The following is a 144,179-nucleotide window of genomic DNA, read 5'->3' on the forward strand; positions in this document are numbered from 1 at the left end:
TTTTCTGTAGGATATGAAATTTTCCCTATACCGCAATACCAGTCGGTCCCCTCTACCCTCGAACTAATTATATATGACCCGCGGGCAATGTCCTACTTTTCCTACCCCCCCCCCCCACCGAATGAATGAACTATCAGAGGCAGCGCTGTCCCCACATCGGGGAACTAATCACCGCAGGCGCTGATTTCCTTTTCCTCCTGTGAGCCTCGGGCACAGGACGGAGAACAGAAGCTGTCACCTCCCCCTGCTAGCACTGAAAGCCAGTGGGCCACGTCTCATCAGAACTCACCGATCACCACCTGACTCTTCCCAACAATCCTTTGCGCTGCTGTGACCCCTCACCCCGGGTACGGCAGCCACGAGTGACCAAACTTAGTGTTGTGCGTCCTGCGCTACTGCCCTTGGCTGTGTTCAGTTTCCAGCTTGTGATTCTTCTTATTACACTTGGGAGTTGTGCGGCTGTTCTTGTATTGTTTTCACATGGTGCTTCTCTATAGGACACAGTATTATTATTACCATGGGTTCTAGTGCACTGGGGGGGACTCTGTGCAGGAGATGTTCTCTTCTGGTTCTCAGAAGGGGCACAGCGCAGCAAGCAGCAGTGGATGGCATACATATGGAACCCCAACCAAAAGGGGGGCATCCACCTCCAGAACAGAGAGCCTTGTGTTTGACAGGGACATGAAGAGGAGGCAGAAGAACTGGGCAGCATGCCAGGCCAATACCCATCAGTACCAGTACCTACGGGAAGAGGTGAGTCACCGCCACACACACACACCCAAGTCTACCGCCACACACACCGCAGTCTACCACACACACACACACACACACATCACAGTCTACCACCACACACACACCAGAGTCTACCACACACACACATCACAGTCTACCGCCACACACACCGCAGTCTACCACCACACACACACCGCAGTCTACCACCACACACACCGCAGTCTACCACCACACACACACCGCAGTCTACCACCACACACACCGCAGTCTACCACACACACACACCGCAGTCTACCACCACACGCACACCGCAGTCTACCACACGCACACACACACATCACAGTCTACCGCCACACACACCGAAGTCTACCACCACACACACACCGCAGTCTACCACACACACACACGCATCACAGTCTACCGCCACACACACCGCAGTCTACCACCACACACACACCGCAGTCTACCACCACACACACCGCAGTCTACCACACACACACCGCAGTCTACCACACGCACACACACACATCACAGTCTACCGCCACACACACCGAAGTCTACCACCACACACACACCGCAGTCTACCACACACACACACGCATCACAGTCTACCGCCACACACACCGCAGTCTACCACCACACACACCGCAGTCTACCATCGCGCACACACACACACACCACAGTCTACCACCACACACACACCGCAGTCTACCACACACACACCGCAGTCTACCACACACACACCGCAGTCTACCATCGCACACACACACTGCAGTCTACCACCACACACACACCGCAGTCTACAGCCACACACACCGCAGTCTACCACCGCACACACACACCGCAATCTACCACCACACACACAGAAGTTCTGCAGCGCCCACTGGCTTTCAGCGCTTACAGGGCGAGGTGACAGCTTCCGTTCTCCGCCCTGCGCCCACGGCTCACAACTCATTCATTTCCAGCACCACGGCTCAGAGGAGGAAAAGTGGTACTGATAAAAACTACAGATCATGGCAAAAAAAATTAGCCCCCATATACAAAAATGAGAAAGTTTTAGGTGGTCAAAATAGAGTGATTTTAAACATACTAATTTTGTAAAAAAAAAAAAAAAAAAAAAAAAAAAAAAAAAAAGTTGGAGATTTTTTTAAAGCAGTACAAGTAATAAAAAAGCATATAAGCTTGGGTATCATTTTAATGGTATTAACCCACGGAATAAAGAAAACATGTCATTTTTACCATAAAGTGTACAGCGTGAAAACAAAACCTTGTGGTTTTCTCTTCAGTTTCCCCACACATATATTTTTTTAGTTGTGCCATACATTTTATGGTAAAATGAGTGATGTCATTATAAAGTATAATAGGTCATGAAAAAAACAAGCCTCATATAAAAGAAATACATGGAAATATAAAAGAGTTATAAGTTTTAGAAGACAAGGAGGGAAAAAAACGTAAATTCAAAAAAGGCCAAAATGGGCGGTGTCCTTAAGGGGTTAATAGCCTTTCAAACCTACCACTGTTGTGTCTTATTGACCTGGTAGCTGTATGACATATGAATGCAAGCATTAATTGGATAATCTGGGGTCATGTATTCTGGGCTATCCTGACATTGTCCCAGTGTTCCCAGTACTTGTTCCTTACTATTAGGTGCCAAATTGCAATGTGTTTTCGTTATTATTTATCGCTATTGCCAGGTTCGTGGATGCCAAACCTGATAATGTTGAAAGTTAGGCGAGCCGCTGTCTCCTCAAAGTCCAGAGCGTAACCATGTTTGCGCAACTTGGCTCACTCCCTTCTAAATTATGAGTTTACAGTACTGATCTTCTTAAATGGGCCAGACAATTTTTTTTGAGTCCCCTCAGGGCACAAGAGTGACAGCTTTGTTTGCATCCTTTATAGTTATGCCACTGGATAAGAGGAAATTGAGGAACTTACCGAGTTTAAGATGGTCTCATCATTTATTTTTAGATCTATTGTACATACAACATTTAAGAGAATTTTCTGTGTCACAGAAAGAAAAGAAACAGGAAGTATGTTTTCCTTGTAGCGGAACCTCTCTCATTGACCATTGACATTTCAACGGGTTTCTCGGGTGTCTCTGTGCAGTACATGATGTCTTCAAATTTCTTTATAATCTTTATCTGTAAGTAGAACCTTCGTTATACAGGGATGAATCCTTAAATACCTTCACATTGTAGAATGAGCAGCATAGAGTTTGTATAGATTATTAGATTCATTAGACTTAACATATAGTTTCGCTATTGTATCATTGTGTGTTTGGGTTGTAATACTGACACTACAAATGTAGTTCTTAATTTCTCATTTAACTCTCTAGTGCTGTTTTGCTTGCATGTTGTAATCAGAGTCCACAACCTTATTTTTCTTCTGTTTTTTTGTGACAGCTTAGCCAAGAATCACAGCATTTTAAAAATGATTGTAATAAATATATGTATGTAAGCAGAATTTACTATAAAATGTAAAGTAATGATTATTAGAATTACAATAATCTCCTTTAGCTTTAAACACTGGACAAGAGTTCCTATCGTGCAGTGGTGTTGCTAGGGTGGGGTGCAGACCCCCTAAGCAGGTTATCAAGGAGCTCTTTATACTCCAGCTCCAGGCCGTGCATCCAGGAGGGGCCCTGCTCTCCATTCAAGGTAGATTAGGCTTTGCTGGGGGGGGGGGGGTGTAGGGGGTGCAAACTGCCCCGGATGATGCCCCCAAGTATGGTGACACCTAGGGCCGGATTATCATTGGAAATCTTTGCGCTCCAGATCCAGGCTGGGCATCCAGGAGGGGCCCCGCTGCCCTTTCTCCACTGCTGGGGACATGTATGTATAGATTTGAGGTAGAATATATGTAAGCCATGTGCTGTGCCCTCAGCAGGAAGACGGTGCCACTTGGCCATGTGTACAATGAGATGATTTTTCTGCTGTCCTGTATTGTGCTGTGATGTCTGTAGATTTACTGACCGCCCTTATGGTGATATCCCATGCCCTCAGCCCGACCTTATTAACTGGGGTTTGGCTGCACAAGCACTGACTGAAAATAAGTCTTTGTTTACATTATGTTTTTAGCATTTGGTATACATGACGGGAGCACTTCCTAGTGCATATACCACATTTCCCATGGATTCTATAGTCAAATATGTACTAAAAGACTGTCGTTTTGCTATACAGTTAATCTTCAAGTGTACCTTTTTTTATTATAAAGATAATAGTGGTCCACAATACATTTCAAATAAAGGGGATTTTTTTCAGTAGGAATCAGCAGCAATCACAAGATCTGGGTCATACATACAGTGGTTCTCATTTACTGTGTCAGTAGAAGTGATCTGTCCTGGGTGAGTTTACTTCCTGTGAACTACAGATAACATCATCAATTTTTATATGCCTCCTGGAAGCTTACAGACCCTTTTTCAACCCTCCAAGCTCTATATGTATACTGCTGCTGCTACTATCTCTATGGGATTAGGATATATAGTAGTTACATAGTTAAATAGTTAGTATGGTTGAAAAAAGACGTACGTCCATCAAGTCCAACCAGGGAATTGAAGTGAAGGGTGTAAGGGGATAAGGGAAAGGGATGTAGTTTTATAATTCTGCATAAGCATTAATGTTATTTTGTTCCAGGAATGTATCTAACCCTGTTTTAAAGCTGTTAATTGTTCCTGCTGTGACCAGTTCCTGAGGTAGACCGTTCCATAAATTCACAGTCCTCACGGTAAAGAAGGCGTGTCGCCCCTTTAGACTAAACCTTTTCTTCTCCAGACGGAGGGAGTGCCCCCTCGTCCTTTGGGGGGGGTTTAACCTGGAACAGTTTTTCTCCATATTTTTTGTATGGGCCATTTATATACTTATATACTTATATACGTTTATCATATCCCCCCTTAAACGTCTCTTCTCAAGACTAAACAATTGTAACTCCTTTAATCGCTCCTCATAGCTAAGATGTTCAATGCCCCATATTAGTTTAGTCACGCGTCTCTGCACCCTTTCCAGCTCCGCAGTGTCCCTTTTATGAACAGGTGACCAAAACTGAACAGCATATTCCAGGTGAGGCCGTACCAATGCTTTATAAAGGGGGAGTATTGTGTCTCTGTCCCTTGAGTCCATGCCTCTTTTTATACATGACAATATCCTGCCAGCTTTGGAAGCAGCAGCCTGACATTGCATGCTATTCTGTAGTCTGTGATCTACAAGTACACCCAGATCCTTCTCTACCAGTGACTCTGCCAGTTTAATCCCCCCTAAGACATACGACGCATGTAGGTTATTAGTACCCAGATGCATAACTTTACATTTATCCACATTGAACCTCATTTGCCAAGTGGATGCCCAGACACTTAGTCTATCCAAGTCATCTTGTAACCTATGCACATCCTCTATAGACTGTACCGTGCTACAAAGCTTGGTGTCATCTGCAAAGATAGAAACAGAGCTGTTAATGCCATCCTCTATATCATTGATAAATAAATTAAACAACAGTGGGCCCAGTACTGATCCTTGGGGTACACCACTAATTACCGGGGACCAATCAGAGTACGAATCATTGACCACCACTCTCTGGGTACGATCCATGAGCCAGTGTTCAATCCAGTTACAAACTAAAGTTTCCAAGCCCAAAGACCTTAACTTACCTGTCAGACGTCTATGAGGGACAGTATCAAACGCTTTGGCAAAATCCAGAAACACTATATCCACAGCCATTCCTCTGTCAAGGCTTCTACTCACCTCTTCATAAAAGCAAATTACATTGGTTTGACAACTTCTATCCGTATTAAACCCATGCTGGCTATCACTTATAATACAATTATCCCCTATGTATTCCTGTATGTAATCCCTTATAAGTCCTTCAAACAATTTACCCACAATGCACGTTAGACTTACCGGTCTATAATTGCCTGGCGAAGACCTAGAGCCTTTCTTGAAGCTTGGTACCACATTAGCCTTGCGCCAGTCCCTTGGCACAATACCAGACACCAGAGAATCTCTAAATATCATGAACAAGGGTACAGATATTACTGAACTTACCTCTCTAAGAACTCTTGGGTGTAGTCCATCCGGCCCTGGAGATTTGCTTACATTTACTTTACTTAACTTACCTTATACCATCTCTACATTAAGCCAGTTCAGTACATTACATGATGTGTCACCAGCACTGACCTGGCCAATGTCAGCTCCTTTTTCAATAGTGTATACAGAACTAAAGAACCCATTCAGTAGCTCCGCCTTCTCTTGATCGCCCGTGACAATCTGTGTTCACGCATTGTGTTTTTGTCACTTTTTTCTGCTTTTGCCGTGATATTCCCAAACAGATGCTATTTTACCACAATAATGCAAATCACTGTTAAAAATGTCATTATTACCACAATTTTAGAAAGTTGCAGCAAAAACACAACCAAAACGCAGTAAAAATGTGTTTAAAAAATTCTGTAAAAATTTTACTTGTGAACATAACCTAAAGCCTTCAAATCTTTACATAACACCACAATTGTGATTTTAGGTCAAATCACTTTTACCTCATGGCAATCTTACCCTAAATAAAACACTTTGAATAATGAAAAGCCTCAAAATTGTACACAACTGACCTCAACTCAATTATGGGTCTGATCGGTTTACCTGGCAGGACATCAGCATCAGCAGCCTAATTATATGAAATGCAGTGATGTGGCTTCACCCCTCTCTCTTTGCAAAGACAGAATATTCATGATAAATGTAGGCCTTATTAGGAAATAATTTTAATAATGAAGTAGAATAAATATGGCTAAAAACCATTGCTTGCCACATCAGCTAAAACAGGTAAACACAAAGCAAGCACAGAACCTCTTCATTATTCTGTAAGAATAGATGCAGCACTGTATAAGCAAAAACACATAAATAATAATACTTATTCCAAGAGTATTCAAGTCTTAATGGGGATGTTCAGATTTTTTTTTTTTTAAGAAATAGTTTGGTTGTGGAATGTGTCTCCTCTCATTCTTCTCTGTCTTTTACCACCTCTCCACATTGCCTGTGCATTCACTGGCTTGTAAAAAGGGTGAATTAGGGAGTCAACAAACTTTGCAAAAACCCCTTAGGACTGTGAGTTGCCATCCTGCCGATAACTTTTAAAGTTTAATGTCATGTTGTTATATTTGTATTATTAACAAAAAAAATGTAGTGTCTCTTAAAACTTTACTTTACTAGTCTCCTATAATACCACCTAATTACGATTGTCTATCACCAAATAAAATTAGTGGTCCCCTTGTCAAGACTCTATACAGGTACAAGAGTATTCAATGGTGGTTTCCACTGTATATCCATGCACCTATCTGATCCCTATGCATTTCTACCAACTATAGCATTGGTTTCCTCAGGGGATCAAAAATGGCCATATAGAGTGATGCAAAGGACCAATAGGTAAAATTAGAAACACATATGATATCAAAGAATGCAAAATTATTGTCCTAGGGTTTTAGAAATCCTAGACGTATATACAACCAAAATTTAGACTTACTATAAAAATATCATAGACCATGAGGACAAAAATCATCTATAGCCCAAGAGAGTCAAAGTACAGTGGGGCAAAAAAGTATTTAGGCAGCCACCAATTGTGCAAGTTCTCCCACTTAAAAAAATGAGAGAGCTGTAATTTTCATCATAGGTATACCTCAACTATGAGAGACAAAATGAGAAAAAAAATCCATAAAATCACATTGTCTGATTTTTTTAAAATGTATTTGCAAATTATGGTGGAAAATAAGTATTTGGTCAATTACAAAAGTTCATCTCAATACTTTGTTATTAGTGTTACTCGCGAATATTCGCAATATGAATTTTATTCGTGAATATCGAATATTCGCGAATATTCGTGAATATAGCGCTATATATTCGTAATTACGAATATTCGTTTTTTTTTTTTTTTTTTCACAGTACACATCACAGTGATCACCCCTCTCTGCTTCCAGCTTGTGTGGTGTAAAGAAGGCTCTAATACTACTGTATGAGACTGGTGTGCGAATTTTCGCATATGCGAAAATTTGCATATGCTAATTTCGTATATGCGAATTTCCGTTTATGCTAATTTTCGTATATGCTAATTTTTGCATGTGAAAATATTCGCATATGCGCATTTCGCATATGCGAAAATAAAACGAGAATATTACGAATATGCGAATATTCGCGAATATATGACGAATATTCGTCCATATATTCGCGAATATTCGCGAATTCGAATATGGCCTATGCCGTTCAACACTATTTGTTATATACCCTTTGTTGGCAATGACAGAGGTCCAACCTTTTCTGTAAGTTTCTTCACAAGGTTTTCACAAACTGTTGCTGGTATTTTGGCCCATTCCTCCATGCAGATCTCCTCTAGAGCAGTGATGTTTTGGGGCTGTCGCTGGGCAACATGGATTTTCAACTCCCTCCAAAGGTTTTTTATGGTGTTGAGATCTGGAGAATGGCTAGGCCACTGCAGGACCTTGAAATGCTTCTTATAAAGCCACTCCTTCGTTGCTCGGGCAGTGTGTTTTGGATCATTGTCATGCTGAAAGACCCAGCCACGTTTCATCTTCAATGCCCTTGCTGACAGAAGGAGGTTTTCACTCAAAATCTCACAATACATGGCCCACATTCATTCTTTCCTTTACACAGATCATTTGTCCTGGTCCCTTTGCTGAAAAACAGCCCCAAAGCATGATGTTTCCACGCCCATGCTTCACAGTAGGTCTAGTGTTCTTTGGCTGCAACTCAGCATTCTTTCTCCTCCAAACACAACGAGTTAAGTTTTTACCAAAAAGTTCTACTTTGCTTTCATCTGACCATATGACATTCTCCCAATCCTCTTCTGGATCATCCAAATGCTCTCTAGCAAATTTCATACAGGCCCAGACATGTACTGGCTTAAGCAGGGGGACAAGTCTGGCACTGCATGATTTGAGTCCCTGGCGGCGTAGTGTGTTACTGATGGTAGCTTTCTGCAGGTCATTCACTAGGCCCCCCCATGTGGCTCTGGGATTTTTGCTCACTGTTCTTGTGATCCTTTTTACACCATGTGTGAAATGTTGCGTGGAGCCCCAGATCGAGGGAGATTTTCAGTGGTCTTGTATGTCTTCCATTTTCTAATAATTGCTCCTACAGTTGATTTCTTCACACTAAGCTGCTTTCCTATTGCAGATTCAGTCTTCCCAGCCTGTTGCAGGTCTACAATTTTGTTTATGGTTATTATCGACAGCTCTTTGGTCTTGGCCATAATGTAGTTTGTAGTTTGACTGTTTGAGGTTGTAGACAGGTGTCTTTTATACTGATAACAAGTTCAAACAGGTGCCATTAATACAGGTAATAAGTGGACGACAGAGGAGACTCTTAAAGAAGAAGTTACAGATCTGTGAAAGCCAGAAATCTTGCTTGTTTGTAGGTGACCAAATACTTATTTTACCGAGAAATTTGCCAATTAATTCATTACAATACCTACAATGTGATTTCCTGTATTCTTTTCCCCCATTCTGTGTCTCATAGTTGAGGTATACATGTTATGAAAATTACAGGCCTCTCTCATCTTTTAAAGTGGGAGAACTTGCGCAATTGGCGGCTGACTAAATACTTTTTTGCCCCACTGTAAATGTCTGAAGATGAAATAGTCCTACATGCATCCTCCACTAGGTTACAAAGGAATAGTAGCACTTAATAAAATGAGTAGACACAGATGAAAAGACTAAGGGTTGTACTTTATCTCCTATCAGTCAGTGAAAAAACTATACGTATAATAAAAGGAGTTGCTATAATTGTGGTATTGCTGTGAGTGTAGCTTTATTTATACAGTTTAGAAGCTAAATTTGAGGGGCCTGTGTAAGATTTCTGTGCCCACTATTAAACCTGCTGCTGCGTGGCTACTCATGGCTACATAACCTAGTTCAGAGCAAATTTATGCAAAAACAAAAATTTACAGCATCATGTCCAAATAGTAGTGGAGTTGGAGGGTTGTTGTACAATGATACACAAGGAAATCTACAGCCTGCACCCTACGTGTATATATATATACATTACCTTAGTAATCTTCAGCTCTTGCAAGATTTTGTCTGCTCCTCCAATTACCATACTTGCTCCTCCAAAATGTCTCCCTAAACTCTGTACTCAGTAACCCTAACACATCATCTTCCCTCCCTCTAGAAGCAACTTAAAAAATACACCTATTTTGTCACCAATCCTGTCTCCTCCAGATTGTATTACTGCACTGTATTTAACACTGTATTATGGTACTAGTCTATCACTAGATAAACTCATGTTTATTGTATATGGCATTCTAAAGGTGCATCTCATTGTATTTTCTTTTTTTTTTTTTTTACCTGATCCCTATGCTTTCTTTTTTTATTATTATTATTATTATTATTATTATTTTTTTTTTTTTTTACCAACTAAAGCACTAGTTTCTTCAGGGGATCAAAAATGGATTTGAATAGGTAAAATCAGAAAGAAATATGATATCAAGGGATGCACAATTATTGTCCTATAAGGCATTGGAACTCTAAATACATATACCAGCAGGTTTTAGATGTACCAAAAAAGTAACATAGACCATGAGGACAAAATTTATCCTGCATGACACAAATCAGTTTTAAATGGGCATGAGATGGAACAAGTTCCTGTCTTGCAGAATGTACATTATGCTAAAAATAATCACATCCAGACACCAATTATAGGTTAATGTTTCCCAGCCCTATCTGCTTTTGCATATTTACTAAAAAAAAACAACGTTCAGTACCTTATGATTATGTCCAATGAACAGTGGCTGCATCTAAAACTAAAGAACCATGAACTTTAAAGCTAAAATAAAGCAATTGTTACAATATGCACAAATTTGTCATTGCAATGCATGGGATAACTGGAGGATTTATTTTGGGGTAAATATTATTCATTAAATAAACAACATAACATATTTATGTGGAAATCCCCCCCCCCCCCCTCCCCTATTTTTGAAAATTTTTCAAAATTTTTCCCTAAAAATAAAAACCTTTAAAATGAGTTGCTATCTGCTCCAATTTTAAATTATTACAAAGCCCAATGCACCCCACAGAAAAAGAATAAAATAATTCAGGTGAGACTAATGTGGTGCCTTGGTGGGGTGTAGGGTAGTTGGGGTGTTGCTGTAGTATATGAGGGGTTAATTTAACCCTTGTCACTCGTGACGCCAGGGTGAGGGTTAAAACTCTGAGGTAATGCTGGGCCTATCGCTACACCTCCCAAGAGCGATAGGTGAGTGTAGAATAACAGATTGTCCACCACTAGTGCTTAGCTGAAAACTTGTAGAAACTTTACTGAAGATTTTCGGTAACATGCAGCAGTGACAACAGTCCAGATAACAGAGTCTATATACAGCTGAAGCAGCGATTGAAAGCTGAAGCAGCGATTGAAAGGTGGTTGGGACCTTGTAAGTTCTCTTTAGGAGGATTTTGTAGCATAGATCCGCTGGATTTAGGGGTAAGTTTAGGTCCAGTGATCTTGCAGAGATAGCGGCGAATGATAAGAACTCACAGTCTTTAGCGTAGGCTGAGGCCGCAAGGCTTAGTTAGGCCTAGTACGTGTCTTTGGAAGTTGCGGAGGTCCTACCTCATCCAGTGTCAACAACCCAAGAGAGAGATTAATGGCTGCAGCTCCCTTATATGGGCAGGGGCTGAGCGGTTTTGGATTGGTCTATACAGCTGTCACTCACCGTTACACAGGATTGTGGGTAATCCCCTGACTAGAACCACCAAAGGTCCTTTAGCAAGGATACAGGATATGAAGATACCGCTAGGTTAGTTAAGCAGTGCAGATGTAGCGGTTTTTCAGTGATGAAATCACAGACTAGACGCATTTCAGGGTTCTATACTTTGACCCTTTCCTCAGTAGTCATATCCGCGGTATCTGCATATCCTGTATCCAAAGGATTGAAAGCTTCCTTTGGAAGAGAGATTTGGAGGAGAGATTTAGAGGAGAGAACCCGGGAACTCCTGACGTCACATCAGCTACAGTGAACAGCTTCCCCCTGCCAAATGCTCCCTCCTGGTCACTAGCACATTCGTGACCTGCTCCCTCCAGCACATACCTCTCTGCAGCCACATCAATTAGAGCTGTCAGCGCCTGAAAGCCTCTTACAGACCAGCGAAACCTGAGCTGTGATCTCTGCTAAGTACGGGTAACATTGGATATCACTAAGACTGTCAATTGCTGATACATTGTGTCTTTATACTTTCATTTTCAAAGGAAGCCAATTGCAACTGTATCTAATATTATCTACTACTATGAACTGCCAAGAACTTTTTTTTAACCCATTCAATACAGTTTATGCATCAGTGATGAATTTCATTATTTTTTTTAATTCTTAATACTCTTAATTTTCTTATTTTATTGTAAGATATATACTGTTTATCTCCTCCACAAGGGCCGTCTGTGGGGGAAAATACAATTATCCATACATATATATATATCAGAATTTTTAATAAAATACATTATAGTTAATTATAATTGAAGCACGATCTTTTATTACTGCATTCATTATAGCATTTATTCTCCTGGAGGTCTTGGCAAAAAAAAACTCTTTTTCTAATTTACAAATCTGTTTAACTTTCTGGCACCAGTTGATAAAAAAAAAAACTTTTCCATGGGTGTACCCCTTTAAAGAAGATGTGACCCAGAACATGTTTGTTACACCATAAATCCTGCAATTGCTCATCTGCACAATTAACCCTTAGACGCTTTAACGCCGCTGGCGGGCAGCTCTCTTGCTTACTCTCAGTTAGTGTTACCGATTCCTCCTTGCTGCTATTTTCCCCTGGCCGTGAGTTGCCAGTGTTTCTATCCTCTGTGCTGCAGCACACTCTCTGGGCTGCCTTTCTGCTTTTTATAAGCCACCAAGCTAACTCATTTTTTATGTTAATCTGCCGTTATTGCTGCACAAGGGGTCATTCCAGATACTAAAAGCATCTCCCACCTAAAAAAAAAAAAAAAAAAAAAATTAGGATATTTCATACATCCGAATATTTGTGCGGAATTCTGCAGAAGTATTCCACTGGAAATTACATCATAATTTACTATATATTGATTTAAATGCAATTCTGCCGTCCCATTTAGACAGCAGAAATTAGGAATTTGGGAATTGTGGAATTCTGCTTTCCACATTCTGCAAAAATATAAAACCAGTCTTTGTGGAATTCAGCAGCGGAATCCCATTAAAATCAATGGGGCTTCAATTTTAGCGGAATTCTGTGTTCTGAGAACTCAGATACTCCTACACAATTCCACTGAAATTCAGCACACGCTTCTCTGAGAAAGCTGGGGTACATTCAGGAGATCGCGAGGGGTTCCCAGTAGTCGGGCCCCCAATGGTCTGACACCTATTTCCTATTCTTTGGATAGCAAATACGTTACTTTTCACTGCAGCACCACTTTAAAATAGGACAGAAAGCATAATCACCTGCCTCAACCCCCTACAGTAGCCGATCCGACCGTACCTGTTCAGCCAATCAATAGCAGAGGCGGGTCATCACTGAGGTCATCGATTGGCTATGCGGGCATTGCCTGCAGGAACAATAAATCAGGGGAAGAGCAGCAGTTAGCAGCATAGAACTGGCACCACTGGAACAGAACTTATGAGGGCAGGTGAATATGCTTTAATTTGTAATATGAAACGTCCAATCTAAAAAAAATATGTGGCGTCTGAGTGTGAGGTGCAGGGTAGATTATAACCCAAGGGGCAGATGTTATTAACCCCTTCTTGTCATGATGCCAGGGCATGATTTAGCCTTAACCACGCAAAGGTAATACCGCTGGTCCTGGGCTAGGTACAGGGGCAATGAAGACACCGACGCCAAGTTACGGACAAACTGTAACTTTACTGAGTGTAGACAGATTACACAGTCTATGCAGTACAGCCTATATCCCAAGGAGCTGACCAGTGACACAGGAGGACCTCGCAGGCTTGCTGGGACTTTCAGTAGTTAGACAGACTTTGGTGCAGGCATCGGTAACTAAACAGAAAACTTGACTTGACTGACTTAATGACTGACAATTAGATGACTCTGGCTTACTTGCAATTGATAGGTGGCTGCAGACTTTAGGTTTGAGGCCTCCAATGCTCTGTACACACACACTGAGACAACTTGACTGCACTGGACCTCAGAGGAACTAAGAGAGAGATTGTAGCCTGGCTATATAGGGGGGCTGTGCAAGGAGCCCATAGGTCACCTGGGGGGGGGGGGGGGGGGGAGGGTCACCTGGTCACTAGTGCCTCGTGAGTAACAATCACATGGTATAACAATTAAAGAAACAGTACAGTATTAATATCACAACTTATTAACACCTGGGATAATACATAAAGGAGGCCCTGGGGACATGAAGAGACTCTGCCTGACAGGGCAAGAGAAGTACCATCCTGTACTGGGCCACCGCAAAATATAGCTAGAATAAACCTTTAATGTTTTTTTACTGTTGGTTTTTGCCAATACTTCAGGAAGCAACCGGCAAGGATGACTATTTTTTTCTGTCTAAAAACAATAAAGTGCATCTTGCATATCATTCCACATCATTTAACATAATTTAACTGATGAACCTGCAGTATTTTCTTGTCTTGGTTTTAACGAAATGTATCTTAACTTACAGGCATGTTTTTACTCGCGTTGCATTTATCTTGGGGTGAGTACATTGATTTTCCAAAGATGTAACAATATAACTTTTTAAGATAGTTCTAGAACACCGCCTATTGAGTTCCTATTTTACACTAGGCCATCAGAAAACAAAATATTAACCCCCTGTCTATCATTAACCACCAGAGAGTAAAATATCAACCCGTTAGACTGACATGCAAAGTACAACACACAGTTAATGGAGAACAGTCCCAATAGGAGGTTTGCCATGCACTGAAAATATATAAATTGGAACCTTGCAGCATATTGCATTATATCCAAGTGCTAAGGAAAAAAAAAACAGCCTTCAGTTAGACTCAACAATGGCACATACACCAACACACAAATACAATCGACACAAACGCCTGGATTAGACAGATGGAGTTTGAGATGCAGGATGTCCATGCTAGAGATTAGAGTATTTAAAGGGGTACTCCAGTGGAAATTTTTATTTTAAATCAACTGGAGCAAGAAAGTTAAACAGATTTTTAAATTACTTCTTAGCAGCTATATACTACAGAGGGAGTTTATTCTTTTTGGATTTCTTTCACAACCACCTCTCTGCTGACAGCTCTGTCCCTTTTCAGAACTGTCCAGAGCAGCATATGTTTGCTATGGGGATTTGCTCCTGCTCTGGACAGTTCCTGACATGGACAGAGGTGTCAGCAGAGAGAACTGTGGTTGTGACAGAAAAGAAATCCAAACAGAAAATAATTTCCTCTGTAGTATACAGCCTCTAATAAGTACTGGAAGGATTAAGATTTTTTTTTTTTTATAGAAGTGATTTACAAATCTAGAAAAAAAGAAGAGTACCATTAGCCTCCAGACTAATACCATATATAATGGTACGTGATTAATATATTCAATAGAACTGTGCTTCACTTTAATGATGAAAATGAAAAATTTTATTTTTAAAATGTATAATAAAGACAAAATTTTAAATTAGTATAATGACAGCCTCCTTACACAGGGCCCTTGTGAGGAGGTGAAATATAAACCATAGTTTTTTCTCTAATTTACAAATCTGTTTAACATTCTGGCACCAGTTGATAAAAAAAAAAAAAAGTTTTCCACCTGTTTACCCCTTTAACCTCTTGGGGACGAAGGGCGTACGGGTACACCCTTGCTCCCTGGTACTTAAGGACCAAGGGCGTATCTGTATGCCCGTGGGAATTTCGGTCCCCGCCGCGCAGGGACGGGACCAGGGTGACTGCTGATATCTATCAACAGGCACCCTGTGCAAATGCCCAGGAGGGTCCTGAGACCCCCCATGTCGGCCATGATCATGAATTCACACTGGCGATTTGCAGCTATTCCGGTCATACGGATCTCCGGTGACCCGGTGACCAGGAAAATAAGGGGGATTGGGGTTGTCCAAGACACCCACGATCCCCCTGAAGGGATAGGAGTCAGGTGGCAGGGGTGCTACTCCTCCTATATCTGCTATTGGTCGTCTAGAAGCAACGACCAATAGCAGACCAATAGCAGGGGGTAACTTTCGGTTTCCCCGTTCTACCCACCCACAATAGGCCGGGCAGAACGGGGAAACCGACGAGGACCGGCGCTGAAGGTCCACTTACCCATCGCCGGCGGCAGCGGGCGACGATCGGCGGCAGAAGAGGACGGCGATGCAGCTCCCTGGATCCTACAGAAGCCGGTAAGTTGCCTAGCATCATCTGGAGGGCTACAGTTTGAGGCCACTATACAGTGGTCTCTAAACTGTAGCCCTCCCAGATGTTGCAAAACTACAAATCCCAGCATGCCCAGACAGCTTTTTGGGCATGCTGGGATTTGTAGTTTTGTAACAGCTGGAGGGTCACAGTTTGGAGATCACTGTGCAGTGATCTCTAAACTGTGGTCCTCTAGATCTTGCAAAACTACAACTACTAGCATGCCCACACATACTTTGCTGTCTGGGCATGCTGGGATTTGTAGTTTTGCAACATCTGGAGGGCTACAGTTTGGAGATCACTGTGCAGTGGTCTCTAAACTGTAGCCCTCCAGATGTTGCATAACTACATTGCCCTTCGGCGATCAGTACATGCTGGCAGTTGTAGTTTTGTAACAGCTGGAGGCACACTGGTTGGAAAATACTGAGTTAGGTAACAGAACCTAACTGAAGGTTTTCCAATCAGTGTGCCTCCAGCTGTTGCAAAAGTAACACTCCCAGCATGCACGGTCTGTCAGTACATGCTGGGAGTTGTAGTTTTGAAACAGTTGGAGGTTTGCCCCCCCCCCCCCCATGTGAATGTACAGGGTACATTCACATGAGCGGGTTTACAGTGAGTTTCCTGCTTCAAGTTTGAGCTGTGCCAAATTTTTCGCCGCGGGGCAAACTCCTAACGGGAAACTCACTGTAAACCCCGCCAGTGCAAATGTACCCTACAAACACTACACTAACACAAAATAAAGGGTAAAACACTACATATACACCCCCTTACACTGTCCCCCCCAATAAAAATGAAAAACGTATCATAAAGCAGTGTTTCCAAAATGGAGCCTCCAGCTGTTGCAAACCAACAACTCCCAGCATTTCCGGACAGCCACGGACTGTCCAGGCATGCTGGGAGTTTAGCAACAGCTGGAGGCACCCGGTTTGGGAATCACTGGCATAGAAAACCCCTATGTCCACCCCTATGCAATCCGTAATTTAGGCCTCAAATGCGTATGGCGCTCTCTCACTTTGGAGCCCTATTGTTTTTCAAGGAAACAGTTTAGGGCCACATATTGGGTATTTCCGTACTCGGGAGAAATTGCACTACAAATTTTGTGGTTTTTTTTCTCCTTTAACCCCTTATGAAAAGAAAAAGTTGGGGGCTACACAAGCTTGTTAGTGTAAAAAAATAAAAAATAAATTACACTAACATGCTGGTAAAGCGGTAAAAGGAAAAAAAAGACCCCAAAATTTGTAACGTAATTTCTCCTGAGTACGGAAATACCCCATGTGTGCGCATAAAATGCTCTGCGGATGCACAACAAGGCTCAGGAATGAGAGTGCACTGATTTTGAGGTGATTTGCACAGGGGTGGCTGATTTTACAGCGGTTCTGACATAAATGCAAAAAAGAAATAACCACATGTGGCCCCATTTTGGAAACTGCACCCCTCACGGAATGTAACAAGGGGTATAGTTAGCCTTAAAACCCCACAGGTGTTTGAAGAATTTTCCTTAAAGTTGGATGGGAAAATGAAAAAAAAAATTCACAAAAATGCTGGTGTTACCCAAAATTTTTAATTTTCACAAGGAAAAATAGGAAAAAAGCCCCCCAACATTTGTAACACCATTTCTTCTGAGTAAGAATATACCCCATATGTGGATGTAAAGTGCTCTGTGGGCGAACTACAATGCTCAGAAAAGGAGTGTCATTGGGATTTTGGAGAGAAAATTTGTCTGGAATTGGAGGCCATGTGTGTTTACAAAGCCCCCATAAGTTGCCTAGCATCATCTGGAGGACTACAGTTTGAGACCACTATACAGTGGTCTCTAAACTGTAGCCCTCCCAGATGTTGCAAAACTACAAATCCCAGCATGCCCAGACAGCTTTTTGGGCATGCTGGGATTTGTAGTTTTGTAACAGCTGGAGGGTCACAGTTTGGAGATGACTGTGCAGTGATCTCTAAACTGTGGTCCTCTAGATCTTGCAAAACTACAACTACTAGCATGCCCACACATACTTTGCTGTCTGGGCATGCTGGGATTTGTAGTTTTGCAACATCTGGAGGGCTACGGTTTGGAGATCACTGTGCAGTGGTCTCTAAACTGTAGCCCTCCAGATGTTGCATAACTACATTGCCCTTCGGCGATCAGTACATGCTGGCAGTTGTAGTTTTGTAACAGCTGGAGGCACACTGGTTGGAAAATACTGAGTTAGGTAACAGAACCTAACTGAAGGTTTTCCAATCAGTGTGCCTCCAGCTGTTGCAAAAGTAAAACTCCCAGCATGCACGGTCTGTCAGTACATGCTGGGAGTTGTAGTTTTGAAACAGTTGGAGGTTTACCCCCCCCCCCCCATGTGAATGTACAGGGTACATTCACATGAGCGGGTTTACAGTGAGTTTCCTGCTTCAAGTTTGAGCTGTGCCAAATTTTTCGCCGCGGGGCAAACTCCTAACGGGAAACTCACTGTAAACCCCCGCCAGTGCAAATGTACCCTATAAACACTACACTAACACAAAATAAAGGGTAAAACACTACATATACACCCCCTTACACTGTCCCCCCCAATAAAAATGAAAAACGTATCATAAAGCAGTGTTTCCAAAATGGAGCCTCCAGCTGTTGCAAACCAACAACTCCCAGCATTTCCGGACAGCCACGGACTGTCCAGGCATGCTGGGAGTTTAGCAACAGCTGGAGGCACCCGGTTTGGGAATCACTGGCATAGAAAACCCCTATGTCCACCCCTATGCAATCCGTAATTTAGGCCTCAAATGCGTATGGCGCTCTCTCACTTTGGAGCCCTATTGTTTTTCAAGGAAACAGTTTAGGGCCACATATTGGGTATTTCCGTACTCGGGAGAAATTGCACTACAAATTTTGTGTTTTTTTTTCTCCTTTAACCCCTTATGAAAAGAAAAAGTTGGGGGCTACACAAGCCTGTTAGTGTAAAAAAATAAAAAATAAATTACACTAACATGCTGGTAAAGCGGTAAAAGGAAAAAAAGACCCCAAAATTTGTAACGCAATTTCTCCTGAGTACGGAAATACCCCATGTGTGCGCATTAAAATGCTCTGCGGATGCACAACAAGGCTCAGGAATGAGAGCGCACTGATTTTGAGGTGATTTGCACAGGGGTGGCTGATTTTACAGCGGTTCTGACATAAATGCAAAAAAGAAATACCCACATGTGGCCCCATTTTGGAAACTGCACCCCTTACGGAATGTAACAAGGGGTATAGTGAGCCTTTAAACCCCACAGGTGTTTGAAGAATTTTCCTTAAAGTTGGATGGGAAAATGAAAAAAAAAATTCACAAAAATGCTGGTGTTACCCAAAATTTTTCATTTTCACAAGGAAAAATAGGAAAAAAGCCCCCCAACATTTGTAACACCATTTCTTCTGAGTAAGAATATACCCCATATGTGGATGTAAAGTGCTCTGCGGGCGAACTACAATGCTCAGAAGAGGAGTGTCATTGGGATTTTGGAGAGAAAATTTGTCTGGAATTGAAGGCCATGTGTGTTTACAAAGCCCCCATAGTGCGAGAACAATGGACCCCCCACATGGGACCCCATTTTGGAAACTACACCCCTCACGTAATGTAATTAGGGGTACAGTGAGCATTTACGCCCCACAGGTGTCTGACAGATTTTTGGAATAGTGGTCTGTGAAAATGAAACATTTTATTTTTCATTTGCACAGCCCACTGTTCCAAAGATCTGTCAAACGCCAGTGGGGTCTAAATACTCACTGCACCCCTTATGAAATTCTGTGAGGGGTGTAGTTTCCAAAATGGGGTCACATGTGGGGGGTCCACTGTTTTGGCACTACAGGGAGCTTTGTAAATGCACATGGCCCCTGACTTCTATTCTAAACAAATTCTCTCTCTAAAAGCTCAATGGCGCTCCTCCTCTTAAGAGCATCGTAGTGCGCCAACAGAGCACTTGACACCCACATATTTCCATACTCAGAAGAAATGGGGTTACACATTTGGGGGTCATTTTCTCCTATAACCCCTTGTAAAAATTAAAAATTTGGGGAAAAAACAGCATTTTTGTGATTTCATTTATACATCCAAATTTAAGAATAAGTCGTCAAAAGCCTGTGAGGTGTTAAGGCTCACTGTACCTCTTCTTACTTTCCTTGAAGGCTAAGTTTCCACTTGGTTTTTTTTCTGGCAGTTTTTGGAAAACTGCCACTGCAGTTTTTGAGCCAAAGTAAGAAGTGGATCCATGAGGGAGGAGAAGTGTAAGTCCTTCCTTTATATGTCCTATTCATTTTGAATACACATCTGGCTTTGGCTCAAAAACTGCAGTGGCAGCTTTCCAAAAACTGCCAGAAAAAAAAACAAGTGGAAACTTAGCCGAAGGGTTTTGTTTCCAAAATAGTATGCCATGTGGGTTATTTTTTTTTTTTGGTGTTCTGGCACCATATGGTCATGCGATTGCCCCCCCCCCCCCCCCAAAAAAAAAACCATTTCAGCTAAATTTTCTTTTCAAAAGCCAAATGTGACTCCTTCTGTTTTGAGCATTGTAGTTCGCCCACAGAGCATTTTAAGTCCTAACATGGGGTATTTCCATACTCAGAAGAGATGGGGTTACACATTTTTGGGGCATTTTCTCTCATTACGAGACATGTGCAATTCGGTTTGGCACGAATGTCTAATTTACCAAATTTTACCGTTTTCAGGCATTCGGACCAATCCGAATGCACGAAAACATATTTTGAACATTCCCGAATAGCCACGATAATACGAATAGCAGAATAACGAATGCATTTGTTATTTACCGAATGCATGCAGTAAATAACGAATGCATTCATTATCCGTAAACGAACGTAAAGAATTCATTCTAATAACAAAAAAATTATAAAAAAAGATACAGTAGTGATGGAAAAAATAGTATCTAACGAAATGTATATTTTTTATTATGAAATGTTTATTAATTTTTAAACAGGGATCAATTTATGTGAGCGGGTAAAGCACTAAAAATGTAGACGACAATAATAAAAATGTAGTGTTTGCGTGTTTTTCACTTTTTAAAAAATTTTTTTTAGGTAGTACTACTACTCCCAACATGGAACACACTGTTCCATGATGGGAGTAGTAGTTACCTGTACTAATTGACAGATCACCGGGGTCCCTTGCGATCCTCTTGTATAATGTATAGATGTGGCGGCAGCTCTTCTATGTTCCCCTGCACTGACATATATATACACATATTCATATTTCCCGCAGAGCTGTGATTGGCCAGATGGTTCCAGCCAATCACAGCTCTCTGTGAGAAATAGGAATATGTGTGTATATACGGCCGGGCAGGGGACCATCGGAGAGCGGCCGCCGCATCCATACATTATACAGGAGCATCACAGCGGGTGTCAGGAGTGATACCCGCAGTGATCTTTCCTTTACTACAAGTACTACTCCCAGCATGGAGTACACTCTGCTCCATGCTGGGAGCTGTAGTACCTGCATTAATAGACAGATCGCAGCGGGTGTCAGAAGTTACACTCGCTGGGATATGTCTATTAATGCAGGTACTACAGCTCCCAGCATGGAGCAGAGTGTGCTCCATGTTGGGAGTATTAGTACCTGCAGTAAGGGAAGGATCCCAGCAGATGACACTCCTCCTGACACCCGCTGCGATCGTCCTTATGTGAATGTCGGGATCAGCTGTTCTCAAGGCTACAGAGCCCGGAGAACAGCTGATGCTGAGCCGTAGGTATACATCGCATATCTACTGCCCAGCAAGAACTTACAGTGAGCCTGCAATGTGTAAACAGTATACACATTGCTGGTTCACTTAACCCCTTGCTAAGCTGTGCGCTATGCGCAAGCCCAGCAAGGAAAAAGTTAACTTACACTGCTGGTCAGTGTAGGTTAACCCTTTGGGCGGTATACACTATATACTATAGATAGCTGTATATAGTGTATACAGAAGACGAAGTCCGCTTACTTCCCTCGAGCAGGTCCGTGTAGCTCCGCCCCCTAGTGATTACGTCATTAGGGGCGGAGCTACAGAAGGTAACAAGGCTAGTTAATCTGAAGCTCTGTTCACATTGTCCATTTTGCATAGTGTGAACAGACCCTTCTGGCAGTGTCTACCCAGACAGGGAGACTCCAGCTGTTGCTAAACTACAACTCCCAGTATGCCCAGACAGCCAAAGGCTGTCTGGGAATGCTGGGAGTTGTAGTTTTGCACCAATTGGTGGCTCCCTGTTTGGGTAGACATTGCATCATGGGTGCTCTCCCCAGTGGACAGCTCCAAAAATGTCATAACCAATTTTTTGTGTTTTTTTTCTTCTCATTTCAGATCCGTGTATGCAGAGGATTACTGCGGTTTTGATGGATTACGGCAGATAAAAAAAAATTTCTTTTACTAAAATGGTTAACGAGGGCTGTGGGGGAGTGTTTTTTAAAATAAAATCATTTTTCCAATGTGTTGTGTTTTTTTTATTGAATTTTCAGGCTTAGTAGGGGAAGCCGGTCTTATTGACGGAAGCCATTACTAAGCCAGGGCTTAGCGCTAGCCCCAAAAACAGCTAGCACTAACCCCTTAATTATTACACCAGTACCCATTGCCAGAGGGGTGTCGGGAAGAGCCGGTACCAACAGGCTTGGCGTGTCAAAAATGGCGCTCCTGGGCCTAGGCAGTAACAGGCTGGCGTTATTTAGGCTGGGGAGGGCCAGTAACAATGGTCTTCGCCCACCCTGGTAACGTCAGGCTGTTGCTGTTTGGTTGGTATAGGGCTGGGAATGAAAATACGGGGAACCCTATGCATTTTTTTAATTTATTTAAACACATTGGAAAAATTATTTTATTTAAAAAAACACTCCCCCACAGCCCTCGTTAACCATTTTAGTAAAAGAAAAAAAAATTATCCGCCGTAATCCATCGAATCCGCAGTAATCCTCTGCATACACGGATCTGAAACGAGAAGAAAAAAAACACAAAAAATTGGTTATGACATTTTTGGCGCTGTCCGCTGGGGAGATCACCCATGATGCAATGTCTACCCAAACAGGGAGCCACCAATAGGTGCAAAACTACAACTCCCAGCATGCCCAGACAGCCTTTGGCTGTCTGGGCATGCTGGGAGTTGTAGTTTAGCAACAGCTGGAGTCTCCCTGTCTGGGTAGACACTGCAAGAAGGGTCTGTTCACATTATACAAAACGGACAATGTGAACAGAGCTTCTGATTAACTAGCCTAATTCCCTTCCGTAGCTCCGCCCCTAATGACATCATCACTAGGGGGCAGAGCTACACAGACCTGTCCGGTACTCGAGGGAAGTAAGCGGACTTCGTCTTCTGTATACACTATATACAGCTATCTATAAATAGCTGTATATAGTGTATACCGCCCAAAGGGTTAACCTACACTGTCCAGCAGTGTAAGTTAACTCTTTCCTTGCTGGGCTTGTGCATAGCGCACAGCTCAGCAAGGGGTTAAGTGAGCCAGCAATGTGTATACTGTATACACACTGCAGGCTCACTGTAAGTTCTTGCTGGGCAGTAGATATACAATGTATACCTACGGCTCAGCGTCAGCTGTTCTCCCAGCTCTGTAGCCCTGAGAACAGTTGATCCCGACATTCACATCAGGAGGAGTGACATCCTGGGATCTGTCCATTACTGCAGGTACTAATACTCCCAACATGGAGCACACTCTGCTCCATGCTGGGAGCTGTAGTACCTGCATTAATAGACATATCGCAGTGAGTGTAACTTCTGACACCCGCTGCGATCTGTCTATTAATGTAGGTACTACAGCTCCCAGCATGGAGCACAGTGTACTCCATGTTGGGAGTAGTAGTACTTGTACACCTGACACCCGCCGTGATGCTCCTGTATAATGTAGGGATGCGGCGGTCGTTCTCCTATGGTCCCCTGCATGGCCGTATATATACGCATATTCCTATTTCTCACAGAGAGCTGTGATTGGCTGCAACCATCTGGCCAATCACAGCTCTGCGGGAAAAATGAATATGTGTATATATACATCAGTGCAGGGGACCATAGAAGAGTGGCCGCCGCATCTATACATTATACAAGAGGATCGCAAGGGACCCCGGCGATCTTTCAATTAGTACAGGTAACTAATACTCCCATCATGGAACAGTGTGTTCCATGCTGGGAGTAGTAGTACTACCTAAAAAATGTAAACAAAAAAAAGTGAAAAACACGCACACACTACATTTTTATTATTGTCGTCTACATTTTTAGTGCTTTACCCGCTCACATAAATTGATCCCTGTTTAAAAATTAATAAACATTTCATAATAAAAAAAGATACATTTCGTTAGATACAATTTTTTCCATCACTACTGTATCTTTTTTATTATTATTATTATTATATTTTATTATATTTTTTATGGTACCCTACGAAATTTTAAGAAAAAAGGTATCTCCATAATTTTTTAGGATCTCTAAAGTCCAAAAAAGAATAAAAGATTTACCGAATGTACCCGAATACCGAATGTATCTGAAAAAATCAAACCGAATACCGAATGTATCCGAAAAATCTAAACCGAAAATATTACCGTACTGAAAAAATTTTCCAAAACGAAAAAACGAAACGAAACAAAACAATTTTTTTTTGTAGTGCACAAGTCTACTCATTACCCTTTGTAAAAATTGTAAATTTGGGGAAAAAAACCCACTTAAGTGAAAAAAAATTTTTTTTCATTTACACATCGGAATTTTACAAAACGTTGTCAAACACCTGTGGGGTGTTAAGGCTCACTGGACCCCTTGTTACATGTCTTGAGGGGTGTAGTTTCCAAAATGTTATGCCATGTGGGTTTTTTTCTGCTGTTCTGGCACCATAGGGGCTTCCTAAATGCGACATGCCCCCCAAAAACCATTTCAGCAAAATTAACTCTTCAAAATCCCATTATTACTCCTTCCCTTCTGAGCACTCTACTGCACCCACCCGGACACTTGACATACACATATGATGTATTTCCTTACTCAAGAGAAATTTGGTTTCATATTTTGGGGGCTTTTTCTCCTATTACCCCTTGTAAAAATTCAAAAACTAGGTCTACAAGAACATGCGAGTGTAAAAAATTAAGAATTAGAACTTTCTTCTTCACTTTGCTGCTATTCCTCTGAAACACCTAAAGGGTTACCACACTTACTCAATCTCATTTTGAATACTTTGACTTGTGTAGTTTTTATAATGGGATCATTTGTCGGGTATTTCTATTATAAAGTGGAATATGTAACGAAAAAACAGTCTTGGAATAAGAATGAAAAGCATCCCAGAGTTATTAATGCTTAAAGTGACAGTGGTCAGATATAAAAAACGCTCTGATCCTTAAGAGGAAAATGGGCTTGGTCCTTAAGAGGTTAAATCACATTTATTAACTTGTTACACACTTTTTACACCAGTTTTTTAGTCATCATAGAGGACTATTAAATGCAATCTTTTGATTGCATACACTGTTCAATGCTATGCCATAACATAGCATTGATCAATGTTATCGGTGCTCTGCTTCTCCAGCCTGCTGTACAGGCATGGAGCAGCAGATCACAGATCTGTTGGAGAGGAGGCAGGTAGGGAACCTCCACCATCTTCTCAGCTCTTTGGGATGCTGCAATTTCACCGCGGTGGTCCCGAACAGCCCGACTGAGCTTCCATGTCTAAGTGGTTATTGCCGAGCATCACCGCGATCGGTGATGTCTGGCATGAGACACGGGTCCTGGCAGATGATAGCCACCAGGATCTCTCAGCTATGATGCAAGGTCAGCCCGTGAGCCTGCGCAATAGCAAGGGAGTGAGTGCAGGGCGTACAGTTCACCCTGCGTCTTTAACCCCTTAAGGACCGGGGTTTTTTCCGTTTTTGCATTTTCGTTTTTTGCTCCTTGCCTTTAAAAAATCATAACTCTTTCAATTTTGCACCTAAAAATTCATATGATGGCTTATTTTTTGTGCCACCAATTCTACTTTGTAATGACGTCAGTCATTTTGCCCAAAAATCTACGGTGAAATGGAAAAAAAAATCATTGTGCGAAAAATTGAAAAAAAAACGCTGTTTTGTAACTTTTGGGGGCTTCCGTTTCTACGTAGTACATTTTTAGGTAAAAATGACACCTTATCTTCATTCTGTAGGTCCATACCATTAAAATGATACCCTACTTATATAGGTTTGATTTTGTCGGACTTCGGGAAAAAATCATAACTACATGCTGGAAAATTAATACGTTTAAAATTGTCATCTTCTGACCCCTATAACTTTTTTATTTTTCCATGTATGGGGCGGTATGAGGGCTAATTTTTTTGCGCCGTGATCTGAAGTTTTTAATGGTACCATTTTTGCATTGATAGGACTTATTGATCGCTTTTTATTCATTTTTAAATGATATAAAAAGTGACCAAAAATGCACTATTTTGGACTTTGGAATTTTTTTGCCCGCACGCCATTGACCGAGCGGTTTAATTAATGATATATTTTTATAATTCGGACATTTCCGCACGTGGTAATACCATATATTTTTATTTTCATTGACACTGTTTTTTTTTTTTTATTGGAAAAGGGGGGTTAATGATCTTTATTCACTTTTTTTTTTCACTTTTTTTTTTGCAGTGTTATAGCTCCCATAGGGACCTATAACACTGCACACACTGATATTCATCATTGATCACTGGTTTCTCATAGGAAACCAGTGATCGACGATTCTGCCGCATGACTGCTCATGCCTGGATCTCAGGCACTGAGCAGTCATTCGGCGATCGGACAGCGAGGAGGCAGTTAGGGGCCCTCCCGATGTCCTGTAAGCTGTTAAGGATGCCGCGATTAGCCGCGGCTATCCCGAACAGCCCGACTGAGCTAGCCGGCAACTTTCACTTTCGCTTTTAGCCGCGCGGCTCAGCTTTGAGCGCGCGGCTAAAGGGTTAATAGCGCGCGGAGCCGCGATCGGCGCTGCGCGCTATTAGAGGCGGGTCCTGGCTTCACTATGACGCCGGGCCCGCCGTGATATGACGTGGGGTTACTGTGTAACCCCGCGTTATATCAGGAGAGCAGGACCAAGGACGTACCGGTACGTCCTTGGTCCTTAAGGGATTAAAGAGGTTAAAGAGACACATGTCAGATTTGAAAAATTTGGCTTAGTCATTGCTGTAAAAACAGGCTGAATCCTTAAAGCATACCTATCATATCACAGAAACCTCCTCCTGATCATGTATATATAACTTTTATGTGTCTAACTTCTGTATTTCTTTTAAAATCAGCTTATATCAGATCCCACTGAACTTTCATCTTCTCACAGGCAGGGGGCGTGTCCCTCTCTTGCCCTCACTGTACATGACAAAACTTCCTCCCTCACTGTGCGTCACTGAGCTGTCAGCTGTCCTCCTTATGTAATCTCCTTAATACTGGGCTGGCACCCTGTAACAAACCACCTCCCCATCTCCTTACTACTGTGGTATATGTTGCTGTATGAGAGTGAACATGCTGTCACACTTCTGCTCCTTCTCCTCTATGCTATGGACGGAGCTGTGCACTGAATCCTTCTCCTTCTCTCACTTGATGCTGCAGAGAGCTGGGGAGGTGTGAGGGGGTGTGGCCTCTTCTCGGCCAATCACAGCAGCTCAAACTGCCTGCTCTCCTCTTTGTGTGTTCGGAGATCTTCACACAAGGAGAGCACACAACCGCCCCCCGCCCCTCACTTCCTGTACTCGACCGACTAGCTTATGTTGCTGTCGTCGGGGAGTCCATAGTAAAAGGTGTGGGACATTTTATGAGGACCTCTAGAGGCCACTTTTATAGGAACAGTTTTCTAAGGGAAACTGAGGGAAAAAATAAAGAAATAGTATTAGAGATATACTTATTTTTAGAGGTGCACCGAAATGGAAATTTCAGAACCGAAACCGAAATAAAAAAAAATGTCCGGCCGAAACCGATACCGAAACCGAAAATGACTTCTGCCCGTCTTCTGGTAAAATGCAGCGCTCCGCTCATTAGATTAGATTCCCCCACATTAGATTGCCAGCTCCCCCACATTAGGTCGGGAGTTCCCCCACATTAATAGGCAGCTCCCCCACAATAGTGGTCAGCAGCTCCCCCACAATAGTGGTCAGCAGCTCCCCCACAATAGTGGTCAGCAGCTCCCCCACAATAGTGGTCAGCAGCTCCCCCACAATAGTGGTCCGCAGCTCCCCCACAACAATATTAGGCAGCTCCCCCACATTTGTAGGCAGGTCCCCACAACAATATTAGGCAGCTCCCCCCCACAATATTTGGCAGCTCCCCCCCACATTTGTAGGCAGCTCCCCCCACATTTGTAGGCAGCTCCCCCCCACATTTGTAGGCAGCTCCCCCCACATTTGTAGGCAGCTCCCCCCCCCCACATTTGTAGGCAGCTCCCCCCCACATTTGTAGGCAGCTCCCCCCCCACAATATTAGGCAGCTCCCCCCCACATTTGTAGGCAGCTCCCCCCCACATTTGTAGGCAGCTCCCCCCCACATTTGTAGGCAGCCGCCCCCACATTTGTAGGCAGCTCCCCCCCACATTTGTAGGCAGCTCCCCCCCACATTTGTAGGCAGCTCCCCCCCCACATTTGTAGGCAGCTCCCCCCCACATTTGTAGGCAGCTCCCCCCCACATTTGTAGGCAGCTCCCCCCCACATTTGTAGGCAGCTTCCCCCCACATTTGTAGGCAGCCTCCCCCCACCCCACAGACATACAGCTTCCAGCCATATACAGTGTATGGCTGGAGGCTGTATGTCTGTACTGCTGCCCCCACAGTGTTCCGGTCACAGCTCCTCCGGCCCAGGGTCACATCTACTGCTATGGCCTATGGACCATGCAGTAGGTGCCGGAACCGGGGGAGCGGTGACCGGAACACTGAAGAAGATGACGCGGTCACTTACCAGTCCCGACCAGCGCGCGTTCTCCTGCGACGATCCTGCGGTCCTCCTGCGTCTCTATGGTTGTACGCACGGGACGTCCCGTGCGTACGACCATAGAGGCGGAGAAGCGAGGGACCGAAGGAGGATCGCAGGAGGACGCCGGGGAATGGTGAGTGACCGGTGGACATCCTTATGTCCTGAAAAGATTTTTTGGGACACAGGGATGTCCGAGATAGGAATACTTCTTTTTATGTGCCCGGGCCGGCTCCCGTGTGTGGCTGCAGGCGGGGGCCGACCAGAGCATATAAATACTGTATACTATAAACGAGGGGGCTTCCAGCTGTTGTGAAACTACAACTCCCAGCATGCCCGTACAGACTTTGCCGGTCCGGGCATGCTGGGAGTTGTAGTTTCACAACAGCTGGAGGCCCCCTGGTTTTTAGTATACAGTATTAGTTTTTATATGCTCTGGCTGGCCCCCGCCTGCAGCTACACACGGGAGCCGGCCCGGGCAAATAAAAAGAAGTATTCCTATCCCGGAGAGCGCGCCCCCCCAGATGTTGGGCCCGGTGTGGCTGGCCCCCCCTGCACCCCCCACGAGTGCCTCTGCCACTGGCAGTGTTTGTAACTTGTGCTGTGGGCGGGCAGGGGAGGTGGGTCATTATTAGCACATTTTTGTTGTTTCGGCATTTCCCCGAAACAGCTATTTTCGGCCGATATGTATCGGCCGCCGATATATCGGTGCATCCCTACTTATTTTCTATGGCTCTATTGTTTTTAAAAATATAGTTTTGGTAACAGTGGCCATTTAAAGGTGTTAAATAATCTGTCCCCTTGTATAGATTAGATACTGTAACCCCTTATATGGATTAGATACAGAGACCCAATGATCTGGGGCATAGCTAGAAACCAGAGGGCCATTATGCAAAAAAATTGCCTCGGTGGACCCTACCTCCCTACGCTAGGGCTGGACTGGGACCAAAAATAGGTCCAAGCATTTTAGAATAAGCAGTTCATTTTTTTGGTGGGGGTTCAACTGCTGGGACCCTGATCGATCACCTCAGTTCAAGAGGCTCTCCAGCTGCAAAGCTATAACTCCCATCATGTCTGCTTGGGAGTTTTGCAACAGCTGGAGAGCCACAGATTGTGCTACAGTGTCCACCATCATAACTGAAGAACTTACAAATTACAACAGCTCTGATGGGACAGTCAGGAGAAAACACAATGATATCAGTAACCTGAGTGATGTCTTTGTTGTCTTTTCTTTTTTTCTTTATCTGGTCCTGAAGCTATGTCTTCTTCCAGCTACATCTTCTCTCCAGAGTGTGAGGAACCGGACATCATTGTCTCCTCACTTTGGCAGCAGATCCTCATCCTCTATATGAAGACAATAATAATTATAACTCTGCCAGACACTGTGCCACCTGAATATAATACTGTCATACACTGCGCCCTGAATATAATACTATAACAAACTGTACCCACTGAATATAATACTGCCACACACTGTACCCTCTGAATGTAAAACTGCCACACGCTGTTACCTCTGAATATAATACTGCCACACACTGTACCCTCTGAATGTAAAACTGCCACACGCTGTTACCTCTGAATATAATACTGCCACACACTGTACCCTCTGAATGTAAAACTGCCACACACTGTGCCATAATGATATTGTCCCACACTGTTTCTTCTTCAGCTAAATCCCACCCCTGCACTGTCCTCTCCCAGACCCCTGTGTACTTCTCTTCCAGACTCCTCTGTTCCACCCTCGACCCCTAAGTCCTCTCCACAGTCCTGTTCCCCCCTTCCCAGACCCCAGAGTCCTCTCCACGGTTGTCTGCCCCCCTTCCTAGACTCCTAAGTTCTATCCAGGCTTCTCTGCCCCCTCCCCAGACCCCTATGTGGTGTTCCAGCACCAATGGCTGTCCTGTGGCTTCGGATTGCTTTGGGCAGCCTTGCTGCACAAGTGTTTGGCCTACTGAAGGACTTCTCACCACTTTGATTATGTTTGCACTCTATTAAGAAATTAATATTTTTTTTTTATAATGATCTTATTGTTGTTATTCTGATATATGTTAAATGTGTTACTGTACCCTAAAGAGAGAAACTGTGTAAACCTCATGCGACCCTGCCTGCCAATGGGAACCCCTAAATTCTTACTTATATAGTGTAGTAGGGCCCCAGTTCAGAGTTGAGCTCAGTCTGAGCAACAGTGTGGTTAAGGTGTGTTGAAGCCTCAAGGGAAGGCCCAGGTCAAATTTATTCAATACAGTCTTTCTGTCAGGATCACCCACACGGTGAAAGTTCATGCCCTAGAGGAGAAGGCTACAAGACTTTGACAGAGCCCTACCTACCAGGGTTAATCTACCTGTCTTTTATGTCAGTTTCCATTCATTTGGTGAAAGCACCACAAGTACCAGCAAGGCAACAGGGCTCCCAAAGGGTTACTCTGCATCCTCTCACTCAGAACCAGACTATACGTGTAATACCATCTGCACCTAGCTCATTAAAGACAGTTATCCGTAACCTGAAGTCAGTGTATTCCTTTACCCCCCATGTCTGGCCCAGGAGAAGCTGTCTCCAACCTGGGACCGCATATGGAATAACAGTGCCCTGGAGTCATGAAGTGATAAGGTATTTCTCCTAACACCCCATGCAGGGGCGGACACAGACAACAGAGGGCCCCTGTGCAAAAAATGTGCCTGGGCCTCCCCCCCCCCCCCCCACAACACAGATGAACATATAAATGCAAATAAATCTATGCTGCCTAAATGGGGGCTCTAAATCTATGTTGCCTAAATGGGGGCTTTAAATCTATGCTGTAGATATAGGGCTCGCCTTTAGGTAGCATAGATTTAGATCCCCCTTTAGGCAGCATAGATTTAGAGCCCCCCTTTAGGCAGCATAGATTTAGATCCCCCTTTAGGCAGCATAGATTTAGAGCCCCCCTTTAGGCAGCATAGATTTAGATCCCCTTTAGGCAGCATAGATTTAGAGCCCCCCTTTAGGCAGCATAGATTTAGATCCCCCTTTAAGCAGCATAGATTTAGAGCCCCCCCTTTAGGCAGCATAGATTTAGAGCCCCCCTTTAGGCTCTGCTGCCTAAAGGGGATCTAAATCTGTGCTGCCTAAAGGGGGATCTAAATCTATGCTGCCTAAAGAGGAGCCCTATATCTACAGCATAGATTTAGAGCCCCCCTTTAGGCAGCATAGTTTTAGAGCCCCCCTTTAGGCAGCATAGATTTAGAGCCCCCGTTTAGGCAGCATAGATTTAGAGCCGCCCTTTAGGCAGAATATATTTAGAGCCCCCCTTTAGGCAGCATAGATTTAGAGCCCCCTTTAGGCAGCATAGATTTAGAGCCACCCTTTAAGCTATGCTGCCTAAAGGGGGGCTCTAAATCTATGCTGCCTAAAGGGGGGGGGGCTCTAAATCCATGCTGCCTAAAGGGGGGCTCTAAATCTATGTTGTAGATTTAGAGCCCCCCTTTAGGCAGCATAGCTTTAGATCCCCTTTAGGCAGCAGATATTTAGAGCCCCCACATCAGGCACTGGCAGCATACTTACATCTGCCGGCGGGTCGCGGGATGCGGGGACTTCTTGGAGGTGCGCGCTATAAGTGATCTGTTCACGTCATCGCATGTGCCGCGCAGGAAGTCGGCGTAGCGGCACAGTGCTGCGCTTGCAATGACGTCACTACACGCACCTCCGCCAGGAAGTACTCGCATCCCGTGACCCGCAGGCAGATGTAAGTAGCTATTAGCAGAAATCTCCTGCCCGGTGCCCCGGGACTGCATGTCCCGGGCGTCGGGACACAAGGGCAGGGCTGCCATCAGAAATTTTGGGGCCCCTTACACAGCTCAGGCCTGGGCCCCCTGGACACCCCTCACAGTACCGCCAATTGCACATATCGCGTTGCATGTCCTATGACGTATAACATGATACCAGTATCAGCATTACAAATTGGGCTGCTACCCCCATGCATTCTCCACCTTGATCAACCTCCTGTGCCATTTCAACCACTCCCCACTGTGCTATATCATTTGCCACCCCCCTGATCTTCCCCATGCCACTTTATTTCCACTCTCTGATCCCCCCTGTCACTTTATTCCCCCCCTCTGATCCCACCCCCTGCCACTTTATCCCCCCCTCTGATCCCACCCCCGCCACTTTATCCCCCCCTCTGATCCCACCCCCGCCACTTTATCCCCCCTCTGATCCCCCTGCCACTTTATTCCCCCCCCCCCGATCCCCACTGCCACTTTATCCCCCCCCCCGCCACTTTATTCCCCCCCGATTTCCCCTGCCACTTTATCCCCGCCACTTTATTCCCCCCCCCCTGATCCCCCCTGCCACTTTATTCCCCCCCGACTGATCCCCCCCTGATCCCCCCTGCCACTTTATTCCCCCCGACTGATCCCACCCCCCCCCCTGCCACTTTATTCAGAGATAATGGGGAAGAATTATCAGATCCTGTGCAGAGGGAAAGTGGAGTAGTTGTAGATCGCTTCTTTAATTTTTCAGATGCCTTTAAAAAAAAAGAAAAAGGAACAATCTAGTTGCTATGGGCAACTGCTCTACTTTCCCTCTGCACAGGATTTGATAAATCTCCCCCATTATCTCTGAATTTCATGTGTGTTGTGGCCCCTGTGCTTACTTGAGGTTTTCTCCTGATGCCTCATACACATGTTTTTAATTTGGTTGGTGTTAACAAAATAAACTTTTAGCGATATGTGGACACTTTTTTAGTTTTGTGCAGGTACTTTGTTTTGGAGTTTTACCCTTACAGTTACAGTTGCCGGCAGATCAGCCAGATATTGTGGCTAGAGATGAGCGAACTTACAGTAAATTCGATTCGTCACGAACTTCTCAGCTCGGCAGAGAAAAGTCAGCTTGGCAGGAAAAGTCAGCAACCGCCGAGCCGAGAAGTTCGTGACGAATCGAATTTACTGTAAGTTCGCTCATCTCCAATTGTGGCAGCAGTGGTGGCCGGTCACAGGGGGCTCAGTCATGATTGTGACAGCTGCGACTATGATATTTATACCACTTGTGTATTAGAGCCATAATACTTTTAATTTTCAACTTTCAGACCTATATGAGGCTTGTTGCTTTTTGTGCCACCAATTTTACTTTGTAATGGCATCAATCATGCTACCATGAAATACACAGTAAAAAAAAAACACCATTTTGCAACTTTTGGGGGCTTCCGTTTATACAAAAAGTAGTATACTTAAAATCATTCTTTTCTGACCCCTATAACTTTAGCATTTTTCCATATACTGGGATGTGTGTGGGCTCATCTTTTGCGCTTTGATCTGTAGTTTTTACTGGTACCATTTTTTGTTTTGATGCGACTTTTCGATCGCTTTTTTTAATTTATTTTTTATGCTATATGAAATTACAAAAAATTAGCAATTGTGGACTTTGGTATTTTTTAACAATTATGCCATTGACCATGTGGAATAATTAACGTTATATTGGAATAGTTTGGACATTTATTTATTGATTCTAGAGAAGAGCGAACTTACAGTAAATTCGATTCGTCACAAACTTCTCGGCTCGACAGTTGATGACTTTTCCTGCATAAATTAGTTCAGCCTTCAGGTGCTCCCGTGGGCTGGAAAATGTGGATACAGTCCTAGGAGACTCTTTCCTAGGAATGTATCCACCTTTTCCAGCCCAGCGGAGCACCTGAAGGCTGAACTAATTTACGCAGGAAAAGTCATCAACTGCCGAGCCGAGAAGTTTGTGACGAATCGAATTTACTGTAAGTTCGCTCCTCTCTAATTGATTCTTAAATCAATAAATGTGGTGGGTGTGTTAAATGCAGTGTGTGGGAATTATATAGTGCAGTGTTTTCCAAACAATGTATCTCCAGCTGTTGCAAAACTACAACTCCCAGCACACCCAGACAGCTGTTGGGTTTCTGGGCATACTTGGAGTTGTTGTTTTGTAACAGCTGGAGGCACACTGTTTGGAAAACACAGACATAGTAATTTGTGTGTGAGTATGTAGTATAGGTTACTTTCACATGATACACATTCCCCTATAAAGGAACTTCTTCCTGGGCCTCCATTGCATAGTAGTCAGGCTCCTCCCACCCATGTGACTGATCACATGGTAATGACATCACCAAAGATCCTCTGCCTCCCATACACGGCCCGATGTTCGGCAGTTATCGCTCCATTGTGCTGCTGTCGTCTGTAAGAGCCTTATCCAGGGAGGAGAGGACAGATGGCAGGGAGTATTTTGCAGCTGCCAGTGAAAGCAGGAGGCTGCTGCTTAAACAGCAGTATTCTGTGCTGGGGCTGCTGCAGGGGGATGCAGCAGGGCCAGTAAGGGGCCCTGGGAGATGGGGCCCCTTACTGGAGTACTGGCTGTACCCCCCTGATGGCGGCCCTGCACGAGAGATACAAATGCCGCCTGCATCATTCAGGTCCCATGGTAGGGCCGGCCCAGCATGAGAGGGGGCCTGCCGCAGACGGGCCCCCTCTCACGCTGGGCCCCTGTGCAGTTGAACATGTTGTACATGTGATATGTCCACCCCTGACCCCATGGCTATTACACCTGTCATTTCCAGACTCCTCTGCCCCCAGACCCATAAGCCCTGCTCTAGAAGGCTGCCAGAACATGATAGGAGATGTAGTTGTGCAACAGCTGGAAAGCAGCAGATTAGAAAACACCAACCTAAACCAATATTTCTTAGCCCATCAGTGGTGTACGCAATCACTCCCTGACCCTCCCCCTCAGTATCAATGTACAGTACATGCTTGTATGTATGATCGATGTATATATGACTGGTGTATGCATGATAGACATGTATGATGGATGTGTGTATGTATGATGGATGTGTGTATGTACGATGGATGTACGATATATGTGTGATCTATTATACATACACACATTATCATACATACACACATCTATCATACATCTGTCCTACATACACACATCTATCATACATACACACGCATCATACATACATCTGTCATACACACATGTGTCATAAATACACACATCTATCAATAATACAAATACACATCTAGGAATCATACAAATACACATCTAGCAATCATACAAATTTAAATCTATTAATCATACATTACCACCCCCACCCCCCTCTCATCCTTGGTCCCCTCACATCCCATCCCCTCGCCTTCCCAACTTTTGTTCCCCTCACCACCCCATCCCCACCTTGGTCCCCTCAACCCGCCATCCCCCCCATAGTCCTCTTACCTCTCTGCCCCTCCCCCCAAACCCATCCATGGTCCCCTCACCCCCCCAACCCCATTCTTGGTCCCTTCACATCCCGTCCCCTCACCCCTTCAACCCTTGGTCCCCTAACCCAAACCCATCCATTGTCCCCTGATCTCCCCCAACCCTATCCTTGGTCCTCTCACCCCCCATCCCTCCTCAAACCCATCCCTGGTTGCCTCACCTCCCCAACCCCATCCTTGGTCTCCTCATCCTCCCTCCAACCAAAAAATAAAAGCATCCTTGATCTCCTCATCCCCCCCCCCAAAAGAAAAAACTATAATTGGTCTCCACACAAACACCCCCTAAAATTCCCATCCCCCCATCTTTGGTCTCCGGAGCCGCACCACATCCTTGGTCTCAAATCTTTAGCACTTGCAGCAGCTCCTGACAATACAGGCGCAGGTCCAAGCTTTTCTTCTTATAATGGAATGGAGATGCAGAGGGAGTCACACCAGCGGTTGCCACATGTGATGTCAGCACGGCTCCCCTGCACTCCTGGGACTAGGGATTGTGATGCGGTTTAGCCGCAGGCAGCAATTAAGCAATTTAGATTAAAGGGGTACTCTGGGGAATTAAACCCAAAACCCATCCTTTCCCTCTCACCAACCTATTTATTTATATCATTAATATCATTCATTAGCTATATAGAGCAGTTTGCCTCTTTCAGCTGTCACTTACATGCAGGGAGTGAGCAAAAGACGTAATTCTTAGATCCTGCTTGTTCTCTTTGTAAAACCCTCAATGAGACTAGCCCCCACCCTCCTGGAAGACAAACACCACGTGATTTCTGGCTTCACAGCTACACCTCCCCCTCCCTCTCCATGTGTGAGAATCTTGCCTGCAGAGAAGCCCAGTCTCCTCAGCACATAACACTGTTATTTTCCTGCTGTAAATCTTATTACTGACTGCTGCCATTCAGAGCATAACATGATTTATTGCTGGGGTGGAAATATTTTTAAATTAAAGACATTTAGTGTGTGCTGCTGAAAACACAGTATGCACACAGATAGTAAAAGCAATTGGCTTGCAGCTATTACACAGAGCTGCACTGACTGCTGGGAGTTGTGGTCTGGAAAGCAAGGAAAATAATATATAGGAGACAACAGAGGCCACAGGAGCTGGCAAAACCACATGTATTACTGCAGGGGGCACAGAAAAGGTATTGAGGAGGCTTTGGGGGCATTTTTATTTTTCTTAACTTCCCCAGAGCACCACTTTAACCCTGTTGACTGCCCATCCCACTGCCACCCAACCCCTGTCATCGTTATTGTTTAACTAATTGTGGGTAGTGATGTCGCGAACATAACATTTTCAGTTCGCCAACGCAAATTTCCGCAATAGTTTGCGAATGGGCCAACCAGGCGAACCGCCATAGACTTCAATAGGCAGGCAAATTTTAAAACCCACAGGGACTCTTTCTGGCAACAATAGTGATGGAAAAGTTGTTTCAAGGGGACTAACACCTGGACTGTGGCATGCCGGAGGGGGATCCATGGCAAAACTCTCATTGAAAATTACATGGTTGATGCACTGTCTGGTTTTAATCCACAAAGGGCATAAATCACCTAACATTCCTAAATTGTTTGGAATAACGTGCTTTAAAACATCAAGTATGATGTTGTATCGATCAGGTAGTATAAGGGTTACGCCTGCTTCACAGTGACAGACCAAACTCCCCGTTTAACGCACCCCAAACAACTGCAAACAGTCCATTTGTACAACCGCAAACTCCACAAGGTTGGATACCAAGCTAGCAATGTCCCGTTCCTTGTCCTCACTGATGTCATTGAAGGTCTCTTCCTCCACCCAGCCACGTACAAAACCAAGGGTCCCCGAAAGGTGACAACAAGCCCCCTGGGATGCCTGCTGTGCTTGGTCTTCCACCTCCTCAAAGCCACCTACCTCCTCTGACTCCTCTTCTTCAAACTCCTCTCTCTGCTTTATTATAAGGTGTGTTAAGTAGTACTATTCCTATCAGTTTAATCCCTGTTACGTCCCCTATCAGGGGACGTGTATATGTGATCGATTTTAGGAACCGGGAGATGGAAAAAGATGCTTTGTTGGTCCTCCTACTTCAAATTTGGGGCACTGCGCGTGCAATCTAATGTGCCACCAGATAGGAGTGGTGTGTTAAGTAGTTCTATTCTTATCAGTTTAATTCCTGTTACGTCACTTATCAGGGGACGTGTATATGCCATTGATTCTAGGAACCGGGAGATGGAAAAAGATGCTTTGTTGGTCCTCCTACTTCAAATTTGGGGCACTGCGCGTGCAATCTAATGTGCCACCAGATAGGAGTGGTGTGTTAAGTAGTTCTATTCTTATCAGTTTAATCCCTGTTACGTCCCTTATCAGGGGACGTGTATATGGCATTGATTTTAGGAACCGGGAGATGGAAAAAGATACTTGGTCGGACCTCCTACTTCAAATTTGGGGCACTGCGCGTGCTATCTAATGTGCCACCAGATAGGAGTGGTGTGTTAAGTAGTACTATTCTTATCAGTTTAATCCCTGTTACGTCCCCTATCAGGGGACGTGTATATGGCTTTCACTTCATCTGGGCCAAAATGGACAGAGTCAAGATGACTGTGATGTATAAGGAGCCCCGCAAGGGTGGGAAAGGAATCCCCAATATCCCCACTCTGCTGAGGGCCTCCTTTGCATGTGTCAGCATGCAGCGAACTCTTGTTGAAAATACTGGCTCAGCGTGCAGGTCCATGTCTCGCTTGTTCCTCATGCCCCTCTGGAGACAGCTGCGCTGGGAAAGATGGGGCAGTTCCATTCCTTACAACTGGAACACTCCAAGGTTCTATGGGGATGTTGTCCGGTTTGTGAGGGAGCACCAGCTGGAGGGTCTGAAACCGGACCTGTGAAAGCCAAAGACAATCTACAAGCTCATCCGAGGTAAAGACTTTTTGGAGCTTGTTCCGGGGCTCCCCACCGCCACGGTAGATACTGTATGGACTAATGTGGCTTCAAAGCGGCTTACCAATGGACATAAGGACTTGTTGTGGATGGCCATTAAGGGAGGATTGTCTCTCAGGTCGTTCATGCATGCCCACGACCTGTGCAGAACCCGGTACTGCCCCCGGTACCCCTTTGTGGAGGAAACATCTTTGCATGTGTTTTGGCAGTGCCCCTTTGCACATGGTATGTTGGATGCCCTGGAACACGAAGTCAGAGACTCTGTACCCAGAAACTGCCTATCGTACCATTCGGTGCTTTACGCTTTGTGCCATGGCCGTGTAGGAATGCCTGATATGGCCACACACCTTCCTGGCCTGCTTCAGGATGTCCTGTAAGCCTGGGTACTTATGCACAAAGCATTGTACGATCAGATTACACACATGTGCCATGCACGGCACATGTGTCAACGTGCCCAAATTCAATGCCGCCAACAAATGTCTTCCATTGTCACAAACCACTTTGCTGATTTCCAGTTGTTGCGGAGTCAGCCACTGATCCACCTGTGCGTTCAGGGTGGACAGGAGTGCTGGAGTGTGACTCTCTGCTTTCAGGCAAGTCAACCCCAAGACTGCATGACACTGCCGTATCCGAGATGTGGAATAGTACCTGGAGAGCTGGGGGGTGCCGTTGATGTGGAGCAAGATGCAGAAGAGGACTCAGCCGAGGAGGTTATGGAAGAGGATGGAGTAGGAGGAGTAGAGGAGGTGGCCTGCCTGCAAGTCGTGGTAGTGTCACCAACTCCTCTGCAGAGCCACGCATTCCATGCTTGGCAGCCGTCAGCAGGTTTACCCAATGCGCAGTGTAGGTGATATACCTGCCCTGACCATGCTTTGCAGACCAGGTATCAGTGGTCAGATGGACCCTTGCCCCAACACAGTGTGCCAGACATGCCATTACTTCCTTTTGCACAATCGAGTACAGGTTGGGGATTGCCTTTTGTGCAAAGAAATTTCGGACGGGTACCTTCCACTGCGGTGTCCCAATAGCTACAAATGTTTTGAACGCATCAGACTCCACCAGCTTGTATCGTAAAAGCTGGTGGGCTAAGAGTTCAGACAAGCCAGCTGTCAGACGCCGGGCAAGGGAGTGACTTTGTGACATTGGCTTCTTACGCTCAAACATGTCCTTGACAGACACCTGACTGTGGGCAGATGAGCAGGAACTGCTCAAGGCGAGAGACGGAGTGGCGGATGGTTGAGAGGGGGCAAGGAGGACAGCAGTGGTTGACGTGGCTGAAGATTCTGGACCAGAAGGAGGATGGTGGCTTTGAGTTTCTGTCCTGCTTGTACTCATGTGTTGATCCCATAGGCGTTTGTGATGTGAGATCATGTGCCTTTGCAAAGCAGTTGTGCCTAGGTGGGTGTTGGACTTCCCACGACTCAGTTTCTTTTGGCACAGGTTGCAAATGGCATCGCTGTTGTCAGAGGCAGACACATAAAAAAATGCCCCACTGCTGAGCTCTGCAATGATGGCATTCTGGTGGTGGCAACAGCATGCGTTGATTGGCGTGCTGTCTGGCTGAGCCTGGACGCCAATGCATGCTATCTGACTGTGCCACTAGCTCCTTGTGACGACCTCCCCCTGCTTCCAACTCGTCTCCTCCTCCTCTCTGTCTCCCCATCTTAACTTTCCCCCTGTTCTTCTCTTCTAGCGGGCACCCACGTGACATCCACGGACGCATCGTCATCATCAACTGCTTCACCCATATCTGACAACTCAGCAAAGGAAGCAGCAGCGGGTACAACATCATCATCACACCGTACGTCCATGTGTGTAATGCTGCCTGTCTGGGACATATCCCTGTTATCTACATCCTCTGGCGATAATGGTTGTGCATCACTCATTTCTTCCAACTGATGTGTAAATAACTCCTCTGACAGATAAAGTGAAGCAGCTAGGGTGCTAGTGTTGGTGGTGGCGGCAGGCGGGCGAGTGGTAACTTGAGAGGTGCCCTAAGCTAAGCTGGAGGAGGTTGGTGCGTCAAGGTTCCGAGCGGAAGCTGTAGAAGATTGGGTGTCCTGTGTTAGCCAGTCAACTATGTCCTCAGAACTTTTCGAGTTCAGGGTACGTGGCCTCTGAACACTGGGCATTATTCTAGGGCCAAAGGGAATCACAGCACCACGACGGCCCCTGTGGGGTGGCCTGCCTCTGTCTGTCATTTTTTTTTTTCCGATTACTGGTACTATGCGTGCAAGCTACTGTGACAACAGATATGAGTGGCACTGTGCACTTGCAGAAGTCGGCAGAGTAGACGCCTTTAGGCCTGACACACACGCTTGCCGACAACTAACTGCTATTCAATCTATTACAGTCAAAATTGTATTTTTTTTTTAAATGTACACTACTGTCACACAAGATATGAGTTACACTGGTGTGACACTGTGCCCTGGCAGGCCCTGAAACACACACGTGTGAAGGAAACTGACTGTTATTATTTCACAGTCAAAAAAGCGTTTTTTTTTTTATGTACACTACTGTTTGTACACTACTGTTACACCAGATATGAGTTGCACTGGTGTGACACTGTGCCCTTGCAGGCCCTGAAACGCACTTGTGTGAAGGAAACTGACTGCTATGATTTCACAGTCCCCCAATTTTTTTTTTTAAATGCAAGCTATTGCAACACCAGATATGAGTGGTGGCAATGGGCAAGTGGGCACAGACTGTGCTGTGAGCCTGACACACACTGCCAGGCAGGCAAATGCAATTAGATTACACAGGAGAAAAAAAAAATGCAGACTGATGTTCTAGCCCTAAAAAGGGCTTTTTGGGGTGCTGTTCTTACAGCAGAGATCAGATGAGTCCTTCAGGACTTTTGTGGACACGGAATACTGTAGTTGATTTAAAGAAAAAAAAGTTTTCCACCTGAGTACCCCTTTTAACCAGTGGTTCCCAACCAGGGTGCCTCCAGCTGTTGCAAAACACACGTGTGAAAGAAATTGACTGCTATTATATTACAGTCAAAAAAGTTTTTGTTTTTTTTAAATGTAAGCTATTGTGACACCAAATATGAGTGGTGGCACTGGGCAAGTGGGCACAATTTACGCTGTGAGCCTGACACACATGCTGCAGGGCAGGCAAATGCAATTAGATTACACAGGGGGAAAAAATGCAGACTGATGTTTGAGCCCTAAAAAGGGCTTTTTTGGGTGCTGTACTTACAGCAGAGATCAGATGAGTCCTTCAGGGCTGTAGTGGACCCTGAATAAACTACCTAGCTATCGATTTCCCTATTAAATCAGTAGCAGGTTCACTATCCCTCCTCTCACTACGAATGCAGCTTCAGAATGATTCTAAAATGGAGTCCGTCCGAGAGGTGGGAGGGTCTGGGAGGGAGGGTCTGCTGCTGATTGGCTGGAATGTGTCTGCTGACTGTGAGGTAGAGGGTCAAACTTTACTCAATGATGACGAATAGGGGGCAGATCGAACATCGCATATGTTCACACGGCGCGGTGAATGCGACCAGCTATGTTTGCCGGTAACCGTTCGCTGGCGAACAATTCGCAACATTTCTAATTGTGGGCAACCTGATCTGTTTTGTGGTCTGTGCCCCCACCAGGTGTGTGCCCCGGCAGGGGACCGGTTGGCCAAACAATAGGTATGCCACTATTTTTTCCTTTACTGCCCAAGGTTTTTGGTTCTGTGCTTGTACAGCCATCTCCAACCTTTCTAGCAACACTAAAACTAATTCATAGCCTAAACCAGATCCAAACATTAATTCAGACCTCAGACCAAATCCATTCAGACCCTTATATTAACTCCTTAAGGACGTAGGGCGTACCTGTATGCCCTACGCCCGCTCCTGGTGTTTAAAACGGCGTGACCCCGTATCACACCGGGTTGAACCCGGCTGCTAATCATAGCCGGGACCTTGGGCTAACAGCGCGTGGCACCGATCGTTGTGCCGCGCGCTGTTAACCCTTCAGATGCGGCGGTCAACTTTGACATCTGAAAACTAAAGTAAACGCTTCCCGGCAGCTCAGTCGGGCTGATCGGGACATCGCGATAAAATCGCGATGTTCCGATCATCTGGGACGCAGGCGGAGGTCTCCTTACCTAACTCCACGGCGTACGATCGCCGATTGATTGCTCCTAGCCTGAGCTACAGGCTTGAGCAATCAAGCCCCTATCTGACTGATCAGTGCAAAGCTATGGCTTTGCAGGGATCAGCATAGGAGATTAGTGTTTTTCAGTGCTATAGCTCCCTCTGGGAGCTAGAGCACTACAAAAAAAAGTGAAAAAAAAAAAGTTAACAAAGGTCATTTAACCCCTTCCCTAATAAAAGTTTGAATCACCCCCCTTTTTCCATAAAAAAAACTGTGCGAAAATATCCAAACTATAAAAATATATCGTTAATTAAATCGCGGGGTCAATGGCGTGCGCACAAAAAAATTCCAAAATAGTGTATTTTTGGTCACATTTTATAATGAAAAAATGAATAAACAGCGATCAAAAAGTCAGATCAATACAAAAATGGTACCGATAAAAACTTCAGAACACGGCACAAAAAATTAGCCCTCATACCGGACCGTACGCGGAAAATAAAAAAGTTATAGGGGTTAGAAGATGAGAATTTTTAACATATAAATTTTCCTGCATGTAGTTATGATTTTTTTCCAAAGTACTACAATATCCAACCTATATAAGTAGGGTCTCAATTTAACCGTATGGACCCACAGAATAAAGATAAGGTGTTATTCTTACCGAAAAATGCACTGCGTAGAAACGGAAGACCCAAAAAAGTTACAAAATGACATTTTTTATTCAATTTTGTCACACAATTAATTTTTTTTCCGTTTCGCCGTGGATTTTTGGGTAAAATGATTAATATCACTGCAAAGTAGAATTGGTGGTGCAAAAAATAAGCCATCATATGGAATTTTAGGTGCATAATTGAAAGCTTTATGATTTTGAGAAGGTGATGAGGAAAAAATGAAAATGCAAAAACGGAAAAACCCTGCCTCCTTAAGGGGTTAATGCAGACCCCAGACTCCTTGTGTGGGTAGAGCTCTGTGTCATGCCATCTCACTTTATTGTTTTTTCATCATTGTATACATACTGATTTGAACATATAATAAAGAAGATGAGTTTTTTATTTTATTTATCACTTTCATGTATTCTCTAATGTTCTAATTGTCTGGTATCCCTTTTGTTGTTAATAATTTAGTGTCTAACTATACTCAAGCAGTCATACTGTCCTGTATTTCAGTTGGGCCTCTTTAGTTATTTTTAAAGAGTACCTCTCATCAAAAAAACTTTTGATATATTATCGATTAATATATGCAGAATAACTTTACAATTGCATGTTATTAAAAAATATGCTTCTTTCTATTTAATTTTCCACTTTGAAGAAATGACCACTAGGGGTCTCCCTACCAGTCCTGGCAGCAAGCATTTCAGACTCATGCTGGAGTCCTAAACACTACGAGATGCCAGTCTGCTTTGTTCACAAAGGAGAACACTCAGAGCTGCCAGCCTGCTTTGTTCACAGCCTGTTTGGCTGTGAACAAAGCAGGCTGGCAGCTCTGAGTGTTTAGGACTCCAGCATGAGTCAGAAATGCTTGCTGACGGGACTGATCGGGAAAAATACAATAGAAAGAAGCATATTTTTCATTAACATGCTATTAGAAAGTTATTCAACATTCATTAAAGGGGTAGTCCAGTGGTGAAAAACTTATCCCCTATCCTAAGGATAGGGGATAAGTTTGAGATCACGGGGGTCCGATCGCTGGGGCCCCCTGCGATCTCTCTGTACGGGGCCCCGGCTCTCCGCCGAGATAGCGGGTGTCGACCTCCGCACGAAGCGGCGGCCGACACGCCCCCTCAATACATCTCTATGGCAGAGCCGGAGATTGCCGAAGGCAGCGCTTCGGCTCTGCCATAGAGTTGTATTGAGGGGGCGTGTCGGCCGCCGCCTCGTGCGGAGGTCGACACGCCCCCTTCCCGCCGGCTGTCGGGGCTCCATACAAGAGATCTCGGGGGGCCCCAACGGTCGGACCCCCCGCGATCTGCAACTTATCCCCTATCCTTAGGATAGGGGATAAGTTGCTCACCACTGAATCACCACTGGACTACTCCTTTAATCTAAAATATATCAAAAGTTTATTTGATGAGAGGTACCCTTTAATGTTAGTTCTATTGCTTGGGGGCTGTAATGTTTGGGGCCTTTATACTTTTGTAATTTTGTGTATGTAATGTGTATTCACTGTATGTGGAACCATGTGGTTGGTGATCTAAGCAATTTTGTGTATTGAGTATTCAAATTGAAAGATTTTCTCATGGGGTAACCCCTTAAACCCCTTTTCACCCCACAGAACAAAAAAATAATTACCATGACTCACCTTTCTAATACAGTTTAGTGAAGGTGTCATCATACCATGATAAACAGACAACAGACGGGAGGCAACTATAGCACAACTATGGCACCTATAGCGACCAACTTTGTTAGCCCAACTGCTTGGCAACTAGAAGATGGCTTAACAAAGTCTATAAACACCACAAAAACAGGGGAAAACCATCGATAAATCCCCCCCTAGAAGTCTAATTTGGCCTAGTAGAGTTCTGTTAAGTGTTAAAGAGATAATATATGGAAATACAGACCTCTAGATACACATGTGGTAGTGTTCTGTATAAGATGGCTGAAATTAGAGTATTAGAATGGAGTGCTAAAATTGATGTTCAAGATTAATGTTACTTACTATGTATAATCATATATATAAAATATGATAGAATAATAATTGGTACAGGCTAAGTGAAAATGGTAATAATGATATAAATTTTAATATAAATTTTCATTATAATTATTGAGTGTGCGGCTGTGCAGGGCCCTTGCACAAACCGCACCCTTATTATAATATTAACACCTTCCCGCAAAGTGGCTTATATATAAGCCGCAATGTGCAGGCAGTTTGCGCATCACAGCTTATATGTATGACACGCAGTTAACCCGGCGATGCGCAGCATCGCACGGGTTAACTGGCAGAAGTCCCGCTGTTTCCAGCAGGGGACAACTTCTGCTTCACCCCCCAGGACAATCCATTGATGGTCCTGGTCAGCGATCACTGTGATTGGTCCCTGTGGACCAATCACAGTGACCTGGGGTGAAAGTTCAGATCCCCCGCACTGCCCGCCCCTGGAAGTCGGGCAGAACGGGGGAAGATGGCTGCGGGGGCTCGCGGGGACCTGCGGCATAGGTGGGGAACACGTGGGGACTGGCGGCCTTACCTGGAGCAGCTGCGGGACCGGCCACGTGGAGGATCAGCGGCGGGACCGACAGGTAAGTACATGGTCCTCAGAGGCAGCAGTGAAGATCTTCACTGCTGCTTCTAGGAGTCTTAAAACTACAACTCCCAGCATGCCCAGACAGCCTTTGGCTGTCTCGGCATGCTGGGAGTTGTAGTTTTGCAACATCTGGAGGGCCCCAGTTTGGAGACCATTGTATAATAGTCTCCAATCTGTGCTCTTCCAGCTGTTGCAAAACTACAACTCTCAACATGCACTGACTGTCTATGCATGCTGGGAGTTGTAGTTCAGCAACATGTGGCCCTTCAGATGTTGCCGAACTACAACTCCCAGCATGCCTGGACAGTCAGTGCATGTTGAGAGTTGTAGTTTTGCAACAGCTGGAAGAGCACAGATTGGAGACCATTATACAATGGTCTCCAAACTGGAGCCCTCCAGATGTTGCAAAACTACAACTCCCAGCATGCTCTTCAGCTGTCTGGGCATGCAGGTAGTTGTAGTTTTTCAACAACTTGAGACACACTGGTTGGGAAACATTGTCTGTTTCTAACTCAGTGTTTCCTAACCTGTGTGCCTCCAGCTGTAACTCCCAGCATGCACTAACAGACCATGCATGCTGGGAGTTGTGGTTTTGCAACAGCTGGTGCCCCCCCCCCCCCCTGTGAATGTACATTCACACGGGCGAGGGTTTTACAGTGGACTTCTCACTGCAAGTTTGAGATGCAGCAAATTTTGCGCTGGGAAACTCGCTGTAATCCCTCGCCCGTGTGACTGTACCCTAAAAACACTACACTACAGTACACTAACACAAAATAAAATAAAAAGTTATAAACACTACATATACCCCTACACAGTGCCCCCCCCCCCCCCCCCAACAAGAACGTCCGATTCGCCACTGTTTCCAAAGCGGAGCCTCCAGCTGTTGCAAGACAGCAACTCCCAGTATTGCCAGATAGCCATTGACTGTCCAGGCATGCTGGGAATTTTGCAACAGCTGGAGGCACCCTGTTTAGGAATCACTGGCATAGAATACCCCTATGTCCACCCCTATGTAAATCCCTAATATAGTCCTCAAATGCGCATGGCGCTCTCACTTTGGAGCCCTGTCGTATTTCAAGTCAACAGTTTAGGACCACATATGGGGTATCGCCGTACTCAGGAGAAATTGCGTTGCAAGGTTTGGGGGGCTATTTCTCCTTTAACCCTTTATGAAAAGGAAATGTTGGGGTCTACACCAGAATGTTAGTGTGAAAAAATAAATTTTTTTACACTAACATGCTGGTGTTGCCCCATACTTTACATTTTCACAAGAGGTAAAAGGGAAAAAAGCCCCCCAAAATTTGTAACGCAATTTCTCCTGAGTACGGAGATACCCCATATGTGGGCACAAAGTGCTCTGGGGGCGCACAACAAGGCCCAGAAGGGAGAGTGCACATGTACATTTGAGGTGATTTGCACACGGGTGGCTGATTGTTATAGCTGTTTTGACAAACGCAAAAAAAACAAAAACCCCACATGTGACCCCATTTTGGAAACTACACCCCTCACGGAATGTAATAAGGGGTGCAATCAGAATTTACCCCCCACTGGTGTCTGACAGATCTTTGGAACAGTGGTCCGTGAAAATGAAAAATTTTGTACAGCCCACTGTTCCAAAGATCTGACAGACACCAGTGGGGGATAAATGCTCACTGCACCCCTTGCTATGCTCCTCAAGGGGTCTAGTTTCCAAACTGGTATGCCATGTGTTTTTTTTTGCTGTCCTGGCACCATAGGGGCTTCCTAAATGCGACATGCCCCCCGAGAAAAATTTGCTCTCAAAAAGCCAAATATGACTCCTTCTCTTCTGAGCATTGTAGTTCGCCCATAGTGCACTTCAGGTCAACTTATGGGGTACCTCCATACTCAGAAGAGATGGGGTTACAAATTTCAGGGGGTATTTTCTGCTATTAACCCTTGCAAAAATGTTAAATTTGGGGGGAAACACATTTTAGTAAAAAAAAAAAAATTTTTTTACATATGCAAAAGTCGTGAAACCCATGTGGGGTATTAAGGCTCACTTAATTCCTTGTTAAGTTCCTCAAGGGGTCTAGTTTCCAAAATGGTATGCCATGTGTTTTTTTTTTTTTTGCTGTTCTGGCACCATAGGGGCTTCCTAAATGCGACATGCCCCCCGACTAAAATTTGCTCTCAAAAAGCCAAATATGACTCCTTCTCTTCTGAGCATTGTAGTTTGCCCGTAGTGCACTTCAGGTCAACTTATGGGGTGTCTCCATACTCAGAAGAGATGGGGTTACAAATTTTGGGGGGTATTTTCTGCTATTAACCCTGGCAAAAATGTGAAATTTGGGGGGAAACACACATTTTAGGGAAAAACATTTTTTTTTTTACACATGCAAAAGTCGTGAAACACCTGTGGGGTATTAAGGCTCACTTTATTCCTCGTTACGTTCCTCAAGGGGTCTAGTTTCCAAAATGGTATGGCATGTGTTTTTTTTTTTGCTGTTCTGGCACCATAGGGGCTTTCTAAATGCAACATGCCCCCTAAAAACCATTTCAGAAAAACTCACTCTCCAAAATCCCCTTGTCTCTCCTTCGCTTCTGAGCCCTCTACTGCGCCCGCCGAACACTTTACATAGAGATATGAGGTATGCCTTTACTCGAGAGAAATTGGGCTACAAATATAAGTATAATTTTTTTCCTTTTACCCCTTGTAAAAATTTAAAAATTGGGTCTACAAGAACATGCGAGTGTAAAAAATGAAGATTGTGAATTTTCTCCTTCACTTTGCTGCTATTCCTGTGAAACACCTAAAGGGTTAAAACGCTGACTGAATGTCATTTTGAATACTTTGGGGGGTGCAGTTTTTATGGGGTCATTTGAGGGGTATTTCTAATATGAAGACCCTTCAAATCCACTTCAAACCTGAACTGGTCCCTGAAAAATTGTGAGTTTGAAAATCTTGTGAAAAATTGGAAAATTGCTGCTGAAAGTCCTCTGATGTCTTCCAAAAGTAAAAACTCATCAATTTTATGATGCAAACATAAAGTAGACATATTGTATATGTGAATCAATTTTTTTTTATTTGTAATATCCATTTTCCTTACAAGCAGAAAGCTTCAAAGTTAGAAAAATGCAAAATTTTCAAATTTTTCATCAAATTTTGGGATTTTTCACCAAGAAAGGATGCAAGTTGCCACAAAAATTTACGACCACGTTAAAGTAAAATATGTCACGAAAAAACAATCTCTAATCAGAATGATAACTAAAAGCATTCCAGAGTTATTAATCTTTAAAATGACAGTGGTCAGATGTGCAAAAAACGCTCTGGTCCTTAAGGCCAAAATGGGCTTGGTCCTTAAGGGGTTAAAAAGTAATTAAAAATAAAAACATAAAAATTAATATATGCAATTAATAACAAATACTGATGTGAGATACGCAGTCCCAAATATTAGCAGCTTGAATGAATGAATGAATGAATCAATGTTCAGTTCAATGAATTACAGTTCAATGAATGAAAGGATACAGTTCAATGAATTATGTCCGAGGAAGTATCATTGAAGTTCAAGGTGCTACACAGTATATAATAGAAATCCTCCACTGAGTGAGTTGAAACTTTAATAACAGTTATTTGTAGAAGGCTATTGTAGCAGATATTGTAGCAGATATATCCAAATGAAAGCTATTGTAGCAGATGTATCAAAGTGAAAGTGTATCAAAGTAAAAGTTATTGGTGCACAGCACCGCTCACCGCTTCTCCTGATGTGCTCCGATGTTCAGTGCGGCTCTTCTCCTTCCTGGGCTGGCACAGCTTGGAAGCTGGCCTGGTGGAAAAGCCTAGGATCTTCCTGCGCTGGCTCGGGATCTGGATACCGGGAGCTAGTAATTGCCGTAGAATCGGTGTACCATGGAGCTGATGTAATGCGCTGGGTGGAGGCTGCACTTGGATGGTCTGGAGCTGGCACAGATCTGCATCTGGACGGTGGATAAGGTGAGTGCAGGTGGCTATAGCCACTGAAGAAGGGGACACCCCGAAACGCGTTTACATTTTACCCACATCGGAGATACCCAGTCCAACCAGCAAAAACCTATGTGCAACTGCTGGAACCCCCCAGTTTTGGGACCACTACACTACCTAGGAGCGCGCATTCTTACACGAGGATGTGGCTCCACTATCCTCCCAGTGCATTCACCGCTCACCTGCACTCGCCTTATCCACCGTCCAGTTGCAGATCTGTGCCAGCTCCAGACCATCCAAGTGCAGCCTCCCCCCGGCGCATTACATCGGCTCCACGGTACACCGGTTCTACGCCAATTACTAGCTCCCGGTATCCAGATCCCGAGCCAGCGCAGGAAGATCCTAGGCTTTACCACCAGGCCAGCTGCCGAGCTGTGCCAGCCCAGGAAGGAGAAGAACCGCACTGAACATCGGAGCGCATCAGGAGAAGCGGTGAGCGGTGCTGTGCACCAATAACTTTTACTTTGATACACTTTCACTTTGATACATCTGCTACAATAGCTTTCATTTGGATATATCTGCTACAATATCTGCTACAATATCCTTCTACAAATAACTGTTATCAAAGTTTCAACTCACTCAGTGGAGAATTTCTATTATATACTGTGTAGCACCTTGAACTTCAATGATACTTCCTCGGACATAATTCATTGAACTTTATCCTTTCATTCATTGAACTGAACATTGATTCATTCATTCAAGCTGCTAATATTTGGGACTGCGTATCTCACATCAGTATTTGTTATTAATTGCATATATTCATTTTTATGTTCTTATTTTTAATTACTTTTTAATATTATAATAAGGGTGCGGTTTGTGCAAGGGACCTGCACAGCCGCACACTCAATAATTATAATAAAAATTTATATTAACATTTATATCATTATTACCATTATCACTTAGCCTGTACCAATTATTATTCTATTATCGTATTTTATATATATGATTATACATAGTAAGTAACATTAATCTTGAACATCAATTTTAGCACTCCATTCTAATACTCTAATTTCAGCCATCTTATACAGAACACTACCACATGTGTATCTAGAGGTCTGTATTTCCATATATTATCTCCATATTATATTTTGACACGTAGGGTTAACGTGTAACATACAGTACCTCGATACACATTCTCTTCCTATTAGTGTGAGCCCCCCACCTCCAATTTATTTTTACAAGTGTTAAAGAGAACCTGCCACCACTTTCATGGTGTTAAAACCAAGAGTCTTTGGGACATTCCCAGGTGGCTTCTGCCTGCCCCGCTGCTAGCTTTGATTGACACTTATCTCCCTATAGCCAAACAGGGAGATGTCTTTCCATGAAGGCTGGGAGGGCAAGGAGAAGTCACCAGTGATTGCTTTGATGACTTAGGGTTTGGTCAGTATAAAAGCGATCCTATATTTTACCCTGTGGTCTTTTAGGACTATATTCAATAGTTACAGTTCTAGGAGATCTCAGAGTGAAATACAGAACTGTTCCATGAAATGGGTTAATTAGGAAAGCATCACTTTCATTTCTCAGACAAAATTAATTAAACTTTGCTAAAAAGATTTGGAAGAATTTGAATCTAAAGTAAATTTGGCCATCTCTACTGCATCGTTAAATGGTTAAATAACAGAATAAATGAAAAACGTATAAATAAATATCCTTTCTGTACGGTGACCTCTTTATTTTCTTTTGTGCAGGATATAAACCAGTAATTGAAGCCTTTCCCAGCAACATAGTAAGGAAAAGGGACAGTGTAACAATCCGGTGCTCATCTCAATATCAGGGGATATTACGTTTAAACATTAAGAGAGACTCTTCCTTCGTAGATGCAAAGACAGAGGAGCAGGAGTATAATTTTTTTGTGCCAAATGTAGAGAAAGATACTGATTGTACCTGTATTCAAGTATATAACAATATATGGAGTGATTACAGTGATGTCCTCACATTAAAAGTAATAGGTAAGTTAATGTTATTAATATACTGTACATATGACACTGTATGTAATGATCATCATATGATATTATATCTATGAGTTGTATTTATAGTTACATAATACAGTGGAAAAAAGAAATATATCCATGAGGTTAAACCAAGTACGAGTTTGGGCATAAAGGGGAGCAACATGGATAACTTTAGAACTGCCAATCATTAACCCTTTAGACACAGTGATCAATTGCGAACACGGCATCTTAAGAATGAAATCATACATCCCCGCTAACTATAAGTACTCATTGGACCCCTGCAACATAGTTGCGGTAGTTCATTGCACTAAATTAGGAAGAGGAGGATCCCCTTACCTGCCTCTTGTTGTTGGATCGCCAATTTATTGATGCAGGCTAAAAAGTTTGAAAATAATAGAAAAACTAGATAAATTAGGTATTATTTTGATTGCATTGATCTACAGAATAATGAAAACATGTAATTTTTACCATAACGTGTACACAGGGCACCGTAAACGGCTATCCGACGGCAGCTAAAGCAGTCAGCGCTGCCGGATAGCCGTTTATGCGATGGCCCCGACATATAAAAGCATTGTATGTTGATACTGCCTTCAACATGTGATGGCCTCTGAGAGGCCATCGCATGTTGTAATTATCGTATGTCAGGGCCATCGTAGGTCGGGGGTCACTGTATTTATAATAGGGTGGAATACTGCAATGTGAAGATAATTAATACAGGTTCTAGCATATAACGTGTGTGATCACCCCTTGCCTCTATGGCATACAGTCGGGGGCCCACTAATTCCTGCATAGATACAGGGGAACTCATAATACTATGTACACAAAGAAAAAATCGAGTTCAAACAACTCCTTAATTAAAATCATGATTTTATTGAAACAATTTAAAAAACAATGTAAACAGACGCAAATAATTGGAGATGGGATTAAGGTTAGATTCCAGTACAAAAAAATAGGGCTACTGCCAGCTGCAATGGGCTAACATATAATATGGTGTAAAAAATTATCAATATGGTATCTCAGTCTCTAAGAGAACTGCACTGCACATAAATTATTACTACTAAAGTGCTCTATATACGGTATTTATAATATACACTGATCACAATTGTGGGTATTATTGAATATAAATTAGTGCAAACAAGTGCCAAAGTAAGTTGCAACTCAAATGTGCATATACATACAAAGATAAAATATTGCGCAATAATAGTATGACAATATAATAGTAACACAAGCACTTATCTATGGATCCATGCAGACTGCAGAGAGACACAGAGACTGGTAAAATAAAGTGCATATGGTAAACTTACCCATATTAAGCTGCAGAGCCCTGACCCCTACGATCGTTTCGGTTTCCCTTTATCAAGAGTTTCAAGAGTACCTCTTGATAAAGGGAAACCAAAACGATCGTAAGGGTCAGGGCTCTGCAGCTTAATATGGGTAAGTTTACCATATGCACTTTATTTTACCAGTCTCTGTGTCTCTCTGCAGTCTGCATAGATCCATAGATAAGTGCTTGTGTTACTATTATATTGTCATACTATTATTGCGCAATATTTTATCTTTGTGTGTATATGCACATTTGAGTTGTAACTTACTTTGGCACTTGTTTGCACTAATTTATATTCAATAATACCCACAATTGTGATCAGTGTATATTATAAATACCGTATATGGAGCACTTTAGTAGTAATAATTTATGTGCAGTGCAGTTCTCTTAGAGACTGAGATACCATATTGATTATTTTTTACACCATATTATATGTTAGCCCATTGCAGCTGGCAGTAGCCCTATTTTTTTGTACTGGAATCTAACCTTAATCCCATCTCCAATTATTAGCGTCTGTTTACATTGTTTTTTAAATTGTTTCAATAAAATCATGATTTTAATTAAGGAGTTGTTTGAACTCGATTTTTTCTTTGTGTACATGCAATGTGAAGATGCTGCTTCTGCTGCTACTGCTACTGCTCTCTTGCAGTGGTAGTGCTGGCAGAGGTAGTGTAGCGTATACCAGTGGGGAGCGGAGACTGGACTCCCGTTCAGCAGGTGTTTGGTGATTGAAAGCCATGACAAGCTGGCTGCGTAGCTTCTTCCTATAAAAATCTAATTTATCCTCCTTCTCGTAAGGTGAAATAAATTCCCCCATTCTGGCTTAACCCTGTCACGATGCCGGCTGGCAGGTAGTGGATCCTCTGTGCCAGAGAGGGATTGGCGTGGACCGTGCTAGTGGATCGGTTCTAAGTCACTACTGGTTTTCACCAGAGCCCGCCGCAAAGCGGGATGGTCTTGCTGCGGCGGTAGTGACCAGGTCGTATCCACTAGCAACGGCTCAACCTCTCTGACTGCTGAAGATAGGCGCGGTACAAGGGAGTAGACAGAAGCAAGGTCGGACGTAGCAGAAGGTCGGGGCAGGCAGCAAGGATCGTAGTCAGGGGCAACGGCAGGAGGTCAGGAACACGGGCTAGGAACAAACAAGGGAACGCTTTCACTAGGCACAAGGGCAACAAGATCCGGCCAGGGAGTGCAGGGGAAGTGAGGTATAAGTAGGGAGTGCACAGGTGGAAACTAATCAAGGTAATTGGGAAGATTGGACCAGGCACCATCATTGGTGCACTGGCCCTTTAAATCGCAGAGACCCGGCGCGCGCGCGCCCTAGGGAGCGGGGCCGCGCGCGCCGGGACAGGACCGACGGAGAGCGAGTCAGGTACGGGAGCCGGGGTGCGCATCGCGAGCGGGCGCCACCCGCATCGCGAATCGCATCCCGGCTGGAGGCGGTACCGCAGCGCACCCGGTCAGAAGATCTGACCGGGGCGCTGCAGCAACGAGGATGAGGCGAGCGCTCCGGGGAGGAACGGGGACCCGGAGCGCTCGGCGTAACAGTACCCCCCCCCCTTGGGTCTCCCCCTCTTCTTGGGTCCAAAGAACCTGAGGAACAAAAACTCAATTCTTTCGTGAAGAGGTCCGATGCACATTAGGAGGGGTTCCGTGCGGAACGCACGGCACAGTCCAAACTTCCATTGTAAACACAATTGCTGTAGAGGGGTCTGGCGAGACTGGTCACAGGGACGTTGAACCTGTTGATAAGAGAGGCCAAAAAAAAAATTTCCTGCAGATCCGGAATCCAAAAAGGCCATAGTAGAGAAGGAGAAGGTAGAGGCAGATATCCGCACAGGCACAGTAAGGCGTGGAGAAGCAGAGTTGACATCAAGAACTGTGTCACCTTTGTGCGGAGTCAGCGTACGTCTTTCCAGGCGGGGAGGACGGATAGGACAATCCTTCAGGAAGTGTTCGGTACCGGCATAGTACAGGCAAAGATTCTCCATGCGGCGTCGTGACCTCTCTTGAGGTGTCAAGCGAGACCGGTCAACTTGCATAGCCTCCACGGCGGGAGGCACAGGAACGGTTTGCAGAGGACCAGAGGAGAGAGGAGCCGGGGAGAAAAAACGCCTCGTGCGAACAAAGTCCATATCCAGGCGGAGCTCCAGACGCCATCCGGAAAAACGCATGTCAATGCGAGTGGCAAGATGAATGAGTTCATGTAGGTTAGCAGGAGTTTCTCGTGCGGCCAGAACATCTTTAATGTTGCTGGATAGGCCTTTTTTAAAGGTCGCGCAGAGAGCCTCACTATTCCAGGACAACTCGGAAGCAAGAGCACGGAACTGAATGGCGTATTCGCCAACGGAAGAAACACCCTGGGCCAGGTTCAGCAGGGCAGTCTCGGAAGAAGAAGCTCGGGCAGGCTCCTCGAAGACACCACGGACCTCAGCGAAGAAGGACTGGACTGTGGCTGTGGCAGGATCATTGCGGTCCCAGAGTGGTGTGGCCCCAGACAAGGCCTTTCCAGAAAGGAGACCACGGCAGAGTCTAGAGTCCTCATCAAATTTGTCTGGCAGGGACAAGCAGGGGTTAGGAGCGGCCGGTTGCTGCGGAGGAGTTGCAGGAGCCGGCGGAGGAGATGGTTGTTGCAGCTGCTGTGTCTGTGGCAGCAGCTGCTGTATCTGTGACTGAAGTTGCAGTGTCACGGTGGTCAAGTATGCCAGCTGGTGATTTCGTTGGGCAATCTGTTGGGCTTGCTGGGCAATCTGTTGGGCTTGCTGGGCAATCTGTTGGGCTTGCTGGGTGGTCTGTCGGGCTTGCTGGGCGACCACCGTGGTGAGGTCGACGACAACTGGCAGAGGAACTTCAGCGGGATCCATGGCCGGATCTACTGTCACGATGCCGGCTGGCAGGTAGTGGATCCTCTGTGCCAGAGAGGGATTGGCGTGGACCATGCTAGTGGATCGGTTCTAAGTCACTACTGGTTTTCACCAGAGCCCGCCGCAAAGCGGGATGGTCTTGCTGCGGCGGTAGTGACCAGGTCGTATCCACTAGCAACGGCTCAACCTCTCTGACTGCTGAAGATAGGCGCGGTACAAGGGAGTAGACAGAAGCAAGGTCGGACGTAGCAGAAGGTCGGGGCAGGCAGCAAGGATCGTAGTCAGGGGCAACGGCAGGAGGTCAGGAACACGGGCTAGGAACAAACAAGGGAACGCTTTCACTAGGCACAAGGGCAACAAGATCCGGCCAGGGAGTGCAGGGGAAGTGAGGTATAAGTAGGGAGTGCACAGGTGGAAACTAATCAAGGTAATTGGGAAGATTGGACCAGGCACCATCATTGGTGCACTGGCCCTTTAAATCGCAGAGACCCGGCGCGCGCGCGCCCTAGGGAGCGGGGCCGCGCGCGCCGGGACAGGACCGACGGAGAGCGAGTCAGGTACGGGAGCCGGGGTGCGCATCGCGAGCCGCCACCCGCATCGCGAATCGCATCCCGGCTGGAGGCGGTACCGCAGCGCACCCGGTCAGGAGATCTGACCGGGGCGCTGCAGCAACGAGGATGAGGCGAGCGCTCCGGGGAGGAACGGGGACCCGGAGCGCTCGGCGTAACAAACCCCTTAAGGACCCAGGGCATATTGTGGGAATTCCGGTCCCCGCCGGGCGGGGACCGGTGCGGGATGCCTGCTGAATTCGTTCAGCAGGCACCCCGTGCAAACCCCTGGGGGGGTCTTGAGACCGTTGATTCAGACCAGCGTTTAGTGAGGAATCAGGGTCAATCGAGTCTCTGGTGACCCGGTGACCCAGAAAAAAAAGGCTGAAAGCAGGAGTGAGGTGGCATGGGTGTCACCTCACGATCGTGTGATTGATCTGTCCAGACGACCGATCAATCACCGAGCCTGCTGGAAGGTGATCGGGTGGCGATCGGGCAAGTCAGGGGCGGGGGGTCCCAAACCTTTCCTTCGGGGAAGGCCGGGTCCCTAGCATCAACGTATAGGGTCCAGCCAAAGGGCATGCTGGGAGTTGTAGTTGTGCAATAGCTAGTGGCAAAACTAAAACTCTCAGCATGCCCTTTGGCTGTTTGTGCATGCTGGGGCTTGTAGTTATGCAACAGCTGGAGGCACTTTTTTCTATGAAAAAGTGTGCCTCCAGTTGTTGCATAACTGCAACAACCAGCATGCAAAAAGAGCCAAAGGGCATGCTGGGTGATGTAGTAGTGTGCCTCCAGCTGTTGCATGACTACAGCTCCCAGCATGCTCTTCTGCTGTCAATGCATGCTGAGAGTTGTAGTTTTGCAACAGCTGAAGGCACACTGGTTGCAAAACACTGAATCAAGTAACAAACTGTGTTTTGCAACCAGTGTGCCTTCAGATGTTGCAAACTTCAATTCTTAGCATGCACTGACAGACCATACATGCTGGGAGTTGTAGTTTTGCAACAGCTGTAGGCACACTGGTTGCAAAACACTGAGTTAAGTAACAAACTGTGTTTTGCAACCAGTGTGCTTACAGCTGTTGCACAACTGCAACTCCCAGCATGCACAGACATCCAAAGGGTATGCTGAGAGTTATACTTTTGGAACGGCCGGCGGTTTGCCCCCCCAACCCCCCCCCCCCCATGTGGCTGTAAAGGGTACACTCAAACGGGCGGCGGTTTACGGTGAGCTTCCCGCTGCAAGTTATAGCTATGGCAAATTTTCTGACGCAGCTCAAAACTCCCAGGGGAAACTCGCTGTAAATCAAAGCCCATGTTAATGTACTTTGAAAACACTACACTACACCTACGCAAAATAAAAAGTAAAACACTACATATACACAGACCCCTACACAGTTACCCCTCCCCCCCCCAAAAAAAAAAAAAATGTCTCGTTCGGCACTGTTTCCAAAAGGGAGCCTCACGCTGTTGAAAATCAACAACTTCCAGTATTGCCGGACAGCCACTGACTGTGAAGGCATGCTGGGAGTTTTGCAACAGCTAAAAGTTGAAACCCTGTTTGGGAAACACTGCCGTAGGGTATTTTGATGGTGGATGCAAATCCCTAATTTAGGCCTCAAATGCGCTTAGCGCTCTCTCACTTTGGAGCCCTCTCCTATTTCAAGGCAACAGTTTAGTGCCACATATGGGATATTTCCGTACTTGGGAGAAATTGTGTTACAAATTTTGTTGGTCTTTTACCCCTTATGAAAATGTAAAGTTGGGGTCTACACCAGCATGTTAGTGTAAATTTTTTTTATTTTTTACACTAACATGCTGGTGTTGCCCCATACTTTCAATTTTCACAAGCGATAAAAGGAAAAAAAGACCCCCAAAATTTGTAACGCAATTTCTCCCAAGTACAGAAATACCCCATATGTGGACTCAAAGTGCTCTACGGGAGCACAACATGGCTCAGAAGTGAGAGCGCACCATGAACATTTGAGGTCTAAATTGGTGATTTGCACAGGGGTGGCTGATTTTACGTTGTGACATAAATGCAAAACAATAAATACCCACTTGTAACCCCATTTTGGAAACTACACCCCTCACGGAACATAAATAAGGGTATAGTGAGCCTTAAAACCTCATAGGTGTCAGACAAATTTTTGTTAAAGTTGGATGTGAAAATTTAAAAAACTTAAAATTTTCACAAAAATGCTGGTGTTACCCTACATTTTTCATTTTCTCAAGGGAAAAAAAGCCCCCCAAAATTTGTAGCCCCATTTCTTCTCAGTATGGAAATACCCCATATGTGGATGTAAAGTACTCTGCGGGCGAACTACAATGCTCAGAAGAGAAGGAGCGCCATTGGACTTTTGGAGAGAGAATGTGTCCGAAATTGAAGGTCATGTGTGTTTACAAAGCCCCGATAGTGCCAGAACAATGGACCCCCCACCACCACACATGTGACCCCATTTTGAAAACTACACTCCTCACAGAATTTAATGAGGGGTGCAGTGAGCATTTACACCCACTGGTGTCTGACAAATTTTTGGAACAGTGGTCCATGAAAATGAAAAATTTAATTTTTAATTTGCACAGCCCACTGTTCCAAAGATCCATCAAACGCCAGTGGGACGTAAATGCTCAATGTCACCTTATGTAGGTTCCTGCTCCCCTTTTCCTTTGATATATTCCATCTCCAAATCCTCCTAAGCTCCCTCTTCCTCATCCAACTCCTCCACATAAAGAACATCCATACTATTGCCAGTCAAATGTGAACCTTTCTCCATTCATCCTTGCTCAATCATCACTGTGAATGTTTGCTCCAGTAGGAATATCAGCGGCATAACATTACTAATTTCACTGTCCTTACTGACAAATCTTGTCGCCTCTTCAAAAAGCCTGAGCATGTGACAGGTGTCTCTGATTATCTGTCAATGTCTTTGCTGCTTTGGAAGTCTGTCACAGCTTTGTGCTGCTAGTACAGGCGGTCCAACACGTTTAATGTTGAGTTCCACCATTTAGAAACATTTAGAACTTTTAGCCCATATGCCACACAGGGAGAGTGTGTCATATCACCTAGACGCAGGGCAGCCACATTGTTTGTGCTGTTATCGGCGACCACATTTCTCAGTCTCAGATCCTTCCTGTGCAGACAGAGCAGCAAGTCCTCCCATGGCTAATTCTGGACATCACCAATCACGGTGATGTCCAGTATTAAACTCTTAGACGTGGCGATCAAAGTTGATTGCTGTGTCTAAAATGTAAAAAAATACTTCTCGGCAGCTCAGTCGGGTTGACCGGGATCACCGCTGTAAAACCATGGTGTCCCGATCAGCTGAGGACACATGAGGAGGGTCCCTAACTTCTTCCTCGGCATCCAATCGTCGATTGATTGCGCCATGCCTGAGATCCAGGATGGAGCAATGGAGCACCGATAACACCGATCAATGCTATGCTATGGCATAGCATTGATCAGTATATGCAATCAGAAGATTGCATGTAATAGGGGGCTAAAAATGTGTATTAAAAAAAGTGAAAATAAGTTAATAAATGGGATTTAACCCCTTCCCTAATAAAAGTTTGCATCACCCCCCTTTGACCATTTAAAAAAAAGATTTAAACAAAAATAAACAAACATATGTGGTGTAGCCGCGTGTGTAAATGTTTGAACTATAAAAATATAATGTTAATTAAACCGCACGGTCAATTGTGTATATGTAAAAAAAAGTCCCAAATTGGGTATTTTTGGTCACTTCATATACCATAAAAGATGTATAAAAAGCCATCAAAAAGTCCATTCAAAACAAAAATGGTACCAATAAAAACTTCAGATCATGGTGCAAAAAATTAGCCCTCATACCACCCTGTTTGCGGGAAAAAACAATTATAGGGGTCAGAAGAGGACATTTTTTAACGTTCTAATTTTTGTGTAAACATTTATAATTGTCACCAGAAGTAAAACAAAATCAAACCTATATAAGTTGGTTATCATTTTAATTGTATGGACCTACAGAATAAAGATAATGTGTCATTTTTGCCATGCCCCCTCCCATAGACTTGTATTGAGGGGGGTAGGCCGTGACGTCACGAGGGGCGGAGCCGTGATGTAGCAATGCTCCAACCCCTGTATTGCCCATCATTACGTGCAGAGCGAACTCGCTCTGTGAAGTAATGATAGCGCAGTGCCGCAACGGCGATTCCGGGGCTCCCCAGCAGCGGCACTGCGGCGATCTGACATCTTATCCAAAGGATGGGATGAGATGTCTAGGGGCGGAGTACCCCTTTAAAACACATTGAAAGTGTTAAGAGTAAACACGGAATAGGCATTTTAGGCCAAGTTATGTGTATTTTATGGGTTTAATCAAACATATAGCATTTCTACCTGTGTTTAACCCTTTAAGGACTCAGGGTTTTTCTGTTTTTTTTGCTCTTTTGTTTTTTACTCCCCAGCAGCAGGATCGTGGCGATCTGACATCTTATCCCCTATCCTTTGGATAGGGGATAAGATGTCTAGGGGCGGAGTACCCCTTTAATGTTAATGTTAAACACAGGTAAAAATATTATATGTTTGATTCAACCTATAAAATACAGGTGACTTGTCCTAAAATGCATACTGCATATTCACTTTCAACAATCTCCATGCGTGTTTATTATATCCTCAAAGACGCAGGGTGTACCTATATGTCCTGCCCCGCTCCCCTTTTATGACGTGGGGTGGTCTCGGGGGCTATTAGACGCCGAGACCCCTGGCTAATGCCGGAGATCACTGATCACAGTGATGCCCGGCATTAAACCTTTTAGATCAACTTTGATTGCGGTTTCTATAATGTAAAAAAAGCTATCCCAGATGCTCATGGTGGTGAAAAATAGTGGTGAAAAATGTGTTGCAACTGAAAATACTTCAGTGTTTCCCAAACAGTGAGCCTCTAGCTGTTGCAAAACTACATCTCCCACCATGACTCAACAATTTAAGACTGTCCGGTCATGTGAGGAGTTGAAGTTTTGCAACAGCTGGAGGCTCACTGTTTGGTACACACTGACCTATGGGTCATATTTCATTTTTTTGGGGGGGAGGGAGGGAATTAACAGTGTAAGGGTGTGTGTATGTGTAGTGTGTTACTCTTTATTACATGTAGGTGTAGTGCAGTATAGTGCTTTTAGGGTACGTGCACACGGTCGGGTTTACAGCGAGTTTCCTGCTGTATGAGCTGTGAAGGATATTCTACAGCAGATGCCAAAATTACTGTAAACCCATCCGTGTGAATGTACCCTGTACTTTTTGGGGGGAAAAAGCTTTAAAAAAAAAAAGGAGGGAACCACCAGCTGTTGCAAAACTACAACTACCAGCATGCACTAAGACTGTGTATGCTGGGAGGTCTGGTTTTGCAACAGCTGTAGGCATACAGGTTGGGGAACACTGAGTTAGGTAACAGACCCTAAGTCAGTGTTTCCCAAGCAGGGTGCCTCAAGCTGTTGCAAAACTACAACTCCCAGCATGCACAGTCTGTTAATGCATAACTTAAACACTGACCCCAATGAGTGCCATTGATCCAGATCACGATCCAGCCGTCGAGATCGTAATCCTGCCACTGATTTCACCGCCGGTCCTGATCGCAATCTTGCCGCTTGTCCCAATTGCGATATCATCGTTGGTTCTGTTCATGATCCCACTGCGGTAGCTCATGCACACCGACATGCACCCGCTCTGCTCGCCATCCCAACTACGGATAGGTGGACAGAGCGGGTGCCATCACACTGGAAACATCCAGGCAGGAGCGGTAATTGGTCAGACGGTCCTGAGTGACAAATCATCAATGCCACCTCCTTCCTGCTTATTAAGGGTAATTGGTGCTGTTTTGGACAGTACCAATCACCCTCATCTACCATCCCAATGGTTCACTAGAGACCTGATTGGCATGGAAGCGCCATGATTCGTTGGTCTGAATTGACCGGCAAATCACGACAAGGGGGGGTCTCAGGACTCCCCTGGGTGATTTGCATAGATGGCTGTTGTTAAATAGCTGCTAGTGGCAGTGATCAGAAGAGTAAAAATGTACAGATACGCTCTGGTGCCCTGCATCCTTAACAAGTTAAAAGCGTTGAAAGTGAACATGAATTAGCCACCTATAGCAAAGTTATGTGTATTTTCTGGGTTTCATTAAACCAAATATTTTTACCTGGATTTAAGACAGCAACACAGTTAAATGATTAATTCCTTCTGCTAATAATAGAGCTGATGCCAGGCTCACACGACCCATATCCTGTCAACATTTTAAAGTTCTGCGAGACAAATTTACCCTAAACATGTGAATGAGACTGGGTTCATTGGGCTCAGCTTGCTCATCTGTAATTATTAAGTACATTACCTAGGTCTGTCACATTTTTGTTTCTCGGTTCCTCTTGAGTTTTCTGTTCTCTTTTCATACTATACTGATTTTGGCATCTAAAGTTATACAGCCTTGTCTTTTTACTTTGGTTATGCTTTTCTAGGTCTTAGTGCACTCTGGTTGTATCATTTAAGATAGTTTGGATTTTCTGTTGTTGCCTTCTTTGTCATATTGTGTGCCATGCCTGGCTAATATTATTTATTTGTATCATCCTACAAACTACAAAAACATCAGTTCAAGTAACCTAATGGGAAGTTGCCATTTTGTACTTGGGAATCTGTATTAATACATGCTTGTATGACTTTTTGTGCAACTGTTGGGTGGTTATCCTACTGTGACCTAGTATAAGTCCTAGAGTTTCTGCGTACTGGGGTCTGGGGGGTAACCATAGGAGGTGCAGAGGTAGCAGTCACACCAGGGCCCTGTGACTGAAAGTACCCCATGACACCTTTGCCCCATAAGAAGACACCAGTAGTATAATTGACACATATTAGACATGGGGCCCTGTTACCGATTCTGCATTGGGGCCCAAAACTACTAAGTTACACCTCTGAGTGGGATTCATTGTTAGGGCTCAGGAAAAGTAACTGCTATAGGTGAAATATAGGCCCGAAGTCTAACAACCAGTCAGTGTCATTGCAGGCTGCTTTTTTTTTCAAAAGAATTTGTAAAAAAAAAAGTATGAAGTTGCCACTTACAATAACATAGAAGAATATAGCAATAGATTATACCGTGCAATTTGAGTCCAGTAAATGCCTGCAAAGGAAAATAAATATGTACTATAATTCAGCAGAGTTTGGGGCACCTTATTTTATATTCAGGTGTTTAATAGTGATGAGCAGCATAGGCCATATTCAAATTTGCGATATTTTGTGAATATATGGACGAATATTTGTCATATATTCACGAAATTGGCATGTTCGTTATATTCGTTCTTTTATGCGCATATGCAAAAATTTAACTGAGTGTTTGAACCATGGCAACTAGGTTAATGGGGGTACCAAATAGGGTTATTGGGGTTAATTGAAACTGGATGTAATGTGTAAGGCTGGGTATGAATGAATGGGATGTTAAATGGGCACTGTCATCAACTTTATTTTTTTATATTTTGTAGTACTTATGTACTACAACATATCTCTAATATACTTTTATTATTTTTTTTTTTTTTCATTAAAAAGGTTTAACCCCTTAAGGACCAATGACGTACCGATACGTCATTGGTCCTGCTCTTCTGATATAACGCGGGGTTACACAGTAACCCCGCGTCATATCATGGCGGGCCCAGCGTCATAGTGAAGCCAGGACCCGCCTCTAATAGCGCGCAGCGCCGATCGCGGCGCCGCGCGCTATTAACCCTTTAGCCGCGCGCTCAAAGCTGAGCCGCGCGGCTAAAAGTGAAAGTGAAAGTTCCCGGCTAGCTCAGTCGGGCTGTTCGGGATAGCCGCGGCTAATCGCGGCATCCTGAACAGCTGACAGGACAGCGGGAGGGCCCCTTCCTGCCTCCTCGCTGTCCGATCGCCGAATGACTGCTCAGTGCCTGAGATCCAGGCATGAGCAGTCATGCGGCAGAATCGTTGATCACTGGTTTCTTATGAGAAACCAGTGATCAATGATGAATATCAGTGTGTGCAGTGTTATAGGTCCCTATGGGAGCTATAACACTGCAAAAAAAAAGTGAAAAAAAAAAGTGAATAAAGATCATTTAACTCCTCCCCTATTAAAAGTTTGAATCACCCCCCTTTTCCAATAAAAAAAAAAACACAGTGTAAATAAAAATAAAAATAAACATATGTGGTATCACCGCGTGCGGAAATGTCCGAATTATAAAAATATATAATTAATTAAACCGCTCGGTCAATGGCGTGCGCGCAAAAAAATTCAAAAGTCCAAAATAGTGCATTTTTGGTCACTTTTTATATCATTTAAAAATGAATAAAAAGTGATCAATAAGTCCTATCAATGCAAAAATGGTACCGTTAAAGACTTCAGATCACGGCGCAAAAAATGAGCCCTCATACTGCCCCATACACGGAAAAATAAAAAAGTTATAGGGGTCAGAAGATGACAATTTTAAACGTATTAATTTTCCTGCATGTAGTTAGGATTTTTTCCAAAAGTCCGACAAAATCAAACCTATATAAGTAGGGTATCATTTTAATCATATGGACCTACAGAATACATATCAGGTGTCATTTTTACCGAAAAATGTACTACGTAGAAACGGAAGCCCCCAAAATTTACAAAACAGCGTTTTTTTTTTCAATTTTGTCGCACAATGATTTTTTTTCCCGCTTCACCATAGATTTTTGGGCAAAATGACTGACGTCATTACAAAGTAGAATTGGTGGCGCAAAAAATAAGCCATCATATGGATTTTTAGGTGTAAATTTGAAAGAGTTATGATTTTTTAAAGGCAAGGAGCAAAAAACGAAAATGCAAAAACGGAAAAACCTCCGGTCCTTAAGGGGTTAATTTACATTTAAAAACCAGCCACTGAAAAAGGACTGATTTTGGAGTGGCAATCAGTCCTTTTTCAGTTAGGCTGCACTCGCTCCCTGCCTGTCAATCAGACAGACGGGAGCGAGCGCATTGGTTCCCCGGCCACTGGCTGGGAGGTCACTCCTCCCGCACATCGCCGCCCGCTGCCGGACTCTGCAGTAACTGCAAGTGTAATGAGGGAACGGGTATGCGGGGCGGGGGGGAGGAGGAGGGAATGGGCTAGTGCCGTAGTGGGGGGGGGGGAACGGGGGAAAAAAAAATAGGATGGTGGGAGCTACCCTTTAAGGAACATAGGGGGAGATTTATCAAAACCTGTGCAAAGGAAAAGTTGCCCAGTTGCCCATAGCAACCAATCAGATCACTTCTTTCATTTTTCACAAGGCCTCTGCAAAATGAAAGAAGCGATCTGATTGGTTGCTATGGGCAACTGGACAATGTTTCCTTTGCACAGGTTTTGATACCTATGTTCCTTAACCTCCCATTCATTCCAAGCCTTAAAAATTACATCCAGTTTCAATTAACCCCAATAACCATATTTGGTACCCCCATTAACCTAGTTCTCACAGTTCAAACACTCAGTTAATTGCCAATTGATCTAGTTCCCACGGTTGAAAGGCTTTCTTAATTACCAATTGACCTACATTTGTCAATCACGAGTAAAGTTTAACCACAACACTGTAACACTCTGTCCCACCCCGGGACTCAAACCACCACCAGGGTCTCCCATACACTGTATTGAAAGATGATATTATATAGATAGGATTGTATAGGTCTCCCAAATAAATACAAAAAAAGAAAGAACAAAAGGGAACCTCTAAAACTTAGCTTTTACTGTGCACATCTAAAATGTACAAAAATATCAAAATTGAAATAGTGGAAAAATAGAAAAATATATTACATTAAATGGCCGCCATCAGTCTCAACCAAAAGTAATTATATATATATATATATATATATATGTGTTCCTATACTGCGGTCATCTCTACCAGAAGTGAGGTTAATTTACTGTAGCGCAACTATTGTGCCTCACTCTTTCATGCCCGAGATGACCCGTATCACATATACTCTAAAATCAGAGTACAAAGACTGCACACAATTCACCGCAAGCAGGCAGTCCAACCGTATGCAGTTATTAGTTACTCTCTAAAGCAGCTGTTTTCTCTTTGATCCATGTTCACACTGTGTCAATATGCATAGACTACACTCGGGTGGGTCCACCCACAATATGTTACAATGTAATTATTAATGGTGGTATTTTTTGCTGAATATGCATCTGTTCACATTGCTGAATTCCAATATTGAAATGGTTTTCTCTCAAAAAATTCTGTTTACTGTCCATACAAATTAGAGTCCCTTGATGACCGGGGTGGATGAACTATTAGTTAGAAAAAGAAAACCAACAGAGTCCAGAGTTCACACTACGGCACATCCACGTCCAGACATACAGCCTTCTGTCAGCAAAACAGATTATTTTCATTGACCAACAGACCAGGTCGTGGTTTTAAGCAGTCCACCAATTTCAGCATATGTGGATGTGACAAAATATAGTCCTTAAATTAAATCATCCATATTGACCAGCGTTTGGAGACAGTTTCCTGTGTACATCAGCACTATATTCTATTCATCAATGCACAGAAAGAAGCCCCATCCAGTGCACGTGTAACCAATTTACACTCTGCAGTAGTAACACTTCACTTGTGTTCACACTCTGCGGTTTGGATAATTCACTTCTAATCAGCAGCTATGGCAGTTATCCATGTTAGAACTGCATTTCACTTCAAGCCAGAGATACCCCATCATATTATAGCTTGGATGTATTTTATATATAGTCGCAGTTAATATGACAGAAGTTCACACTGTGCGGTATATTTCTCCATATTCTCTCATATTAGCTTGGATGTATCAATATGTAATCGCACTCAATATCCCAGGAGTTCACACTGTGCGGTATATTTCTCCACTGCTTCTACATATAACAAATAGCCGCTCATCACATTATCCAAGTTAGTATAGTGGATGAAAGTAGCAGTGTAGTGTGACATAATTTTGCCGCATCTATCGATGAGATATATAGTGTGATCAGGGCCAAATCTGCAGATTTGTACTTTCAGTAAAATATAGCTGTCATTGTAATGATCAAAGAAATATCTCCTGATGGTAATATACATGTGCTGGTATAGATGTGCTGTTGTGTACACTTATCTGTCTCCATAGATGCTTTGTGGATCAGATCCAGGCGTCTATTTGATAGTCCATTGCTGCTTGTTACGCCTAGCGCTCCGGGTCCCCGCTCCTCCCCGGAGCGCGTACGGCGTCTCTCTCTCCGCAGCGCCCCGGTCGGTCCCGCTGACCGGGAGCGCTGCACTGTCATGGCCGTCGGGGATGCGATTCGCACAGCGGGATGCGCCCGCTCGCGAATCGCATCCCAGGTCACTTACCCGTTCCCGTCCCCTGCTGTCATGTGCTGGCGCGCGCGGCTCCGCTCTCTAGGGCGCGCGCGCGCCAGCTCCCTGAGACTTAAAGGGCCAGTGCACCAATGATTGGTGCCTGGCCCAATTAGCTTAATTGGCTTCCACCTGCTCCCAGACTATATCTGATCTCTGCCCCTGCACTCCCCTGCCGGATCTTGTTGCCTTTGAGCCTAGTGAAAGCGTTACTGTGTTTGTCCATACTGTGTACTTGACCTCCTGCTATTACCTTATTGACTACGATCCTTGCTGCCTGCCCCGACCTTCTGCTACGTCCGACCTTGCTTCTGTCTACTCCCTTGTACCGCGCCTATCTTCAGCAGTCAGAGAGGTTGAGCCGTTGCTAGTGGATACGACCTGGTCACTACCGCCGCAGCAAGACCATCCCGCTTTGCGGCGGGCTCTGGTGAAAACCAGTAGTGACTTAGAACCGGTCCACTAGCACGGTCCACGCCAATCCCTCTCTGGCACAGAGGATCCACCTCCTGCCAGCCGGCATCGTGACAGTAGATCCGGCCATGGATCCCGCTGAGGTTCCCCTGCCTTATATCTCTGATCTCACCACGGTGGTCGCCCAGCAATCCCGACAGATCGCCCATCTAACCCACCAGCTGTCGGAAATGTCCACCATTGTGCAGCAACTTCAGTCGCAACTTCTGCCTCTGCTACAGCAGCAACCATCTCCTCCGCCAGCTCCTGCACCCCTTCCGCAGCGAGTGGCCACTCCTAGCCTCCGCTTGTCCTTGCCGGACAAATTTAATGGGGACTCTAAGTTTTGCCGTGGCTTTCTTTCGCAATGTTCCCTGCACTTGGAGATGATGTCGGACCAGTTTCCTACTGAAAGGTCTAAGGTGGCTTTCGTAGTCAGCCTTCTGTCTGGAAAAGCCCTGTCATGGGCCACACCGCTCTGGGACCGCAATGACCCCGTCACTGCCTCTGTACACTCCTTCTTCTCGGAAATTCGAAGTGTCTTTGAGGAACCTGCCCGAGCCTCTTCTGCTGAGACTGCCCTGCTGAACCTGGTCCAGGGTAATTCTTCCGTTGGCGAGTACGCCATACAATTCCGTACTCTTGCTTCTGAACTTTCCTGGAATAATGAGGCCCTCTGCGCGACCTTTAAAAAAGGCCTATCCAGCAACATTAAAGATGTTCTGGCCGCACGAGAAACTCCTGCTAACCTGCATGAACTCATTCATCTAGCCACTCGCATTGACATGCGTTTTTCTGAGAGGCATCAAGAGCTCCGCCAGGAAAAAGACTTAGATCTCTGGACACCTCTCCCACAGTCTCCATTGCAATCTGCGCCTAGGCCTCCCGCCGAGGAGGCCATGCAAGTGGATCGGTCTCGCCTGACCCTGGAAGAGAGGAATCGCCGTAGGGAAGAGAATCTTTGTCTGTACTGTGCCAGTACCGAACATTTTTTGGTGGATTGCCCTATCCGTCCTCCACGTCTGGGAAACGCACGCTCGCACCCAGCTCTCGTGGGTGTGGCGTCTCTTGATGCTAAGTCGGCTTCTCCACGTCTCACGGTGCCTGTACGGATTTCTCCTTCAGCCAACTCTTCCCTCTCAGCCGTGGCCTGCCTGGACTCTGGTGCTTCTGGGAATTTTATTCGGGAGTCCTTGGTGAATAAATTCCGCATCCCAGTGACCCGTCTCGTCAAGCCACTCCACATTTCCGCGGTCAACGGAGTCAGGTTGGATTGCACCGTGCGTTACCGCACGGAGCCCCTCCTAATGTGCATCGGACCTCATCACAAAAAAATTGAGTTTTTGGTCCTCTCCAATTGCACTTCCGAAATTCTCCTTGGACTACCCTGGCTTCAACACCATTCCCCAACCCTGGATTGGTCCACAGGGGAGATCAAGAGCTGGGGTACCTCTTGCTTCAAGGACTGCCTTAAACCGGTTCCCAGTACTCCCTGCCGTGACCCTGTGGTTCCCCCTGTATCCGGTCTCCCTAAGGTCTTTATGGACTCTGCCTGCCATAAGAAGTGCCTCTCCCCCCCTCCCAGTCCAGTCAGGCAAGCCTCGGTGCCTCCTCATGGCCCTCATGGTCCTGGTGTCACACTGCCCCGTGCCAGGCCTCGCCCTCTGCCCTCCCTCCCCATTCCCACTCCTGCTGTACTGCCTGCCGTTGAGGAATCCCTCCATTCTTTCCCGGTGTCCTCATCCCAGGGGAGGCAGTTACCGGACAAAGAGAAGGGGAGACTAAGGGGGGGGGGGGTACTGTTACGCCTAGCGCTCCGGGTCCCCGCTCCTCCCCGGAGCGCGTACGGCGTCTCTCTCTCCGCAGCGCCCCGGTCGGTCCCGCTGACCGGGAGCGCTGCACTGTCATGGCCGTCGGGGATGCGATTCGCACAGCGGGACGCGCCCGCTCGCGAATCGCATCCCAGGTCACTTACCCGTTCCCGTCCCCTGCTGTCATGTGCTGGCGCGCGCGGCTCCGCTCTCTAGGGCGCGCGCGCGCCAGCTCCCTGAGACTTAAAGGGCCAGTGCACCAATGATTGGTGCCTGGCCCAATTAGCTTAATTGGCTTCCACCTGCTCCCAGACTATATCTGATCTCTGCCCCTGCACTCCCCTGCCGGATCTTGTTGCCTTTGAGCCTAGTGAAAGCGTTACTGTGTTTGTCCATACTGTGTACTTGACCTCCTGCTATTACCTTATTGACTACGATCCTTGCTGCCTGCCCCGACCTTCTGCTACGTCCGACCTTGCTTCTGTCTACTCCCTTGTACCGCGCCTATCTTCAGCAGTCAGAGAGGTTGAGCCGTTGCTAGTGGATACGACCTGGTCACTACCGCCGCAGCAAGACCATCCCGCTTTGCGGCGGGCTCTGGTGAAAACCAGTAGTGACTTAGAACCGGTCCACTAGCACGGTCCACGCCAATCCCTCTCTGGCACAGAGGATCCACCTCCTGCCAGCCGGCATCGTGACACTGCTGATGGCTCCAAATTTCTTACTATATCCATATATTAAGGGTCCAACGCGTTTCAATAGCTCAGAATCTTCAGGGACCTTTAATAAGCTTGGTCTCCTTGTTTTGTTACAGTGCATACATAGCACCGTGCATTGATGGCTCTGATGGCGGCCGTCATATTGAGTGCGATTACATATTGATACATCCAAGCTAATATGAGAGAATATGGAGAAATATACCGCACAGTGTGAACTTCTGTCATATTAACTGCGACTATATATAAAATACATCCAAGCTATAATATGATGGGGTATCTCTGGATTGAAGTGAAATGCAGTTCTAACATGGACGTAACTCATCTGCTTCACTGACCCTGCAAGACAGCCGACAGACAAGTAACCCCGACCCCACAAGACAGCCGCAGACAAGTAACCCCGACCCCGCAAGACAGCCGCAGACAAGTAAGGAAAGGGGAAGAGTGGTCTTCAACCTGCGGACCTCCCAGATGTTGCAAAACTACAACTCCCAGCATGCCCAGACAGCAGTTGGCTGACCGGGCATGCTGGGAGTTGTAGTTTTGCAACATCTGGAGGTCCGCAGGTTGAAGACCACTGATCATGCCATAGGAGGAACATGATGGGGGGATGATGAGACGGGGAAATGATGAGGGGGGGGAATGATGGGGGGATGAGACAGGGGGAAATGATGAGGGGGGGATGAGACGGGGGAAATGATGAGGGGGGAATGATGAGGGAAATGATGAGATAGGGTGGGGGGATGATGAGACAGGGTGGGGGGATGATGAGGGGAAATGATGAGGGACATGATGAGACAGGGTGGGGGGATGATGAGACAGGGTGGGGGGATGATGAGGGGAAATGATGGGGGACATGATGAGACAGGATGGGGGGAATGATGAGGGGGGAATGATGAGGGGGGAATGATGGGGGACATGATGAGACAGGGTGGGGGGATGATGAGACAGGGGGAAATGATGGTGGGGGAGGCACTAAATGCTTAATGTCTGTATGGCTACTGGTGGTCTATGACAGGGGGAAATGAAGAGACATGGGGGGATGATGAGACATGGGGGTGGCGATGAGACGGGTAAATGTGGCACAGGGACTGATAAAAGGGAAGGAATCATGTGGCACTGGAGTCATTTATTTTAATTTTTTTTTTTTACTTAAATTTCCCTGTTAAAATGAGGGTGCGTGTTATACGCCAGTGCGTGTTATATGCCAATAAATACGGTACATAAAACATTTTTTTGTGAAAGCTGCGACACCTCCGGTGCTGCACAATACTATCCTGTGACATATTTATCTCTGAGGGAACTTCACCCTCCGTTGAGCAAGCATTGGACATGGCCACACAGGTTCAGGAAAAAAAAAACACTCCAGTTAAAAATAAAATCCATTTCACATGGTGGCTATAAACCCACAAAAGAAAAAAACTTACGTCGCTTGCTGATATACTGCAGGAGGGACTCCGAAATGGCTGCTCTACAGGGTAGAATACACTGTCCTCTGTGGTGGTAAGTTCAAGTGTAAAAGGCGCTGTGAACAGCTGATTTCAACATTTGTGCCAAAATTACTAACAACTTGCACCAAATGATAAATTTGGTGCATGTCCACAAAAACAAAAGTGGTAAAAAAAAGCGTAAAAAGAAACTGGCCAACATTTATCATTGTCTTTAGACAGTTTTTTGTGTCAACAAAAGGCACAAAAAGGCGCAAGCAGGGTTTATTTGCGCCTTTTTTGCGCCTTTTTGTTTAAACATTTCTACTGATTTTGAGTTGCAATCCACTGAATTTGGCAATATACATGATATGGAAGGGATTTAGGAACTGCGCCTTTTTGTAAAAAGGTGCAAAAAAGGCGCAAAGCCACTGAAAAGTCTGTAATTATAATTATCATTCTGATTCCGAGATTGTTTTTTCGTGACATATTCTACTTTAACATAATGGTAACATTTTGTGGTAACTTGCATCCTTTCTTGGTGAAAAATCCCCAAATTTGATGAAAAATTTGAAAATTTTGCATTTTTCTAACTTTGAAGCTCTCTGCTTGTAAGGAAAATGGATATTCCAAATAATTTTTTTTATTCACATATACAATATGTCCACTTTATGTTTGCATCATAAAATTGACAAGTTTTAACTTTTGGAAGACACCAGAGAGCTTCAAAGTTCAGCAGCAATTTTCCAATTTTTCACAAAATTTTCAAACTCACTATTTTTCAGGGACCAGTTCAGGTTTATAGTGGATTTGAAGGGTCTTCATCATAGAAAAACCCCATAAATGACCCCATTATAAAAACTACACCCCCTAAAGTATTCAAAATGACATTCAGTCAGCGTTTTAATCATTTAGGTGCTTCACAGGAATAGCAGCAAAGTGAAGGAGAAAATTCACAATCTTCATTTTTTCCACTCGCATTTTCTTGTAGACCCAATTTTTGAATTTTTACAAGGGGTAAAAGGAGAAAATTTATACTTATATTTGTAGCCCAATTTCTCTCGAGTAAGGACATACCTCATATGTCTATGTAAAGTGTTCGGCGGGCGCAGTAGAGGGCTCAGAAGCGAAGGCGCGACAAGGGGATTTTGGAGAGTACGTTTTTCTGAAAGGGTTTTTGGGGGGCATGTTGCATTTAGGAAGCTCCTATGGTGCCAGAACAGCAAAAAAAAAAAAAAAACACATGGCATACCATTTGGGAACTAGACCCCTTGAGGAACGTAACAAGGAATAAAGTGAGCCTTAATACCCCACAGGTGTTTCACGACTTTTGCATATGTAAAAAAAAAAAAAAAAACATTTCACAAAAATATGTTTCCCCCCAAATTTCACATTTTTGCAAGGGTTAATAGCAGAAAATACCCCCCAAAATTTGTAACCCCATCTCTTCTGAGTATGGAGGTACCCCATAAGTTGGCCTGAAGTGCACTACGGGTGAACTACAATGCTCAGAAAAGAAGGAGTCATATTTGGCTTTTTGAGAGCAAATTTTGCTCGGGGGGCATGTCCCATTTAGGAAGCCCCTATGGTGCTAGGACAGCAAAAAAAAAAACACATGGCAAACTATTATGGAAACTAACTATTACGGTGAACGTAACAAGGGGTTAAGTGAACCTTTATACCCCACAGGTGTTTCACGACTTTTGCATATGTAAAACATTTTTTTTTTACCTAAAATGTTTTCCCAAAAATGTAACATTTTTAAAAAGGTAAAAGCAGAAAATACCCTCCAAATTTTGTAACACAATTTCTCCCGAGTACGGCGATGCCCCATATGTGACCCTAAACTGTTGCCTTGAAATACGATAGGGCTCCAAAGTGAGAGCGCCATGCCCATTTGAGACCTAAATTAGGGACTTGCATAGGGGTGGACAGAGGGGTATTCTACGCTAGTGATTCCCAAACAGGGTGCCTCCAGCTGTTGTAAAACTCCCAGCTTGCTTGGACAGTCAGTGGCAGTCTGGTAATACTGGGAGTAGTTGTTCTGCAACAGCTGGAGGCTCCGTTTTGGAAACCGTGGCGTACCAGACATTTTTCATTTTTATTGGGGAGGGGGGCTGTGTATATGTAGTGTTTTTTACTTTATTTTGTGGTGGTGTCTTTTTTTTTTTGTAGGGTACAGTCGCACGGGCAGGGGTTCACAGTAGTTTCTCGCTGGCAGTTTGAGCTGCGGTAGAAAATTTGCCGCAGCTTAAACTTGCAGCCGGATTCTTACTGTAAACCTCTACCCATCCAGCTGTTGCAAAACTACAACTCCCAGCATGCGCTGACAGACTGTACATGCTGAGAGTTTTAGTTTTGCAGCAGCTGTAGGCACACTGGTTATGTATCACTGAGTTTGCGACCTAACTCAGTGTTTCACAACCAGTGTGCCTCCAGCTGTTGCAAAACTACAATCCCCAGCATATATGGTGCATGCTGGGAGTTGTAGTTTGCAACAGCTGGAGGCAAACCGGTCGTGAAACACTGAGTTAGGTAAAAGAAAACTCTGAGTTTCACAACCAGTGTGCCTTCAGCTGTTGCAAAACTACAACTATCAGCAGTCACCGACAGCCAATGGGCAAGCTGGGAGTTGTAGTTATGCAACCAGCAGATGCACCACTACAACTCCCAGCATGCACTTTAGCTGTTTGTGCAAGCTGGGAGTTGTAGTTATACAACAACTGAAGGTACACTTTTCCATAGAAAAAATGTGCCTCCAGCTGTTGCAAAACTATAAGTCCCAGCACGCCCATAAGTGTTGTGGTGGTCTGCCTCCTGCTGTTGCATAACTACAGCTCCCAGCATGCCCTTTTTGCCTGCTGGGAGCGGTTGCTAAGCAACAGCAGGAGGCTGTCACTCACCTCCTACTGTTGCTCCGGGACACAGGTCAGTCCCTCGCCGCCGTAGCTCCTGGGGCCCCAATCCCAACAGGGACGCCGGGGATCGGGGGCCCCAGCTGCCGGGGTCCACGTCCTGCACCCGCTCACGTCCTCCGGAAGAGGGGCGGAGCGGGTTGCGGGAGTGACACCCGCAGCAAGTGCCCTGATTGGTCGACCGGTAAACCGGCCGACGAATCAGGGCGATCGTGAGGTGGCACCAGTGCCACCTCACCCCTGCTGGCTCTGGCTGTTCGGGGCTGTCAGAGACGGCCCCGATCAGCCAGTAATTCCGGGTCACCGGGTCACTGGAGACCCGATTGACCCGGAATCGCCGCAGATCGCTTGACTGAGTTGTCCAGCGATCTGCGGCCATCGCCGACATGGGGGGGGCATAATGAACCCCTGGGCGATATGCCGCGATGCCTGCTGAACGATTTCAGCAGGCATCCGGCTCCGGTCCCCAACCGGATAGCGGTGGGGACCGGAATTCCCACGGGCGTATGGATACGCCCTGCGTCTTAAGGACTCGGAATGCAGGGTGTATCCATACGCCCTGCGTCCTGAAGAGGTTAACCAGGCAGCATCCTACGCTCCCCTGCGATGTACAATGTATTTTTACTTTCACTTTTAAATTCCCCACCGGGAGCCCTGAATGGCCCTCAAATGTATGACCCCCATGCATATTTATAATAATGCATGCATATTTATAATAATTCATTGGCCCCAGTGTGTTTATAATAATTAATTGGCCTCAGTGTGTTTGTAAGACTGCATTGCCCCAAGTGTGCTTATCCTTATTCCTATCACCCCCCCCCCCCCCCCCCCCCGTGTCCTTATTTCCCCTGAGGAGCAGGGAAGAAGCGGGACATGTCGGGAACCGGCGGCGGTGAATGAATTAATGAAGCCGACATGTCCTGCATGTAGGCTTCATTCATTCACTGCCGATGACATGCTGACTGACGTACAAGATGTTTTTAATTTTTATTGGGGGGGTGACAATGTAAGGTGTAGTGAATATGTAGTGTTTTACTCTTTATTATGTGTTAGTGTAGTGTAGTGTTTTTAGGGTACATTCACACGGGCCGGGGTTTACAGTGAGAAACTTGCTGTAAACCCCCACCCATGTGAATATACCCTGTACATTCACGTGGGGGGGGGCAAAACTACAACTCCCAGCATGCACTGACAGACCGTGCATGCTGGGAGTTGTAGTTATGCAACAGCTAAAGGCACACTGGTTGGGGATTGGGATTGGGAAACACTGAGTTAGGTAACAGACTACTGCAGTGTTTCCGCGCCACTGTCTGTTTCCTAATTCAGTGTTTCCCATCCCATGTGCCTCCAGCTGTTGAAAAACTACAGCTCCCAGCATGCATGGTCTGTCAGTGCATGCTGGGAGTTATAGTTTTGCAACAGCAGTAATACTGAGTTAGGAAACAGACAATGTTACCCAACCAGTGTGCCTCCAGTTGTTGCAATACTACTGCTCCCAGCATGCCCTGACAGCAGTAGGGCATGTTGGGAGTTGAAGTTATGCAACAAATGGAAGAGAACAATTTGGAGACCACTGTCTAGTGGTCTCCAAACTGTAGCCCTCCAGATATTGCAAGACTTCAACGCCAAGCATGCCCAGACTGCCCTGGCATGCTAGGAGTTGTAGTTCGGCAACATCTGAAGGGCCAGTCTTGGCTTGCTTTGAATTGACATCTGGATAGTGATCTCCAAACAGTGCCCTTCCAGATGTTGCAAAACTACAACTCCCAGCATGCTGAGACTGTCCAAGCATGCTGGGAGTTGTAGTTCTGCAACATCTGAAGGGGCAGATGTTACAGAACTACAACTCCCAGCATGCCTGGACAGTCTGGGCATGCTTAGAGTTGTAGTTTTGCAACATCTGGAAGGACAGTGGTCTCCAAACTGTGGCCCTCCAGATGTTGCAAAACTACAACTCCCAGCTTGTCCAGACAGCCAAAGGCTGTCTGGGCATGCTGGAAGTTGTAGTTTTGAAACTCCTAGATACAGCAGTGAAGATCACTTTACAGCAATCTTCACTGCTGCATCTGGGAAACTGCCACCGCTGCCTCCACTTGCCTGTGTCAGCCGCCGGTCCATGGTCCTTGGTAACACATGAAGCCAGGTAACTCCTGTCCCTGAACGTTAACCCCCGCCCCTGCTCTGCGATTTGCCGATCAGTCCTGATCAGCCAATCGCAGGTATAGAAGGAGGTGGCACCCCTGCTACCCCGCTCCTATTATTTAGGATGATTTGGGGCCTGCACTAGTTGGGAAAGGTGATTGTCCTTTATAATTGCCAAAATTCTGTTTCCATTGCTTTACCTACAGGTTTCAGCTTCACAGTCAATGTCAGGATAGTTAAAGTCCCCCATAATAATGACTTCCCCCTTCTTTGCTACTCCATCTATTTGTCCTATGAGTAGGTTTTCTGTTGCTTCTGCCCTGGTACAATATGATGAAATCTAGCATTGATGTACACATGCCAGCACCCAGTGAGCAAGTCAGTGTCCACTAGTGCACATCAACATTAGCAATGGCGTCTGCATTAGGTGGTTTCTTGTAATCATTAGTAGTGTTGAGCGGCATATATTCGCTAAATTCGCATATTCGTAATATTCGCGTTTTATTTTCGCATATGCAACAATTTGCGTATGCAAAAATTTGCATATGCGAAAATTAACATATGCAAATTTTCACATATGCAAATTTTCGCATGTGCGAAAATTCGCTCGCCAGTCTCACACAGTAGTATTAGAGCCTTCTTTACACCACACAAGCTGGAAGCAGAGAGGGGTGATCACTGTGATGTGTACTGTAAAAAAAAATATATATATATATTCATAATTACGAATTTATAGTGCTATATTCGCGAATATTTGCGAATTCGTGAATATGCGATATTCGCAAATAAAATTCGTATTGCGAATATTCGCGAGCAACACTAATCATTAGATGCTGCTGGGGAATCATTATCCTAATGTGAACTAAGGAAGGTGTGAAGCCGCCTAGAGTCGATCTATTAGATAAATTCCTATTTATCCTGCATGGTTTTATTATATTTTAATTAATAAATTAATTTAATTTCCAAACTGAAGAAATTTCACTGTACCTCATAAGGGTTTGTAAATTTGTGCTGCTCACATAGAAACAAAGAATGTGTTGGCAGGTAGGAACCAATCAGCCCATCTAGTCTGCTCAATATTTCTGAATTCTTAGTTATGTTACCTCTCAAAAATCACAACTTTTCCAGATCCAAAAAAACCGAAAATCTCAGCAGCACATGTACAGGATGATATAGAAGACACAAAGGTCCTAATAACCTGCAGCGCACCAGACCCTCCAGAACAATGCAGAGTTAAGCGATTTTTCCTGTATTCAGGAAAGGTGGAAATAAGAGATTTGTCAGCTAACGGAAGTTCTAGACAAGTGACATTTGAATGTTCCAACCTCACAGCAAAATACAGATGTTCTTATGTTTTAGAAGTCAAAGAAAAATCTCATCATCTGATTACATCACCACTCAGTAATACAGTGACACCTACAAAACATAAAGGTAAGTGTAAATTGATTAAAAAAAAATAAAAAAAAATTGGATGCTCTTAGTTTTTTTGTCATGTTTATATATTTATTTATTGTTTTTTGTTTTTTTGTGTCATGGATGCTTTGTCAGTCCACTATGAGTTGATCATATATAACAATGTTTTTTGCATAATGGAAATGTATGTTTTACTCAAAGGGTTGGCAGCTGCTATTCTGAAAAATAAAAATCTATTCCTGTAGAAACTTTTAGAATGAAATAAGATAAAACACAAATAAATAAGTGGAGCAATTTTGGCCATGATAGATGTTGGGTGAAGGTAATTTTCACCATGATCCCACCATCACAAGAAAGGTGGGACCTCCAGTAGCCTGAGAAATTTACTATAAGTTAAATCAGGAATTGGCATCAATTATAGCTGAAATCCATACCAGCTCATAGCATTTCAACAGCCATAATGTTAAACTTTAAAGGGGGCATTTATCAATTTTGCCTGTTGACAGTTTCTTTTTACCCTTTTTTTTTCACTTTGGTTTTCGTGGACATGCTCCAAATTTATCATTTGGTGCAAGTTGTTAGTAATTTTGGCCCAAATGTTGAAATCAGCCGTTCACAGCACCTTTTACACAGAACTTACCACTACAGAGGACGCGTATTTTACCCTGTAGAGCAGCCATTTCGGAGTCCCTCCTGCAGTATATCAGCAGGCGACATGAGTTATTTTCTTTTGTGGGGTTTATAGCCACCATGTGAAATGGATTTTATTTTCAACTTGAGTATTTTTATTTTTTTTTGTTACTTTAGTGCAGTGGTCTTCAACCTGCAGACCTCCAGATGTTGCAAAGCTACAATTCCCAGCATGCCCGGACAGCCAACGGCAGGTTGGAGACCACTGCTTTAGTGCTTACCTTTCCTGAACCTGTGTGGCCATGTTCAATGCTGGCTCAACGGAGGGTGAAGGTTTCTCAGAGACAACTATGTCACAGGATAGTATTGCGCAGCCCCGGAGGCGTCGCTGCTTTCACAAAAAAAAAATGTTTTATGTATTTTGACGCCTTTACATTTTCTTACATTGCTATGTGTGTTTTCCATGTGCAAAATTTCTTGAAGGTGAATTGCGCCCAAAAAAAACGAAAGGCGCAAAATTGCACCAAAGATCGACTGGCGCAAATGATGAATTACTGACTAAAGTTAAAATCACACGCAGGACCGTGTGATTTTGAGAAAGTTGTAAAAATGACAGTGGAGAAAATGCGCAAAACTTTGGTGCAAAAAGACACTGTGCCAAAGTATTGCGCCAAAGTTACAGGAAAAAACACAAAAATCCTTTGATAAATACCCCCCTATGTGTTTCTATTTTGTGATTGCCATTTTGGGGTATATATTGATTTTATTAATTTAATTAATTTCTTTTAGGGGGCTAGAGAAAAACAATAACTAATATCTACCAGAGACAAAAATTCGATTTTAGACAACATAATAACTTGTGCATTGATGATGATTGAACGCTGACGGCATGTTACCTTGTTATTCTATGGTGGTAGAAAAAGGCCATTGACTCACATCCCTGTTCTGTCCCAAATTAGAATTGTTTCTCCTATCTAAACCAGTAACTGATATACGGTCAAGACGTAAACCAGAGCAGTGTTGTGGACTAGATTTCTAGACAATGTAAACTTTGAATTTAGCTTTATGTTCAAATTTTCTAAAATTCAAGATGTAAATTGAAAGAAGACACCTAGATGGCAGATTGAGATGAGTGAGCTGGCAAACCCAGTTTCGCTTTGAACTTTCGAACACTGCCAAGTTTTGCTCGCATGAACCTTGCAATGGTGGTAATAAAAGCAAAAGGGATGAGGAGTGACTAGTTGACTAGTAAGTGAGTAATAAATCCCCCCTTAAACATAAAAGTAACTTCCAACCTTCAATAAAAAAGAAAAATGTCTGGTAAAAGAATTGTCAGATGGGATAGAGGATGTCATCTCTTTATGGTACCCTGCCATGTGGAAATTATTTTCTATTTTACCAGATGCAGCAAACCAGGAACAGTGTATTCTCTGCAAAAAGAAAGTAAAGCATAGCTACGGTCTTATTTGACCAAGTATAGTCTTATGCAAGCATGTGGAGTGGCATCACAAGGCCTGGCTACAAGGATCAATAGCCCACCAATGCCTGCGGTCTGGTGGCTACAGCTAACACTAATTCCCCTCTGTCTGCTGTCCACTGGCTACAGCTACCACTAGTCCACCAATGCCTGCTGTCCACTGGCTACAGCTACCACTAGTCCACCAATGCCTGCTGTCCACTGGCTACATCTACCACTAGTCCACCAATGCCTGCTGTCCACTGGATTAAGCTACCACTACCAAGTTCACAATGCCTGCTGACACTGACAACTGTATTGTGTGCATGAGGGAAAGAGATAAGAACTGGATAGCCATACTCTAAGACTCTCTGTATAAAGCCATATTGGAGGAATTTTTTTTCACCTTCCAACAAGAAGGCTAAATAGGATTTTTATATGGACAAGCTAAGCAGCCAGCTTGCCAAGGCTTTCTAACAGTAAGCACTTGCTGAATGGGAGTTCATCCTCTGCCCCCTGCTAATTTGGAGCTTTACTCTGTCCTGCTTATTGGCTAGTACAATTCCCACCAGTCCACCACTGCCTGCTGTCCACTGGCTACTACAATTCCCACCAGTCCACCACTGTCTGTATCTGCTGGCTACTACAACTCCCACCAGTCCACCACCCTTAGCTGCTATGGCTAATACCAGCCAGGCCTACACATACAGAAGCCATGATTCCCAAAAATTGGATCATTTTTTGGCTTTTCAAACAAGAGCTATTTTTTCTTCACTTTGGAAAGCCAATCTCCCAAAAGGAAAATGCTATTGCACTTTAACACAGGGAGGCATCTGCCAACAAAAAGGTATACTTTATGCGGCTTATTTTAGTGTTAAAAATCATTTTAAAAAAACATTGTGCAGTGTGTTGTTAAACAAGCTGTTAGTTATGACATGTTGCCATAACTTTGACCTTTACATATCTTAGCCTCAAACCCACTTTAAAACTACTTGAATACATTCCAAGGTGACCCTAGGAGAGTTAGACAGTTCTTTAGAGCTCTTTGGTAGTGTTATACACATGTTTTGAGTCTCATTTCATTGTCTGTTCGCAAAGAACTTGTTTGCCACAAACTGGACATATTCCGAAAGTTTAGCCAGCCCGGCAAATCGTCCTTTTAAAAATTTTGCTCATCTTTGCAGGTTCGCAGGTATCCAGAATTTGGCTTTATAAACCACACACTTTGGCAAAAGACGAGACATTTCTACCTGCTTTTCATGGGGTGTCTATAGAAGTCTTGCACTCTTCTTTCTTTCTTCTTTAACTCTATGAGTACATTCACATAGGCGGATTTAATTTCCCGTGTGCAGCATATTTCCTGTTATGAGCTTGAGCCAAGGCAGAATTTCTGCAGTGGATAACATTGACTTTAATGTGATTTGCTGAGGATATTGGGGGGTATTTATCAAAGGATTTATGTGGTTTTTTTTTTCAAGTAACTTTGGCGCAATGCTTTGGCGCAGTGTCTTTTTACGCCAAAGTTTGGCGCATCTTCTCCACTGTCATTTTTACAACTTTCTCAAAATCACACGGTCCAATGTCAGAAAATGTAAAGGCGTCAAAATACATTTAAAAAATTATTTTATGAAAGCAGCGACGCCTCCAGGGCTGCTCAATACTGTCCTGCGACATAGTTGTCTCTGAGGAACCTTCACCCTCCGTTGAGCCAGTATTGGACATGGCCGCACAGGTTCAGGAAAGGTAAGCACTAAAGCAGTAGTCTCCAACCTGCGGACCTCCAGATGTTATAAAACTACAACACCCAGCATGCCCGGACAGCCAACGGCTGTCCGGGCATGCTGTGAATTGTAGTTTTGCAACATCTGGATGTCCGCAGGTTGAAGACCACTGCACTAAAGTGACAAAAAAATAAAATCCATTTCACATGGTGGCTATAAACCCCACAAAAGAAAATTACTCATATCGCTTAGTGTTGCTTGCGAATATTTGCAATGCGAATTTTATTCGCGAATATCGCATATTCGCGAATTGACGAATATTCGAGAATACAGCACTATATATTCGTAATTACGAATATTCTTTTTTTTTTTCCTTCACAGTACACATCACAGTGATCAGGGTGATCACTGTGATGTGTACTGTGAAAAAAAAAAAAAAAGCTTGTGTGGTGTAAAGAAGGCTCTAATACTACTGTGTGAGACTGGTGTGCAAATTTTCGCATATGCGAAAATTTGCATATGCTAATTTTCACACATGCGAATTTCAGCTTATGCTAATTTTCGCATATGCGAAATTTCACATATACGAAAATAAAACGAGAATATTACGAATATGCGAATATTCGCGAATATATGACGAATATTCGTCCATATATTTGCGAATATTCGCGAATTCGAATATGGCCTATGCCGCTCAACACTAATCTCTTGCTGATATACTGCAGGAGGGACTCCGAAATGGCTGCTCTACAGGGTAAAATACGCGTCCTCTGTAGTGGTAAGTTCTGTGTAAAAGGCGCTGTGAACAGCTGATTTCAACATTTGAGCCAAAATTACTAACAACATGCACCAAATGATAAATTTGGAGCATGTCCACGAAAACCAAAGTGAAAAAAAAGGGTAAAAAGAAACTGTCAACAGGCAAAATTGATAACTACCCCTCATTGTGCTGTGGATCAACCTCACAGCAGGAAACTTGCTGCAAACTTGCAGCTAAATCTGCCTGTGTGAACACACCCCTACTCTTCTAAAAACAGCTTTGCTTTACCTTATATTCTAAATAAACTTCCAACTGCATTCCTAGATTTTTTTTTCCCATTGTGTCTTTCTCACATTTTAGACTGGCCAGATTGCTAATTTCTGTTTCTGGGCCCTTCATGTCCTCTCCTTGTAAAGCACAGGTGTTTGCTGAGCCTAAAATATTTTCTCTAATGGCCTGTTAGGATTCTTATATTCATCCTATCTATCCAAGCAGCAGGGAAAATGGAGAGCATAATTGATGATGCCACAATAAATGACATTTTGGTACAGAACTGACTATAGTACTTTTAAACGTATACATTTTCCTGCATGTAGTTATGATTTTTTTTCAGTAGTAATACATAATCAAACCTTTACAAGTAGGGTATCATTTTAACCGTATGGACCTAGAGAATAAAGATAAGTACTACGTAGAAACGGAAGCCCCTAAAAGTTACAAAATGGCATTTTTTTTTCAATTTTGACGCACAATGATTTTTTTCCCGTTTCGGCGTAGATTTTGGGGTGAAATGACTGATGTCAGTACAAAGTAGAATTGGTGGCGCAAAAAATAAGCCATCATATAGAATTTTAGGTGAAAATTTTTAAGAGTTATAATTTTTTAAAGTTAAGGAGGAAAAATTGAAAATGAAAAAAACAGAAAAAGCCCCGGTCCTTAAGGGGTTAAAGAACACAATAAGCTGGTGCCAACGCAAAATACAATGGGGTCTTAAAAGGGAAACTGACAGCAGTAACCTTATTTCTAATGCCTTTTACTTTGTGAAAATTGTGCAGCTGTTCATTAGATATCCATCTTGTTGGTAATATAGTATTTTCTTCTTAACTGCACATAAAGGCAACTGCTGTTGTACGTGCAATGCTTTCTCCTGCCCGCTCTGGTGATAACTCCCTTTGGTCGGTAACTCTGCCCCTCCATAAATATTCATCCCCTCTTCCTCGGCAGGTCTGTGAAGGAGGCATCTGTGGAGAGTGGAGCGATCTGTGGAGTGCGCAGGAGAAAGCGTTGCAGATAGGGCAGCAGTCGTCTCCACTGCACAGAAGTAGAAATTACCATATTAGTAGCAAGGTTCCTTTTAAAGCACCTTAAAAAGTCAGATAAATCATCAACTCTCTAATGGTTGACCTCCAGAGCCAGAAGACTACTTTCAGTTTCCTAGACTTTCTTTAGACACTGAAAATGGTGATGCAGAACTGAACTATTTAACCATGCTCAGGCCTAGGGGTTTACACTGATATCATTTTTAAAATCTTTTTTTTACCTCAATTCCAATAAGTTAAGAAGATTTTCACAAAATCAGAGCATATTATTAGAATTTGACATTGGAGTCTCTGTAATCAGGCGACTCATGGTGAATGTAGAATGATTGTTTGTGTTCTGATTGTGTGGAAATCTTCTCGGCTTGGTCCAAGCTCTTATTTGCTTGTTCTTTTCCCCCCATAATAAATGCTTAATAAAGTTGTGGCTATACTTGCACAACTATAAAAGGTGAGTGCATTTCCCGGTGGGCCTTCTGTGGTCCTTTGGTAGTCTGATCTTTTGTCCTCTCTCTCCTCTTGTTTCACAGTGTTTTTCTGACATTTTTCCATTTTGTTTTTCAAACTGACCCTTTTTGATCTGGAGGGGGCTTTGTTTATCACATTTAAACTTTATGGTCAATTCTCATTAAAATAAAAGTTTATAAAATATCAAATACTTATTTAGATATATAGTTAGGTACACTCTGGGTTATAGTGGAGGTGAATAGCTGTAAAAAGAGGGGTTACTTACTTTGGTAAGGTTTTTTATGAGTCCTGCTAGTAACAATCTCTTTGACATTGCGCTCCTGTGTGCATTGGAGGTGGGGAGCCGGCTTTCAGGCCATATACTGGTATATACCATCTGTACATATACCATATGAGTGATTATATACCAGACCGTATAGAGATAAATACCAGCTGTTTACAATATCTGTATAACATATAAGTGGATGCAGTTACATTTAGGGGCTCACAGGTCACGTCTTTTCTGATCAGTCTCGTTCTCTTTCCTTTTCTTCTCTGGCATGATGTCTTCTTCCAGCCAAAACTCTTCTCTTGGGCACCTGCAGGACAAACATTTTAGACTCTGTATTTTTCCATTGCTGATCCCTCCTTTTCCATTTCAATTCCCAATCCCCTCCCTCTGTACCATTTCATTAACCCCCCTCATCCCTGTGCCATCTCATAAACCCCCCCCCCCTCCCCTGTGTCATCTCATTAACCCCCCCTCATCCCCTGGGTCATCTCATTAAACACTCCCCCTCATCCCCTGTGTCATCTCCTAAAACACCCCCATCCCCTGTGTCATCTCATTAACCCCCCCCATCCTGTGTCATCTCATTAAACACCCCCCCAATCCCCTGTGTCATTTCATTAACCCCCTTTCCCTGTGTCATCTCATTAACCTCCTCTCATCTCCTGTGTCATCTCATTAACCCCTTATCCCATGTCCTCTCATTAAATACCCCCCATTCCCTGTGTCCTCTCATTAAATACCTCCCCATCCTGTGTCCTCTCAATAAACAACACCCCCCCAACCCCATGCCTTTTTGAGTTTTACAACACAATCACCTGGCATGTGAGTCCAGCAGGCTCAAGTGGTGCACAGTGCTGTCCGGTGCCAAGCAGGGTCTTCTTTCCGGCATCTGCTGCGATTGACGATTGACGTCACTTCGCTGACATCCTCCTGTGTGGGACTGCGGAGGAACGTCACTTGTGTTACTGACATCCCCCGACAGTCCCGGCCGGCAGGCCGCAGCCTCATTGTATTAAAGTGGCCACGGTGTGGCTGGCTATTATGCAGTTCAGGCCGCGCTGTGGCCGCTTTACAACAGTGAGCCGAGGTGCAGCGACAGGGCCGCCCCTGCCTGAGACTGCAGGTGGCTATTAAAAAAGAAAAGGAGGGGCGACAAAGTGCTGCCTCTGAAAGTCCCACAGGGTCCCATGGTAGGGCTGGCCCTGCCAGCTTGCCCGGCTCCCCTGCCTCATTAATTTTCATTACCCAGCCCACCCCCTTCCGTGTCATGAGAGCCGGGTATAACAAGGAGCAGAGCACTCATCCCCCACTCAGGCTCCCACATCATGGAAGGGGGCAGGCTGGGGAGTGAACATTGAAGAGGCAGGGGAGCTGGGCAAGCCGGCTCCCCGCCTCCATTGTGCATGCTAGCGCTATGGCAACGAGACTGTAATGGGCAGAACTCAGGAAATACCAAACCTAAAGATGTAAGTAACCCCTCCTTTTACAGCTATTCACCCGTACTATAACTTGGTATATTGGGTTTAGTGTGGGTGAACTAGTTGTCAGATTCTATTTAACAATAAAGCAAAAATAAATAAATAAAACTTTGATAGCTTTTAGGCTATAGGATCATATGTTGCTAAAATATATCAAAGGGCCCTTGTGGATATTTTTTAGACATACATAAAAAAATAGTCTCATAGACAATTGATTGGCTAGAAAAGTCGAGCAGCCCATGTATTACAGCCATTGCAGGTAACCTACAAACAAACGTACTATCCTTATTGTGACTCTCCTGTAAATATTACAAAGCAGATAGTGCCACACTTCAAAGTCTCTGTTCTTATTAGGAGATGTCACTTAAAGGGGTACTCCACTGCAAAACATTTTTTGTTAAATCAACTGGTACCAGAAAGTTAAACAGATTTGTAAATTACTTCTATTAAAAAAAATCTTAATCCTTCCAGTACTTATCAGATGCTAAATGCTCAACTGGAAGTTCTTTTCTTTTTGAATTTCCTTTCTGTCTGACCACAGTGCTCTCTGCTGACACCTCTGTCAATTTTAGGAGCTGTCCATAGTAGGAGCAAATCCCCGTAGCAAACCTATCTTGCTCCAAACAGTTCTTAAAATGTAATTCATAAAGAAAAAGGCGTCAAACAGGACATAATTAACACAAAGTATACTTTATTAACATGAAAAATGACAAGACATTTAAAATAATTTAAAAAGAATACATATATAGTAGTAAACATGAATCCAAGAGATGCTGAGAGAGAAGAACGGGGGCTATGCTTGTCTGCCAGGGAAAGAGTTAAATAAATAGTGCACAATAAGTATTGTTTCCCATGAATTAATGAGGGAGGCTACGGCTCAAGGGTTGTGGAATAGATATTAGGAACTGATCCGGCAATATGCTCGGATCGCAAATAAATACAGAAAATCAGAGAGCAAATGAGGGAGCCTCAGGGGATCAATAGCGCATTATAGGTAGAACAAACCCTAAGCTAGACAAAATAAGGAAATACTTTACCAAGTGGAGCAGAGAGTACAATGCTACAGCCACCCGCCACCCTATTGGATCAGATGGCACATGCCATCAGATGGCACATGCCCGATGTTGGTCTACTATCCAGATACTACTCTCAAAGACTATCCTTTTGCAGTATAAAATGACAATGGGGGTTGGAATGGAAATATATTCTCTTAAAGAGAATCTGATAGCTATTTTACTTGCACAAAACCCATTATATTGGTTTATGGTGCGGGTGAATAGCTGTAAAAAGAGGTGTAACTTACATGTTTATTTTACATATGTCTGAAGTTCTCCATGTTAGAAGCTTCTTGCTATAGCGCTCCAGCACGCATTAGAGACGAGTAGCCAATTCACGCAGCTCCCTTCCTCATCATTATTTCGCCCCGGCCACCCCCTTAAATGAGATGGGGCACTCTAATACCGGAGGCTACGAGGAAGCAGAGGAAGCAGAGTTGTTTTATTAGGCAGACTGGGTACAGTAGTTAAAAAAATATAATAATGTTCCCAAAGTGTCCCAGGAGTTATTTTTTAACACAACACCAGACTGTATGTTGCTCATGCTAGTGAGAGCAGCCTGCGTGGCCTAAACATGCCAAAGCGTGCAGATGCATGTGTTTCTCACGTAGTGCTCATACTTGATAGGGAATAAATGTTTTGGATATTTTGTTTATCATTTGCACATCATTAAGATGTCTATTGATCATATAAATTCCATAAGTCCACACCTTTTCTTCTTGTGTTGCAATCTCAATCATTTACAGGAGATGGGAAAGGTAACTGCATTTTCTAACAGTAATAATAAATACAAGTAACTTTTTTCCTGAAGTTCTTAATATTTGGTTTGATCAATGGCAAAGCGAAAAAGAACCTTTGGATGGCGCTGCTGGTTCCAATGGTGTGGGTAACAAACTGTAGCCAGAGATGCAGGTAGTACAAAACACTGAACAGTTTATTGGACGAACCATAAAACAATAAAACAAGAGGATTACGCGTTTCGGGGGAGCCTCCCCCTTCTTTATATCAGTATGACATACTGATCTGAAGAAGGGGGAGGCTCCCCCGAAACGCGCAATCCTCTTGTTTTATTGTTCTTTGGTTTGTCCAATAAACTGTCCAGTGTTTTGTACTACCCGCATCTCTGGCTACAGTTTGTTACCCACACCATTGGAACCAGCAGCACCATCCAAAGGTTCTTTTTCGCTTTTCCATTGATTGTTCTACTCAGGAGGCGGTTTCACCACTCCTGCAACCTAATGCTCAGCAGCGGTTCCGGATCCTTTCCTTAAACCCCGTTGTGGGTTGATATGCAAGTTTTTACTTGCTGCAAGGTGAGCAGCCACTACCTAGGGGTCTAAAGAGGCCCCATCTTTCTCGCTCTCTCTCCCACTACTCCTACTGTATCAAACGAGGCGCCCTGGTCTCCCTATTTTTTTCTCCCTCTACTAATATTTGGTTTGTTTTTTTTAGATGAAGAAGAAAAAGGAAGTAGTGACTATGGTAAGTTGATGTAAGAAAATCTGATTAATCATCAACTCTCATGACATTTTTGTTTCATATAGTTCCTATCACAACTATTAAAGTACTGTACTATCTGTAGGTTTAAAATGCTGTGCTAGTTTGTAGGTACACAGGCCAATATATTGGAGAAATGGACTGTACTCAATACACGAAAAATAGATGTGGCTGGGGCTTTAGTTGACATGTATGTTTTTACATCTTATGCTGACTTCATACTCTGCTAAGGGCTCATTCACACTGCCACCTTCCTCCATTAATAAATGCCCATTCTGCAATCTGTTTTATAATTTTTAAATGGGTTGCAAACGTCTGTAAAATAATCCCATTGATGTCAATGGGATTTTTTTACAATCCTTTATCACCCGTTTGCACCCGTTTTGCTTCCTGTTCCACTTTTTTTTTTTTTTGACAGGAGAAAAGACGTTGCATGCAGTATTTCTTCTCCCATCAAAAATAACGGAATAGAAACGGACATTGTAAATTTAACCCCTTAAGGACTCAGGGTTTTTCCGTTTTTGCACTTTCGTTTTTTCCTCCTTACCTTTTAAAAATCATAACCCTTTCAATTTTCCACCAAAAAATCCATATTATGGCTTATTTTTTGCGTTGCCAATTCTACTTTGCAGTGACATTAGTAATTTTACCCAAAAATGCACGGCGAAACGGAAAAAAAAATCATTGTGCGGCAAAATCGAAAAAAAAACACGCCATTTTGTAACTTTTGGGGGCTTCCGTTTCTACGCAGTGCATATTTCGGTAAAAATTACCCCTTATCATTATTCTGTAGGTCCATACGGTTAAAATTATACCCTACTTATATAGGTTTGATTTTGTCGCACTTCTGGAAAAAATCATAACTACATGCAGGAAAATTTATATGTTTAAAAATGTCATCTTCTGACCCCTATAACTTTTTTATTTTTCCACGTAAAGCACGGCATGAGGACTCATTTTTTGCGCCGTGATCTGAAGTTTTTATCGGTATGATTTTTGTTTTGATCGGACTTTTTGATAACTTTTTATTCATTTTTTAATGGTATAAAAAGTGACCAAAATACGCTTTTTTGGACTTTTGAATTTTTTTGCGCGTACGCCATTGACCGTACAGTTTAATTAATGATATATTTTTATAGTTCGGACATTTACGCATGCGGCGATACCACATATGTTTATTTTTATTTTTTTTACACTGTTTTATTTTTTTTATGGGAAAAGGGGGGTGATTAAAACTTTTATTGGGGAAGGGGTTAAATGACCTTTATTAACACTTTTAAAAAAAAAAATTTTTTGCAGTGTTATAGGTCCCATAGGGACCTATAACACTGCACACACTGATCTCTTACTCAGATCACAGGCGTGTATTAACACGCCTGTGATCAGTGTTATCGGCGCCTGACTGCTCCTGCCTGGATCTCAGGCACGGAGAAGTCATTCGCCGATCGGACACCGAGGAGGCAGGTAAGGGCCCTCCCGGTGTCCTGTAAGCTGTTCGGGATGCCGCGATTTCACTGCGGCGGTCCCGAACAGCCCGACTGAGCAGCCAGGTCACTTTCACTTTCACTTTAGAAGCGGCGGTCAGCTTTGACCGCCACTTCTAAAGGGTTAATACCGCACATCGCCACGATCGGCGATGTGTGGTATTAGCCGCGGGTCCCGGCCGTTGATTAGCGCCGGGACCGATGCGATATGATGCGGGATAGCGGCGCGATCCCGCTTCATATTGCAGGAGCCAGCGCAGGACGTAAATATACGTCCTGCGTCGTTAAGGGGTTAAAGGGGTATGCCGGGCAAAAACATCTCATCCCCTATCGAAAGGATAGAGGATAAGATGTCTGATCGCGGGCGACCCACCACTGGGACCCCCCGCGATCTCCCTGCAGCAGCCCACATTTTATGCACAGCTGTGTCTGCAGTTTCCAAAACCGCCAGGCTTCCGAGACGGGGACGTGACGTCATGCCACGCCCCCTCCATTCATGTATATGGGAGGGGGCGTTGCGGCCGTTACACCCCCTCCCATAGAAAAGAATGGAGGGGGCGTGGTGTGAAGTCACGTCCCCGTCTTGGAAGCCCGCCGGTTTCCGAAACAACAGACGCAGCTATGCATAGAATGCAGGCTGCTGCAGGGAGATCGCAGGGTGTCTCAGCGGCGGGACCCCCGCTATCAGACATCTTATCCCCTATCCTTTCAAAAGGGGATACCCTTAACTTTTAAGTCTATGGCAAACGGATGAACCTTTAAAGTCTTGACTAAGGTCGCTGAGTGCGGCTGAAACGCGTCACCTTGTCATCACCCACTATTACCGCTGAATAAAAACCGTATTGCTTGACATCCTGCTCTGGACAACTCCATTTCTTTCTATTATTACATGGACTGAGGTCCGGTCCGGTCCGTGAGCGGGAGGAGCGATCGAGTGAGCTGTGCTGCACCTGTTGCACCTATTGAACCTTTAAAGTCATACGTTTGTCGCTGGTTTATAATATCTGTTTTTGAACCTGCAGTGCTGAGGGACTACTACTACTCCCATCATGGAACAGACTTGTTTTCATGATGGGAGTAGCAGTTCCCCCAGCTGCAGGAGTCTGCTGGCAGTTGGGGAGGCTACATTAGTGTTTGTACTACTACCCCCATCATGGAACAGAGTCTGGAATAAGGATATTGGGGGGGGAATGAGGATATGTGCACTGGGGCCAATACATTATTATAAATATGCATGGGGGCATAAATTTGGGGGTCACAGTAGTAGTTTAAAAACCCCGCCAGAACCCCTGAATGGCTCCTCGATCCCGGCCATTCAGGGCTCCCGGAGGGGGATTTAAAAATGAAAGTTTACACAGTATATACATTGCAGGGGAGCGGAGCATGCCGCCCGTTACCCTGCTTTGTAACTGCTGATCGCATTGGGTCTCAGAAGTGAGACCCGGTGCAATCAATCCCTCAGCCCCAGTACTACTACCTCCCAACATAGAGTATACTCTTTTCCATGATGGGGGTAGTAGTACAAACACTAATGTAGCCTCCCCATCCACCTGCAGACTTTCGCAGCCAGGGAACTACTACTCCCATGATGAAAACAAGTCTGTAGTAGTCCTTGCTGCGAGAGACTGAAGGCAGCTGACTTTACTATAATAACAGATGAAATACTAATGCAAAAGTTTTTGCATCAGTTTGCATCTCTTAATAGTACAGTCCGTTTAGGAGGCAATGACGGGAGTAAAGCGGGACAGATCCCAATGGCAGTGTGAACGTAGCCTAAGCAATGTCTGTCAGACATACAGTGGGGCAAAAGAAGTATTTATTCAGCCACAATTGGGCAATTTATCCCACTTTAAAAGATGAGAGAGGCCTGTAATTTTCATAACAGGTATACCTCAACTATGAGAGACAGAATTGGGGGGGAAGAATACAGGAAATCACATTGTAGGATTTCTAATTAATTAATTGACAAATTCCACGGCAAAATAAGTATTTGGCCACCTACAAACAAGCAAGATTTCTGGCTCTCACAGACCTGTAACTTCTTCTTTAAGAGTCTCCTCTGTCCTCCACTCATTACCTGTATTAATGGCACCTGTTTGAACTTGTTATCAGTATAAAAGACACATGTCTACAACCTCTAACAGTCACACTCCAAACTCCACTATGGCCAAGACCAAAGAGCTGTTGAAGGACACCAAAAACAAAATTGTAGACCCGCACCAGGCTGGGAAGACTGAATCTGCAATAGGCAAGCAGCTTGGTGTGAACAATTATTAGAAAATGGAAGACATACAAGACCACTGAAAATCTCTCTCGATCTGGGGCTCCACGCAAGGTCTCACCCCGTGGTGTCAAAATGATCACAAGAATGGTGAGCAAAAATCCCAGAACCACACGGGGGGAGCTAGTGAATGGGGCCAAAGTAACAAAGGCTACCATCAGTAACACACTATGCTGCCAGGGATTTAAATCATGCAGTTCCAGATGTGTCCCCCTGCTTAAGCCAGTACATGTCCGGGCCCATCTGAAGTCTGCTAGAGAGCATTTGGATGATCCAGAAGAGTATTGGGAGAATGACATATGATCAGATGAAACCAAAGTAGAACTTTTTGGTAAAAACTCAACTCGTGGTGTTTGGTGGAGAAAGAATGCTGAATTGCATGCAAAGAACACCATACCTACTGTGAAGCATGGGGGTGAAAACATCATGCTTTATGGCTATTTTTCTGCAAAGGGACCAGGACAACTGATCTGTGTAAAGGAAAGAATGAATGGGGCCATGTATCTTGGGGCCTCCTTCCATCAGCAAGGGCATTGAAGATGACACATGGCTGGGTCTTTCAGCATGACAATGATCTTAAACACACTGCTCGGGCAACAAAGGAGTGGCTTCATAAGAAGCATTTCAAGGTCCTGGAGTGGCCTAGCCAGTCTCCAGATCTCAACCCCATAGAAAACCTTTGGAGGGAGTTGAAAGCCAGCGACAACCCCCAAAACATCAGTGCTCAAGAGGACATCTGCATGGAAGAATGGGCCAAAATACCAGCAACAGTGTGTGAAAACCTTGTGAAGACTTACAGAAAATGTTTGACCTCTGTCATTGCCAACAAAGGGTATATAACAAAGTATTGAGATGAACTTTTGTTATTGATCAAATACTTATTTTCCACCATAAATAAATTGTTTAAAAATCAGACAATGTGATTTTATGGATTTTATTTCTTAATATCTCTTTGAGGTATACCGATGATGAAAATTACAGGCCACTCTAATCTTTTTAAGTGGGAGAACTTGTACAATTAGTGGCTGACTAAATACTTTTTTGCCACACTGTATATATCAGGGGACTCCCCAATGTATACCTCCGATCAATACCTATGGCTTAGTGGCATCCGTCATACATAGGGTCCTATATAAAATTAAATTATACTGCACAGAATGTGGTTTGTATGTTAGTTCATGAATCCATTTAACGCATATGCCACTGGGCCTAATGCCATTGTTTATGTTAAGTGGACGCTGCTTTGCTTATCACAATGTGAAGTAACAGATCTAACAGTACATTATATGGGCGGTTTTATGGACAATGGCTGCTATCACGGTGGTGACTGCTATACTGTAGCTAAATAGCACCCCCACAAAGCGATCCCATGGTTCTGATCAGCTAGTATGGTGGGCCTTCAGAAGAACTCCGTGCCGGCCATATTGAATCTTTTAATATTGTCTTCCTCAGAGACAATGTGTGAACAGAGCAAACATCCAAGATGTGCAAACCAGTTGGACTGATCAGTGCTGTGCAATAGCATAGCATTGATCAGTATAAGCAATCCAATGATTGCCCCCATTGAGTATTAGCCCCTTTCTGTGCCCCCATATAGTATTAAGCCCCTCTATGCCCCCATATATTAGGTAGGTCCTCTTTGCGTCTCCATACAATATAAGCCCCCTCCCTGGTCCTCATATAGAATTAGGCTCCTCTCTATGCCCCAATATAGTTGTCAGGTCCTCTCTGTGCCCCTATATAGCATTAGGCCCTTCTGTGCCTCCAAATGTCACCATTAAAAAAAAAAAATCACCTGTCACACCGCTCCACTCCTAACACCTCTACCAGTCAGCTCCACTTTTCTGTGATTCTGATGCAGGAGAGCATGGCACAGAGACGCCGCCTGCACCAGACATTCCCGGAAAACCTTTTTCACTGCATACAAATGTAATCTGCATGTAAACATGGCTATTTCACAGCACCTGTACAGGACCATAATAGGGCACCAGTCAACCAGTGCAGTTACATAAACGGATTACTCACTAATCCAGTCAAAGGTCAAGACAACCAAAAAGATTGTTAAAAAAACTGCATTATAAATTAAGAAAAAATAATATAATCAGCAAACGATCATTGCAAAAGGCTGATCATGCTGTACAGACCCCAATACATGTTTCATCACTTCTTCATCCAGGAGATGTCAAAGGTCAAGACAGTAAAACACACACCCAGAATAAACTACTCACTAATGGCTAAAAATTGGGTTGTAGGGGGACTGGGCTTACCCGATATTTTCCGTTACTACATCGCATCAGTAGTAGCACAGATTAAGGCATGGTGGACACGTTCATATGACATCCATTGGGTACAGATTGAACAAACATATGTTAAAAATAGAGATACACGTTGCCTGTTCTTCCTTCCATTTTGGAACAGAGGAAAGGCGACGGTTATGACCCCATTAATGCTGAATGGTATACGATGTTAGAATCTATTAGACATGTGCAATTCGGTTCGGCACGAATGTCAAATTTACCGAATTTAGCCGTTTTCGTGCATTCGGGCCGTTCCGAATGCACAAAAACATTTTTCGAATATTTCCGAATAGCGACGATAAAACGAATAGCAACATAACAAATGCATTCGTTATTCTCCGAATGCATGCGGTTAAAAAACGAATGCATTCGTTATCCAAAAACAAATGCATTCATTATTTACCGAATGCATGCGGTAAAAAAACGAAAGTAAAGAATTTTTTCTAATTTTTTTATTGTTCCTTGCGCTACACTGTTTCTGATTGTTAGTTATTGTTTTACTGTTACTAGGGTGCCTCCAGCTGTTGCAAAACTACAACACCCACCCAGCATGCGGCTGTCTGGGCATTCTGGGAGTTGTAGTTTTGCAACAGCTGGAGGAACACTTTGGCTAACACACGCATTCGCGCAATGCTTTTTAATTCATTTTCAAATTCCGCTGGCGTTTGTCAGAAATGGGTTACCAGGTCAATGACATGCATAGTAATTGCTGTGGGAAAATTTTTCATTCATAAAACTGCAGGCTTAATTGGATATTTGCCGTGTAGAACGCTTAGGACACCAAACATTCTACAATGCAATTATCCAATTAAGTCTGCGGTTTTATGAATGAAAAATGTTCCCACGGCAATTACTATGCATGTCATTGACCTGGTAACCCATTTCTGACAAAAGCCAGCGGAATTTAAAAATGAATTAAAAGCATTGCGCGAATGCGTGTGTTTGCCCAAGTATGCCTCCAGCTGTTGCAAAACTACAACTCCCAGCATTCCCAGACAGCCGCATGCTGGGTGGGTGTTGTAGTTTTGCAACAGTTTGATCGATGCGTTTGATTGTCAGGTGATTTATGTATAACATCATGTTATACATAAATCACCCGGCAATCAAACACATCGATCAAACACATTAATCATTCATACAGCATTCATTCATTTACTCATTCATTCAACATTACATTATGTATTAATATAAATCACATAAAATTATATTATCTTTCCTGTCTTCCAATGTTCTGATCTCTGCGGCTGCCCTCTTTTCCTGCACACACTCCCGATAATGGTCCCCTGCATAAAAAAGATTTACCCGAATGTACCCGAATACAGAATGTATACGAAAAATCAAACCCACCCGAATACGAATGTATCCGAAAAAATCAAACCCAGACACCCGAATACCGAATGTATACAAAAAAATGAGCCCCCGGACACCCAAATACTGAATGTATCCAAAAAATTAACCCACCGGACACCCGAATACCGAATGTATCTGAAAATCAAAACTGAAAATATTGCTGAACCGAAAATTTTATAAAAAATGAAAAAACGAAACTTTTTCTTCTGCACATGTCTAGAATCTATGTCATAAATGAGCAGACAAATTTCACTAGGGTATAAAGAATACACACCATTACAATGTCTATCATATAATATTGCAGATCTAGATCTGTGAGAATGGGAGAAGAAAGGCATAGTACAAGTTAATCAACTATATATAAAAAATAACATCATTTACAGAGTTACAGAAGAAATTTGATTTACCATTACGGGAACTTTTTAGGTACCTCAGAATTAGGCATTATTTAGAAGCGCGTAATCTTTCCCCACATCATTGCTGCCCAATCCTGTTTTTTTATTTAAATAATCCAACATCTAAAGGGCTAAGGCAGATTTATGCGGTAATGAATAAACGCTCAACATTCCAGCATGCAGGACCATATTTAAAATGGGAAAAGGACCTGTCACAAACTTCTACAGGTCAAGAGTGGACTTATGTGTTTAAATTGACCCACTCCTCACTGTTGGCAGTACCACACAGAGAAGCCATTGCTAAAACCAACCTACGCTGGTACTACTCTCCTGAAAGGCTCCATAGGATGTCCTCTGCTAATTCGGAAGAGTGTTGGCGCAAGTGTGGGAAGACAGCGTCTCTTATACATATTTTATGGCAATGCCCAATAAGTCAAGAATATTGGTATAGGGTGGAATCATATTTAATGAATATTACCCATATTCCAATCAAGTTGTCACCACAAAGAGCATTGCTACTATTACAAACCCAAATTTACCCAGTGGGGATGTGGTTCTTGATCTGTAAAATTCTTGTAGTAGCAAAATTAGCTCTTTGTAGATATTGGAAGCAAGCGGAAGTCCCGAAATTGGAGGAAATTGTAAATATGGTACAACATTGTTATAAATTAGAAGAAATAATAGCGATAGGAAGGAATGAAATTACACTGTTTCATCAGAAATGGGCGTTATGGAAAGAATTTAAGGGAGAAATAGGGAATCCTTATTAAGATACTGGAATGTATAGATTTATATAATATTAACAGAACTAAAAAAACACACCAGATAGAAACTGATAAAAAGACATAGGAAGACGATGGCACCATTGTATGAGAAATGGTTGGGAAGTGACCATGTATGTAATCGTTAGAGTTACGCATAAAGGAACCTTGCAGTTTTGTATAATGTTAAATGTACAGAATGAGAATAAAATAAAAACAACAGTAAAACACAAGTCAGTGTACATAGATCAAGATTGTTTCCAAAAGCGAAAAATAATGTAGGGTTAAATTTTTCTTTTTTGTCTTGTCCACAGTGCTCTCTGCTGACACCAGATGCCTATATCAGGAACTATCCAGGGCAGGAGAAAATCCCTATAGCAAAACTATGCTGCTCTGGACAGTTCCTGACATGGACAGAGGTGAAGGCAGAGAGCACTGTAGACAAGAAAAAAAAGAAATTCAAAAATAAAAGAATTTCATCTGTAGCATACAACTGTTGAAAAGTACTGGAAGGATAAAGATTTTTTAATAGAAGTCATTAACATGTATGTTTAACTTGCTGGCACCAGTTGATTTAAAAAAAAAAAAAAGAGTACCCCTTTAAGAAAAGAACAGAGTAAAAAAAAAACACACAAAAGATGTTATTAAGATTATGCTGAATTGTGACTGTATGAAATTACACGCTTACTTTTAAAAAAATTACAAAAGTTTATGCGTAACATTTTATGATTTGAAAGTATTAGAATATGTTCACAATTTGAGGATTTTGTCAGGTTTTAGGTGTGGATTTGATACTTAAATCTAGACAGAATCTATTTATTTTTTTTGCTGCATGTGAATGTTGTAGAAAATACCTTATTTATTGTACATAAAGCAATCAGCACATACAGCACAGAAATTAACAAACCAAAGAACAGAACATGGGGCTAAACACGTGGTAATTCACACTGGCTCCTCTGCAAAACAAATCTGAGTTTTTGCCTATGATTTCTGCCACAGATAGACAAATACAACAAGTGACCCTTCTGCTCAATTGTGTATTAGTAAAATTTTTATTAAAGACAAAATATCTGTCATAACAATGAATTGCACATTTTCAGTATAATTTTTTATGGTTATTTTTAGATTTTCTAATTCCAATTGTGGCCACCGTTTGTGTTATTCTTATCTTGATCCTGGCAGTAATCTTGGGGATTTACTTCAAAAGAAAAAACAGTAAGTAATGAATATTAAGTCTGTAGGATTCAATCATATAACAAATATGACGCGAGGTTTTAGGAAAAGCATTACTCTTTTGCAACCACGGGAAAGTTTTAGATTTTGGTGTGAAATTTACCTAGTTCTACACCCCTGTCACAGGACTTATAATATCATTAAGGATACACGCTATTGATAAGGGAAGATAACACCCAGCCATGGATTTAGTAGTACATTACCAGGAAGAATTCCAGAGGAACAGCACAATGAGGGACATTTATCAATGTTTGCTTATGTATTCTTTTTTTTAGTAATTTTTTCCTTGCTTTTTTTTTGCTTATGTGTGACGTATTTATCAACTGGTTTCAGCCTGTTGATAATTTTCTTTCACGTAAGCAATTTTTCCTTTTTTACTTTGGTAGTAGCTTTTTCTGCTCCATGTTTGAGCTGGAGTAAATTTAGTCAATTTTTAACGCTGTTGCGACTTTTTTTTGTGCAGTTGCGACTGTCACAGTTAATAAATACCTGACTACCCGTAGTCCATTTTAAAATTATTACTACATAGTAAATTTTAGGAAAACTTGCTTTTCTCGCTTTCCAGTCAAAATGTCGCACGAAAAATCGTGTAGTGGCAGTTGCGACAATTTTGCGACAATTATAGTAAAGAAAACCTGACTAAACCCGTTGATAAATGTCCATAAATGAGTTCTAAAAAGAGATGCTTCTCCATTGTTATTTCATAGCGTCTGTATACTGTATATCTACTAAAATAGACTAAGCAGAAGAGCAGAGCAGTCCAGTTTAAGCTCTGCTCACTTATAAAACAATCCACTGTCACCTCCACTCAGTGCGTGACAGTCCGTCTAATGCAGGGAATGTTTCCACTCATTATGTTAAATACTTGGAAGTGTTACGCCGAGCGCTCTGGGTCCCTGCTCCTCCCCGGAGCGCTTGCGGCGTTCCTCTCTCTGCAGCGCCCCGGTCAGACCCGCTGACCGGGAGCGCTGCACTGACATTGCCGGCGGGGATGCGATTTGCATAGCGGGACGCGCCCGCTCGCGAATCGCATCCCAAGTCACTTACCTGTCCCGGCCTCCGGCTGTCATGTCCTTAGGGCGCGCGCTCGCCAGCTCTCTAAGATTTAAAGGGCCAGTGCACCAGTGATTGGTGCCTGGCCCAATTAGCCTAATTAGCTTCCACCTGCTCCCTGGCTATAATACCTCACTTCCCCTGCACTCCCTTGCCGGATCTTGTTGCCTTGTGCCAGTGAAAGCGTTTAGTGTTGTCCATAGCCTGTGTTTCCAGATCTCCTGCTATCCACATTGACTACGAACCTTGCCGCCTGCCCCGACCTTCTGCTACGTCTGACCTTGCCTCTGCCTAGTCCTTCTGTCCCACGCCTTCTCAGCAGTCAGCGAGGTTGAGCCGTTGCCGGTGGATACAACCTGGTTGCGACCGCCGCAGCAAGACCATCCCGCTTTGCGGCGGGCTCTGGTGAATACCAGTAGCAACTTAGAACCGGTCCACCGACACGGTCCACGCCAATCCCTCGCTGACACAGAGGATCCACATCCAGCTAGCCGAATCGTGACAGGAAGCATGGAAAACCGGGTATTGTCGGGCGCAATCCACGGTGACAAACTTGCATCAAGATTACGATATATGTAAAGAAAAATAACTTTATTTGTAAAAATACGCAGACGCGTTTTGAGGTTTAGTACCGCTTTCTCAATGCGAGCATGGTATAAATACATAAACAGAAATGCATCTTATTTGAATGGAGAAAATTCCGCCAAGCTCATGGTGACATAGAGAGGGTGAGAGGGTGACATCATATAAACAAAATCGCCTGTGACCTGCCATAAAACATGTAAATTAAAACCAAACATTTACAATAAAACACAAATCGCTAAAAGGCAAGAACTAAAATAGCATTGTGACATTCACTGTCCAATATGTCATAGTAAACCACAGTAAGTAATAAATACTAGATAATACAACAGCTGGATGCACTATTAGCATATATGCACACTGCCTGATGAAGTGCCCGCTACAGGCACAAAACACGTTGCTTTTATGTGCTTTAAATAAATAATTAATATGAACTTGAGGACCCATTCTACCTAATTTATTGCCGTTTATGCGCCTGTGAAGATCCATGTTTTGCAATACCTTTGACTTCTGCTGATCATTGATATAATGTCCAAGTACAAAGGTCTCTAGTACTTCTAAGCTGTTACTGGAGGTCTGGAAATAAAGGTGCTAGAGCAGATAGGGAAAATGCAAGAAAAAACAAAGGCAATCACTCTACCTAGTTATCTCAGTTTGTCTCACAGAGTACATCCTGGACCACCATCCCATTTAGCCGTGGGGACAAAGGACCCCTTTTTTTTATGATCGGCTGGGGTCCCCCACCCAATTAGATACTACTCACCTATCCTATGGATAAATTGTTACCTTGCGCCGGCCCTTTTAACATAAAACCTTAATTTAAACAACAGGTACATTATATGGTTACACTACATAGAACAATAAAAAGAAGGATCATCTTCCGCAGCCATAGGGGTTCGTCTGTGAGGCTCTCAGAACATTATAACTAAGAAAACATATTTCACATTTCTTTCTAACATAAATGTGTTTTATCAACAGAACCATCACCACAAAAAATGAAAAACAGGTATGTGAGAAGTCATTTTTTTAGGTCAATGGATATTTTTTCTACTGCTGCTACTGCTATCAATATTATTAGCTTTGCTTTTTACATTCCTTCATTACAACTTGTATATACAACCAAGCAGAACCATGATAAAGGGTAGATAAACATGAGTTGTGCATCACTGGGATGTGGAATTAAAATCTCCATATGTATCCAGAATATCATACAAGGATAAATAAAGCAGGAAACATGAAAAAGGTCATGTATCTGAGACTTTCATATTTGTTTTCATATTAGTTGGTTTGGTGTAGCATATACTGTCAGGTTATATGTGCTGCTGTGTTCTTATGACATATGTTCTGTTATAGTCAACACTATATCAATAAAGGCATTACTATTACATATTATTTATTATTATTTGGCATTTTGTTCTTGCGCTAATATAAATGTGGTTATGCCGTTATTTCTATTGTACTAAGTTTAAGGCAGGTGACAAGTCCTACTCTTACACACATTTAGGTTGTATTCTGCCATCTGGTATATATTACCAGATCTATAGTTTATATAATTTTCATTGCCCATAGACATATATAGAGCAAAGTTCTAGAGTTAGGAAGGAGTTAGTTAAACCAAACCCTATATACACCCAGAGAAGATGGAAGTTAGTGGAGTTTGATTTAAAGTCTTAGTTAAAGTCCAGTCATACAGCTTTCATGTCGAACACCAAAGGATTAGATGTAATTCATTTTGATAACAAACCTTATTGACCTGGTTAAAGGAAGCACCAAAATCATACAGTTAGGGTCTATTCACACGTACAGTATTCTGCGCAGAATACTGTACTTGTGAATAGACCATAAAGGTGAGATCTTTGGCTTCGGCAGAAGGGGGGCATCAGTAGTTGGAAAGAATTGACCTAGAAATTGTATCATATGATCACACACAGTACCATATTTGTTCATATCTCCATAGTGAATGTTAGTGGTATATGTTGTACTGTAAATGTCTTTTCCAATGTATTTCACAGTGAATATCCTCAAGGAGAACATGCAAAAGCCAACACTGAAGCAACATGTAAGTATGAAAACTAACAAAATGTAAAGTTAATTTCCAATACTCAAATTAATGGACCCTACTAGTTCCCAGAGTTTAAAGTGTACCTGTCAGATCCCCCCCCCCCCCCAAAAAAAAAAAAAAAAAATAATAATAATAATAATATGTTACTTAGTACCTAATCCTGACCATGTACATATATTTTTTATGTCTCTATCACCTATATTTATTAGTAAAAAAAAACTCTTTTCATTAGCTCACAGTGTAAGAAATCCTCTCAGGGGAAGGGGTGTGATCTTTCATTTTCATCAGTAACAACATGACATCAATAACAAAAGTTTTTGGATCTGACAGGGCCATTTTAAGTTTTTCTACCTTAAAGGGTTCTCCAGTGGAAACAATTTTTTTTTAATCAACTGGTGTAAGAACGTTAAACAGATTTGTAAATGACTTTTATTTAAAAATCTTTACCATTCCAGTACTTTTTAGCAGCTGTATGCTACAGAGGAAAGGAGAGCACTGTGGTCAGGCAGAAAGGAAATTCAAAAAGAAAAGAACTTCCTGTGGATCATAACAGCAGCTGATAAGTACTGGAAGGATTAAGATTTTTAATAGAAGTAATTTACAAATCTGTTTAACTTTCTGGCACCAGTTGATTTAAAAAAAAAATAATAATTCCACCGGAGTACCCCTTTAATGTAGAAATTGCTTAAAATCTTAAAGTCCGTGCCAAGAAAGGTAAATGAATCAGTAAAAACAGAAATAACCTTTATTTAACATGTATTATGCTGTTTATCAAAGTCTAATGATTTAATATGTGCATGGTTATTACAGACAGCACAATTGATGAGACCAAATTGAGACCACCTCCCGATGTAAGTACAGTCTCCATTTATATTTTAGATAATGATATAATTTTGACCATGTTCCACTAACCTCTCACATGACCACTATTCAAGGTGCTGCAATAGTAATAAATGTTAAGTTAAAGCAGACCACAAGAAGTGATTTTAGATGTATTTGTGGAGGCCCAGCAGGGCTGCCATCAAAAATTTTGGGGCCCCTTACACAGCTTGTAGTCTGGGAACCCTCCCGGTAGGTAGGTAACTAGGTAAGAAGACAGTAAGAAAGGTAGATACGTAGGTGGAAATACACTCAGGTAGGAAGGCAGTAGATTGTGGAATAAAACTCTCAGAAAGTAGCATGGGTAATACAGTGTTTCTCAACCAAGGTGTCTCCAGCTGTTGCAAAACTACAACTCCCAGCATGCCCGGACAGCCAAATACTGTACGGGCATGCTGGGAGTTGTAGTTTTGATACATCTGGAGACACCCTGGTTGGGAAACACTGCTCTTTGTTTGTGAAATACTGAATTGGCTAGAACAGTGTTTCCCAATCAGTGTGCCTCCAGCTGTTGCAAAACTACACTCCCAGCATGCCCAAAGGCTGTAAGGGCATGCTGGGAGTGTAGTTTTGCAACAGCTGGAGTCACACTGGTTGGGAAACACTGTCCTAGCCAATTCAGCATACACATAATTTTACACCAGTGTTTCCCAACCAGTGTGCCTCCAGTTGTTGCAAAACTACAACTCCCAGCATGCCCTGACAGCCTTTGGGCATGCTGGGAGTGTAGTTTTGCAACAGCTAGAGGCACACTGGTTGGGAAACACTGTCCTAGCCTATTCAGCATACACATCATGTTACACCAGTGTTTCCCAACCAGTGTGCCTCCAGCTGTCGCAAAACTACTCCCAGACAGTGGCGTCGCTAGGGGGGGGCCATGGCCCCCCCTAGATCAGGCCGTGCCCCCCCTTTGCCCCCCCCCCAATTTAAAATCAATAGGGATGTCCCGATACATTGATGGCTCCGCCCCCAGCACAGGAGAGGACGGGCCGAGAGCTGACCGGTCACACAGCAGAGCGGCCCTTCATGTGAGGTGAGTGATGTCCCGTGTCCTCCCTCTCTCCCCCCTGATCAGCAGTATATCCCGGGGCTGAGTAATGTGTATAGTGGCAGTCCAGAGGGGTCACTTTCCCTCCTCCAGTGTCCACAGGTCACCAACAGGCCACATTATCACAACAATTTTTGGGGAAAATCGCGGCAAAAATTGCGCGCTTTTACCGCGATTTTCCGTAAATCGCGGTAAAACAGCGCAATTTTTGCCGTGATTTTTCCATAAATTGTTCTGGTAATGTGACCTGTTGGTGACCTGTGGACACTGGAGGAGGGAAAGTGACCCCTCTGGAAGGACAACATGTGAACACACTGCTTGTTTATCATTAACCCCTTAAGGGTACATTCACATGTACAGGATCTGCTGCATATTTTTGCTGCATATTTTGTGCAGCTGATTTTGCAACCCATTAGCTTCAATAGGTAGCAACATCAGCTGCAGAAAATATACAGCAGATCCTGTATGTGTGAACGTACCCTAAGGGCTCATTCAGGGGTGGATCCACAGTGTATTTTAGGGTGCGTTCACACGGGCGTATTTGTCAGCGGATCCACAGCTGCGGATCCGCTGACAAAGGCCCCTAAAGTGCTGCCCTCTTTGTGCCTGCTAATAGCGGCAATACGCCGCTACCAGCAGACACACTGCGATGTGCGAGTTACCCTGCAGTGTGCTCACACACATCGCGGCCGCTCTCTGTGTAGCTCAGGGAGCCAGGGGAGCGGCCGCGATGTGCGGATACACTGCGACTCGCACATCACAGTGTGTCTGCTGGTAGCGGCGGATTGCCACTATTAGCAGGCACAAAGAGGGCAGCACTTTAGGGGCCTTTGTCAGCGGATCCGCAGCTGCGGATCCGCTGACAAGTTCCCCCTGTGTGAACGCACCCTTATGCTGCAGATCCACTGACAATGGACCCTACAGTGCTGCCTCCATCTGTGCCTGCTCATAACGGCAATCCTCCGCTACGAGCAGACACGCTGTGATGTGTATACTCGCACACATCATGGCCGCTCCTCCCGCTCTCTGAGCTAGGCCGAGAGCAGCCGCGATTTGTGCGAGTATACACATCAAAGCGTGTCTGCTCGTAGCGGAGGATTGCTGTTTTGATCAGGCACAGATGGAGGCAGCACTGTAGGGTCCATTGTCGGGGGATCCGCAGCGTAAAATATGCTGAGGATCCATCCGTGTAAATGAGCCCTAAGGACACAAGGCGTATGTGTACGCACGGTGCCTGCTCCCACTGTGTTGTATAAATCATTAGCTAGAACCCTCGGCTAATGCCAGACATCACCAATCAGGCTGATGTCTGACATTAACACTTTAGATGCCGCTATCAAAGTTGATGGTAGTGTCCAAAAGTTTTAACGCCTTAAGGACATAGCGTTTTTCCACTTTTGTTTTTTCCTCCTCACCTTTTAAAAATCATAACCCTTTCAATTTTTTGCACCTAAAAATCCATATGATGGCTTATTTTTTGCGCCACCAATTCTACTTTTTAATGACATCAGTCATTTACCCAAAAATCTATGGCAAAAACGGAAAAAAAATCATTGTGTATATATATATATATATATATATATACACATACACGCACACACGTTTTAAAATTGCCCCCCCACTTTTGTCACTGGCCCCCCATGTGCCCCCCCCCCCCTAAATATGAATGCTGGAGACGCCACTGCTCCCAGCATGCCCAAAGGCTGACAGGGCATGCTGGGAGTTGTAGTTTTGCAACAGCTGGAGGCACACTGGTGTAGCATGATGTGTGTGGTTCTCATACATACCCCACCCCTGCGTACAGAAAATAACAAAAAAAAGACACACACCATGTCCCACGCAGCGATCTTCAACAGCCGGGTCACATGTTATCTTCTCCACAGGGCAGGCGCCGATGAGTGATGTCATCGCCGCCTGCGTCAGGGCACAGGTCATGGCCTGCCCGGAACTGTATGTGCGCGTGCATACAGCTCAGAGTGGTGCCGGTGGCAGGAGGAAGTCGGGCAGGAGCTTTGAAACTGTGCTTTTTTTTTTTTTACCGGTGAGTGGGCCGGTGAGTGGGCGGGCGATAGGGGGGGGGGGGGTAGTTTGACCTCCCGCCGACCACTGCAGATTTAAAGAGGCAGTGGCTGCAGGCATGTGTGGCAGAGGAGCCCTGCTACATTCTGACTAATTGGCAGACTGTATGTAGTCAGTCAATCAGTCAGCAAGCAGCGTACAGTGGTGGGCCCCCAGCAGTCAGTGAGTGACAGACACAGTCACTCACTGACAAGCAAAAAAAAAAAAAGGACAGGGCCAGCCGGGCCTTCTGAAGCTCCGGGCCCCTTACAGGAGTATGGGTTGTACCCCCCTGATTGCGGCCCTGAGGCCCAGTACGGGAGGTGTTATGTTTCTAATGTATTATACCATGTAATGTGGACCTGAGGAAGGCATTGGTGAATGGCGAAATGCATTGTCCCTATTACAAAAATAAAATCATTAATTGTCCTGTGCTTCTTGTGTCTTGGCTAGTTGCTCTACAAACTGAGCAGCGCCTCCAAAAACAATTTTTTTCCCCCACTGCAATAACCCACTACGTTCTAACATCAAACTCCAATTGGTGAGCCCGATACCGGTGGAAATGCAGCAGCCAGTACATACAACCATCTCTGCCATCACCCTTGCTGCACTTTATGATGCAGCCACAATTACAAAGGTCGGTATATGACTTCGTTGTGGTGGAGGGTGCACGCCAGTGAATATACCTCTACAGGAAGCGCCCCCTTGTTTGTTTTTTATCTCTCCTTTCAAGCACATAGCGCCTAATAACAGCTCTAAGTGTGGCCTAACAACACTTTTATACAGTTGTAGGAAAAACATTCAGTAGCACAGGGCCTAAGTAGCAATGCCTCTATATAGCACATATAGAGAGAACAAATACAGTGTCAGAGTCATACATAGTGTGATCTAATAACTGTGCTACACAATGCCTAAATAAAATTACTATATACTTACAGTCCTGGTTTTCACAAGTTTGGGTGCCCAGCCAGCAGCATCTCTTTCTTTGGAGAAACAAGTTTGTGAATTCCATAGAAATTCCATTGATTTTAATTAAAACTGTGTAAAACTTAAAGTGGCCAGTCAGGGATAACACGAAAAATAAAAATAAACTGTATCCCACTGTTATCCCTTCTTGTTATCTTTATGATAAACCACAAGTAGCATGAAGCAGAAACATAGTCTCCTATTAACATGGTCTACAATTTACTCTAAAACACTACAGTATCTTAGAGGAACAGTATTAAAACCATCCAAAAACAGTGTTCCAAGTCACCAGGGAGGCCCCACCAGCCGTGATTGATAGACCTTTACTATTTGTGTATAGGGAAAGATCTATGGATGAAGGCCGGAAGGGCAGGAAGAAGCTACCTGAGACCTCACAGTTGACTTGGGGAGTATCAGAAGTATTTCCTTTAAATGCCAAAGTGTCTTAGAACAAATCATAGACCATTGTAATGAGGAAGCTTGTCCCTGCTTCATGCCTCCTTCTGTTTGGCCGACATAAAACTGATGACAAGTTTACTTTATAAGTACCACTTTACCTGGAAGCAATCTGCCATAAGTATAATATGTTGAACTCTGCTTCAGTTTGTTTTGTACAAATTTGCATTCTAACTATGAATCAGAATGAAGTCATGCAACAGCTGCTTCTGCTTCTCGAAAAAACAAGGGGGAAAAAACCTTTACATAGCAGAAATAAAGGGTACTGTGTCTTTGGTCCTATTCTAACCTCCGGTCAGTGCTAACTGTCCTTGAGCTGGAAGCCCTAATAATCAGAGACACTCTGGTTAATAGGGAGAAAAAAAAGCCTAACAGCCCTATCCAAATCTAAGGGCATTTTTAAAGGGGGGGGGGGGGAGTTGACACATTTACATTTTTAAATTCCAATTACTGAATACAAAGCCAAGAATAGAAGTTGCAGTCGACATTAGGCTATGTTCACACTTAGGGGAAGATTGCTTATAATAACAGTCAGATTGCTTCTTTTTTGTTTTTCAGAGGCCTTTTTAAAAATAAAAGAAACAATCTGATAAGTTGCTATGGGCAACTGGTCAACTTTTCCTCTGCACAGGTTTTCATGAATCTCCCCCTAAGTATTTTGGTCAGTAATTTGATTAGTAGTTTTAGCCAAAACCAGAAGCGAGTTCAAACACAGAATAAGGCAAATATTTCATGATAGTTTTCTTGATTCCACTCCTGGTTTTGACAAAAAATATGAAAACATGGTGTGTGAACTTAGCCTTAAAGGAGTTCTCCAACTGAAATATTTTATCCCCCGCTGTGCCCGGTCTGTAAAACTATGCATAATAAACTTTCACTCACCTGCCTACGATCCCCCCTTGTTCCGATATCGCTGTGCCGTTCTGCAGTCCCGTTCTCTTCCTCTTCCTGCGGGTCGGTGACTTCACTCTGCGCTCGGCCTATCAGCGGCCGCAGCAATGTCCAGTCGCGGCCGCGACTGGACATTGCTGCGGCCGCTGATAGGCTGAGTGCAGAGTGAAGTCAACGACCCGCAGGAAGTGGAAGAGACCAGGACCGCAGAACGGGACGGCTATATCGGAACAACGGGGGATCATAGGCAGGTAAGTGAAAGTTTATTATGAATAGTTTTACAGACTGGGCACAGCGGGGGTTAAATGTTTTAGCTTACAGAACTCCTTTAAAATCATTGTTTGTTGGCAGGACATCTACCCATGTAAACAGGAAATGTGCTGCCAGCAAACAGTAGGGGATATTTATCAAAACGTGTAGAGCAAGATGGTGCAATTGGCCATGGCAACCAATCAGATTGCTACTTGCATTTTTCAATGGGCCTTTGAAGAAAAAAAAAAGAAAAAAATTTGCTATGGGCAACTGCACCACTCTTACTCTACACAAGTTTTGATAAATCTACCTCAATCTCTATGGAAAGAAGGGTTTGAATTAGGGATGGTTTGTAAGTCTATGTTCACACGCAGAATAACTAGTTGGTTTCTAACTGTAAAACATCCATATAACACTGTTTATACAGTAATAAAATTGTGTTCCATTTTTTCTATTGAAAATTAGTCATTAATGCACAAATAATGCACAAAAACACATAATTTAAACTGCTGTTAAATATCTAGCATATTCTTTATTTTTTTTAACTATTTTTAATAATAAATCCACCTGAAATACAATAATCTGCTATCAACATTACAAATCGGCCATGAACAAACACGTTTTTTTCCCACAAAATGGCACAAAAAACCACACTGCTGATTTTTTTACAGATGTTTTGGCATAAAAATCTGACAATTTTGTTACAGCTGAAAATGTGTGATCTCCAAAGACAGCAATGCGTTTCTGAGAGGATTTTGCTGAAAGTATTAATATGTTCATTCTTTCTGAGGAGTCCTGAACTAGCATTTTCTGCCATGTGCCATGTAATTTTCCAGGGTAATATTTATGCCGGATACCGCTCAGAAATTTTACCCTGTGAATGGGCCCTTAGTAGTCAGCTTTGCTGTATTGCAGCACTGGAGTCCAGTCGGACCAAAGGCAGCACCTGCTGAATTAAAATGTTCCCCTGTGTTTGTGTGTTAGTTAGTTTGTCATCAGCAAAATATATAAAAAGTACACAAAACAAGAAGTACATGTTTGATATTACAGGTGGAAGAGAATATAGAAGACACAACCGTGGATGATGATAATGATGGAATCACCTATGCCAGATTGAACAGTGCAAACCTAAAACCGAAGAACACACAGTCCTATACACCTGCGGACACCGGCTTATATGCAGAAGTGAAAAAGTCTAAACCAATGTGATGAAGTTTAAAATGAAATGTAAATTTTATTCTTCAATATATTAATAAATAATATATGTGATCAATGCTTGCCGATATTGTCTGATGCACTTACATTTGTAGATAAAATAAAATGCCCTCGTATTCAGTTTCACTGTCATTTTTTTCATTCCAAGGTGATTTATGGATTGGTAAGGTCATTGGTCTCTTTGCAGAAACCATCTCCATGATACTTTTGAGGATAACAAAAGAGCAATTTAAAAGATGTTGTGACAGAGCTGTGTCTGCAGGGACGTGCACAGACATTTTGGGGCTGATATGGGTAAAATAGGGCCCTTCCCAGAATTATTTATATAAATGTTCACATAATGATCCCAGACTGCTCAGCACTGTCCATTAGAACAAGAGGAAAGGCGCTCCTTGTGGAGTATCGCTTAACGAGAACCTGGGAGATACCTGGGAGGGGGAGTCACTGCTTACCAGAAATTGTTGTGTACCGGCATACACAACAATGGTGAAAGCATATAGAAAATGATGAGCCTGTCTGCAGCCCTCCTGGGTTGTAGAGCATCAGATTCGGAAATGGCTTCGTAATGACAGGAATTGCGGCGCTAAATCAGGCATGGAGACGTGGAGGTAAGTTGAACCCACTTGAATCTATTACCCACAATGCAACGCGTTTCGCTGCGCATATGCAGCTTCATCAGGCATAGTAATACTGGGCAACACCCCGGTTTAAATACCCTAAAGGTGTTAACCCTTAAATAGCAACATTTCACAGAAAAACAGTAAAATTGTAGTATATACATACATATTTCAAATTATACAGCCATGGAAAAAGGTGATAAAAACTGTTACTAATGACTATCAGTATATATACCATATATATATATATATATATATATATATATATATCATAAAATGTTGCAGTATCTTGTAATACCTTTTTTATTGGACTAACAGCATTTTGTAGAGACAAGCTTTCGGGATTCCTCCCTTTATCAAGTCCAAAGCAAAATTCGGAGGAATCCCGAAAGCTTGTCTCTACAAAATGCTGTTAGTCCAATAAAAAAGGTATTACAAGATACTGCAACATTTTATGATTTGCATCACTGGATGAATACGGCTACTCAAGTTTACTATATATATATAAAATCTTTGCAAACCAAAGTTTTATATAGCTAAAAACGCATACCCAAATTCATACTATGCGGTATTAAATTATGCGGTGTTTTAAGGTTATATCTAGAAAAACACAGGTATTGTTTCAAATTTTAGCATTAATATACAAAACCATTTATGTTATAAGTATGTGGAGCAATAAAGTGAAAATTATTTATTCGTGTTCGCAAATACCACATGTAATGTATTCACATTAAGAAATAATCATTTTATACGAATAGATGTATTTAAACAAAAATAAAAATTGTGCTATTGTACATATTGTTATTGTTGATATTATTGTATGTAGATTATGTTTCAGAAAAGAAAAGCATTTTATAAAAAATGTTTTGTTTAAAAAAGAAACATGTAAAAAAATGTGTAAAAAATATATATAGGAAAATTATGGAATACCTGTCTAGTTTTTTATCGTACATTTTCAATGGTCTCATTAAGACCCCATGGGACCAAGCTTAATAATTTATGAATCCAAAATGATTCACGATTAATCAGACGTTGAAATCTATTATGAGTATGTTCCGGTATTGTTTCTAAGATTGTAAGGTTTAATGAATCTAGTGAGTTTTGATGTTTAATTGCAAAATGTTTAGAGAGGCTATGCATCATAAAACTATGTTTTATATTCCACAGGTGTTTATTCATACGTTATCGTACTGTTTGTACAGTATGTCCAACGTTTTGAAGGTTACAATCACAGGACAGTAAGTATATAGCAAAATTTGTGTCACAAGAAACGTGACCTTTGATTTCATACACGTTATTGGACTGAGATGATTTGAGTTATTTGTTCTTTAATAAGTGCACAATTTTTTCCGCAGGGGGTGCATAAAGACTTGGTCTGAACAGGGTGTTCATCTATAGTTTTTAATCTTTCCAGAGCTAATAGATTTTGAAGATTTTTTGACCATCTAAAAGTAATATTTGGAGAATGTGGAACTAACTCTTTAAGAACTGGATCATTTAAAATAATTATTGTCCAATTCCTGTGGAGTATCTTTTTAATATTTATTGCTTCACTATTGAAATTGGTCACAAAATTAAACCTCAATTTTTGATTAACCATTCTAGATGAATTGTCAGTATTTTTTTTATGTAATTGTTGTTTTTCATTTAGAATGACTAGTTCAGATGGTCTTTTATTTTTTACCTTTTTGTAAGCTTCCGATAGAAGACGTTTGGGGTACCCCTTTTCTGTGAAACGTCCCATAAGGACAGCTGCCTGCGCATAAAAATCCTCATCAAGAGTACAGTTCTTCAGGATGCGCAGGTACTGTCCATAGGGGATGCCCTCAACCAGCTTGGATCATAGTTCAAAGAGCTATTTATGTCTACCTTTTTAAAGTGAGTCTTGTTAGTAATTTGGTTTATTTCAGATTTGGAAATCTCATGGTCCAAAAACTGTATGGATTCATTTGAAAAATGCATGGTAAATTGAATTCCCCATTGATTACCGTTTAATTCATTAACAAATTCTTCAGCTTGTAATTGTATGCCCCACCATATAAAGAATAAATCGTCTATATAACGATGAAAAAAACATACATAATTCTTAAAAGCCAGGGACTGTGCTATAAACAGGGACTCGAATCACCCCATAAATAAAATAGCATAACTGGGGGCAAAACGAAACCCCATCGTACAGCCCCTGGTCTGTCTAAAAATAGCCCCATGAAAAGAAAATACATTATGTTCTAAAATAAACAATATTGCATCTAACAAAAATAATGCCTGATTGTTACTGAGAGTAGAGTCATCATGAAGAAAATCTCCTATAGCCTTAATACCTAAAGATGTATCTATATTTGAATAGAGGGAGCACACGTCTAATGTCAGAAAGGAATAATTTGAGGGCAACAAAAGATTTTTAATTTCATGGATAAATTGTGTAGAACCTTTTAGATATGAAGTTAATGTCATAAAGTAGAATTGTAAAAAAAAAAGGTCAATATAATGAGAAAGGTTGGCAGTCATAGAATTGACTCCCGAAATAATAGGGCGACCTAGAGGTTTTATTGGATTTTTATGTAATTTGGGCAAATAATAAAAATGGGGCAAAGAATAATTCCTTACTGACAAAAACGTGTGCTCCCTCTTATTCAGTAATAATTGGTCAAAAGCTCTTTTTATTAACAAATTATAAGTTTCGAAATATATAGGAGATGGATCTGATTCTAATGTGATATAATATTTTGTATCAGACAGAATAAAGAGTGCTTCTTCTATATAGCTGGAGCCATCTAATAAAGTAATGCTGCCCCCTTGTCGGCGGGGCGAACTATGATGTTTGTATTATTTTGTATGGTTTTTATCGCCTGTCTTTCAGATTTTGTCAAATTATCGGCTCTGCCAAAATTAATAGATTTCTCACATAAGCAGCTAAATTCTTTCATGACCATCGTATAAAATGTGTCAAGATAATTCCCCCGGTGTTGTAGGGGGTAAAAAGAGGATGGAGGTTTTACTTCTACATGTCTGATTATTATGTATTATTCACAACAGGATCCACCTCCTGTAGTTCAGCCTATTTTTACACAGATATTTGATGGATAATTTCCCACCACGAGGTCTGAGATTACCCTTCGAATCCTCTTTCCCCAATGACCATGTTTTCACTACAGAATGGGATGAATTTACTGAGTCCTGTTCACGTGGGTTGATAAAAATGTTAATCACCAAAAAAAAAAAATGGACCACGAAGCAAAACATAAAGTTAGTGGACTAAAGACTAATCTGTCATTATACTCAAAATATTCAGAATATCATAAATTAGATGGTTCTATTCTTAATAGACTTCAAAAGTTAGAAATTCAAACGATTAACAAAAAAGTTCATAAATAATCGTGATAACAATGACTACTTATGACTACTTACGCACCTGCCGCGGACATGGTATGTCCTCTACTACCACCCCTAAAAACTCATAACATACAATCCATACCTTCCAACATTAAACAGCACAATGCACAGTGTGCTCATAGTTCCTACACCTCCTTCTACACGAAATCTACTCCCTATCACATTGTTACCAGGAGCAACTACAATGGCTGACACACCTACTACATCAGTTTCTTCAGACACAATAGATGATGTTTTAGAATATTCATTCCTCACAATACATGATACTCCACATGACACAATTAATTATTTTCAGGGTTCCAATCAATCTCAGTTCTGTTCTTATTTAGATTGCTGTACATCACTTGTCAAACCTGTACCAATACCGCCACTTGTGAACACCGACCATCATCCAATCACTCATTACTTTCCACTTCTACCCCCACCACTAGTCAAAAAAGCATTGAAAAGAAAAGGAAACCCAGGGGATGCAGAGGAGGGAGATCCCTCAACAAAAATTACACTTCAGTTGACACACAAAACACAAGAGATAAAAAAGAAAAAAGAAAAATATTTAATTTGTCTCAATATACATTATCTGGAAATGAAATCAATTTACTAGCGAAGGGGTTATCTTTTTGCCCAACTAGTCGTCCTAATGATTTCCAATTGTTCTTGGATTTAAACCAGTACAGAAGAAAATTAACACTTAGTCACCACTTTTCAATCATGGAGAGATTAAAACATAACCATCACACGTTTCTGCTTTCCACGGCTGAACTACAGAAGGTGGATCCTGTTGTGAATAATACATAATAATCAGACATGTAGAAGTAAAACCTCCATCCTCTTTTTACCCCCTACAACACCGGGGGAATTATCTTGACACATTTTATATGATGGTCATGAAAGAATTTAGCTGCTTATGTGAGAAATCTATTAATTTTGGCAGAGCCGATAATTTGACAAAATCTGAAAGACAGGCGATAGAAACCATACAAAATAATACAAACATCATAGTTCGCCCCGTCGACAAGGGGGGCGGCATTACTATATTAGATTGCTCCAGCTATATAGAAGAAGCACTCTTTATTCTGTTTGATACAAAATATTACATCCCATTAGAATTAGATCCATCTCCAATATATTTTGAAACTTATAATTTGTTAATAAAAAGAGCTTTTGACCAATTATTACTGAATAAGAGGGAGCACGCATTTTTGTCAGTAAGAAATTATTCTTTGCCCCATTTTTATTATTTGCCCAAATTACATAAAAATCCAATAAAACTTCCAGGTCGCCCTATTTTTTCGGTAGTCAATTCTATGACTGCCAATCTTTCTCATTATATTGACCTTTTTTTTTTTTACAATCCTACATGATGACATTAACTTCATATCTATAAGATTCTACACAACTTATGCATGAAATAAAAAAACTTTGTTTACCCTCAAATTATTCCTTTCTGACATTAGACGTGTGCTCCCTCTATTCAAATATAGATATATCTTTGGGTATTAAGACTATAGGAGATTTCTTCATGATGACTCTACTCTCAGTAACAATCAGGCATTATTTTTGTAAGATGCAACATTGTTTATTTTAGAAAATAATGCATTTTCTTTTCATGGGGCTATTTTTAGAAATAACAGGGGCTGTGCGATGGGGACTCGTTTCGCCCCCAGTTATGCTAATTTAAATACAGGGAACCCTATGCATTTTTTAAATTTATTTATTTATGAAAAAAATGCATAGGGTTCCCTGTACTTTTATTCTCAGCCAGATACCAAATAAGCAGCAACAGCCTGACATTACCAGGGTGGGCGAGGACCATTGTTAATGGCCCTCCCCAGCCTAATTAACGCCAGCCTGTCACCGCCTAGGCCCAGGAGCGCCATTTTTGACGCTCTGGGCCTGTTGGTACAGGTTCTTCCCAGCACCCCTGTGGCGGTGGGTACGGGGTAATAATTGGGGGTTAGCGCTAGCTGTTTTTGGGGCTAACGCTAAGCCCCGGCTTAGTGATGGATTCCGTCTATTAGACAGCTTCCACTACTAAGCCTGAAAATTCAATAAAAAAAAACACAGCATATTGGAAAAATGATTTTATTTAAAAAAACACTCCCCACAGCCCTTGTTAACCCTTTTATTAAAAGAAAAAAAATCCAGTTCATCCGCTGTAATCCTCTGCATACACAAATCTGAAATGAGAAGAAAAAAAGACACTAAAAATTGGTTAGGACATTTGTGGCGCTGTCCGCTGGGGAGAGTACCCATAATGCTTCCCAAACAGGGAGTCTTCCCAAACAGGGAGCGTCCAATTGGTGTAAAACTACAACTTCCAGCATGCCCAGAGAGCCTTTGGCTCTCTGGGCATTCTGGGAGTTGTAGTTTAGCAACTGCTAAATAAAAAGTAGAAAAAATGTTTGGAGAAAAGGCAGAGGAAAGGAAAAAAAAATTCCTACATCGAGGCTATCCGAAAGAAATACTGGAAAATGCTTTAACAAAAGTTAGAAAAAAAAAAGAAGGGACACAATACTAAACAAAAAATATAAAAATGATGACTTAGACAAAGAAAGATTTGTTTTTTCCTTTAATGACTATAACTACTCTAAAAAAATTAAATCTACAATAGAAAAAATATTCGTATATTTTGGAAAACGATCCTGCAATCCCAGAAGAAGCAAAAAGGGAACCATTGATCACTTAAAATTTATATGTTTAAAATTGTCATCTTCTGACCCCTATAACTTTTTTATTTTCCTGTAAAGGGTGGTATGTGGGCTAATTTTTTGCTCCATGATCTGAAGTTTTTAGCGGTAAATTTTTTTGTATTGATCAGACTTTTCAATCGCTTTTTAATAATTTTTTCATGATGTAAAAAGTGACCAAAAATACGCTATTGTGGACTTTGGAATTTTTTTGCGCGTACGCCATTGATCGTGGGGTTTAATTAATTATATACTTTTATAATTCGGACATTTCTGCACGTGGCAATATCACATATGTTTATTTTTATTTACACTGGGTTTTTTTTATGGGAAAATGGGGTGATTCAAACTTTTATTAGGGAAGGGGTTAATGGAGTATTCCAGGAAAAAAAAATTTCATATAGCAACTGGCTCCATAAAGTTTAACAGATTTGTAAATTACTTCTATTAAAAAATCTTAATACTTACAATAATTATCAGCTGCTGAAGTTGATTTGCTCTTTTCTGTCTGGCCATAGTGCTCTCTGCTGACATCTCTGCTTGTCTCGGGAACTGCACAGAGTAGAATAGGTTTGTTATGGGGATTTGCTGCTACTTTGGACAGTTCCCGAGACACGTGTCATCAGAAAGCACTTAGACAGAAAAGAACAACTCAACTTCAGCAGCTAAAAAGTACTGAAAGGATTGAGATTTTTTAATAGAAGTAATTTACAAATCTGTTTAACTTTCTGGAGCCAGTTTGGAATGTGTCACTATTTTATTTTTTTAATAAATAAAATTATTCTATCAAGATAAAGCATTTAATTTATGTATTTAGTTTTGGGACAATGTAGTTTTAGCATTATTTGTTATTAAAGAGAGTGCCTGCACCATTTTCTTGAAGTTCCTAAGTAGCAGTGACCTATCAAGAGACATCTAATCTATTCTTTACCACTCTTCAGGTACCAACAAAATGGTGATAGTAGAATTGAAAAAACTACAAAACCCCTCCCTCCTCTCCTTTTGCACATAGACAGAGGAGGAAGGTAGACAGACGAGGTCTAATTTGCAGCAGCCAGACAAGTTGCTTGCTTTCACCAGATTCCTCTGCTGGTCAACAATAGGAGATCGCGGTGACACGTGCTATTAACCCTTTAGACGTGGGGTTCAAAGTTGATCGCCGCGTTTAAACTGTAAAAAAAAGCATTCCCGACAGCTCATTCGAGCTGATCGGGACCATCGCAGTGAAACCGCGATGTCCCGATCAGCTAGGATGTGAGTGGATGGTCCGTTACCTGCCTCTGGTGAATCCCATAACACTGATCCATGTAAATAAAAATAAATATAAACATATGTGATATCGTCGTGTGCGTAAATGTCCAAACTATAAAAATATATCATTAATTAAATTGCACGGTCAATTGTACACGCAAAAAAATTCCAAAAGCGATCAAAAAGTCAGATGAAAACAAAAATGGTACTGATAAAATCTTCAGATCACTGCCCTCAGTGGTCTTCAACCTGCGGACCTCCAGAGGTTTCAAAACTACAACTCCCAGCAAGCCCGGGCAGCCATCTGCTGTCCGGGCTTGCTGGGAGTTGTAGTTTTGAAACCTCCGGAGGTCCGCAGGTTGAAGACCACTGCGGCCTTCGACATCATCCAGCCCCCTCTCACCCCCCTTTAGTTCTGTACAGTACTCACCTCCGCTCGGCGCTGGTCCGGTGCTGCAGGACTGTCCGGAGAGGAGGTGGTCCGGTGGGATAGTGGTTCCGGGCTGCTATCTTCACCGGGGGCGCCTCTTCTCCGCGATTCGGGCCCAGAATAGAGGCGTTGCCTTGACAATGACGCAGAAGTACGTTGGCAATGAACGTACCTCTGCGTCGTTGGCAAGGCAAGGTGACTATTCTGGGGCCGGGCCCGAAGCGCTTAGAAGAGGCCTCCCCGGTGAAGATAGCAGCCCGGAACCACTATCCCACTGGACGACCTCCTCTCCGGACAGTCCTGCAGCACCGGACCAGCGCCGAGCGGAGGTGAGTGCTGTACAGAACTAAAGGGGGTGAGAGGGGGCTGGATGATGTCGAAGGCCACAGTGGTCTTCAACCTGCGGACCTCCGGAGGTTTCAAAACTACAACTCCCAACTGGGAGTTGTAGTTTTGAAACCTCTGGAGGTCCGCAGGTTGAAGACCACTGCGGGTGGAGAGTTCACTCGAGTATAAGCCGAGGGGGGTGTTTTCAGCACGAAAAATCGTGCTGAAAAACTCGGCTTATACTCGAGTATATACGGTATACATTTTCCTGCATGTAGTTATGATTTTTTTTTACAAGTAATACAAAATAAAACCTATATAAGCAGGGTATCATTTTAACAGTATGGATCTACAGAATAAAGATAAGGTGTCATTTTTACCGAAAAATGTACTGCGTAGAAACGGAAGCCCCCAAAAATTACAACATGGCGTTTTTTCTTCAATTTCGTCGCACAATTATTATTTTTTTGGGTTTCGCTGCAGATTTTTGGGTAAAATGACTGGTGTAGAATTGGTGGTTCAAAAAATAAGCCATTATTTGGGTCTGTAGGTGCAACATTGAAAGGGTTATGATTTTTAAAGATGAGAAAAAAATGAAAGAGTAAAAAACGGAAAAACCCTGAGTTCCCAATGGGTTAAATATTTGCAAAAATATTTTTAAAAAAATGTGAAAAAACTATTTAACCTCTAATAATAAGTGGAGGTTAGCTCAAAGAGTTAACCTAATTTTTGGGAGGAGTCTGGTCCTTATATACCCACCTCATCCACACAGATGCTGTCGACAGCATGTAAGGCATCATTTTGATCGGTTTGCCTGCACCATGGTTACGTTTGTCACTACAGCAGGTACGGACGTTCACTTCGTGGGGCTCGGCAGCCCAGGCAGCCATGCGGCAGGCGGCTAGCTAGGTATTACATGTGCACGAGCCCGCTTTGTTTAATCGGCGCCATGGTTACTGGCATACATGCGGCATGTGAGTGTTGCAGAGCGGCATCTGTGCATAAGTCCTGCTTTGGGTACACTGCATACTAATTACTGGCGCACACGCTATCATATGAACATTGCAGAGCGGTGTGTGAGGAGAATATGCTGAGCGCCGTCTTGCGATTTACTGAGGGGCATCCCCGGGGGCTGTGCAAGGTTGCCAGGGATAACGTTCTTCAGGAAGGTGATTGATAAACATTTCTTGTTGTTCTGTTCAGGTTATCCGGTTATGTAACTTACATAAGCTGTCCCTATATACAGGAATATATCTAATGTGGTACCGTTACATGCGTGCAGGAATGTGTCTGCTGTGGTACTGCTCCTGTATACGTTGTTCATGTTGAAGGTCAGGTATGATAGGATGTCCTTGCTGATGTTACCACATGGTATTCCACATTTTTGTTTCACAATGTGCCACACATGTTTCCTTACAGCGTTCTGTGTTATGTTACCATAAAGGCCCTTGCATCCGGCGCTGCTCGGTCCAAAGATGGTTCAGGGAAGACGTAGGTTACATTAAAATAGTTTATTTAAATGTAATAATAAAACTATTTTAAAAGTCATGCAGGCAATGACGCGTTTCGGGATCAGCATATCCGTTCTTCAGATTGCAGATGTATATAGGAAAAATAAAAATGGACATTAAATAGACAGCAAATGAGCGCCAAAGATGATATTCCAGGTCATTTGCTGTCTATTTAATGTCCATTTTTATTTTTCCTATATACATCTGCAATCTGAAGAAAGGATATGCTGATCCCGAAACGCGTCATTGCCTGCATGCTTTTTAAAATAGTTTTATTACTACATTTAAATAAACTATTTTAATGTAACCTACGTCTTCCCTGAACCATCTTTGGACTGAGCAGCGCCGGATGCAAGAGCCTTCTTTTTCTCCTTCCTCATCCAAGCACCTCACGGGTTCCTGCACAGGACACCGGTCTAGGCACCTTCGGCTGCAGCACGGACACCAACAAATACCCCTCAAAAGGGGAGACGCGCTTAACCCTCAAGAGGGTCACCAGGTGAGAGCACACCCTGTTGGGGGATCCACTTGGGTTCACTTGATTTACGGTATCACACGAGGCGCTGTCCTCTTTTCTTTTATTCCCTCATTCTCTTTTTATGATACCATAAACGCCTATGTTCCCCTGCATTTATCACGCATACGGTTCATACAGGATAACACGTATTCATTTTATCCAGGTACTGACATCACTTAGCTTTCTGGGTCACGGCTACATTCTACACAACTGCACCATGATTGTGTTTCCGCTCAGTTGCAATAGCAGTTAATAGGCAAAACCACTTACTGCTATATGTTCCCACTCAGTATACCATGCTTATCTTCCACTTAGTGTTCCGTGCTTACGTCCACATAGCATACCTCGCTTATCTTCCACATAGTGTTCCATGCTAATGTCCACACAGTATACCACGCTTACCTTCCACATAGTGTTCTGTGCTTATGTCCACACAGTATACCACGCTTACCTTCCACATAGTGTTCCATGCTTATGTCCCACACAGTATACTTCGCATATTTTCCACACAGTGTTCCATGCTTATGTCCCACACAGTATACTTCGCTTATCTTCCACATAGTGTTCCATGCTTATGCTCTATACAGCATACCACGCTTATTTTCAACATAGTGTTCCATGCTTATGTCCCACACAGTATACCACACTTTATGTATACTTTTCTGGAGCTGTCACATGGTGCATACGTGACTATGACATTTATGTTACATTAGTTCCCATGGCATGCGTTACCTGAGCTGATACCGTGATTCACATTATTATATCGATATTCAGTACTAGGCATTGATACCATAGCGTATGTACTGTGCTTGTTTTGGTATAGTTGAAATACTGGGCTTTATGTTAATATATATGTGTTACATTCCATAGCTGTGAAGTGGTTCATTTTGTCCCTATAGTGGTCATACAGTGCTTATGTTGCTGTAGCTGATAATTTGCATTACATAACTAGTAACTATATGCTATGTGGTAGTGATAATAACTGATATACGGTACATTAATGTTACTTGGGGCTCATGTTACTGTAGCAGATATACTGGGCATTTAACATTATTTTAGCTGACATATGGGCCTATGTTTCTACTGCTGGTCATTTGTGTTTGTTACTGTGGCTTATATATACTGTGTATTAGTGGTTAATTATCTGTTATGTTGAACATTAATGTTGTTCAGGGCTTATGTCACTATAAGCTCATATACAGCACCTTGACGTTTCCGGAGATGTTTTACGGTGCATACGTTACTTGAAGTGATATACCATGCTTGAACGTTAACGGTTCCCTACAGTATCAAATACATACTGTTCCCTACAGGGTACTGTGCATACGGTTCCCTACAGTGTGACATACATACCGTTCCCTACAGGGTACTACGCATACAGTTTCTTACAGTGTGACATATGTATGGTTCCATACAGTGTGACATGCATACCGTTCCCTACAGGGTAATACGCATACAGTTCCTTACAGTGTATGTTTCATAGTTATTGTCCCGTTTTTTTGGTTCAGCTCTGTCATGTTATGCTTACGTTATGTACGCTAGGTTGTTTTACCTTTTAGCTCTTTATGTTCGGTGTGGTTGGAGGCTGATTTGCTGTTGTTAATCCGAATAGCCTCATCTTTATAGTTTCCTTTCTGGTCTTTACACACACCTTGTTACATCCAGTTTGATCTCACCATTCCAGGTAAGCTTTAAGTCCTCACTTACATGCCTTTTGTACATCACACGCTCCCGTGAGAGAGAGGCTGCCCGACAATCCTCAAGCCTTCATATTGTTGTCATTCCTTTGTACATTACAAACGTTCTTGTTTGGGGCAGATTGTATTGTCAATCCACGAGCTTCTTTTGTTTTGTACGTCACATATGACCCTGTTAGAGGCAGATCGTTTATGTTATATGGTGTTTATGTTACTTCAAGTGATATACCATGTTTCAACGTTAATGGTTCCCTATAGTGGGACATACATATGGTTCCCTACCGTGTCACATACAATACATACGGTTACCTAGAGTGACATACATACTGTTCCCTACAGGGTACTATGCATACAGTTCCTTGCAGTGTGACATACATACGGTACCACACAGTGTGACATACGTACGATTACCTACAGTGTGACATACTTACATTTTCCTACAGGGTAATACGGATGCAGTTCCTTACAGTGTACGCTCCATAGTTTATTGTCCCAATCTTTGGTTTCAGCTCTGTCACTTTATGCTTACATTATGTATGTTAGTCAAGCATTTTAGGCTTTGGTCATAGTATTACACTCACGTTTTCATGTGCTTAACCCCTTAACGACCAAGGACGTATTTACGTCCTTGGCCGGCTCTCGCTTCATATCGGGTCGGTCCCGGCATGTATCTGATGCCGGGACCCGGGGCTAATAGCTCACGATCGCGGTGCCGCTCGCTATTAACCCTTTAGATGCGGCATTCAAAGTTGAACGCCGCGTCTAAAACAAAAGTGAAAGCTGCCCGGCTGCTCAGCGGGGCTGATCGGGACCACTGCAGTGAAAATGCGGTGTCCCAATCAGCTGGGACACGAGTGGAGGTCCTCTTACCTGCCTCCGGTGTGTCCCCTCGGCGATTGATTGCTCTAAGCCTGAGATGCAGGCTTCAGCAATCGACTGCCGATAACGCTGATCATTGCAAAGCTATGGCTTTTCAGTGAACAGTGCTGGCAATCAGTGTGTGCAGCGTTATTGGTCCCTATGGGAGCTATAATTCTTCAAAAAAAAAAATTGTAAAAAAAGTGAATAAATGTGATTTAACCCTTTCCTTAATAAAAGTTCAAATCACCCCCCTTTTCCCATAAAAAAAACACCATGTAAATAAAAATAAAGATAAACATATGTGGTATCACCGCATGCGTAAATGTCCGAACTATAAAAATATATAATTAATTAAACTGCAGGGTCAATGGCGTACGCGCAAAAAAATTCCAAAGTCCGAAATAACGTATTTTTGGTTGCTTTTTATATTATGAAAAAACGAATAAAAAGCGATCAAAATGTCCGATCAATACAAAAATGATACCGATGAAAACTTCAGATCACGGTGCAAAAAATGAGCCATCATACCGCCCCATATGCAGAAAAATAAAAAAGTTATAGCATATAGTTATGATTTTTTACAGAAGTACAACAACATCAAACCTATATAAGTAGGGTATCATTTTAATCGTATGGACCTACAGAATAAAGATAAGGTGTAATTTTTACTGAAAAATGTACTGCGTAGAAACGGAAGCCCCCAAAACTTACAAAATTGCGTTTTTTCTTCAATTTTTTTTCCGTTTCGCCGTAGATTTTTGGGTAAAATGACTGAGGTCACTGCAAATTAGAATTGGTGGCGCAAAAAATAAGCCATCATATGGATTTTTTGGTGCAAAATTGAAAGGGTTATGATTTTTAAAAGGTGAGGAGGAAAAAACGAAAGTGCAAAAACAGAAAAACCTGTGGTCCTTAAGGGGTTAAGTCAGGCATATTAGGCTGTTATAGCATCATGTTGTTCTTGTAGGCAGGTCAGGTATGGTAAACATCACTATAGTTGGCAACATTCCTAGGATGCCCAAGCAGGTACACCTATACGTTCGTTGTGGTCGGAGGCTGATCCGTAAAGCCTCATCTTTATAGTTTCCTTTTTGGTCATTTTATACACCTTTTTTACAGTTCGTTTGACCTCTCCATTCCAGGTAAGCTTTAAGTTGTCACTTTACATGCTTTCGTAAGTCACATGCTCCCGTGAGAGATAGGCTGCCCGACAATCCTTGAGCCTTCATATTGTTGCCATTCCTTTGTACATTACAAACGTTCTTGTTTGGGGCAGATTGTATCGTCAATCCACAAGCCTCTTGTCGTCTTTTGTTTTTGTACGTCACATACGCCCCTGTTAGAGGCAGATTGCTTGACAATCAACGAGCCTCATGTTGTTTCCGTTTCTGCGTTGCACACGATTCTGTCTGAGGAAGATTGCACTCGTCAGTCCACGAGCCTCATGTTGTCGTCATCTCCATCTTCCTCTTATGTTTATTACTATGCCTCTGATTGTGGTCTTAGTTTTTCACATCTTAGTGTTAAGTGCTTTAGTGTGGATGTAACTTCTGGGCCATTTGTTGTATGTTTGTCTTGTCAAACGTGTACATGTTGGTTTATTTCCCGTATTGATCATTGCAACCGGCTGGTCATGTATATTTTCTTTTGCGATAAGCCTCAGGGCATAGCAGTAATTATCTTCTTTAGTGATGTCGCGAACGCGGACGTCTGCAAAAGTTTGCGAACCGGGCGAACCACCATTGACTTCAATGGGCAGGCGAATTTTAAAACCCACAGGGACTCTTTCTTGCCACAATAGTGATTTAAAAGTAGTTTCAAGGGGACTAACACCTGGACTGTGGCGTGCCGGTGTGGGATCCATGGCAAAACTGCCATGGAAAATTACATAGTTGATGCAGAGTCTGTTTTTAATCCATAAAGGGCATAAATAACCTATTATTCCTAAATGGTTTGGAATAACGTGCTTTAGTCCCCTTTAGGCAGCACATAGAGCCCCCCTTTAGGCATCACATAGTTAGATTCCCCCCTTTAGACAGCACATAGATTCCCCCATATTAGGCAGCACATAGTTAGAGCCTCCCTTAAGGCAGCACATAGTTAGATCCCCCCTTTAGGCATCACATAGTTAGATTCCCCCCTTGTAAGGCAGCACATAGTTAGAGCTCCCCTTTAGGCAGCACATAAGATTCCCCCATATTAGGCAGCACATAGTTAGAGCCCCCCTTGAGGCAGCACATAGTAGGATTTGAACACAAGGCCCCAGCGCTGCAAGGCAGCAGTGCTAACCTCTGAGCCACCATGCTACCCTTAGCATACATCTAATATCCACGGTTGCAAAAATGGACAGAGATGTCAGCAGAGAGTACCTGAAAAATTAAGCATGTACACATGCCTGAAAAATTTGGTATTGTTGCAGCCGCTTCTGCAGCAGCAGCCAGAAAAATTGCAGCACCAGAAAAAGTGCAGTAGCAGAGGCCAGAAAAATTAGGCATGTACACGTGGCTGGAAAATTTGGTATTGTCGCAGCTGTAGCAGCGGCCATAAAAATTGCAGCACCATAACAAGTGCAGCAGCAGAGTCCAGAAAAATTAGGCATGTACACATGGATGAAAAATTGGGTATTGTCGCAGCCGCAGCTGTAGCACCAGCCAGAAAAATTGCAGCACCATAACAAGTGCAGCAGCAGAGGCCAGAAAAATTAGGCATGTATACCTGGCAGGAAAATTTGGTATTGTCGCAGCTGCTGCTGTAGCAGCGGCCTGAAAAATTTATGTTTGTTTTGCCAGGCAGAAAGTGCACTAAAAGATTGCGGCTTGAACCCTAGTGGGTGACGGATAAGTCACGCAAGTCATCCGGCATTCAGAGTTCAAATACAGCAGCATGTGGACCATTTTTAGGCCAAGGCAGGTCATCTGATCAGGCCTTGTTCAGTCAAATGTATCGCCCAGTGTCAGTCCCTTCGGGATCCATCCCTCATTCATCTTAAGAAAGGTGAGGTAATCCAGACTTTTTTGACCAAGGCGACTCCTCTTCTCAGTGACAATACCTCCTGCTGCACTGAAGGTCATTTCAGACAGGACACTTGAAGCGGGACAGGCCAGAAGTTCGAGCGCAAATTGGGATAGCTCAGGCCACAGGTCAAGCCAGCACACCCAGTAGTCAAGGGGTTCATCGCTCCTCAGAGTGTCGATATCTGCGGTTAAGGCCAGATATTCTGCTACCTCTCGGTCAAGTCATTCTCTGATGGTGGACCCCGAAGTGCCGTGGCGATGCATAGGACTTAAAAAGCTGTGCATGTCCTCCATCAACAGCATGTCTGTACAGCTTCCTGTCCTTGCCGGCGTGTTCGTGGGAGGAGGAGGAGGATTACTTTCACCTCTTCCCCTGTTAGATCCCTGTTGTGCTGTGACATGACCCTTATACCCTGTGTACAGCATACTTCTTAATTTATTTTGGACCTGCTGAATCCTTTCCGCCTTGCTGTAATGCAGTAACATGTCAGGCACTTTATGTTTATACCGGGGGTCTAGTAGCGTGGACACCCAGTACAGGTTGTTCTCCTTCATCCTTTTTATACAAGGGTCCTTCAACAGGCACGACAGCATGAAAGACCCCATTTGCACAAGGACGGATGCCGAGCTACTCATGTCCCGTTCCTCGTCCTCAGTGATGTCAGGGAAGGTATAATCTTCTTCCCCCCCAGCCACGTACAACACCACGGGAACCAGATAGGGGACAAGGAGCACCCTGGGATGCCTGCTGTGGTTGGTCTTCCTCCTCCTCTTCAAAGCCACATTCCTCCTCTGACTCCTCTTCCTCACAATACTCTTCCAGCGTTGCCGCAGGTCCAGCAAGTGATGCTGATAAGGATGTTTCTGGTGGTGATGGTGTCCACAACTCTTCCTCTTCACGCTCATCTACTGCCTGATCCAGCACTCTTCGCAGGGCACGCTCCAGGAAGAAAACAAACAGTATGGTGTCGCTGATGGTGCCCTCGGTGCGACTGACCAGGTTTGTCACCTCCTCAAAAGGACGCATGAGCCTACAGGCATTGCGCATGAGCCTTCAGTAACGTGGCAAAAAAATTCCCAGCTCCGCAGATGATGTCCTAGCACCCCGGTCATACAAATATTCGTTGACGGCTTTTTCTTGTTGGAGCAGGCGGTCGAACATTAGGAGTGTTGAATTCCAACGTGTCGGGCTGTCGCAAATCAAGCGCCTCGCTGGCATGTTGTTTTGCCGCTGGATATCTGACAAGTGCGCCATGGCCCTGTAGGAACGCCTGAAATGGCCACACACCTTCCTGGACTGCTTCAGGACATCCTGTAAGCCTGGGTACGTGAGCACAAAGCGTTGTACAAACAGATTACACACATGTGCCATGCACGGCACATGTGTCAACTTGCCCAACCTCAATGCCGCCAACAAATTTGTTCCGTTGTCACAAACCACCTTGCCAATCTCCAGTTGGTGCGGAGTTAGCCACTGGTCCACCTTTGCGTTCAGGGCTGACAGGAGCGCTGGTGCGGTGTGACTCTCCGCTTTGAGACAAGTCAACCCCAAGATGGCGTGACACTGCGTGATGTGGAATAGCACCTGGGGACCTAGGGGGGTGCCGGTGATGTGGAGCAAGACGCAGCAGTGGAAGAGGATTCGGCCGAGAATGCTATGGAAGAGGATGGGGTAGGAGGAGTAGAGGAGGTGGCAGCAGGCCTGCCTGCAAGTCACCAACTCCTCTGCAGAGCCACAAATTCCATGCTTGGCAGCCGTCACCAGGTTCACCCAATGAGCAGTGTAGGTAATATACCTGCCCTGACCATTCTTTGCAGACCAGGTATCAGTGGTCAGATGGACCTTTGCCCCTACACTGTGTGCCAGACATGCCATAATTTCCTTTTGCACAATGGAGTAAAGGTTGGGGATTACCTTTTGTGGAAAAAAATGCGTCTTGGTACCTTCCACTGCGGTGTCCCAATGGCTACAAATTTTTTAAAGGCCTCAGACTCCACCAGCTTGTATGGTAAAAGCTGGCGGGCTAGCAGTTCCGACAAGCCAGCTGTCAGACCCGGGCTAGGGGGTGACTTTGAGACATTGTCTTCTTGCGCTCAAACATCTCCTTGACAGACACCTGACTGTGGGCAGATGAGCAGGAACTGCTCAAGGTGAGAGACGGAGAGGCGGATGGTTGAGAGGGGGCAAGGAGGGCAGCAGTGGTTGACCTGGCCGAAGATGCTGGACCAGGAGGAGGATGGCGGCTTTGACTTTGTGTGCTGCTTGTACTTACGTGTTGATCCCATAGGCGTTTGTGATGTGACATCATGTGCCTTCGCAAAGCAGTTGTGCCTAGGTGGGTCTTGACCTTCCCATGACTCAGTTTCTTCTGGCACAGGTTGCAAATGGCCTCACTGTTGTCAGAGGCAGACACACATAAAAAATGCCACACTGCTGAGCTCTGCGATGACGGCATTCTGGTGGTGGCAACAGCATGCGTTGATTGGCGTCCCCTCTGGCTGACCCCAGGTGCATGCTGTCTGACTGTGCCACTAGCTCCTTGCGACGACCTCCCCCTGCTTCCAATTCGTCTCCTCCTCCTCTCTGTCTCCCCATCTGAACTTTCCCCTCTTCTTCTCTTCTAGCGGGCACCCACGTGGCATCCACGGACACATTGTCATCATCAACACCTTCACCGCTATCTGACACCTCAAGAAAGGAAGCAGCAGCGGGTACAACATCGTCCTCACACCGTACGTCCATGTGTGTAGTGCTGCCTGACTGAGACATATCCCTGTTAACTACATCCTCTGGCAATAATGGTTGTGCATCACTCATGTCTTCAAACTGATGTGTAAATAACTCCTCTGACGGATCAAGTAAAGCTGCTGTGGTGCTAGTGGTGGCGGCAGGCGGGCAAGTGGTAGCATGAGAGGTGCCCGAAGCTAAGCTAGAGGAGGAGAAGGACGGTGCGTCAAGGTTCTGAGCGGAAGCTTTAGTAGTAGATTGGGTGTCTTGTGATAGCCAGTCAACAGCCAGTCCTCAGAACTTTGGGGGTTCAGGGTACGTGACCTCTGAACACTGGCCATTCTAGGGCCAAAGGGAATCCCAGCACCATGACGGACCCTGCGGGGTGGCCTTCCTCTGCCTGTTATTTTGTTGGTTAAATTTACACAAGTGTCACACCTAATGTGATTTGCACTAGGGTGACACAATTTGCCCTGCAGGCAAGAAAAATGGCAACTGTGACGTGAACTAACAGTGACGGCTGATTTTATTTAACAGCCAAAAAAAGGCATTTTTTTTAAATTTGCGCAACTGTCACACCAAATGTGATTTGCACTAGTGTGACAATGAGCAAAAAAACTTGCCAGCGGAGTTCCCCTTTTATGCAGTGGTCCCCAACTAGGGTGCCTCCAGCTGTTGCAAAACACACGGACTGATATATTTCAGCCCTTTGAATACTGTAGTAGTTCGTTGCTTTAAAGAAAAAAAGATTGCCAGCGGAGTTCCCCCTTTTAAGCAGTGGTCCCCAACCAGGGTGCCTACAGCTGTTGCAAAACACACGGACTGATATCTTTCAGCCCTTTGAATACTGTAGTAGTTAGTTGCTTGAAGGAACTTAAGTTTGATTCTGGAGTACCCCTTTTAACCAGCGGTTCCCTCCCAACCAGGGTGCCTCCAGCTGTTGCAAGACTAACGGACTGATATCTTTCAGCCCTTTGAATACTGTAGTAGTTTGTTGCTTGAAGGAACTTAAGTTTGATTCTGGAGTACCCCTTTTAACCTGCGGTTCCCTCCCAACCAGGACTGATATCTCTCAGCCCTAAAAAGGGATTTTTTGGGTGCTGTCCTTAAAGCAGATGTTACACTAGTGCTTTAGGAGTAAACTGGACCCTGAATACACCACCTAGCAGCAACCTAGCTATCTCTTTCCCTATACAGCAGGAGCAGCTTCTCTAACCCTCCACTTCCTAAGCCTGCAGCATGCTGAATGAGGCTAAAATGCCGTCCGTGCAAGAGGTAGGAGGGTCTGGAAGGGAGGGACTGATGCTGATTGGCTGTAATGTGTCTGCTGACTCTGACTCACAGGGTCAAAGTTTACTGCAATGTTAAAGTATAGGGGGCTGATCGAACTTCACATATGTTTGCCCGGCGATGCGAACGCGAACATGCGGGCGAACAATTCACAACATCTCTAATCTTCTTTACGCCTGCATGTATGAGGATACTGCCTCACTGGTACACAAAACCTCAGGTTAAGTACATTATATCCTTTTATGTTTTGTCTATGCAGGTCTTTCTGTTGTTGTCACTTACGTATGGCATGGTTCAATAGGAATACTTATATGTGTAGCATGGGACACTTCTGTAGCATGGGGCAAATCTTTTCTCTCCATGCACTACCTATCTAAATACCTACTGACGTCTGTGTTTTGTCCACTTCTCAATCTAACCGACTCATTGTACCTTCTGTCTATCTATCAATTCTCCAACATTTCCTATCTCTGTCACTTGTGTTACCTTTATCCATGCGCACCCTGGTAGTACAATTCTGGTAGGCGCTATGTGTCCAGTGGTATATCCAGAATTCCTTCTTGGTTTTGGCTCCATAACAGCTGAGCCAGCTTCTGGGTAGGGGCTTCTCTTTGTCAGTTATCACTTAGATGTTAAGTAACTTAGGGCACTTTTATCGCTCTGTTCCATGGACACGTTCCAACCTCCGGCTGTTAACTGGAGCATTTTGTCTATTTCGGGTACATATGATGTAGGATATGCTTAACCATTAATTCATGCATTACCTAACTGATGTATTTTTGCCCCCTTTCTATAGGATACCCTTCACAGCCGTACATATACGAATCCGACCACAAGTGGAGGTTAGCTGAAAGAGTTAACCTAATTTGTGAGAGGAGTCTGGTCCTTATATACCCACCTCATCCACACAGGTGCTGTCGGCAGCATGCAAGGTGTCCCTACCCTCCCTCCCCTTTTTTTTTTCTACAGTTACTCTCAGGGTATCCCCCTTTCTATAGGATCCCCTTCACGGCCGGCCAGGCACACCCCAGGCCTAATTATCAGTGGCGTCGCTAGGGGGGGGCCAGAGGGGGCCATGGCCCCCCCTAGATCAGGCCGTGCCCCTCCTTGGGCCCCCCCAATTTAAAATTAATAGGGATGTCCTGATACATTGATGGCTCCGCCCCCAGCACAGGAGAAGACGGGCCTAGAGGTGACAGGTCACACAGCAGAGCCGCCGCTTCATGTGAGGTGAGTGATGTCCCTGTTTGCTGCCTCTCTCCCCCCTGATCAGCAGTATAACCCATGGCTGAGTAATGTGTATGGTAGTAGTCCAGAGGGGTCACTTTCCCTCCTCCAGTGTCCACAGGTCACCAACAGGCTACATTATCACAACAATTTTTGGGAAAAATCGCGGCAAAAATTGCGCGCTTTTACCGCGATTTTTCACAAATTGCTGTAAAACAGCGCAATTTTTTGCTGCGATTTTTCCATAAATTGTTCTGTTAATGTGACATGTTGGTGACCTGTGGACACTGAAGGAGGGAAAGTGACCCCTCTGGAAGGACAACATGTGAACACATTAACCCCTCATTAACCCCTCAAGGGTACATTCACATGTTCAGGATCTGCTGCATATTTTGTGCAGCTGATTTTGCAATCCATTAGCTTCAATAGGTAGCAAAATCAGCTGCAGAAAATATACAGCAGATCCTGTACGTGTGAACATACCCTAAGGCAGTGGCGGATTCAGAGGGGGGGGGGGCAACGGGGCAATTGCCCTCCCCCCCCCGAGATTGCTGCCCCCCCCGCTTCCTAGCATGGTGGAGCTGAAGCTGTAAGCTCCGGCTCCACCATTCACTAACCTTACACACACACTGTGAGTACACAGCGTGTGAGCTGAGGGGACGGGATCCACTAAAGGACGTCACATCATCGCGCCGGCGCCTGGAGGACCCGTCCCCGCGGCCAGCATACAGTAAGTAAGGGTATGCTCAGGGCCCAGGGGATTAGGGAAACAGGATATGTGCCACTGTTAGGAGGAGGGGGGGTCAGGGAAAAGGGAATATTTAATGAGGGTCTGCAGGGCAAAGCACAGGGGGCATTATATGTGAAGAGCACATGACAGGGGGGCCCCCTGTCCTGTGCCCTTCACATATAATGTCCCCTGTGCTGTGCCCCTCACATAATGCCCACTGTGCTGTGCCACACATATAAATTATATGTGTGGAGCACACAGCACAGGGGGCATTATATGTGTGGGGCACAGAACAGGGGGCATTATATCATATAATGCCCCCCTGTCCTGTACCCCTCACATATAATGCCCCCTGTGCTTTGCCCCTCACATATAATGCCCCCTGTGCTGTGCTCCTCACATATAATGCCCCCTGTGCTGTGCCACACATATAAATTATATGTGTGGGGCACAGCACAGGGGGCATTATATGTGTGGGGCACAGCACAGGGGGGGCATTATATGATATAAGGCCCCCTGTTCTGTGCCCCACACTTATAATGCCCCATGTGCTGTGCCCCTCCCATATATTGCCCCCTGTGCTGTGTCCCACACACATAATGCCCCCCGTGCTGTGCCCCTCACATATAATTCCCCATCATGCACCCCTCATATATAATGCCCCCATCATGCACCCCTCACATATAATGCCCTCTTTGCTGTGCCCCTCACATATAATGCCCTCTGTGCTGTGCCCCTCACATATAATGGTCTGTGCTATGCCCCTCACATATAATGCTCCTGTCATGTGCCCCTCACATATAATACCCCCATTCTTTGCCCCTCACATATAATGCCCCCATCATGCGCCCCTCATATATAATGCCCTCTGCGCTGTGCCCCTCACATATAATGCCCCCATCATGCGCCCCTCACATATAATGCCCCCTGTGCTGTGCCCCTCACATATAATGCCCCCATCATGCGCCCCTCACATATAATGCCCCCTGTGCTGTGCCCCTCACATATAATGCCCCCATCATGCGCCCCTCACATATAATGCCCCCTGTGCTGTGCCCCTCACATATAATGCCCCCCTATGTGAAGGGCACAGCACAGGGGGCATTATATGTGAGGGGCGCATAGTGGGGGCATTATATGTGAGGGGCACAGCACAGGGGGCATTATATGTGCGGGACGCATGATGGGGGCATTATATGTGCGGGACGCATGATGGGGGCTTTATATATGAGGGGCGCATGATGGAGGCATTATATGTGAGGGGCAAAGAATGGAGGGCATTATATGTGAAGGGCACAGCACAGGGGGCATTAAATGTGTGGGGCACATGACAAGAGCATTATATGTGAGGGGCACAACACAGAGGGCATTATTATGTGGGGGGAACAGGACGGGTCATAATTATTATATGTAGGTGCACAAGATGGGGCATTATTACTATATGTGAAGGCACAGAGTGTTTTGCCTTTCAGAAGTATAGTGTATATTATGAGGAATTTCTGGGGTGGTAAGTTTTTTAGGGGCCACAATACATTACGGTATTTTACTCAGAGGGTGCACTGCACAGCAAGTTATATTCAGAGAATGCACTGTGTGTTAGTATTAGATTTAGAGGGCACAGTGTGTGGTAGTATTATATTCAGTGGGTACAGTGTGTGATAGTATTATATTTAGAGGGTGCAGTGTGTGATAGTATTATATTCAGAGGGTGCAGTGTTTGGTAGTATTAAATTTAGAGGACACAGTGTGTGGTAGTATTATATTCAGAGGGTGCAGTGTGTGGTAGTATTATATTCAGAGAGTGCAGTGTGTGATAGTATTATATTCGGAGGGTACAGTGTATGGCGGTATTATATTCAGAGGGTACAGTGTGTTGTATATTCAGGGGGTACAGTGTGTCAGAATTATATTCAGAGGGTGTGTGCCAGTATTATATTCAAAGAATACAGTGTTTGGCAGTATTATAATAATTATTGTATAGAGGATAGAGGATCAGAATGCGCTGACATAGTGAGGAGACGTCTGGGCATTAAGTTCTACAGAGAGAAGATTTAGCTGGAACAAATCCTGGCGGTATGTACCAGCTGAATTGGATAAGGAAAGACTATAGAGAAGACGTCACCTGTAATCACTGATATCATTGTGTATTCTCCTCACTATAGAGAAGACGTCACCTGTAGTCACTGATATCATTGTGTATTCTCCTCACTATAGAGAAGACGTCACCCATAGTCACTGATATCATTGTGTATTCTCCTCACTATAGAGAAGATGTCACCTGTAATCACTGATCTCTATAGTGAGGAGAATACACAATGATATCAGTGACTACAGGTGACGTCTTCTCTATAGTGAGGAGAATACACAATGATATCAGTGATTACAGGTGACGTCTTCTCTATAGTGAGGAGAATACACAATGATATCAGTGATTACAGGTGACGTCTTCTCTATAGTGAGGAGAATACACAGTGATAAGACGTCACCTGTAGTCACTGATATCACTGTGTATTCTCCTCACTATAGAGGAGACGTCACCTGTAATCACTGATATCATTGTGTATTCTCCTCACTATAGAGAAGACGTCACCTGTAATCACTGATATCATTGTGTATTCTCACTATAGAGAAGAGGTCACCTGTAATCACTGATATCATTGTGTATTCTCCTCACTATAGAGAAGATGTCACCTGTAATTACTGATCTCTATAGTGAGGAGAATACACAATGATATCAGTGATTACAGGTGACGTCTTCTCTATAGTGAGGAGAATACACAATGATATCAGTGATTACAGGTGACGTCTTCTCTATAGTGAGAATACACAATGATATCAGTGATTACAGGTGACGTCTTCTCTATAGTGAGGAGAATACACAATGATAAGACGTCACCTGTAGTCACTGATATCACTGTGTATTCTCCTCACTATAGAGAAGACGTCACCTGTAATCACTGATATTACTGTGTATTCTCCTCACTATAGAGGAGACGTCACCTGTAATCACTGATATCATTGTGTATTCTCCTCACTATAGAGAAGACGTCACCTGTAATCACTGATATCATTGTGTATTGTCCTCACTATAAAGAAGAGGTCATCTGTAATCACTGATATCATTCTGTATTCTCCTCACTATGTCCCATAAGAGCTGGAGTTACTTGTAAGTTCTGCAGTTATGATGGGTGAAACAACAACTCCCAGCATCCCCTCACCACTGCTTAGGTCATACTGGGAGATGTAGTTTTAAATGGTAAAAACTTCTTTAGCACTTTCCCATTCTGTGGCAATTGGTATATTTGATTATTATTCTGACATGTGAACATGGCCTAAGAGTCTTAAACAAGGTTAGGACTGTATGATACATTTAATAATATTGTAAGTTCCGTAATCTTGTTTTCTGTCCGCCAACACAAAATACTCTAATAGTGCCCCTCCCGAGACTCGACTCTGGATCCGCCCCTGCCCTAAGGGCTCATTCGGGGTGGATACACAATGTATTTTACGCTGCGGATCCCCCTAAAATGGACCCTACAGTGCTGCCTCAATCTGTGCCTGATCATAACAGCAATCCTCCACTACGAGCAGACATGCTTTGATGTGTATACTCGCGCACATCATGGCCGCTCCTCCTGCTCTCTGAGCTAGGCCGAGAGCAGCCGCGATGTGTGCGAGTATACACATCAAAGCATGTCTGCTCGTAATGGAGGATTGCTGTTTTGATCAGGCACAGATGGAGGCAGCACTGTAGGGTCCATTGTCGGGGGATCCGCAGCGTAAAATATGCTGGGGTTCCATCCGTGTAAATGAGACCTAAGGACACAAGGCGTAAGTGTATGCACAGTGCCTGCTCCCACTGTGTTGTATAAATCATTAGCTAGAACCCTCAGCTAATGCCAGACATCACCAATCAGGCTGATGTCTGACATTAACACTTTAGATGCCGCTATCAAAGTTGATGGTAGTGTCCAAAAGTTTTAACGCCTTAAGGACCGAGCGTTTTTCCGTTTTTGCACTTTAGTTTTTTCCTCCTCACCTTTTAAAAATTATAACCTTTTCAATTTTGCACCTAAAAGTCCATATGATGGCTTATTTTTTGCCCCACCAATTCTACTTTATAATGACATCGGTCATTTACCCAAAAATCTATGGCAAAAACAGAAAAAAAATCATTGTGTGTATGTATATATGTGTGTGTGTGTGTGTGTGTATATATATATATATATATATATATATATATATATATATATATATATACACGCACACACGTTTTAAAATTGCCCCCCCACTTTTGTCACTGGCCCCCCATGTGCCCCCCCTAAATATGAATGCTGGAGACGCCACTGCTAATTATCAATGCAAATGGTACCCTACTTACGGTACATATAAGAATCCGACCACAATAATAATAATAATAAAACTTCTTAGCTGCAAATCATTTATAAAAACCTGTTTCCACATCCTGCATTACAAGAAAGCAAAGACTTACTCAAAGTCCTGTGATATTTTTGACGGCAGCATTAAAGGTGAACGTTAATATCACAAGGAAATGAGCAACAATATTTCACACAATTACTTAGCGAGACAGCAGAAAAATATAGAATACGTCAATGAACTAGAGATAGAGGAACCTGATTGTGCACTTTCTGTTCACACTCTACATCTGCAAGCATTTGTGGCAAAGCATTTGTGCAAGATGAAAGAAGTTATCTCATCCTCCATTGCTTCCAACACTTACCATAAAAGACTAATTAATAAATTTGGGCTATTCATGTGACTAAACTAATAACATACAAACAGTTGCACTATCCATGTCTTTTATTGCGCACACTTAGTAAACATCCAGTGCAGGGAGAAAAGGCAAGCAATCCCTTAAATTTAAAAACTTGGCGATTCCCCTTTAGCAAAATTAAAAAAAATATATAACTGGAAAAAAGACTGTTTTAGCCTAGAGGATAAATGTGGGAAAATGGGTCCTTGTATAGGTCTTTCAGTTTATCACTGCTTCTAGGTTACCTTGCATGCACAACTTTCTAAGTTATGCCACAAAGAGTTAAAGAGGTTATCTGGTAAAAGAAAAATTTAAAATATGTGCCCAGGCTTGGTAATAAAAAAATAAAAAATAAAAAAAAGGCTTATACATAGCATCCTTGCTCCCCACCAGGGTCCAGTATAAGGGAGTCCTGCCTGTGGCCTAAGTGGCCAGTGATTGGCATAGTGGCACTGTGAGCTAAGTCAGCTGCAGATGATGATACAAACTACAGCTCTGTGAAGCGAAGTGTCAGAGGCTGAAGATGGGACACTCTTATACTTAGTGAGGGAGGTGTGTTAAGCCTGGGCACATAGCTTTATAAAAAAAAATTTATAATAAAAACAATTTTTTATACAGTCATGGCCGTAAATATTGGCACCCATGACATTTTTCTAGAAAATGAAGTATTTCTCCCAGAAAAGGATTGCAGTAACATATTTTTCGCTATACACATGTTTATTCCCTTTGTGTGTATTGGAACTAAACCAAAAAAGGGAGGAAAAAAGCAAATTGGACATAATGTCACACCGAACTCCAAAAATGGGCTGGACAAAATTATTGGCACCCATAACTTAATATTTGATTGCACACCCTTTGGAAAAAATAACTGAAATCAGTCACTTTCTATAACCATCAATAAGCTTCTTACACCTCTCACCCGGAATGTTGGACCACCCTTCCTATGCAAACTGCTCCAGGTCTCTCTTATTGGAAGGGTGCCTTTTCCCAACAGCAATTTTAAGATCTCTCCACAGGTGTTCAATGGGATTTAGATCTGGACTCATTGCTGGCCACTTCAGAACTCTCCAACGCTTTGTTGCCATCAATTTCTAGGTGCTTTTTGACATATGTTTGGGGTCATTGTCCTGCTGGAAGACCCAAGATCTCGGACCCAAACCCAGCTTTCTGACACTGGGCTGTACAGTGCGACCCAAAATCCGCTGGTAATCCTCAGATTTCATGATGACTTGCACACATATAAGGCACCCAGTGCCAGAGGCAGCAAAACAGCCCCAAAACATAATTGAACCTCCACCATATTTCACCATATTTCACTGTAGGTACTGTGTTCTTTTCCTTGTAGGCCTCATTCCATTTTTTGGACAACAGTAGAATGATGTGCTTTACCAAAAAGCTCTATCTTGGTCTCATCTGTCCACAAGACATTTCCCAGAAGGATTTTGGCTTTCTCAAGTTCATTTTGGCAAAATGTATTGCTTTTTTATGACTCTGTGTATGCAGTTGGGTCCTCCTGGGTCTCCTGCCATAGCATTTCAATTTAATTTAAATGTTGATGGATAGTTCTGGACACTGATGCTCCCTGAGCCTGCAGGATAGCTTGAATATCTTTGGAACTTGTTTGGGGCTGCTTATCCACCATCCGGACTATCCTGATTTGACACCTCCGTCCATGCCCAGGGAGATTAGCTAAAGTGCCATAAGTTGCAAACTTCTTGATAATGTTGTGCACTGTTGACAAAGGCAAATCCAGATCTCTGGAGATTGTTGATATTTTTCCACAATTTTGGTTCTCAAGTCCTCAGACAGTTCTCTTCTCCTCTTTCTGTTGTCAATGCTTAGTGTGCCACACAGACAAACAATCCAAAGACTAAGTGAACTTCTCTCCTTTTTTATCTGCTTTCAGGTGTGATTTTTATATCGCCCACATCTTAAGATCATATTTACACATTTTATATTGTTATAAACTCACCATAATGTCTTAGGAATTCTGCAGGCAAACTCCAATATTCTTCCTCTCTGTGAAACATGTACAGCATGAAACCAGAGAGGAAAGGGTTACAGAGTGCAGTGATTTGCAGACTGCCAGACTGCTCCCAGACTCAGAGCAGATGAAGAAAATAACAGGAAAAAAACCTTACCTGCGGGCACTGTTCTTAGTTCCAGAAATTTCAAACCAGATGCTGAAGAATGGTTGAAGTGCTATGTAGCACTATATTTATTGTTAATTAAAACCAATGATGCGTTTTAGAGGTACAGTCCTCCTTCCTCAGATTGGCATATGAGTCATCCACAGTGAGGGAGCGAGACGGGCACGCCCCCTCCACAAGGCAAGAAAAAAAAAAAACAAGTGAGCAAGATATAAATGCTATTTGTTATATATATATACATGATCAGGATTAGGTGCTGAGTAACATGTGTTTTTTTTTTTTGCCAATATGACAGGTACTCTTTAAGATTTTTTTTTACCGGATAACCCCTTTAATTTACTTATGTGCTTTTGGGTTATTGTCTTGTTGCATCATTCAACATCTCTTAAGCTTGGCCTGCTGCCTTACACGCTAATATGAAATGTTTTGATACCCCCCATGAAGTCTTTGTTCTCTTAACCCCAAAAAGACACCTGTATGCCCTGGCTGCTTGGTCCTTGGCGCACCAGAACAATCATATATATCCTGAGTGTCATCGGGACTATGAATCGTGCACAGGAGTTGCACTTGTTTCACAGACTGCAGGTCACAACTCAGAAGACACTCCACTAATGGTGAACATCAGCAATCACGCTGATAACCACCATTAAAACTTCAGATGCTGTGATCAGTACTGATCACAGTATCTGAGGTATAAGGGGAGCTTTGACAAACTCATCATACTATCCACAACCTAAACATGGGGGTCTGATGAGTCAAGATGACAGCCGGAGCTACACTCACCAGCTCCGCAGCCACTATGGCGGTTCCCTGTGGGGACATATACTTTTTTTTAAAATGAATATGAATAAGCCCTTCCCCAATAAAAAATTAAATCTGCCTTTTTTCTAATTTTACAAATAGTACAATGTAAAGATATCAAATAAACAAACATATTTGGTATCACCATGTGCAGAAATGTCCAAACTATTAAAAGTCTTCTGTGGGTCATTTGCTGTTAACCTTGGGTTCACATCCGCAAATCTAACTAAAGAAAAACAAATTTGTCAGTAACCAGGCTTTTTTTGGGGGGTAATCTATCATCAGTATCACCCGCACTAAACTGTTATCTATGCCTTTCTGTCATCTATGCCTCCATTGTTCTGTTATGCCCCTTTTTCATAATATGCTGTTGACCTGGCCTGGTGCCCTCGCTGAGATCCCAAGCCCCAGGTGCACTCTAACTTCTAGCATGTCTGGCTTTATTAATATTTATAACCCTTCCGCTGTGAAATCTCTCCCACAAGAGACGATATTTTACTTTCTATCACCTTTTGGCAAGTACTGCACATGAGTTGCTTCTGTGTGTACCCTGGAAGCTGTCACGGTTCGGCTGGCAGGAGGTGGATCCTCTGTGCCAGAGAGGGATTGGCGTGGACCTTGCTAGTGGACCGGTTCTAAGCTGCTACTGGTTTTCACCAGAGCCCGCCGCAAAGCGGGATGGTCTTGCAGCGGCGGTAGCAACCAGGTCGTATCCACTAGCAACGGCTCAACCTATCTGACTGCTGAAGATAGGCGCGGTACAAGGGAGTAGACAAGAGCAAGGTCGGACGTAGCAGAAGGTCGGGGCAGGCAGCAAGGATCGTAGTCAGGGGCAACGGCAGGAGTTCTGGAACACAGGCTAGGAACACACTGGGAAACGCTTTCACTGGCACGATGGCAACAAGATCCGGCAAGGAAGGGAAGGGGAAGTGAGGTTAAATAGGGAAGTGCACAGGTGAATGAACTGATTAAGCCAACTGCGCCAATCAGCGGCGCAGTGGCCCTTTAAATCGTAGAGACCCGGCGCGCGCGCGCCCTAAGGAGCGGGGCCGCACGCGCCGGGACCGGACCGACGGAGAGCGAGTCAGGTACGGGAGCCGGGGTGCGCATCGCGAGCGGGCGCCACCCGCATCGCGAATCGCATCCCGGCTGGGAGAGGTATTGCAGCGCACCCGGTCAGCAGGTCTGACCGGGGCGCTGCGATTGCGAGGATGTTGCGAGCGCTCCGGGGAGGAGCGGGGACCCGGAGCGCTCGGCGTAACAGTACCCCCCCCCCCCCTTGGGTCTCCCCCCCTTCTTGGAGCCTGAGAACCTGAGGACCAGACTTTTGTCTAGGATGTTGTCCTCAGGTTCCCAGGATCTCTCTTCAGGACCACAGCCCTCCCAATCAACCAAAAAAAATCTTTTTCCTCTGACCGTTTTGGAGGCCAGTATCTCCTTTACGGAGAAGATGTCAGAAGAACCGGAAACAGGAGTGGGAGAAACAAGTTTGGGAGAGAAACGGTTGATGATGAGTGGTTTAAGGAGAGAGACATGGAAGGCATTGGGAATACGAAGAGAAGGAGGAAGAAGGAGTTTGTAAGAGACAGGATTAATCTGGCACAAGACTTTGAAAGGACCAAGATAGCGTGGACCCAGTTTGTAACTGGGGACAGGAAAGCGGACATATTTAGCGGAGAGCCATACCTTGTCTCCGGGAGCAAAGATGGGGGGAGCTCTTCTTTTCTTATCGGCAAACTTTTTCATGCGAGATGAAGCCTGTAAAAGAGAATTTTGGGTCTTTTTCCATATGGTGGAAAGATCACGAGTCACTTCATCTACCGCGGGCAAACCAGAGGACAAGGGAATAGGGAGGGGGGGAAGAGGGTGACGGCCGTACACCACGAAAAATGGGGATTTAGCAGAAGATTCAGAGACTTTAAAGTTGCACGAGAATTCGGCCCAAGGTAGAAGATCTGCCCAGTCATCCTGGCGGGAGGAAACAAAATGCCGTAAATAGTCACCCAGGACCTGGTTAATTCTTTCTACTTGCCCATTGGATTGAGGATGATAAGCAGAAGAGAAGTTTAATTTAATCTTGAGTTGTTTACAGAGAGCCCTCCAGAATTTTGACACGAATTGGACACCTCTATCCGAGACAATCTGCGTGGGCAAACCGTGAAGACGAAAAATGTGTACAAAAAATTGTTTTGCCAACTGAGGCGCTGAAGGAAGACCAGGAAGAGGAATAAAATGTGCCATCTTGGAAAATCGATCAACGACCACCCAAACAACAGTGTTGCCACGGGATGGGGGTAGGTCTGTAATAAAGTCCATACCAATCAGAGACCACGGCTGTTCGGGGATAGGCAGAGGGTGAAGGAGACCAGCAGGCTTCTGGCGAGGAGTCTTATCCCGGGCACAGACAGTACAGGCCCGCACAAAATCAACAACATCTGTTTCCAGAGTCGGCCACCAATAGAAACGAGAGATGAGTTGCAAGGACTTTTTGATGCCCGCATGGCCTGCGAGGTGGGAGGAGTGACCCCATTTGAGAATCCCGAGACGCTGGCGTGGAGAAACGAAGGTCTTCCCTGGAGGAGTTTGCCTGATGGAGGCTGGAGAAGAGGAGATCAGACAGTCAGGAGGAATGATGTGTTGCGGAGAGACCTCTACTTCCGAGGCATCCGAGGAACGAGAGAGAGCATCGGCCCTAATGTTCTTGTCGGCAGGGCGAAAATGAATTTCAAAGTTAAAACGGGCAAAGAACAACGACCACCTGGCCTGGCGAGGATTCAGCCGTTGGGCAGACTGGAGATAGGAGAGATTCTTGTGATCGGTGAAAATGATAACTGGAAATTTTGATCCCTCCAGCAGATGCCTCCATTCCTCAAGTGCCAATTTAATGGCCAGTAGTTCTCGATCCCCGATGGAGTAGTTCCTCTCCGCCGGAGAGAAGGTCCTAGAAAAAAAACCACAAGTAACAGCATGCCCGGAAGAATTTTTTTGTAGAAGAA

General features: G+C 43.6%; 1 protein-coding gene across 3 annotated transcripts; it reads left to right on the forward strand.

Annotated features, from left to right (window-relative positions):
- Positions 1–2,793: 2,793 nt before the first annotated feature.
- Positions 2,794–111,286, forward strand: LOC130293846 (uncharacterized). Of its 3 annotated transcripts, none has more exons than XM_056543010.1 (10): positions 2,794–2,875; positions 14,355–14,387; positions 52,065–52,325; positions 78,979–79,281; positions 89,871–89,900; positions 99,609–99,698; positions 102,330–102,357; positions 103,364–103,410; positions 104,224–104,264; positions 111,014–111,286. In XM_056543010.1, exons 1-10 carry the CDS (start codon positions 2,842–2,844, stop codon positions 111,170–111,172), a joined length of 1,026 nt encoding a protein of 341 aa, XP_056398985.1. In that variant the 5' UTR covers positions 2,794–2,841; the 3' UTR covers positions 111,173–111,286. The 3 variants fall into 3 exon arrangements, with proteins under 3 accessions (XP_056398985.1, XP_056398986.1, XP_056398987.1); XM_056543011.1 differs by having other exon boundaries at positions 79,210–79,281; XM_056543012.1 differs by lacking the exon at positions 78,979–79,281 and having other exon boundaries at positions 89,877–89,900.
- Positions 111,287–144,179: the final 32,893 nt, after the last annotated feature.

Source organism: Hyla sarda, chromosome 10, assembly GCF_029499605.1.
Source record: "Hyla sarda isolate aHylSar1 chromosome 10, aHylSar1.hap1, whole genome shotgun sequence".
NCBI classification, from domain to species: Eukaryota; Metazoa; Chordata; class Amphibia; order Anura; family Hylidae; genus Hyla; species Hyla sarda.

Coding starts and splice junctions, on each gene's coding strand:
- LOC130293846 (XM_056543010.1), top strand. CDS start 2,842: ATGATGTCTTCAAATTTCTTTATAATCTTTATCT. Junction 14,388..52,064: donor CGCGTTGCATTTATCTTGGG/GTGAGTACATTG, acceptor TCTTTTGTGCAG/GATATAAACCAGTAATTGAA. Junction 103,411..104,223: donor AGCCAACACTGAAGCAACAT/GTAAGTATGAAA, acceptor TGGTTATTACAG/ACAGCACAATTGATGAGACC.